At 44.5% G+C, this 121,896-nt stretch overlaps 1 protein-coding gene across 1 annotated transcript; it reads left to right on the forward strand.

The window, feature by feature from the left end:
* Positions 1-43,905: 43,905 nt before the first annotated feature.
* Positions 43,906-115,679, forward strand: TACC1 (transforming acidic coiled-coil containing protein 1). The gene is made up of 13 exons (XM_060251741.1): positions 43,906-44,113; positions 47,382-47,497; positions 68,865-69,993; positions 84,659-84,719; positions 85,045-85,252; positions 98,452-98,510; positions 100,696-100,836; positions 102,858-102,934; positions 104,689-104,732; positions 105,309-105,469; positions 108,691-108,797; positions 109,296-109,416; positions 110,912-115,679. Exons 1-13 carry the CDS (start codon positions 43,908-43,910, stop codon positions 110,978-110,980), a joined length of 2,499 nt encoding a protein of 832 aa, XP_060107724.1. The 5' UTR covers positions 43,906-43,907; the 3' UTR covers positions 110,981-115,679.
* Positions 115,680-121,896: the final 6,217 nt, after the last annotated feature.

The raw sequence follows: 121,896 nt of genomic DNA on the forward strand, positions 1-121,896 counted from the left end.
CATAACTACTATGGAAACCCTGCATCACACCTAGACTACTTCTGTGTCCCCACAGTGGTACCACTGCTTGAGAGCCACTGGCGTAGGCAACTCCCTAGCCCTGGTGTAGGCAACTCCCAACACATGTGACTGAACAGTGGCATGCTGGTCCATTTTGCCTTGCCTACAGGCAGGGCTTTTTTTGAGCAGGAATGCACAGGAATATAGTTCTGGCTGGTTTTCTACAAAAAAGCCCTGTGTAAAACAATGGTAATGTCAGGGGTTGTTGCCTTGTATACAAATGAGTTCCTGCTGGGCTTCCCCCCCCCCCCCCCAAATAAGCCCTGCATACAGGGAAACCAAAAACATTTGAAGCGGACATTCTTTCTAATTACTAGTGGTAGCTTCTGGTTATTTGGTTATAAATTAACCTTACATTTCCTTCCTCATTTCTAGAAGATCAATATCAGACTACTAACTAATATATTTCCATGGTAACCAAATCTCAATATATCTGTACTTATATTTCTGTAAATACACACATTTAATGTACCAACTGATACACAGATGATTAATCAAGCAACATGGTCATCTTAAACAGACTGATCCTTCTGAGCCCATTGACTTAAATTAACTTAGACTTAAATTAACAACATTTGTGGCAGGGTATGAGTCACTGCTCATGTCTTGAAAGCTCATATTCTACCACAGATTTTATTAGTCTTTAAGGTGCTAGTGGGCTCTTGGGGCGTTTTCGCACTGACCTTAATCGGCAGCGACGCCCCTCTTCACCGCGCAGGATCTGCGCGGATTTCGCATCAATTGCTGCGGAGCACCCGGAAGAGCTGCAAAGTCCCGCGGCTTTTGCGGCACAAATGTAAACTGGTTTTTGGCGGTTTACATTTGTGCCGCAAAAGCCGCGGGACTTTGCGGCTCTTCCGAGTGCTCCGCAGCAATTGGTGCGAAATCCGTGCAGATCCTGCGTGGTGAAGAGGGGCGTCGCTGCCGATTAAGGTCAGTGCGAAAACGCCCTTGCTCTTTTCTGCTGCTACAGACAGACTAACACAGTGACCCATCTTGATTTATCTAGGTGTAACTCTAGAACAAAGCAGTAGACAAGTCCACTTTTAAGACCAACTAAGTTTTATTTGAAGGATGGTGGAAGACAGGAGTACCTGGCGTGACTGTGCAACTGCACAATAACAACAAAGTTTTATTCAGAATGTAATCTTTTGTGTGCTCTAAGCAGACTTCATCAGACAAAATTGGAATGGCAAGCAGCAGTTCTTAATATAAGTGGGCAGTGAGTTGGTATGTAGATGCATGGGAATGTTTTTTAGCAGATTAAAAGAATCACAAATTGGCATCTGTGTTTGCTAGTTAATGTTAACTGGGCTGAAAAAACATTGAGGGGCGGTAAAAAGCAAATTGATGTCATAGGTGTGAAGTGCCATAAATCTGAGCAACATTCTGGCTTTGTTAGTTTTGGGTTTAAATAGAAGTCATAGTTACTCAAGAGGTTATATATAATTATAGTTTGCCATTAGAAAAAAAGGAATACATTAAAATACAGTGGAGGATGGGTTAGTATATGTATTAAGATAAACAGCCAATATCCCTTATTTGAGTATGTCAGTACAAAAAAATTATTCTGATACTGCTCTAAAAGAGAAATACATTGGAATACTGTGGATGTATAGGCAGCTATACTCAGTGAGAGTTGATTTAGCATATGTAATGAGCCGCCCTGAGCCATTCGTGGGAAGGGCGGGATATAAATCCCAAATAAATAAATAAAATAAAATAAATAAATAAATAAAAAACCAATATGCCTCTTCAGTCCTAGGGAGGTGTTTGTTTGAAGTTTCATAATAATTTGTAATTCAGCAATTTCTCTCTCCATTCTGTTCTTGAAGTTCCTTTGCAGTAAAACAGCTAATTTGAGGTCACCCATTGAATGCTCAGGAAGGTTAAAGTGTTCTCCAACAGGTTTCTCAGTACTGTAATTCCTGATGTCAGATTTGTGTCCATTTAATGCTGCTGTTTTAATTGTACTTATTGGTTTTATTATATGTGACTGGTTTTTATCTGTAAGTGATCCACCCTGAGTCCGTCTGGGAAAGGGCGGAATATAAGTGAACCAAATAAATAAATAAATTTATCCTTTGGCGTAAGGTTTGCCCTGTTTGCCCTATGTAGAAAACTGAAGGGCATTGTTGGCATTTAGTGGTATATATAATGTTGGAAGATAAACAAGTGAATGAGCCTGAGATGGTGTAGTTAATGCTGTTAGGTCCAGTAACTGTGCTGTCTGGGTTAGGCTGAAATTGGGTTATGATCATCCTGGAGAAATAAAAATGTCCTGTCCCCTTAAATGAGACTTAATGTGTGGAAATGGGCAGCCGAAGTTTTTTTATGGTGTTAAATAACATCGCCTGGTAAAATAACAGCCCATTAAGCTTCTGTTAAATGGGTAGGATATTTTTTCTTCAGGCTTTTGCCACGCATTAGCTGCAATCTACCAAGTTAGGGGGTAAGTGTCACTGAACTCAGAGTAGAGAGTAAATTCCATACAAATGTGAACACAAACGTGTTTCTAAGTCAGGAGGCACATTTTCCCATCCACTGCAGGGCTTGCTGTTTTTCAGGTTTTCTGGGGCAAAAAAGGAGCAAAAAGCAGGTGGCACCTGGAGGAAGCCAAGGGCCCCACCTGGAACTCAGGGGGCAGTGCCCCCACAGACTGCCCCCCCATGGCTACAGGCTTGCAACCAATCAGCACTGTCTAAAGACTTCTTTCTCTAGCAGACATCCAAAACTACATTTTTAGAGCTGTTTCAGAGGGTAGCTGTGTTGGTCTGCAGTAGAACAGCTGGATTTGAATCCAGCAACACCTTAGAGACCAACCAAAGTGCTTGGAGCCATCACTGAACACATAGATGTCTTCTCTTCCTTTTTATTAGCAAGAGCCACCAGATGGCACCATTTTGCTAAATAAAGTTTTAAAACTGTTCAAATTTATCTGGAAGAATGGAAGTTGAAAAAAACAGGTTTATTATGAAGTGCTAACTTTTTTGTTTTTCGCTATGCCTTCTGCTGCTATGGGAAGCTTTCCCCGATATTTGTGGTAGAGAAGGGAATATTCAGATAACAAGTTATATAGCTATACTGCTGTACAAGCTCCCAGGTAGCAGACTGCTGTTATAAACAGAACAGCAGATCCAGTTATTTTTTTTAAGAAAGGACTGGCTTGTTTTCCACACTCCGGAATGCAGGGGTGTGTTCTGAAGTACAGCAGATAGAACTCATAAGACTTGGGTTCATGTGTGCATATCCTAGCTTTGAATAACAGATCAGACACCCAAGCAATTACTTTTGATTGCTGAGGTTGTACCTTCAGTTGTGCACCATCAGGCAATAAAACATGGCACATGTATATGCATTACATATTAATTCAACATATGCATTTGATGAAGTGAGTTGTGATTTATGAACGCTTATGCTAGATTACATGTTGTGATTCTTTAAGGTGCTGTAGGATTTCTGTTTTACTTTACAACTGATACAACCTTTCCACAGGAAGACATTGCTTTCCTTGGTTGTTTTTTTTTTTACACTATTAACCTTGCTGTGGTCAGAAGTGGGTGATTGGCTCTGGTTATTCATTTGATTTAGGATTGCTAACAGCTTGAAGAAGGGGGAAACAATCCTGCCACTGGAGGCAAAATGGGCTGTTATTTGCCAGGTGATGGTTACCTCCCTCTGCCCATTTTCACACACTAAGCCTATGTTAAAGGGACAGGGCCCTGACTTGGATATTCCAGGCTAGCCTGATTGCATCAGATCTCATAAACTAAGAAGTGTTGGCCCTGGCTCGTGTTTGGAAGGGAGACCTCCAAGGAATACCAGGGTCATGATGTGGAGGAAGGCAATGGCAAACCACTTCTGAGCATCTCTTGCCTTGAAAACCCTACAGGGTTGCCATAAGTCAGTTGTGACTTGATGGCACTTTCCACCAAAGGGATAGCACATTTTTCCCTCCAGGCTGTTGGCAACCCTAAAGTTGGACCTCATATGCATTTAATTGGATTTTGTATTACTAGTACTGTAACGTACCTATGGTCATCTCCTGCACTGCTTATTTTTCTTGATTTGGCTGTTAATCCCCCCCCCTTCTTCTTTCTCTCAGCATATACACCTACTGACTTCAGTGATCGCTTTGTGGAAGTGATGAAATTGGCTCTGAGTCAAGAAATCTTGTGCCAAGATAAATATGTTGGGATTTAGGAAGCCAGAAGACTCCTTACTGTTTTGATTAAAAGCTGTTGAGTCCAGGAAGATCAAAAATAGTCTGTGTGCAGGCGCATGGTGGTGTGGTGTTAGCTTTCTTTGCAGTTTCATCCATATGCTCTTCAAAGGTGTGGGTCTTTGGAAAATAAAAGGGCACCTGGCTAGCTGGGGGAAGAATCCACACATGTTGCCAGGTATATCCAAGGATGGTTTCGAACGCTGAGTTTTTTGCAGTGATGGGAGCTGGCTGGGGAAAAAAGCCTCTCTCCCCCCTGCAAATGAAAAATACCTCCATTGCACAAAAAGAAATGAAAATTGTAAGCCTTTCCTGCAGAGAGGCCTCCTGTGCTCTCTTGGGCCAAGTGTGCATTTTTACAGCATGAGAAAACTGGAGTTGCTGCTGGGGTGGGGGGGATATAGTCCAACCTGGAGTCTGCAAGGGAAAAAACCACAAGGTTCTAAAACCTCACCGCCTTGAGACTCAAACCCAGTCGTCTGGTTAGGAGCTCCCCAGGGCACAGTCAGCTTCCTTTTGCCAGAGATTACACAACATCCTTTTCCTCCGACCAGCAGCTTTGCTTTCTGACAGATGCCCCTGGCCCATCCCTCCCTGCCTAAGTTCGTCCCCTTCCTTCCATGGAGCTCCTTCTCTCTCTCACGCCTGTGCTCCAAGAAGCAAAGAACTTTGCAGCAGAAAGGTAGGAGACTATAAGGGGATGGGGAAAGTCTTGCAGGGTGCTGCCTTTACTTTGGACTGGAGAAGAAAGCCAGCAAATCACATTTCTGGGAAAAGAGAGAGAGGTTTATCCAGCTAGTCTGAAGTGAAAGCCTACAAGCAGGGTTCAGAGGGTGTCTTTTCCCCTATCTTGTGGGCTGGAGCTCCCAGAAAAGGGCTGGCCCACCCATTAGAAACATGACAGATCTATCTGAACCTGACCGCTTTGGGGGCTAGAGTGGGCAGCTATTCTCTGGGTGGCTCTTGAGCCTTGACCAGCAGTTGTTTTACTGCCAAGGGGAAAGGGAAGCAGGCAAAGTTGCTAGGCAACTGGAAAATATTTTGTGCCACTCACATCACAACCTCTGTAAGGTGTGACTGGTCAAAACGGATGCCCTGCAGTTACCAGTTGAGTAGAGCATTAAATAGTGTGTAATGTTGGGAGTCCGTGCTTAGATCTACAGGTGTGTGATTTAGCTGCAAAAGACAGCTAGCGCAGAAGAGGGTAATCTGGACTGGGGCTACTGCAGTATATGTGTTTGTGGGGGGGGCATTACCTCTCCTCTTTTGTGCTGTTTTCTTGATCAAAAATTGCCCTGCTGGAATTGCTTTAAGAACCATTAAGAGAGAACATAAAAAGTTAGGTGCTTATATTTTTCCAGACTTCTTTCTTTCCTGGAGCTTAATGGAGCCCAGGGGGAGAGGGATTTCAAGCTGGGGAAACAGCAGGGGGTGGGAGAGGGAGGTTAACTGCACCTTCCCCAGCACCATGGCCCCAATCACAACCTCTTGAAATACCTTTTGCCCAGAGCTGCTTTTAAAAGGTTTTTTGGTATGGGAATCCAATTGGGTTGCTGGCTTTGGGTTAGGAAATAGCTGGACATTTTGGGGAGGGGAATCCTGAGGAAGGTGGGGTTTGGGTAGGGGAGGCACTTCAGTGGGGTATAATGCTGTGGAGTTCACCCTCCAAAACAGCCGTTTTCTCCAGATGAACTAATCTCTGCTGCCTGGAGATCAGTTGTAATAGCAGGAGATCTCCAGCTACCACCTGGAGGTTGGCAAGCCTAGGATCCAAATGTATACATCTCCACCCCACCATCAAGTGTAATTTAGCTTTTAGACAAGAGAGATCCAGGTTCAAATCCACACTCGGTCACTTACTGGGTACCCTTGGGCTAGTCACTCAACCTAATCTACCTCACAAGGCTGTTGTGAGGATAAAAGTGAGGGACATCATGTACTTTATCCTAATTCTTATTCTAGATATTTCTATCAAAGCTTTTCTCCACAGTAGCTTGTAACATCATTCCTGTTGCCTGCATTTTATTTTCATGACGATCCTGTGAGGCAAGTTAGACTGGGAGAGCAAGTGTAACTTGCCCAAGGTTACCCAGCAAGCTTATCATAAATGGGGGGAAAATAGAAATGTGGAGGACTAGGAGACGATTCATGCTTCTTTCTTCAGCTCTCAAATGGCTGGGATGGGTCAAATATGTCATGGCTTTCCATTACCATAAGAACATAAGAAGGGGCATAGTGGGGCAGCTAGTAGTACATGGGGACTGTGGCATCAGCAAGAGAGACTGAGTTCTGTGCTATGACACAGTAAAGTAAGAAAGAAAATAATTTCTAGTAGTGAACACATAAAGTTGCCTTATACTGAACCAGACCATTGGTCTATCAAAGTCAGTATTATATATTTTGAGCGACATGAGTTTTCCAGGTCTAAGGCAGAGGTCTTCCACATCTACTGCTTTGTCATTTCAACAGGAGATGCCTGGGGAATAGGGACAGGCACGAACAGGGACAATGTGGTTCAGATCATGGTTTGTGGTGTGCTTGGATCATGAGCTATAAGCTGTCACAAATTCTTAGGCACCAAATGAACCAGTTCAGTTCAGTAGAATGCCCCAAGGCATTCTAAAGACACCAAACTTGCTGGTGATCTCCAGCTGCCTCTCCTCTACCTGCCTTCCAGGTTTAGTGAGGATTGGATTTATGGGGTCCAGGTTAAAGCCCCCCTAAGAAAGTGCCCCCCAGAAAGTGCTTTCTGAGGAAATGTCAGGTTCAGGATTGTATAAAATGGATTCTGTACAAGCTAGAGGCAGCAAAGACACCCCCCTGATGCTCCTCTACATGTCTTCCAAGTTATGTGCCAACTGGACTGTAGGGGTTGAAGTTATCCCCCCCTCCAAAAAAAGATGCTCCTAGGAATTTTTGGGAGAATGTCATGTGCAGGTTCAAAAGTGTATAGAATGGAGCCCCACAAGCTACACACACACGAAACACACACCAAATGTTTGGTAAACATTTTGATTGAGTGGATACTGTCTGGAAATGTATCCATTCATGAACCACCAAAAACTGCTTGAAAGTTTGTACAGATCGTGCAGAAAATAGAAATAGCGTGGGTTTAGAAACCCCTCATGTAAATCAGGCATCATATATTTTATTCCCTTATTCCAGTCATTCTCCAACAATAGAAGTTATTCTAAGATGCAGAAATGCAGGAAGAAAAATGAAATTGTGTCACTGGCCATATAAGTTTTAATGAGGAACATTTTCTTTTAAAATAGGCAAGCAGAGAGAGAGAAATGAAAAATTGTGTTTCTTTTTCTTTCATTTTTCCTTCTAGCTAGATAAAATTCTGATGTGTCTGCTCATAGAATGGAGGGGAGGGGGAGAGGTTCATAGACTGGATAAACCCACTTGGGAAGCCACTTGTGTGCTGCAAGAACCAAATTAAATAATGAAATGTTTTGTGTTAGGGTTATTAATACTTGAAATGAAATATTCTGGAAAGTGGGTGATGCTCAGCAACCAGAGTCCTCTTGGTGCAGGGCTGCATCCAGGGAGTAGGACCCAGTGGCTTGAGGCAGTATCTCTGCATGAGTCCTTGTTCTGGGCTGCACCTTCATCCTATCAGCAGGCATATCCAGAGCAGTAACATATATAACTTTGAAGCAGGTGAAGTTTCTGGAATCATATTGCTACATCTCAGTGTGGACATTGTGAGCTCCAGAAGGCAAGAGCAGGGTATCATGGAAGCTTTTAAAAATGTTTATTCATCTGCCATGAATGGGGAATTTTCAAACCTGTTGATCAAAATAACTATAGAGGAGTGACATTGATGTAATGCTGGGTGCTGCACAGAACACAGGAGGGACAGGACTTCTGTCCAGTGGGTTTACTTTAGCCAAGGATAGAAAGAGGATCAAGGCAATGGCGTAAGACTGACAAATGGGAAGGAGGAATGGAGCAGGAATTAGACTGCCCTAGGGGTACAGTTATGAGGAGACTATGATGCTTCAAGTAGGCGATCCTTCCTGGCAGCCAGAGTGATTTCTCCCACCTTTGAGTGCTGTGAGCATAATTCATAGTTCACATTGCCTGATGGTTCCCATGGTAGTCCCCACAAGGCACTTAACTATGTAAGTCACGGCCAGACTCAGTGCTTAGTCACACTGCTCAGGAACACACAGGATTGGGTGCCCTCAGGCAAAGGGTCTGGCTTTGCTAATTTCCCAGCATTTGGAACTTTCCATGGTGTTGGGTTGTGGCTAATTGTTCCCATCTGCTCCTCTGCCGGCAGCCACCACTATGGCACAGCCTGAGCAACACACAGTGTTTCCAAGCAGTGCTGAATGGGAAGGTTCTGAGACAGCTACAGACTGCAGAAGGAGGCCTTGAATTTCCTGAGAACAAACAAGAAGCTGCACTCTGAAGGGTGAGTCGATTATATCCATGCTCGGTCTTAATAAAAGTTTGTGTGCAATTCTGATAGCCCAACAGCTGCCTCTAGTTTGCCTGATCCATTGCTAATAGCTGATCCATTGCTGATAGCTCTGGGGACATCCACTCACTTCTCTAGGCACACCTGTTTTTCTAGCTCACTTGCCTTGGAAAGTGCTGAGACTACCTGGAAATGCTTTCAGAGAAAAGACAAAAGGAATGCCCAGGTTGTTTGGACTAGGGTGGTTTAAAATTGGATGATGATTTTCCAAAATGATTTAGCCAACAAAATAAACTTCAGGCCCATGTGCTGTTTCCCTGTATGGTATGGGATAATGGTATGGATCAACATACTTTGCAATGCGCACAGCTTCTGCAAGTATGCACCACTCCATGCTGACAATGCCAGCAAGAAACCCGAAGCTGGTTTTGGGCAAACAACTTGCTAGGCAAGATTATACAAGATGCATCTTCCTGTGTAATATGTAGGCCATGATTATCTGGGAGTGCAAATAACCTTATATTCATGACTAAGAGGAGGGCATGTTAGGGGTTTATAAAATTATACATTATGTCTATAGATATTTTTTCTCCCTTTCCCATTACTTTAGAACTTAAAAACATCCAATAAACTTTATGGGTTGTAGACTCAAGACAGACAAAGTACTATTTCATATTAGGTTTAACAACTGTGGGATGCATTTCCACAGGATGACCAATTACCTATTGATGGCCAATAACTTAGATGCCTTTAAATGGAGATCTGATAATTTCATGATAGCTTTATCAATGGCTATTAATAGGGTTCCAAGAAGTCTGGAGAAAAAAATCCTGTTTCTTTACTGTTTGGAAATGGGCAATTGAAGCTTTGATGGCATGGAGTTAAATAACATCCAATTAAGCTTGTATTAAAGGGATAGGGCCTCTTTTTTCAACTGCAGATGGCAACACTAACAGGGCTTTTTTTTAAAGCAGAAACACACAGGAACGCAGTTCCAGCTGGCTTGGCATCAGGGGGTGTGGCCTAATATGCAAATGATTTCCTGCTGAGCTTTTCCTACAAAAAAAGCCCTGCTAACTATAAGCCACAAGGAACCCTATTCCAAGGGCAGACTATCTCTCTGAATACAAGTTGCTGAAGAACTTGCATTAGGAACAGTTCAATCAATGCCTTGCTATGTTGATCTGATCTAGCAGGGCATCTCTTATGTGATTTTGGGCCCAGAATCCAGCTTCTCGAGAATCCCAGCCTTTATTTAACAGAACAACCGCCACTGCTAAATAGCAAGTTTCCAGTGTTTATTTTGCAAGATAACAAGGAAAGTGAAAACAAAGGCTGCTGAATTCTCACAAGCCAAAGGAATGGCTGGGTAAGTTTTTCCTGAGTTATGGGGCCCAACAGAGATATCTTCTTCCTTCCCATGATTAGCCAAACTCATATCAGCAAATAAGTAACAACAAGAGCAACTGTTTACTGAATGGTCAGCAGATCTTTAAACTACTAACAATGTCCTAGGAGATGATCTTATTGTACATGATGACTTTCAGCTCCCCCCTATTGCCCTAATATCAGCAATGCTGGATAGATTACCTTTTTGCAGAGCTATGCAATACAGTTGACACTATGCATAATTGATGCACATTCCAAAATGCAGCATTTCTTGACACACAGACTGTGGAATTCCTAGGTACAGATTTGTAATTTGTTTTATTGTATGGCGTGCACACAGCCCTATGCTTATTGGGTGGAATTTTTTTTTTTTGTTTTCCCTTGCATTTCCCCTGTGTTGCTCTTGCTAACTTTCTGCCAAGGTGGTACAGCAATTCTCTGTAGTGGACTGAATGTATCCTCTTAATTTTGTCATTACTTACCCATATATTCCTGAGTTGACCCAGGGACAGAGAAAGTGAGATTCACATTTTCCTCAGCTTTTAAGTACTGGCATCATTCCTACTGTGAAGTCAAGCCACATGGTTACAGAGTGAGCCAGGGGCAGGTCATGAGAGTATCTCTTTAAAGTTAGTGGCCTGGTTCTGTAGGACAGCCTGCTGAGGAAAAAATTGAGCAGTTGCTGCTTGGCAGAACTCCCTGTTTTGGGAAGCACTAGAAAAGTACTTCCTGGATTGGAATGACTGCATTCTTGGGACATCGGCAGAGCACTGCAGAGGCTTGTGGATCTAAACAGCACTTCCCTGCAGTATGTTTGGGAAGCAGATGACTTGCACTGTGTTCCTTTTTATATTTAGTTCCGTCTGCTTGGCAGAGTTTTAACAGTTAAGGCCCTTCCTTAGTAAAAAAAAAAAGCAAGTTTTAGAACTGTTCCAAAACAAAATATCAGCTGGCTTATTTGAAAAACCCCTCTCCCGCCCACCCATCTTGCCCCTCCCCCACATTAAAGATCTTGCTTTAGCCAACTTAGATTTGGGAATCTGGCCAGTCTGGGGCCATCTGCTTCTATGCCTTTCTTCTCCAGCAGGTCACTTCAGGACAGAGAGATTCATTCTGCCACAGCAAATCTTCCAGAGTTGAGAAATTAATGCTTTGAAATTAACTGTAGAGTTGGAAGGGGTCTTGTACATTATCTAGCCCAACCTCCTCTTCAGTGCAGGAATCCCTAAGCAAAATGATGCCAGACATATGGTTGTTCGTCCTATTCTAGAACAAAATGTAGCAAAAGAGAGTCCCATCCCACCCTCATAATTAGTTCCATTGTCACTCCATTCTTAGGGAGTATCTCCTCGCATGCAACGGAAGTCGGCTCTTGGGTAACTTAAGTCCATTAAATCCATCTAGTCTTACTTGCTGGAGGAGCAGAGAAGAGATGTCATCTCTTCATGTATTTGAGGGGTGCTATTAAATTCCCCTTGATGTTGTTCAGGCTAAACTTCCTTCAGCACTTCTCAGAGGCCTTGACTGATTCCCCACTAGGCTTGTTCCAGCATCGAAGCTCTTTTCCCCCCAACGCTTCCATCCAATTTCGCACAAGCTGCTGCTGGGCTACAACTTGCCTCCCCTCTTCCCTGTGGCAAGCAAGATCCTCTGAAAACCAGTTTCTGCTTGCAGCAGAAAAGAGGCAGGGCGAGTCGCAGCCCTGCAGCAGCTCATGCGAAATCGGATGGAAGCATGGGGAGGGGAGAGTTCTGACTCCGGAACAAGCCTAGGGGGGAATTGGTCCTTGTTTTCCAAACCTCTTCCCACCTTCATTGCCCACTGAACATGACCCAGTTTCTCTACAATATCCATCTTAAGCTGCAGCACCCAGAACTGGACACCGTATTCCAGATGATGAGGTTTGACTAATGAAATTATTATTTATCATGATTTGAATACTTCTGTTAATGCAGCCTTAAACTATATTGTATGTCATCAAGTCACAGCCAACTTATAGTGACCCTGTAGGGTTTTCAAGGCAAGAGACATTCAGAGGTGGTTTGCCATTTCCTGCCTCTGCACAGCAACCCTGGAATTCCTGGGTGGTCTCCCATCCAAATACTAACGAGAGCCGAGCCTGCTTAGCTACTGAGATCTGATGAAATGAGGGTAGGCCAGGTCAGGGCTAAACTACATTAGCTCCTCTTTTTGCAGCTACATCACACTGTCTACTCCTGTTCAGTTTGTATCCTAAAATCCTTTCACATGTACTACTGCCAAACCAGATATCCCTTGTCCTGTACCTGTTCCTTTCATTCTTTTTGCCTGAAGCTATATCTTAAGCCTGGTGCTGGTGCTGAGAGCCAGTGTGTGGTGTTGAGAGTCAATGTGGTGCAGTGGTTAGGAGAGGTGGACTCTAATTGGGAGAACTGGATTTGATTCCCGACTCTTCCACAGGTCTTCCACTCTGGGTGGTCTTCCACTCTTCAGTTCTGGGTGACCTTGGGTCAATCACAGCTCTCTCAGAGCTCTCTCAGCCCCACCTACCGCACAAGGTGTCTGATGTGGGGGGAGGAAAGGAAGGTGATTGCAAGCTGTTCTGAGACTCCTTTGTGTAGTGAAAAGTATAAAAACCAACTCTTCTTTTTCTTTTACTACTACTACTTCTTCTACTACTACTACTTCTACTTCTACTACTTCCTTTCAGCTCAGCTTTCCAACCTATCAAGATCATTTTGCATTTTATTTCTGTCTCTAAGGAGTTGCCTATGCCTTCTGGTTTTATATACCGGTAATTTACGTGTTTCATTATGTTTATTTTAAACGTTTACAACTTAGCTTGCCTTTCTCCCAGATGGCTGGGAATCAAAGCAATGCAACAATAAAAACAGGACAAAGACATAATTCTGAACTTCCAAACTCACCGTTGGCAGGGGGGACCCTTTAAAAGCTCAGGGTAATAATCTTGAGAAGTCAAAGACTGTCCTAAAGAGTTCCGTTCTCCAAGCCCTCTGAAAGGGCAAGAGAGACAAACTGTACGATCCCAAGGAGACTTAACACCACTAAGGACAGGGGGTTTATCGTGTTATAACTGTTTAGGATTGCATTGTTAGATCTTCCAATTGCCTCCATAAGGATGACATTCAAGCAGCCATAGGAAAAAAGACCATGCCAGTGAACAGCACTGGAAAATACCTTTGCAGGGGTCTTGCATTACAGCCTATCCACTCCTTTCATCCAGGTCATGGACAAAAGTATTGAAGAAGGCCAGGCCCAGAAGAGAGCCCTGTGGCACCCCATGCAACAACCCCCTGACTATGCCAAGAGAAAAGTGGTGGTGTAAATACTGTAGTAAAATAAATAAAATTGATGAAGTGTCATTGATGAACATTCCAACACTATGAATCCACCTGATGGTACTATCGCCTGATGTACATGTTGCCACACTTTGTGACCCAAAATACCGCCGGAATGGTTTCATATTGTGATAAAAACTCATATGAGGTGGCTGACCAACAGCCTGGAGGGGGGGATTAGCCTTTTCATGGCATGGAGGTAAATAACAGCCTATTAGGGGGCAGGACATTGTTTTCTCTAGTTCAGGGAAGGCCAAACTGTGGCTCAAGCCACATGTGGCTCTTTTATACATATTGTGCGGCTCTCAAAGCCCCCACCGCCATGTTGGCTGGTTTGGAGAAGGCATTTGTCTCTTTCTACCTCTCCCTCCTTCCATTTGCCTGCCTGCCTGCTCTCAAACATCTGACATTTGTGTCTTGTGGATCTCAAACATCTGATTTATTCTATGTGGCTCTTAGGTTAAGCAGGTTTGGTCACCCCTACTCTACTCGCTGCTTTAGTCATTAGTAATTGATGATCCACCTTTGTCACTGGGACTCAAGGTGGATTACAAGTAAAATTAAAAAAAACACCTTTCCAGCCAATCAGTAAGAAGATTATAAAATATGGTAATATTTGAATCTTACAATGCAGTTGGGCTGGGATTGTATAACTTGGCAAGCAAACATTTCTCTTTAATACCATCATAGGCAAACCTAGCCTTAGAAAAAGCATCCTCTTTTAGCCCCCATTTGTAAGATGGAGATAATGATATTGGACTACTTTATATGGCTGTTGTATGGATCATCATATCATGAAAACAAGGCAGTTGTTGAGTATCTGGCAGGCCACATACATGCCTTGCAGGCTGTGTTTAGCTGGGAGGTCATAACCTACATGGGCCTGGTGACTCCTGCTGTGTTGGTTGGTCAGTTAACAGAAGGCTCTTGCAGATGGCAGGGTAAGAGGAAAACCCTTGCAGAGTAGCAGCAGCTGTAGTGCCATGGGCAATGTGGTATACTGGCACTTAACAAAAAAGACTAGGTAGTAGTGGTGCAGTTAGGTGATTTTAGACTCTGGATTTCATTGTCATGAGCCTCCCTATGCGCCTTTCAGTACTAACATTAGTTGTTCAGGAAAACTACAATTCTCAGAATGCACAAGGGGAAAGAAATTAGAGGAACAAAATTGGAAGTGAGTTGAGAACTTCGGATCCTCTCTCTAGTTACAATTTCTTGGTGAGGGGTGCTGAGTCAACAGGGCTGAGGCCCTGAGATTTGTAGCCCAAACTGGACCCAAAAAGAGAGAGGGAAGAAAAGGGGAATTGGCTTGTTACTGAGTTTCCAGGCAGATAAACAATGGATCTGTTATCTGTGTAAACCAACTTTTTATTCCAGAGCAATGTTCAAGAGGAAAGCAACACGAGTCTACTGATTCAATCTGTACAAAGTCTTTATTCACTAACAATCATGACTAAATTAAAACCAGATCAGAAACATTTCAGCAACCTAAACTAGTCCTTATATGGACAAGGACCCATCGCTGGACATGGGAACCCACTTTCCCAGGATTTGTCCAAGGAATGAATTTAACTGAGTAGTTTGAAGGTATATATATGAATATATGAAGACTTGCAGCGGCTCTCCAGGGTCTCAAGCTGAGGTTTTTCATGCCTATTTGCCTGGACCCTTTTTTGGAGATGCCAGGGATTGAACCTGGGACCTTCTGCTTCCCAAGCAGATGCTCTACCACTGAGCCACCGTCCCTCCCCTAGAAGGTAGCTTCTGCCCTGATCTAGCAGGCATATTAGGATGGGACATCTGGCATTTCAATATATAGTGGTAACCAAATTTATTTATTTTTTCATTTCATTTCTAGTCTGCTTTCCTGAAACCAGCTCAGGGCGGGTAACAACAGTTCAAACTATACAATGAAACCTTCTACAATACAACATAAGTTAATATATAGCCATAAAATCAATAGAACAATAGTATACAATTTATAATTTAATGTGGAGGGCAGTATAAAACATCTGGAAGGAAGTAGGGAAAGGGGGGGGGGTGGCGAAAACTTGCTGTACCTACCAGCTAGGCACCAGATACTGACTTCAACCTAGGCCCGAGGAATAACTCTGCTTTACAGGCCTGAATTGTACCAAATCCCAAAAGGCCCTGATCTCTCCTGGAAGAGTGTTCCACCAGGCTAGAGTCAAGGCCAAAAGGGCCCTGGCCCTGGTTGAGGACAGTCAGATGTTCTTTGGCCTGAGGACCACCAGCAGATTTGGGTCACTTGAGAGTTGTGCTCTACAGGGGACGTACCCAGGAAGGTGGTCTCAAAGGTATGCTGGTCCCTGACTGTTAAGGGCTTTAAAGGTCAAGACCAGAACCTTGAACTCGATCCAGTCCTCAATCTGGAGTCAATGCAGCTGATACAGCACTGGTTGGATATGTGCTCTGAAAGGTGTCTCTGTAAGGACCCTCACGGCTGAATTCTGGACCAGTTGAATTTTCTGGATCAACCTCAAGAGAAGCCCTTCATAGAATGAGTTCAGGTAATCTAGCCTGGAGGTGAGCATTGCAGGGTGATAAAACTTGATTAATCATCCTGCATGGATTGGATGTTTGGCTGCTTTGATCAATGATTGGATCAGAAGTGACACTCGTTGGGGGGTTGAGACACAAAATGGCTCATGATGTTTTCATGGAGTATTCTTTGAAGTAAAGGATATACTAGGATTCTAGGGATCCCCACCACACTTAGGCTTTTAAGGCGGTGCCCTTCAAAACACATAAGAAGGGACTGGGGATCAGATTGGGGGGAAGGAGGACAGGAGCCTCACAGAAGTCTAGCCTTGAAATCACTACAGCTGGAAAGGCCCAGGTGGCAAGGAACTGACCTCCAAGCAGCTTACTGTAAAAAAGAAGCAAGTTAGAGAAAAAGAAGGGGAGGGCAAAGAGGCTCTTAGACATAGAATGGGCCTTTCTCCCTGCTTCTCTCTTTGCCCACAGATCTTCCTCCCAGCTCTAGGCTCCAACATTCAGCCCTGTTTAGGCTTAGAAAGGTTAACCTGTAAGAACAGTGAAGAGCAGAGGTGTTGCAGTAGCTGGCTGGTGTTTCAATTCCCTCCCCTCCTTTAATAAAACTTGCTGGATGTCTTTGGGCCATGCATTGTCTCCCACCCTAGCCTACTTCACAGAGTTGTAGTGATGATAAAATGGAGGAGAATGATGCATGCCTCCCTGAGCTCCTCAGAGGAATAACAGGCCCAAAATCTGATCAATATATCAGCCTGATCATAAGGAGAGGGCTGATATTGCAATGATAGCATATCTGCAGTGTGGAGAAGGAGGTGGCTGCCATGCTGTAGAGGAGGGAGGGGTGGTGGTGGGTGGAATAGCCCTGCTGCAGGGGGATGAGCCGTTCATTCACTTTGCCTGTACTAGTACAGTGGCTAAGCTTGGGGAGCAAAACACTCCTTCATTGGGGCTGAGACTGAGCTCCAGGTTGGCCAAGGCTGCATGCTTGCATGATCTATTTGAGTTATTGCAGGAACAAAGCAGGATTTTCTTCTTGGCCAGCTCCCAAAATTTCAAATGAATGGGATTGCATCAGGGAAGGTGATGAAAATATACGTTTAAATTCAGAGGCTTGGCGTTTGCATAAAGGAGTCAGAGATGGTTGCTTATCAAAAGAAATAAAATTTACTAAAAAACATCAGGATAGGGTACTTGGTATAAAAAAATATATAACTCAGTTTACCAGCTAGTCCAACTATGTCTGTCCTCACCATGGCTACATTATACAACCCTTTGTCTAACTTCTTGTTCCCAGAAAGCAGTTGCAAACAGGAAATAACACAATTCAGCTTGCATATAAGATCAAAGCATTTCACACCTAACATCCTTTCTGACCAATGTTGTGTTTTGTAAGCTTCCCTGGCTTAGAAGACTGGATCACAATTGGGTTTAGGTTACAATACATCACTTCCTCTATCAGGTAGGTAAACAGTTAATTCTATAATGCCTTAAATGTGCATAGCTTGTATTCCAACAGAAGGGGGCCCTTAAGTCAGGGTTCTGAGCAGAGGTGAGATTTGTGGTGCCAGAAATCATAGCTTCTACCATTTAGGGCAGTCAACTGCAGAAGAGTCCTGATGTCTTTCATTTTCATTTGCAAGGAAGTTTTGTTTGTCATGAAGTGATGGGAAAAGCTGAACCTCCTGAAAGTCCCTCTTCTGATAGCACCAGAACTCTCTTTCCTCCTTTATAGTCATCCTATGCCATCTGCTCCCCTTGCCCTTGGCAAGCCTCCTGTGTGTGTAACAGTCGTGTGACAGGCAGAAATTCAACCAGGGAACCACAACAGCATTCAGTAAAAAGTTTCATCTTTTGAATGTTTTCCTGCCAGGCAAAGTAAAGCAAAACAAAAGCCCTGGTAGGAAAATGAAGCTCCAGCAAATCTGTGGATTCTATGCAAATTGCCTCTGTAAGCACATTCACTATTCAGCAACCTTTAGAGGAGATTCAGTTCAGTCTGCAAAGAAGATGCAGCATGAATGTGCAGGCTGCATTCCACAGCATGAATGTGGAAAGTAACATATGCAGATGGATGCATCGATACACAGACACCTCTGCAGCTGGAAAGTCAGTTTCCAAATAGAGTTGCAGTGTTTTGACTGTCCTTGTCACTGCCTCCTGAAGAGCAGCCCAACCCATGAGATTTAACTGCGAATTTCTGTCTGGCAGGAGGCAAAAAATAATGTGTGGAGGGGGGCAGCGGAGTTTTTTGTGACAGGCAGCTACTAAAAGTCAAGGAGCAGGGCTACTAAAAGAAGTTGGTGGCCTTCTCTCCAATCCCGCAGAAGGTTATCAAGTTGCCAACAGTTTTTACTGCTGCCGCCTTTAACACGAGATGCACAGGCAGAAGTGAGCAGGTTAAGCTTCCCTGGTTTCCGGGAGAAGTAAAAAACCAGACTTACTCCCAGCTGTGCGTTACAAGCACAGGAGCCCTGCCGGAAGTCGGTGTGCCAACCCATTTAGAAACCAGTTTCCTGGCGCTGCTCCTGTGCTTGTTGACAGCAGCCAGAAGAGCCCAAGCTAAGCGGGAGTTCGTATCCCTCGAGATTTCCATGTCAGGAAAAGGTTAACTGCTAATAAGTTAACTTCCCCTGTTTGGGGCACAAAAGCCGGACGACTCCCAAAGAGTTTCTCTCCCAGTTGCCCCGTCTCGTGCCGGCGCCTGTGAGCGCCGCTCCGCCCTTCCGCACCTGCAGGCCTTCCTGGCCCGTCCCGTCCCGTCCCGCCTCTCCCGGAGCTGGGCGAGTCCCTCCATCCCGAAGCAGCGCGCCCTGGCCTGACCCTCTTAGTCCGGGGCCATGGGGGGATCCCAAAGCCAGACCCAGCCGCCGCCGCCGCCGCCTTCCCCTCCTCGTACTCCTCCCCGGGCAGGCAAGGAGCGGAGCCCCGGCAGGGGACCAGAAGGGGCCGCCGGGTGAGTGCCGGGCGGGGCGCTCTGGAGACCCGCGCCCAGTTGTGGTCGACGACGCTTTGGGAGAGGTAGTCGGGGCCGCTCTGCTGGACGGAGGGAGCCGGATTCTGCCCTGCGGCTTCCTCGGGTGGGGCAGGGCCTCTTACTGCCCGGGCGGGGGGCGCATTTCAGGCTGCCCTTAAGGTTGCAGCAGGCAAGGAAAGAAAACTCGGAAAGTTTCGCAGGCTTTGGGGGAAGGCGGAGTCGCAGAACTGGGTACAAACCAAGACCTTGTCAGTTTCACGAAGGATGGTGGCTGGTTTCTCCCCTTGTGGGCGCTCGCTGTAGTTATGGTTAGCTGGTTCCCTTGTTAATTTAGGGCACTTTCCCACTCTGTTGTGTGAATAGACCTGCTATGTGGAGGTAGATTGTTGACTTTGAAAAGGTTTTGTTGCCTTCAGATGCAGAAAGGTTGGTTGTAGTGCATACAAATCTGCTGATCTGTAGTTTGCCCCAAGACTCTTTGTTTCTATATGGCTCCGGAACTGGTCACAAGAAACAGTTTTGTTTTCAAGATGGCCATTGGTACACATACTGTGAAAGCAAGCGGAGTTAAATGCATTTAAATGCACCTCTGTTCATGAGTGTTGTCATTAGGCTGTGCTTGTAGATAGACAGGTGAAACCTCCACGTGCACAAGTAGTATACCTGTGAGCTACCTGATTCTTGGTTCAGACAACTGGCCAAGGGTGTCACAAAAGACTTTTCTCTTTGGGAAGCTCCTGGAGATCCATCGCTGACCAGGATGGATGGATTCAACACAAAATAAGGCGGTTTCCTGAATTAATTTTCTTGCAAGTCGAGCAGCCTGGAAAGGGCATAGAACGGAAGAGTCCATCAGATGCCAGAGAAGTCCAGGGTTTCTTTGTGCAATTCAGGACATGTGACTGATTCCTCCAAGCCTCTTTGCCCTTTAGCAAGACTCTGATTCAACTTGTGATAAGAGCTGCCTTTTCCTCGGAGTTACTGTTGGTTTGGTTTGACTGAAGACTGAGCTGAAGTGTTGCTTAATTTTAAATGTGGGAGCAGTCCAGTTGTGAAATCCTGCACCCTCTGCCCCCCTCGGGAGACTTTAGCCCTAATCACAAATTGTATGAGGATTGGTCATGCTTGTTCTCACCAGTGAAGAAAAGGTGCACTGCATATGCTCAGAGTTCTTGCTGTCAATAGAGCTGTTGCTGGATCATAGGATGTTAACTACCAAATCTCTGTCCTAGGCTGGGAAACGCACAGTGCTAATTTGGAGCCAGTTGGGTGTAGTGGTGAGGAGGTTTGATTCCTCACTTTTCCACATGAAGCCTGCAGAGTGACTTTGGGCCAGTCACAGTTCTCTCAGAGCTCTCTCAGCCCCACCTGCCTCACAAGGTGCCTGTTGCAAGGAGATGAAAGGAAGGAGATTTGGTACTCCTTAAGGTAGAGAGAAGCAGGGTATAAAAACCAACTCTTCTTCTTAACTGATATGCTCCTGTATTATTTGCTCCACTGGGGTAAAGAGTGGCTTCCCTGGACCATTGCAGGTTTGGGGAAAATGGCATGAGGGAGAAGTCCTTACCTGTATGGTGCTGGTAATAGCATTTTTTTTTTAAAGGTGGAAACTCTAATTCTAGTCATGGAACTCCCATGTCTGGTTTAGGCCTTAATGTAACAATTGATTTGTGCCTGATCTTGACCATTCATGTTTTGCTGAGCAAAGCTGTACACAGCTGCTGCAGACTTGCTGTGTCTCTTTAAAACTGGCACCCCTAATTGTGCTGAAAGCAGGGTCTAGCAATTTAATGCACAGAAAGGAACAGTAGATGAGGAGTGATGAGCCCTACTTCTGTTGGATTTCCACCGCCCCCCCCAGTTACTTTTCTCCAGCGCTTGTTTGGTAGAAAAAACCCAGTAGGAACTCATTGCATATTAGGCCACACACCCCTTGATGTCACCATTGTTTCACACAGGGCTTTTTTGGTAGAAAAAGCCCAACAGGAACTCATTTGCATATTAGGCCACACACACCCTTGATGTCACCATTGTTTCACACGGCTTTTTGTAGAAAAAGCTCAACAGGAACTCATTTGCATATTAGGCCACACGCCTTGACACCAAGCCAGCTGGAACTGCATTCCTGCTCAAAAAAAGCCCTGCTTTTCTCCCAGACAGGCTTGTTTCTAAGACTGGAGTTCAGTTGGGTGACTATGATCTTAAGGGACAAAGGTTTGGGGAGAACAGTGGTGGGAGGGCTCTGGACTACCACTCCACCCCAAAATGTGTGTGACTTTTTGCCCTTTAAATCACATATTTTCCTCTGATTAACACACAATTGGGGCAGACCTGCATGTAAAGGAATTGGTGTGCTGCCATTATGTATAATTTGGGCTCAAGTTCCATTGAAATTTCAGCCTCTGTATTTTCTAATTCGGTTGGGGACTCAAGTATGATCCCCTGATATTGAAAATAAATCCTGTTGGTTTCAGTGGGACTTACTTCCTTGGATATATTTTCAGGACTGCAATCCTTGCAAATTATTGTTGTATGGCATGAATTTTTGTACTGTACAGGAAGTCGGCAGAATATATGATAAATTGTCATAGAGACAATATATGGTAACAATATAGTGGAAACAAAACTTGTTCTGCAGGTTGAGACTAAAAGATCAGGAGACACATCCTTTCATTGCCACATTTTTCTTTTTGACTCAGCTGCCGTGACTCTGACGTCACAATGCAAATGGGACCATGGAGGAGAGACTAAGCCACAACAAAAAGAAAAAACTCTCAGTGTAAAATGCAATTTTAACTTGTTGTGAATAATAAGCATCAAAATACAAAATGAATAATATCAGTACTTATCACCAAGTTTAAACCTCATACGTTTCTCAATGCTCCTACTGTCCTTATGTGGCTGAAAGCCATTAAATAACATTCAGTCCAGTGTTAAAAGTAGGTGGTCCAATGGAGAACCGGTCCACTTTGCAAGCCGTTTCTTTGCAAAGCGGACCGGTTCTCTGTTGGACCACCTACTTTTAACACTGGACTGAATGTTATTTAGTGGCTTTCAGCCACATGACAGTAGGAGCATTGAGTAATGTATGAGGTTTTAACTTGGTGATATGTACTGATATTATTCATTTTGTATTTTGATACTTATTATTCACAACAAGTTAAAATTGCATTTTACACGGAGAGTTTTTTCTTTTTGTTGTGGCCTTGACTCTGACACCTGCACCACAGATAATAAGCAGGGGACACTTTTCGTGATCATTTCTTCTCCTACCAGGAAAGAAAACCCTTTTGTTAAATCTTTGCCTGCTCGATGCTACTAAAGGCATGGGAGTCCTGTGGGGGGGTGGGGGGAGTTGGTATCTTTCCTGAGAACTTGTGCTATCTATGCTTGCTTCTTGCACCCTCATAGTACCTGCCCAATTTCTACATAAACAGATATTCCCATTTCTAGATTTGTCTGCCAAAATTAACACATTTTGAATACTGTTGCCAGATTTCCAGCAGGTGAGAAATGGGAAATGCCAAAAATGTGTCCTCCGTTCCTAAACTCTTCCTTCTGCTTCCTGCTATGTCAGAGGTTCTGCAGTGAAAGTTCTTGGTGTACAGAGAAGCCTATAGCTTGAAGTGTCTATATGAGCATGGCCTTTGTACTGGGAATATAACACTCATGAAATTTGCTCCTTACCGCATGAGGGTTGGGCTGAAGTGTTTCTAATGGCAGTTCCTGGTTAAAGCCATGTTACAGTGCATTTATCTACTTCTGGAAGCTCTCTTTCTCTTTGCAAATGTCCCAGGAGGACTCACATTAACTTTTTACATGCCAGCATTTCCATGAGTGTTTCTAATCTGGGGTTCTTTGCCTTTAAAAACAGCACAATTCTAATAATGCATCACCCAAATACCTGTGCAATCTATGACTTGATTAACAGACTCTCAGTAAAAGCAATGTAATAATCCCAGCACCAGAACACTGACCTAATCTGTGCTCACAGTTAAAATTGTGAATCTCTGCACTTAATTTAGCCTTGCAATTCATTAATCTGAAATTTTTACATCTTTGCCTTTTTACATAAAAATGCATATGGCATCTTATTGATTAAAAGTCATAAAGCTATGCAAAAATTAAAACAAAACCATGAAATGGCCAAAATAAAATGCCTCTTTTCAGACATAATAGTTGATGTCCTTTTAGAATGTTCTGCTTTTTAAAGGAAGATGGTGGGTGTTAAAATCAGCTGGATAAACCCAGAGTTGAGATAGACAGCAAAGTCTGTAAAAAAGAGGGCCACAAAATGAAACAGGTTAGCAGAAGTTCATAATGGTGTTTGATAAATGCTAAAATTTATTAAAACGCAAAGTTTAAAAAGTTAAAAGATCCACTAAAACTTCAGCCAGCCCAGGACACAATTGAGACAAGAATGTAACATATGGACAGCGTGTGTACATGTGTCAATTTGCCAACTTCCAGGTGGCACCTGGAGATCTTCTGCTATTAAAGTTGATCTCCAGACAACCAAGATCAGTTCCCTTGGAGAAAGCAGCTTCTTTTGGAGGGTGGACTCTATGGCAGTATATCCCCCTGAAGTCCCTCCCCAAACCCTGCCTTCCTCTGGCTCCACCCTCAAAATCTTCAGGTATTTTCCAACCCAAAGCTGGCAACCCTATCATGTGCAAAATCCCTTGGTAAATTTAAAAAAAAAACTTTTGAAACTTGGAAGGTATTTTGGGGAGAGGCACTGGATGCTATGATGAAAATTTGGTACCTCTAACTCAAAAAAGCAGTCCCACCCCCCCCCCCCCCCCCAGAGCACCAGATACCCGCAGATCAATTCTCCATTGGGAATGGAGTCTTCATAGAGAATAATGGGAATCAGTCTTCATAGAGAACAATGGAGTGCCCAGCAGACATCCCCCCCTGCTTTCTGATGACCCTGAAGCAGGGGAAGGGCCTCCAAACCGGGGGATCCCCTGCCCCACCTGGGGACTGGCAACCCTAGCACCTAGCAATCTTCTGAGGGGTGGGAGTTTCAACTCTTAGGAGGAGCCACCACATAAAAATCCCTGTGTCTGCCTAAAACATAGCTGGGCATGTTTTTATTGGTAGGAAAGATCTTGTCTGTCTAGGATACTGCTATCCTGTCCATTCCTCAATAAATAGTGTACATGGCTCCCTGCTGGGGCTCCCTTCCCCAGTTTATCCTGGGGAAGTGGGGTCATCTAGCCATTTTAATCTATTGCTTTTAACCTGTAATGTTTTTAATTATTATTTGTAAACCACATTGAGCTGCAAGGAAAAGCAGGATATATAAATATTTTAATTAATGAGCAACACTGGGAGGCAGGTTAGAATGAGAGTGACTGGCCCAATGTCACCCAGTGAACTTCATGGGTAGAAAGTTCAATCAGCTAGGCGTGTCAGTTTCAAGGTGGGGGTTGGAGATCTCCTGGGATTACAACTGATCTCCAGGCAACAGAGGTCTGTTCACTGGGAGAAAATGGCCACTTTGGAAGGTGGATTCTATGGCACTATTCACCACTGAAGTCCCTCCCCCCCCCCAGCCCCACTTTCCTCAGGCTCCACCCCCAACATCTCCAGGTATTTTGTAATCCAGAGTTGACAACCTTATAAATTACTTAGGAAAATGACAGAATTTGTTGGGCTGCAAAAACAAGAAAAAGTTCTGTCTTTCGTAACTATTCTTCATGGATAGTACTTACAGTGAGGTGAGAGAAGGCAAGGCAGTGGCTTCAGGTAGTGGAAAGTGACAGGCTCTTGGCCTTTTGTGGCTAACATGGTGATCATAGCTGCATTTGCCTGTGGCCGCACCCTTTACTGCTTTTGCCCCCAATGCCTCTCACCATCCATATCATTCCTCTGGAGCCAGGGCACCAAATTCTACTACCCCCCCTTTTGCCCAGAGGTCTTCAAAGGCAATATAAAGTAAAGGTAAAGGTAGCCCCCTGTGCAAGCACCAGTTGTTTTCGACTCTGGGGTGACGTTGCCTTCACAACGTTTTCACGGCAGACTTTTTACAGGGTGGTTTGCCATTGCCTTCCCCAGTCATCTACACTTCCCCCACAGCAAGCTGAGTACTCATTTTACCTACCTCAGAAGGATGGAAGGCTGAGTCAACCTTGAGCCGGCTACCTGAACCAGTTTCTGCTGGGATCGAGCTCAGGTTGTGAGGAGAGGGCTTCGACTGCAGTACTGCAGCTTTACCACTCTGCACCACGGGGCTCTTTAAAGACAATATAGCATAGCAATACTATCCCATGATTTGCTGCATTGTCTTTAGAGATGCCTGAAGAACAAGGAAGGGGAAGAGCATGAGCTGCTCTGGCTCCAGGGTGGGAATGGAGATGGCCAAAGGTGGTGGAATGGCAATTAAGGGTGACCATGGCAGGCAAAACCCTTGCTTAAGTTTCACTGCTACTTGACTTGCCTCTCCAACAGGGCTATGCAAAGTGAGACTTCTGTAGCAGAGCTTATTTGATGGGCTTTGCTTCACAGTATTAGAAACACAGTATTAGAAATCATATTAACAGACTAGCTTTTTGATGGATACCTATGGACAAGTTAACTTTTGAGCTTGTTATTCAGAAGCTGTAGAGACAGCAGGTTTTCACACTTATATAAAATGCAGTAGGCTTTTGTTGCACGCTCTTTTGTTGCACGTTTTATCCCCAGCTTGTGTCGACAAGCCCTTGGAATTCAGCAGCCTTGCTTTCCCGATTTCACTTAATATTAGCTTGGTACCGATGGACTCTTGATGGTGAAAAATAAAACCTTCAAGGGCAATGGATGATCAGATGCATTCCCTTGCAATCTGCCTTTCTCTTGCCGTTTACTGTATTTGGTCCTTTCGCTTGACTGTATCTTAGCAACCAGATACTGGGGACAATGGGTTTTCAGAAGAAAGGAAATTCCATTTTCCTTCATCATTGTTTCTCTTCCACTGTAGAGATCTTTAACAGAAATGTGGTAGCACACAAATGTGGCACACACACATATAAGAGAAGCTGTTTGAACCACTTACATTTTCATCTGTGATGCAACAGCTACTCCTGGCATGATTAAGTCTTCAGGTAAAAGCATCTCACATGCTGCTGTTGTTCAGGATGATCATCTTAATATACTTATTACTCGTTGGTTTCTAAATTGAATGCTTATTTATAATGTAAAAGTTGTAGCCAGCTGAGTCAGACTGGTGACTGCAGTTCATCTGCAGGGCAGCATTCATCATCAATATATCTAATTCTCTATTTGGCCCCATCTGTGATTGCTTAAATCTAGAGACTGGAGCCATGAGCAAAGAGAACTGATCTTTCTACAAACTTGACAGAAATCCCAGGTTTGCCTTAAAGCTTGAAATATTTTAAAAACAATTGTGGGGTGAGTTACCCCCCCAATAATAAAAGCAGCATCTGTGACTTTAAGAAGAAAATGCCCTTTGTGGTGGCCAGTGTGGAGGCTGCTAGGCAACCACAAGAGTATTGCCAGCCTTCAACTAGTTTATTTCGATAAAAGGGAAGATGAGGAGCAGGGACCTTTCCAGGGTTTCTTGCTACTATTTAACAGTAGACACCACACAGTCTGGTGTTAAGAGTTTCAGACTAGTATCTGGGAGACCCAGCTTCAGATCCCCACTCTGCTGTGGAAACTCACTGAGTGGCCTTGGGCCAATCACACGTTCCCAGCCTTGCCTACATAAAGTGGACAGGAGAATGATGTAAGCTGCTTTGGGTCTCCACTGGGGAGAAAGGTGGGATAGAAATAAATAAATAGTAAATATAGCTACAGATGGGGGGGGGGGCAGATAAGACGTAGGTTGGGTGGGAAGGAGAGAAGGAAACAGGGAAATGGACGAGAATATGGGATGAGGGCTGCTGCTGGAGGAGGGAAAGAGGAAGTAGTGGGGAGGATTCAGTGTAAAATGAGACCCCCGCCACAAGTCTTTACAGGTCCCCCACTTTTGTATTGGTTCTTTTATCTAAATAAATGCAGCAGACAATTTTTATTTCCCCTGGGATAAGCTTTATAAGTACTTGGAATCATAGAATCATAGAGTTAGAAGGGACCTCCAAGGTCATTTACCCCCTGCCCAATGCAGGAAACCCACAAACACCTCCCCCTAAATTCACAGGATCTTCATTGCTGTCAGATGGCCATCTAGCCTCTGTTTAAAAAACTTCAAGGAAGGACAGCTCACCACCTCCTGAGGAAGCCTGTTCCACTGAGGAATCGCTCTAATGGTCAGGAAGTTCTTCCTAATGTTGAGCCAGAAACTCTTTTGATTTAATTTCAACCCATTGGTTCCGGTCCTACCTTCTGGGGCCACAGAAAACAATTCCACACCATCCTCTGTATGACAGCCCTTCAAGTACTTGAAGATGGTGATCATATCACCTCTCAGCCGCCTCCTCTCCAGGCTAAACACCCGTAGCTCCTTCAACCTTTTCTCATAGGACTTAAGAACATAAGAGAAGTCATGTTGGATCAGGCCAATGGCCCATCCAGTCCAATACATATTGCGGCTAATAGCCACTGATGGACCTCTGTTCCATATTTTTATCCAATCCCCTCTTGAAGCTGGTTATGCTTGTAGCCATCACCACCTCCTGTGGCAGTGAATTCCACATGTTAATCACCCTTTGGGTGAAGAAGTACTTCCTTTTATCCATTTTAACCTGACTGCTCAGCAATTACATTGAATGCCCACGAGTTCTTGTATTGTGAGAAAGGGAGAAAAGTTCTACTTTCTCCATCCCATGCATAATCTTGTAAACCTCTATCATGTCACCCCGCAGTTGACATTTCTCCAAGCTAAAGAGCTCCAAGTGTTTTAACCTTTCTTCATAGGGAAAGTGTTCCAAACCTTTAATCATTCTAGTTGCCCTTTTCTGGACTTTTTCCAATGCTATAATATCCTTTTTGAGGTGCGGTGACCAGAATTGTACACAGTATTCCAAATGAGACCACATAATCGATTTATACAGGAGCATTATGATACTGATTTGTTTCCCTTCCTAATAATTCCCAGCATGGCGTTGGCCTTTTTTATTGCAATCGCACACTGTCTTGACATTTTCAGTGAGTTATCTACCACAACCCCAAGATCTCTCTCTTGGTCAGTCTCTGCCAGTTCACACCCCATCAACTTGTATTTGTAGCTGGGACTTGGTCTCCAGACCCCTCACCATCTTTGTTGCCCTCCTCTGGACCCGTTCCAGCTTGTCTATACCCTTCTTAAAATGTGGTGCCCAAAACTGAACAATCTTATAGGAAGGTACTTCTCTGAGCCATAGACAGTCATACCTGAATCTAAACTTGGAGTGTGGGTTTTCCAGCCCAGGGCATGTGAAACATGACACTGCCTAATACCAAATTAGAGCATTGTTTTAAATAGCACAGTATTGTCTATGCTGATTTGCAGCAACTCTCCAGAATATCAGTCAAGTAGTGCCTGTTTCAAGATGAACAGTGCCTGAGACCCTTTAATTGGAGATGGGGTGTTTGATGCAAAACAGGTGTTCTGCTACTAAACTACAGGTGTACTCTTTAAGGCAAGTTGCTGAGAGCACTGAAATGCAACAGAGGAACATACCTTTCAATTGGCTTGGCAAAGCAGGAAACCAGTTTCTTGTCCAGCGCTTGCATCCATATAGTCCAGAAGCTTCATCCTGCATGCAGTCATGGGGAAAGGAATGATGTTATGCACCCCTGTTCTCGTCTGTGCAAAAAGAGGTCTCTGAGACCTGAGCATACTAAGTATCTCTCTTGGCTCAGACTGTAAAGTTCCTTTAGTTCATTACAAGTACTGAGATAGGAGAGACATAGAGACCAAGGGATGGTAGAGGGTGGAGTGGAGGATGGATGGTACAGGGCATATATTCGGCAACCACTGACATTCTTGCTCCGCTTTCTGAGAGCCTCCTTAAGAGATTTACTGTCTGTACCTTTTCAATATTTTTTTCTCTAAGGGTTGAAGGGCCACAAAATGTGCTCCTTCTAAAAATACTTAGGATTCCCCGCACGCTGCATCCTATACCAGATGAGATTCTGTTCCTGCAGTTTTCATACCCAGGGCTGAAAAACAAATATTTTATATTTCCAGATGACAACACTACAATTTTAAGCAGTCAAGAACCAGGGGTTGTCTGTTTTGCACCAAACCCCTTGTTTATAGCTGGAAAAGTCTCCTCACTGGTTAATGGAGATATGCAGCCTCATTTCTAGGCATGTTTACTTAGAAGAAAGTCTCACTGATTTCTGTAGGACCTCCTTGCAAGCAGTTGTGCTCTGGAGGGAAGCCATCATTTGAATCTCTTGACTGTAGCTGTCTCTGCCTATATGTGTTCACAGGCTTTCTCAGAGCCACATCAGGGCCTCTTCCCACTCCATGTTCCTTAGCAACAGCAAAAAAATGTTTTGTAACTACGGTTACTGCAAAACTCTATGCTGAAGGGGATGTGCGTGCTCAGTCCTTCTGCCAGTGGGGTGAGACAGGGTTTCAGATTGTAGGGGTTGCTTTCAGTGTGTCAGGTTGTTTAAAAAAAAATCACATGCCTGCTTTTTATTATTCTGACTTCAAGGGTAGGGGAGAGTGTTCCTCTCTTCCAGTTTTCCCCCTGTTCCAAAAAATCATCTTGAAGCGCCCTCTAGTGAGCTTTGCCTCAAAAGCATCTAATAATGAAATGGTAGCATTTATACCACAAGTTCATGAATGCTTTCCCCCCTCCCTGCTTATTTGGGAGTGGAATGATTTGCTTTAGAAAAAAGTGACCCAATGAATTGCAAGACCCTATCAGAATGAATTACAGGTAGTCAGCATGGATTGGAGAGATCTGACTTCAAATTTCATCTATGCCAAAGAAGTTCTCTGGGTGATTCTCTGTCCAGTCTCTCTTTTGTTCTCTTAGCCTAACACCTCACAGGGTTGTTGTTGTGAGAATAAAATGGAGGAGGAGAAAAGGATGTTGTCAGCCACTTTGCATCTTCATTAAAGAGAAAAGGAGGGGAATAAATACCTAAAATGAAATCAGTAAAATCAATAATCCCTATGAATGGAACAGAGCAACAAGACAACATTGGTGTTCTCCTGCCAGAGTGGAGATCTAATCCAGCTCTGCCTTAAAAGCAGTAACCAGCCTTGCCAAAACACAAGTTTTTAGAAGATGAACAGAAGGAGAGGACCACCCTTGCATAGTTTTCTGCAGGAATTTGGGGACTAAAGGAGCTGCAGGTGATAGAAGTCATGTGGGGAATTTTCTGCAAGAACAACCTGTCAGTTTTGTGCCATGTAGGGGTCATACTGACAGCATACACAAACGTTTTATGGAATAAGTCCAGCACAAAGGTCCCTGGACCAAAAAGCTTGGTCTCTCTTATTTATATATTTTCAGGCATTTTTGTTCAAGGGGAAGGCATTCTCAATTTGAGGGGCCACAACTGAAAATATCTTGCTTCTAGCTACCACCCACCGCTCCTCTAAAAAGTGAAGGAAGAACAGCAGGGTCTCAGATAAATATTGCAGTAGAGTGGGAGGAACACATGGTAGGAAGTTGTTCTTGAGAGGAACACATGGTAGGAAATTATTCCTTAGATATCTTGCTATCTTTAGGATTTTGAAGGTATCAAACAGCAATTTAAACTGGGTTTAGGAGTGAATAGGCAGGCAGTGGAGTGAATCTAATACAGGAGAGTGTTCCTCTCTTCCAGTCACAATGGTCCTGGTTAGCATTCTAGCAGCAACTATATTCTGCACCAGTGGAAGTTTCTGAACCACCTTCAGAGGGAAAACCCAATAGTAGTTCAGTCTCAGTGTAACTGTGTAGAAGTAGAATTAAACCCCTTCTTTCCTTTCTGTGTGCCCCAAATTGGGGCTATATGCAGCTGGAAATGCTCTTCAGGAACCATTGGGAAGATTCAGTAATGGATCTCCCAGTGTCTTGTCTGTTTCAGGAAGTAAAATATTTCTGAAAATGGTAGAGATTTTTGCCATCTCCCACCACATACACACACTGACCCCTGCTGTGTTGTTTATGGAAGATCTCTTATCCCCTAGGAGCAGCATTTGGGGCTGCAGTGGGGGTTCAGAGGACACATTCTGCTGAGAGCAATCCCTCGGTCAGAGGAAATACTCAACAAGATCCAAGCCAGAATCAGGACAACTCTGTCTGTGTTGACTTTGATTAGATGTTTTCTCAGGGCTCCCATTTGAATCATCTGAATGAATGTTGACCATGTGGTATACATCAGCCACCTTAAAAAACAAAGAACCAAAACATGAAGATACTCATTTCTGTGTCAGGAACAATTGTTGCAGTGTTATGCTGCTTATGGAAATGATCTCAAGTAGATATTGGGAGCTGGGTCAAACTGTTCTACCCTTCTGGAATGCTCTTGTGAGGAAGCTCTCTCTGCTGGTACATATTTGTATGTCTCCATCTTCCTAAACAGGAAGCTTACTTGTGAGCTTTAACATATACCCTGCTTTTCACCTCAGTTTTGATCCAAAACAGATTACAACAGTCCATTTTATTCTTACAACCACTATCTAGCTAGTAGGCCCAAGATCACCCAACAAGCTTCCATGATAGAACTGTAATTGTACTGGATTCTAGTTTATCTCTAACCACCATGTTATGCTGTATATGCTGTCAAGTTGCAAGCAACCAACATGGCAACCCCAGCAAGGGGCCTTCAAGACAAGTGAGAAGCATAGGTGGTTTGCCATTGCTTTCTTCTGTACAGCTTTTCTTGGTGGTCTCCCATGCAAGTACCATCCCTGAAAGCCAGCATGGTTAAGAGTGACACTTATCTGGAGAACTGGGTTTGATTTTTCATTCCTCTACGTGAAACCTGCTGGGTGGCCTTGGGCTAGTCACAGTTCACTCAGCACTCTCTCAGCCCCACTTATCTGACAAGGTGCCCGTTGTGGTGTTTGAGCCAGTTTGGTGTTGTGGTTAAGTGTGCAGACTCTTATCTGGGGAACCAGGTTTGATTCTCCACTCCTCCACTTGCACCTGCTGGAATGGCCTTGGGTCAGCCATAGCTCTGGCAGAGATTGTCCTTGAAAGAGCAGCTGCTGTGAGAGTCCTCTCAGCCCCATCCAGCTCACAGGGTATCTGTTGTGGGGGAGAAGATAAAGGAGATTGTGAGCCGCTCTGTGACTCTGAGATTCAGAGTGGATGGCAGGATATAAATCCAATATCTTATTTTTCTTGTGGAGAGAGGAAGGAAAAGGTGATTGTAAGCTGCTTTGAGACTCCTTAAGGTAGATAAAAGCAGGGTATAAAGACCCACTCTTCTTCTGCTAAGATCTTCTCCTTTCTCTCATTCCATACATTGTATGGTATACAGCTATTCAGAGATGAGTCAGTGACCTTGGAGATTCTTGTCATGTTGGCTGGGATGTTAATGAGGCCTACAGGCTTTCTGGAAAGACCATTTCTAGAGCAAAGGGAAGGCCCTCAGAAATAGGACTTAAATGGGAAGAGGATCATCTGCTAATGCCGATATATGATGATCTTTTCATGCTTATCTTAAGAAGGGGCTGCAAGGGCCTTGCCTGAAGGTTCTCCTTTCTCTGTCCAGCTGTGAACTTGTTACAAGAAAGAAGCTTTCTCATATTTATTGCTCAAGCAGCTGCCTTTCCTTGGCACAGTGACAGGTCAGAGGAATATGGTCCCCAGCTGGCATCAGCTACAACAAGGCAAAGATTGAAATCCACCCAGTTACCGATGGGAAAAAATAGCAAGTTTCTGTGTGTTGTCTGTGCCGTCTTCCATTATGCGCACAAAAGAAGAGCCTTCTGCATTCAAGAGAAGAGTCTTGATTAAGAAAGAACAGATCCCGAGGGTAGCTGCAACAGCCGTTGGTGGAAGCAGAAACAATGCCTAATGGAGTCAAGTGAGGGGATCTTTCTGTGCACCAGCCAGAACCTGGTACATCATGTCCTTGATGGAAAGATGTGCATTTTCACAGGTCCTGCACACATCAGCGCTATTTTACTTATCCCAGCCCTTCAAGCCATCTTCCCCCCCCCCCACGTCCCTGGAGGGCTAGTTTTCTTTAAATATTGCTTTTAATGTTAATGTTACATTGCTGTAGCTTTATGCTATACCACTATGCCAATTATTTAAAGCTTTTTGTTGGGGGGCCCCAAGGAGAGTACGGGACAAAACTTCTGTGTGGATACACTGTCACCACTCATGAGGATAGTTCGGAGGGGGGAGGGGGGTTTGCAGAAAAAGCCCAGCAGGAACTAATTTGCCTATTAGGCCATACTCCCTGATGTCACCATTGTTCCACACAGGGCTTTTTGTAGAAAAAGCCCAGCAGGAACTCATTTGCATATTCAGCTACACCCCCGCTGCCAAGCCAGACTGAACTGCATTCCTGTGCGTTCCTGCTTTTAAAAAAGCCCTGAGATAGTTTCAAGTAGGTAGGTGTGCTCTCTAATCAAGCTGATTGATTATATTTTGCATTGCACCTCTGCAGCCTGACTCCAGCTGTCCCTTCTTTGTAACACCCCTCTCACCTTCTGCCCTGGATATAACAGTTGATGGATCTTCATTCTTGTTTGTATCTGATGAAATGAGCTTTGACTCACAACCGTTGGAGAATTTTGCGGGTCTTTAAGGCGCTCCTGGACTCTAGTTTCGTTCTTCCATTGCTGTTGTGAATGCCTCTGCATTTGCCGCAGTGACAGAAGGAACGCAGCAAACCACCCCCACGTGATTGCAGCTGTAGTTTGCTTAGAGATGGTGGGAGATCTATGACCACGGGAATGAAAGCAGATCCCAAAGTCAGAGGACAGAGTTCAGTAGCAAAGCAAGCGATAGACCAGGAGGGACACCAAGGAGACAAGGTGTGTGCAAGATAAGAAATCCTGACTCTTCTACCAGAGGTCACACATTCACTCTGACCTAACAAGTTTGCTTTGGAAAGCAGGAACCCATCTGTGTAGCTCCTGCAAGAGTATGTGGGCATCCTCACTGTGTTTTCACCCTGGATCCCATTGAACTGGTTGGATGTGGCTTGTGAGGGAGACAGAAGAACAGTCGGTTTTATACCCCACCCTTCACTACCTGAAGGAGTCTCAGAGCAGCTTACAATCTTCTTGCCTTTCCTCTCCCCAAAACAGACACCCTGTGAAGTAGGTGAGGTTGGAAAAGTTCTGAGAGAACTATGACTGAGCCAAGGTCACCCAGCTGGCTGTACATGGAGGAGTGGGGAATTGAACCTGGTTCTCCAGATTAGAGTCCTCTGCTCTTAATCACTACACCAAACTGTCTCTCAACAGAGACTTAGAAGGAGAGAATAGTGCTTCTTCTCATGGGCTCAAAGCATTTCTCTGACTGAGTCATTCTAGACTTTTTCAAATATGCAGGATTAGGAGGGAGAACTTCCCGAATGCTTTTTGTCAGTGCCGCTCTTTCCTCCCCCTCTTCTCTTGCTTGGCTGGTGGGAGGCTCCCTTCTTGGCAGCACTTATTGTACTGCCTGGACAATAGAAGGATGGTGCCAGCTTCTGCCTCCTCCTGACTGGCTGTAGCTTTTCTGGGTCCTCATCCAACCGGTCTTGATTTTAAGGAATCCACTGAACAGCAGCTTGACTGCTGACAGTGGGTGGAGGCCCTGGCTCAGTCACAGCAGCTCTTCTTGCTTTGGTGCTGTTATCTGCCGGGCCATGTGTGGCTCTTAAATGCAGTGAAGTAATCAAAACTGGTGTCAGGGGACGGTGGCTCAGTGGTAGAGCATCTGCTTGGGAAGCAGAAGGTCCCAGGTTCAATCCCTGGCATCTCCAAAAAAGGGTCCAGGTAAATAGGCATGAAAAACCTCAGCTTGAGACCCTGGAGAGTCGCTGCCAGTCTGAGAAGACAATACTGACTTTGATGGACCAAAGGTCTGATTCAGTAGAAGGCAGCTTCATAAGTTCTGTGTCAGACATTTGCATCAATCAGCCAGCCCATCCCAAGAAGGAGACTCTTTTCAAACCCTGTGTTGAAACCTGCTTTTATTTAATTATTAGTCCACCCTGACACCAATGAACTCAGATGTATAGTCTTGTCTTCCATCCTCACAACAACCTTGTGAAGTAGATTCAGGTGGGTAGGGTTTTAAGACCAAAGTTTTGTTGGTCTTAAAGGTGCCGCTGGACTCAGACTTTGTTCTCCTGTGAAGTAGGTTAGGCTGAGAGATGGTGACAGGCCCAAGGTCTTCTGATCTGCTTTGAGCAAAGATCTGAACCAGTGTCTTAAGCCACTGCACTTGACTTTTCTCCGCCTTGGAGCAACAGACCTTTCTAGACAAGGGTGCTTCAACTCAAGACAGTGCTGCCTGTGACTGAAAGGAAGCTGTTCTGCTCTTGAAGGGAAAAACAGCTCTCAGCTATTTCATCCCTGAGCCTATGGGAGTGCTGCTTCAGCATCCAGCCACCTTTCAAAATGGGGGCTGCAGATGGAATGTTTTAGGGAGGCCCAAAGGGAGTTCATATCTGCCTCAAGGAGGGTGTTTGAGTCTCCCTCAGCCAAAGACCAAAGGTTAACTCTGCCTAGTAGTGTAACAGAATGTTTTAGCTCTGCCTCTGGGAGCGTAAAGTACCTGGTTGTTAGGCAGGGTTGCCAGCTCCCAGGTGGGAATGGAGGATCCCCTGATTTTGCAGGCTCCTGGCCAGCAGGGGAAGCCCCATACCCAACAGCCACAACCTGGTGTGATGTCCCTGGAATGATGACATCATCACACAGAAGCGGTGTCATCACACCAGGGGCATTGTGTGTGGCAATGTCGCCCTGCCTCCCACTCCTGGAATGCTCCCTCCCACCTCCCCACCAGTGAGCAGGTAAGACCTGGCATCCCTATTGTTAGGCCTGTTTCTGGTGATGAGCAGATCTTGTACCAGTTAGGTCTGACTCTTTGGAAATGGCAAGCTGCTGTGGGTGGAATGTGTGTGAAAGAACTTAGTGACTAGTCGGTGAAAGTCTGAAAGCATTAAAGAAAATTCAAGTCATACTCAGAAGCCATAACTAGCTTAAATTTATGTGCCTTGGCCAGATTTCTCCTTTGACTATCTGGAAAACTATGCAGCTGATCTGTTCTTTGAAAAAGAACCTGAAAATAAATAAATCTTTTCTGCTGCTTACAACTGCTGCATCAGTGACTTCCATGTTTTCCCTCACTCACCACAAAAACTTTCCTCAAGGCAGTGAAACAAAAGCCTTTACATTTGCTACCCCAAGAACATCTGGTAACTGAGGGGGAAGGTTTACAGTTCTAAACAAACTTGATTCCCCAAAAGCAGACAAAGCTATTTTGGTCTGCTCAGCTGGAAGAAACTACCTGATTGTTAGGTAGGGTTGCCACTTGGCAGCCCCCAGGTGGGATGCCCTTCCTGGATCCTTCTTGAACATCTCCCTGAAGGAAGGCTAGTGTTATAAAACAATAAAGTAAATATACTCTGCTTATGATCAGATGAACTCTACTCATCACATTAGATTACATGTTCTATGTCCAAGTTATAGAATTTGGGGCAAGATCTGAGGTATCATTAACCTAGTACACAAGGTTACTGACTGCATTGCCATATAAGAATAGCTTTCCAGAAAATGGCAGTAAAACTGCAGGGTACTTATCTGGGAGGTTTTAGTTCCCTTTAATGAGCCCAGGAGCTGGCAGCAAATCAGCCCTGGAGAGGCTGGCAGAAGCATAGGCCAGGCACTGTGATGAAGCCAAGCTATGGGGCTGCCTTCTGTCTAATCATGGTCCAAATGCCCTTTCCTGGCACCTGGTCCACATGCCCACCATGCCTTACAGCCTCTGTAAAGAGCAGAACTCGGCAACACTCAGCATTTATGCATCACATTTCAGGCATTCAGAGCCCTTTAAATAATCAACTCAGTAAGCCTTTCAACAGTTCTATAAAGTAGATCAATATCTTTATTTACATATTGCAAATGGGATGTTGGGAGAGGCAAGGGAATTGAGTCCCACAGATTGGCTGGCTTTAGAAAAGCTGGTGTGTTTATATTTGATATTTCAGTTGAGACAGCTCAATTAGCAAGCCTATATGCATTTCCTTGGGATTAAGCCCCACTGAAACTGGTGGTACTTATTTGGGACATGCTCAGGATCAGGATTTCAGTCCATTGGCTGCTATGATACAGGAGTAGCTCCTCCCAGCCTCCTTATAGTTAAAAGAGGACTAAGCTAGATGCATTGGGGCAGCTGTGTTCATTTGTTCCCATCCACTTCATTCGTGTGTATACTGGGGGTAGGGGTGGAGTCTAATTTTTATACCAAAAGAGAGATGAGTACAACCCACAAATCTCTGTTGCTTCAATTCATTTTTCTCCCCTGCTTGATTCACTGCTTCTGTTGAAATCAGGCTGGGAGAGCAAAGCCTACATCCACAAGATGTGGGGAGGTTAGGATGGTTCAATTTCTCCCCCACTCCGTTTTTAGGCAAGAACAAGGCAGACAAAACCGAGAACAAAATACATGAGTTACCTTATAAGGACCCAACCAAGTTGACATTAAACCTTGTATAAGGTTTCAGCCCCATTGGAACTCTTAATCAGGATGGGTGTTACTAACTTTAAAAAGACAAAGGGTAGAAAGCAGATTCTTCAGTCCTGTAAATAACAGACGTGCCCCCCCTCCCTCTAGCTTGGCCTTGTGAGGTTGCCTACTGAAGCTTTTAAAAATGTCATTCTCCCTCCCTCGAAGAAGAGTTGATATAAATCTTAAAATACCTAGCGTCTTTTTTCTAGAGTCCTCTCGTGGACATTCGTATTTTATAATAAACTACATTTGTACTATTTTCACTTTCTCTGTTTTCCAAAACCATGCACAGCAATGGGAGTATTTTAGCTGACAACCATCAGTCCTCCTTAGCAGTGTCTCGGGGCCTGGAAAGCTGAGGCTGTGGCCTCTGCTGTTGCCTCACAGGAGAGATAATGCCAGCATTTGGAACAACCCGTTTGCTCCTTCCTGGTCTGTGGTGCTCATGTGAGGGTAATAAATCTCTCTTTCCTTTGTCTGTGGCATTACACCCTTCCCACCCATATACTAAACTGGGCTAATTTATTCAAAGGTGCTTCTTTGCACCTGCAGCAGAATCTTCAAGCAGGGCTTGCTGAGGGCATATCTTCCATTCAAAAGCTGATCCTTGTGCAGATTTTAAAAAAACGAAACAAAAATCATATTCCAGCAAAAACTGACCCTGATGAACTGAAGGGACCACCTCTCCTGAAGCGATGTCTGCATACACACAGGCATAGGGAGGGGGGTGATCTCCAAGAGTTCACATTGTGCCTGAAAGAGGAAGGCAAGGAGTTAGGAATGGAGGGATGTACAGTTAGGTCCAGCGGGCACAGGGAGTTGGTGGGAGGAAGGAACACTGGAACAGAACCAGAGTAGAGCTGGAAGGGAGGGAACTGCACCTGGGAGGGACCTGGGAGGGGAATAGGTCTAGTAGATGAAATGGGATTGCCACTGCTCTGAAAGTTTTTGCACCAGTGCCTCTTTTTATGGTCAAGTTACATGTCTAGAATTCCTAGCCTAGAGCTGTGGCATCATGCATAATATTAAGATATCACTGCAGTAATAATCTTGGCATGCATTGACCTCCTCACCCATTTATGACTCCCACTTCCCCAGTTCATTAATTTTTGATATTTGCATTTACAAGATCCTGTGTGGCAACTTGCAAGCAGTAGCTTTTCATGTTCTGTGATGAAGTGGGTTTTTTTAGAAACGTGCTTATCTAGATGAGTCTCATCCATCGTGGTTCTTCACAAATGTATAGATAGGTCCATAATTATTTAGGATAGTGTGTTGATTTTTTTTTTCTAAAAAATGAATTTTGCAATCATATCCCCTGCACATTACACACACGCAGCATTAAAAGTGCTGAAATACACCTTTAGTGTTAGTCCTTTTGATACCCTTCTGCAGTGGAGTGGTCAATTGACTAACTAGGCTGCATCCAAATACCTTCTTTTTGCACTATAGCAGTCATTTCACCACTGGATTTTCCTGTGTTGATGAGCCGATCCAGTTGCCAATAGTTACTGTAGGGCAATGGAAACACAGTATTCAGAAGTGAGTGAATACAGCCTTAGGCTTGGATCCCTAGCCTTGTTTCATTTTCTTGCTGCACCTTCAGCTAGGGCAATGTGTTGCATGGGGGGGGGGGAGAGAAAGTCAAGAATGTAAATAGCTCAAGGACATGATGGGGGGAGGGGGAACAAGCTACAACAATAGACCTTCGAATCAGTTGCAAGGTTATCCTCAAGTGTGTACTTCTGTGTGTGCTGTTTGGTTTCTCTGTGTGTGAGAGTGGTAATTTCAGACCCTGTTTACCATGAAGGCTTCAGCTGAGTGATCCATCACTTTGGTCTCCCCCCGAAGAGCTTGTAGGAAGCATAAACCATGTCAGGATTTTTATGAGTATCTTGACATATGGTTTTTTCCCCTACAGGACTTAGTTTTCTTTATAATAAATTGCTTATCTCTTCTTATTTTTGGTTTTCTCCTTTTGTTTTTGCAAAGTGAAGCTTGATGCCAGAGCAAGGGGTCTTTTAAAGCTAATAACTCAGTCTTTATCTACAGATGTTCAGGCCTGGCAAACCAAAGTCATTGCTTCTGTCCTTGCCTTACAGGAGAGAAATTGCCTCTGTCTCAACCCAACTGCTTCTCTATTCTTGCGTGTGTGAAGTTCCAGACAGCCTTTCTTTACTTTCCAGCTTTCCAGCTGTGTCCAGGGTGCTCTGCGGTTCCTCAAAGGGGTTCCAGCTGGTGATTTGGGACCCCAGATAGGGTCAACATGCATCTCTTTAAAAAAATAAATGTTCAAAGAATGGGAAAGAGAAAGCAGGACCAAAAGATGGAGAGTATGGAAGGAGATAAGGAAAAAGTGAGTGTGTGTGTAGGGGGGGGGGGAAGCAAAGAAATAGTTAAAGGTGTGTCACACCTGGTGGGCTGAGCTTAAAGGTGAGTCTGGAGTCTGAAAAGGTTGAAGGCAACTACTGCTCAGAGAGAAGGACAGTGCTCAGTGACAACCTTCCCAGAAAGTCAGGGGAGCCTGTACGATCAGTCCTGTCCAGCGATATGCAGTGGCAGTGGAGTCTTGGGTGTGTCCTACAGCACACTCCCAGCTTACATAGGGCAAAAGTGAGGCCATGTGGGCCTGACCAGTGTCACTGATAGTGCAATTCTATGTGGAGCTACACCAGTTGAACTTAATGGATTTCAGTGGGTTTTGACTGGAGTATCTCATATGATTGCACTGTAAGAATGCTGCTCACAAGGCATCTGTAGCACACGATTGGATGCAGAAAGAGTTTCTTAAATGTAAGCATTGCACACACACACACACACACACACACACACACAAGGTTATGCTGGCAAACACAAGTACCCGTTTCATGTTCAGTCTAAAAGTGATTTTAGAACAGCATGTAATAGGTCAATACCTCTCACCCTTGAGCTTTTCTCTGTTGGGATGGAACTACATGTGATCCTTGTTTCATAAATGTTTTCCTGCTCAGCCCCTAACAAACTGGCTAGTTTTGTGCCGATCCAACAGTTAATTCCTTTCCAATCCAAAGTGTGAGTGGATCAAGCTTGAACTTCTTGTGTGTTTGACCCTTGACAAGAACAGGAATTCAGAAGCTTTCACGCTGACAGTCAGTCTAACCTGTCACTGAATGTCTGCTGTCATATTGACCCTAACAATAGTGATTTTAGTGGTTGTAATATTGTTGCCCTGGAAAGTGATTGGATATATGCTCACAATAAAAAGCAAAGTAGTTTTCCTTGAAAGCTAAACTCCACTTGTGCACGGTAGCCACCAAAATCCATGTCAGGTAGGTGGGGTTTGCTAAGCTGCGACCAAAATGTATGCTATCTTCAGAGAAATGCATTTACAACAATATAATTATGTATTTTCGATACATTGATGACATCTTTGCAATCCTGAGAGACAGGAGACCCTAGATCCTTTTGTTAACTGGTTGAATAGCATTCATCACAATATTAAGTATTCCGGGCAGGGCAGAATGAAAGTGTAAATTTCCTGGATGTTAATGGTCTATAGAAATGGCAATGACAGCTTAGCGGTGAAACCATTCCAAAAACCAACAGATAAAAACTCTTATCTAAAATATAGTTCCTTCCACCCAAAACATTTGAGGCAAAATTTGCCTTATGAGCAGTTACTCAGGGTGAAGTGCAATGCAACTGAAACACAGGGTTTTAAGAGGGAATGTGACAGACTGACACAAGATCTGTTAAGAAGAGGATACCCAAGAGAGGTTATAAGTAATGCCATAAGAAAGACGGGGTGTGTACATAGAAGCACTCTTAAGATCTAGAAGAAATGATGATGGCAAACAAAATAGATTATCTTGTGCCTTTGATTACACTCCGGTGTCTGAGTCCATCCGTAGGGTCATCTATAAGCATTGGCGCTTATTGTCTGATGTGCCAGGATGTGAGACTAGACCTTTAGTGGGTTTTAGATGTACTAAGAGCATTTGGGATCATTTGGTAAGAGCAAGATTGAGACCAGAAGGAAGTACATCTATAAATAAGTACAGTTGGTCACTTTAAGTGCTCTGGCTGTTCAGTTTACCCTCAGTCCTTGCAAGGAAAAGAGTTTCAGAGCTTCAGTGTGGTGAATGTCACCCTTAAACATTTCAGTAATTGCCGAATGCACCGGGTGGTCTACTGCCTGGTTTGCCCATGTCCAAAATGGTACGTGGGAAACACTACATGTCAACTGAAGACTAGGATTTTGGAGCACAAATCATGAGTTCGTCTGGCTGTGCCCGACACCCCTCTTGTCAGCCACTTTGTAGACAGGGGCCATGGAGCAGAGGACTTCAAGTTCTTTGTTCCGTATAAGCATGAAGGATCTGGAACAAGATGTACGGAGAGTATTACTCATGGAGGAGAGTTTTTGGTCTTTTATCCTTGCCCCCAATGGTCTAAATGTGAATTTAGACTTTTCCTGCTATTTGTAAGGTGCAATTTGCTGATTTAAAGATGTGAATTTGTTCCTACATCACTTCTGGTATTATTTGTAAATGTTTCTACATTCCTCCTGTTGTTTTCTGTATAAAGCTTATGTTTATGAACTGGCGTTCTGTACCTTTAAGTACTTTGTGGCATATTCCCAGCTGTGTTCAATTGAGACTTTTTAGACTGTGAGACTCCCAGGAGTTCTTTTTGGATGTCCTGGTAGGAGCCAGTACCTTTGATTCAAAATGCTTTTGAATGGAGTGTTAATGTAAGTCTGTGTCTGATTTTTCAAAAAAACTTTTTTACTGTAGAAATTTTTGTGGCAAACTGAAATTGTATGGCTAACAACAGCTTTCATTATTAGATATGATAATTTGCACAACCCCAGTATGAATGTCTGACGAAGCCTCTGTGTGAAACGGCCGGCTCCAGCTTGCGGCCCTGTGATTAATTTAGAGAATTGGGGTTCAGCCTTGATGCCACTGACAATCTCTAAAGAAGAGCGCTGGTTTTGCTTCTGAATCACTGAAATGATTGCAGTGGAGTTGAACTTGTTTTGAACTGTTTTGCTGTCTCTTGGTTTCACTGGGAGTTTGTCAGGTCAAAGTGAAGACAAAAAGAACAAACATATATGAAATTGCTATTGTTTATTCTGCACATTTGGAATTTCTGAATAATTACATTCACAATTTTGTAAAATTGTTTGCCAGTAATTTTCAGCTGTGAGCCTTTGGGTTTCTTTGCATGTGTCATATTGACCCTAACATTAGTGATTTTAATATTGTTGCCCTGGAAGGTGATTGTCTGGATATATGCTCACAATAAAAAGCAAAGTAGTTTTGCTTGGAAGCTAAGCTCCACTTGTGCATGGTAGCTATCAAAATCCATGTCCAGTAGGTGGGGTTTGCTAAGTGGTGGCCAAAATATATGCAATATTCAGAGAAATGCATAAAAAAAAAGACTGCGAGTGATTCCTCTAACAGCACTGGATCAAGCAGGGTTCTAGGTGATCTATCACCTGGTTTCTGTTTGGACACTTGATGAAGATGCTGTGGGATTCTTTGATTAAGCAAAAATAGAAGTTGTTTTTGGTGGCACTGGCAACCACACAGAGATTATAATGTAGGAGTTGGCTCACTTTTTTGATTCAGGTGTGATTCATGTGCTTGTAAGTGCCTTCAGGATGTTTTTCCAGGGGTGTTGCTATTCCTCTGCCCTATGAGCATGATCTCTGTGAACTGAAAGCCATTTTGCAAATTAGGTGGGGGCGAGTCTGCGTTTGCCGTGTAGTCATTGCTAGCGCCTGGATACTGTGCATCCGTTTGCAGCCTGGCTGCATGCTAAATTCACACGTGCATTGTTTTAGGTGTCGGGGTTTGTCTTCGTCAAGTAACGTGTGAAGGGCTCCCGAGCGCTTGCAGCAGGGGGCGCCATTGCAGCCTCCCTCTCCCGCTGCCTGCCGGGTTTGCCCTCGCCCCTCCCCGCAGCGCAGTCTGAAGGTTGGGGAGGGGGGGGGAAGGCTGCTTTTCGGGAAGCTCCTGCTGTGGCTCGGGCTGGTGCTGCGAGGCAGGCAGGCAGCGCACCGGCGGCCACCACAGCCCTGCGAGAAGCGCCGAGGGCGGCCTTTGCTGCCAGGGTAGGAATGGGCTGACCGTTCGGGGAGGGGCCGCCGCCGCCGCCTCCAGCTGCTTCCCCAGCGCAGGGACAGGGGCGAGGCAGGCGGGCTGGGCGCGCTTAACCCGGCGCCGGGCGAGAGCAGCAGGGCGCGCTGCACCACCAGCCGGCAGCAGTTCCTCCGGCGCGCCTCCGCAGGCAGCCTGCCCGGGCGGGAGGAAGCCGCTGGCTCCGGGCTAACCACATCCGCGCCGGATCGGCCCCGCCGCAAGACTGGCGCTTCTTTCGCCCTGCCGCCCCTCCATTTTGAAGGCGCTGCGGCGGCGCCCCGATGGCGTTCAGCGCGTCGTGGCAGCTGCTGTCTCCCGTGCAGTGGGCCAAGTGGACGTGGTCGGCGGTGCGAGGCGGCGGGGGGCCCGAGCAGGATGCCCTGGCCGCCGGCGGAGACGGGGAGCTTCAGGCGGCGCCGGGGCTGGAGCTCGACGCCGACGAGGAGGACGCCGCCGCGCAGGCGGACACCAAGTCGCTGAGTCTCAGGCAAGTGCGCGCCGCCTCGACGTGCCTGGCTTGGCCCTTTCCCACATGACGCAGAGGCGAACCCGGGGTTGCGGCTGCTGGGCGTCCTCTCCTTCAGCGGCCTGGCTGGCGGGTTGGCTCACAGGGGTGTGCGCGGGTCGGGGGTGGGGTGGTAACCTTTAGGGATGTACGGTTCACACGTGCGTGTTTGGACTGCTGTAGCGGATGCGGCCAGAGGGCTTCAGCTGACCTGAGCTCGAAATACTTTCAGTGGAGTCGTTGCTTGATGTTGCACCGAGCGAATAGGAAATGTATGTGTGGGAACACTGGCCTTTGAAATTGCAGGTGTACCCAGTCTGAGCTCCCTTATGAATGTGCCCCTGTGATATACATCTGCTAAGATGACCGTTTAAGTAATACAATGCATGAAGTAGCTTTTTTATTTGTTGGTGAATCATGTTGAGCCAGGGTTTAAGCTGCTGAGATTGATCAGAATGCATGTGTGCAACTCTGAAGGAGTGGAATGTATTACCGAAGCAATGCCCTCTGAGCATGTGCAAAATGCGTTTGTCCTACTGCTGGGGGAACACAACGCTGGGCATGCCCTAGGTACTCTGTGATAAGAGAAGTGTATTCTGCAATATTCTGAGAGACCACACCTCAGGAATGTGCGTCATGGTTTACTAAACAACCCACTTTTGGGAGACAGGGTGAAATCCCAAGAGTTCTTTTTTAGGAACCAGGTTTGTCTGAAAGCCACTTCACCTTTTCAAACAGAATTTCTTCCCTCTAATAACAGTTCAGGTATCGTGGGCTGGTTGTGGCAGTCAGTGGCTGTCTGCTCATGCTCAGAGGCTCTTTGCTCCTTACCACTTGCTCTGAGACTGAGTTGACAAAGGAGAGGGAAAACAAAACTCTTGAAGAAAGCCTTGTTAAGATAAAGCCTTGCTTTTAAATGGTCAAACCAACTAATCTGTTATGTGGCTGGCAAAATTAGAAGGCCCAAGGGGTATGTATACCTCATACAGCTCTTGCCTTAAGCAGAAATTAAAATAGAAATAGAAAAGGCCTTTCCCTAGTATTTAATTATTGCTCTTGTAAATTTTGACACCAAAAAGGTGACAAGATCATTTGTATCCAATAGTAGCCATGTCACCTGGGCTGTTGTATTAAATAATTCCATATTTTTAAGTAAAGGGGCAATTACATTAGCCCTCAGCTTGATGAATATAGGGCACTCTAAAATCATATGCTCAGTGGTTTCAACTTTGTCTAAACATCTGTATGTTCTATTTGTGTGTGCTACTTTATTATATCTACCCTCCAAATCTGCCGAGAGGCCCAGGGTATAATCTTGCTCATCTGATGCACCTTTTGGGGTGTGAAGTCCTTCTTTCTCTGTCCCTGGTCTTTCTGTAGGCAGTCATGTGATACAAGAGAGGCACTCTACACATGCTTAAAAACCATTTATTCAGCACAGCTTTGCCTTGAACCCAGGTGCAACAAACAAGGACCTCTGTAAGCTGTTCAGGAGAAAGACCCTTTACATGTTCAACACTGCTACTGGTGTGTGTTGCTGCAATAAGATGATGCGAAAGGGTAATGCGCATTCGCAAAAAGCTGTGTCCATGCCCTGGGAAGCCATAGCCAGCTGCGGTTCCTTATTGCACATGCTTGAGTGTTTGGGGATGTGCATTCACCCCATGTCACATTGAGTGGGGCGCTGGTAGCCTTAGGGTAGGATCTGGCCTTCTGAGGCATGCCAGTTGCTCTCTTTTGCCTTTGAGGCAAAACATAGATATGTGTGTGGAGGCAAGACATAGATATAGGAGTGTAGATTTTTGCTAACTGTCTGCTTTGAAGAGATGGTGTGTGTGTGCTTTCTTTCTACCATCCATCACCTCAGAAAGGTCATCTAGAAAAAACAATTGCTGACCTGGGCTTTATGTGGGAAATGCTAATGCACTCAAGCCAACACATAACCTGTGAAGATATAATGAAGGCATTCCAATGATGGGTTTACAGGAACTTCATTTTGGGAGTTCCTCCTATGTCTCCAAGGCATTAACCTTTTGTTCCCTTTGACCTGGCGCATCACCTCCCATGGAGTCCAGCGTGCTGTCTCCAATCCATGCCAACCACTATGCCACCTCTGTGCCGGCTGTCACAACCTCTTTCTTTCTGCTTTTACTGGCACTCTACCTCCCACATAGGGTAGCTCCACACCAGCTGCTGGGAGGCATTGGTACCCAGGGACAGGCCTCAGTAGATGCCCTTGTCGAGGGGAGGGTTAAATAGGAAGACAGATTTCTTTGGGCATAAACACAGCAGTGGGAGGACTTGAACAGTGTGTGAGTGCTTGCCAGAGAGAAGGCGACCTTCATGCTGTGTCTTTTATGTTTGGGGAGGGGGAGTGTCTCCAAGGCATTAACCTTTTGTTCCCTCTTTCTTGCACTTCACATATCCAGAGTTTCTCAAAATGCTGGGACCACGCATGCAGTGAAAAACAGGCCCAACCAAATAGTTACCTTTTCATTTCTGTGTCCTTTCTAGCTTGCTAGTGGAGGCTGCATGCCCTTGAGAAGAGCTGTGGCCTCAGCCATTCCCTCTGGGTGGAATTGCATCTAACGCAGGGAGATGGGGAACAGCATGAAACATGTTTAATTTAACAAGCTGCGATTTATTCAGCCAGATCAACAAACACTATAGGGACAGCCAAGGTGCTGGGGAAACTGTTTTTTCCCCCTTTGGCTTGGCAAAGTCCAGCACACATGATGATGGTAGCTACTGCTGGGTCAACCATTCCCTATCCTGGAAGCTGATATCCTGAATCCTAGGTTTTGTTGAGTTGTCACTGCGGTCTTTCCTCCTCACTGAGGGAAAGGCATTTGGTGCATGCTTAGAATTGCTGTCTATTTGACATGTTTCCAGGACTGAATGAATCATGGTGGAAGGGTCTACCAAAAGGCTCTTAGCTGTGATAGTGCTGTTGAACCTCCATGTCCAGTCGCTGTGAACTTCTGAGTACAAGATGCTAGAAATAAATAGGAGGGGATGGATGTCCCCTTCCTACCCTGGCTGTGAACTTCCTGGGGCACATGGCTGACCGCTGGTGAAAATAGAGCCCTGAACTAGATGGACCTTTGGTTTGATCCAGCAAGGCCATTCATCTGAGATATCCTGACTGCTCCACAGAATTCTTGAAGGTTGGTAAGTCCCTACCCAAGATTGTATTCAGGGCTGCTTTGGAAGTGGTTAATTTGTCCTTCTCTCCCCTCCTCTTTGGCAGTTCGGATTCGGAAGGCAATTTTGAGACCCCTGAGGTGGAAACCCCGATACGCTCACCAGGAAAGGAGCTCCCAGGCCAGTCCTTGCAGTTGTTCCAGCCTGAGATCGAGTCTCAAGGTAAAGAGATGTGGAGCTATTACTTTCATCCCCTTTGTAATGAAGCCAGAGGGGTGCAGTTAGGTTGACTTCAGGTTGATGGTTTCTTAGACCTTGATACTGAGCCTGACAATCATGTTGCATATCCTTGTGCCTTGGTGGGTGGTCAGTAACCTCTGTAAAGTGGTACAGGAATGACTTCGGCATGGTATAAAAAGCTGCTTTATTCTGATGCCAGTTGCTGGTCCATTTAGTCCAGAACCATGCATGGCAGAGGGGTGTGTTTCCATCTGGCTGAATTCTAGGTACTGGCCATTTGGTAAGACAGAAAACTATTGGCAAGAGCTGTGTGGTTTCCATGATTATACGTCAAAAGCAAAGAAAATGGTGTCAAATTCAGCTTCCTTAGCTTTCATGTAAAACCCCCCAAAAGGTATTTAGTTTTTAAGGCTGCAACTTGAAAACATGTCAGTAGTATGTATTCAGTTCTTGGACTTCGGGTCTCATTTCCCTCTGTGTATAGTACAGAGTTCTCCAGCAGCAGAAGTAGAATTTATGTTCAATGCATACAGACGTGTTCATTTTTGTTAAATACACATGCATGCACAAGTTGGGAATGGGAAAGGACTTGCAGGAAAGAAGGAATCCTTTTCTCCCCACCCACCCCACTCCCCCTGGCTGTCTCCCCTTTTGCACTGCCATGCTTGCCTGGCCTTCTTTCCTTGCTCTGCTTTGCCTCGCATTCCTCCTCTGCATCTGCTTGCTCTTTTATTCCATGCCCCATCCACTTCCCCCTCCCTTGCAGCCCCACAGTGGCTTCTCTTTTTTGTGGTATGCGGTTTTAGATGATATTTTGGTTTGGTATCCTATAATGGCACAATCTGCACATGCACAGTTACTGTTGGGGGATTCATTCCCTAATTTTATCTTTTAAATTTTAGGGTTGGTTTTTTTTTAAAAAAAAATGTGGGATTCCCTCTGGTTTGCAGACATATCAGTATTCTGAGTGAACTTCTGCTATGAATTTTTTGATCTGCGGGGGTGGGTGGGTGAGATACTTGACTATTAAGTATACAGGGTGTGTGTGAGAGAAAGGGAGTAGAGTGCATTTTTCCTGATGCAGAATTTTGCATTTTGACATCTCTAAGGTTGGCACAGCTCTTGTTGTAACCAGGAATGTTGGCATGGACACTGCTGACCTTGTGTACATTCCTGCTTGGTGTGCCTTTCTGGTTTTGTTTTTAATAGAAAGGATTATGTTTCTAGACCTCATGACTAGGAAGCTCAATTTTTCAAAAGGTATAGCCAGGGTCTGTGGAAAGTTCCCACTGTTGATGCATGCCTGCTATTCCATCTTCCTGGCCTCCAGCCATGTTTCCTTTTAGTCACCCCTCTTCTCTCTCTGTTCTCTACCCTCTCTCATTGCCAGTATTTGGTGTCTTCATTGCAAATGTCGTGAAATTAATGGGAGCCATGCTAGAGCAGTGTGGTTCATTTCCAGCAGGCTTTCGTAGGAGATCCGACTAGATATTCTAGGGGCCAGAGCTGTGCCATGTTATGCTCTTCTGCCTTTAATGGCACCAGCAGTTGGCTGCCTCTCCTATGGGCAAAACTTTAAAGCAGTATATAATACACTTAGCATTTACATTGTGCTTTCAATGTTCATATAGAGCCACATGGCACAGAGTGCTAAAGCTGCAGTACTGCAGTCCTAAGCTCTGCTCATGACCTGAGTTTATCCCTGGTGGAAGCTGGGTTTTCAGGTAGCTGGCTCGAGGTTGACTCAGCCTTCCATCCTTCCGAGGTCGGTAAAATGAGAACCCAGCTTTCTGGGGGGAAAGTGTAGATGACTGGGGAAGGCAATGGCAAACCACCCCATAAAACGTCTACCATGAAACGTTGTGAAAGCAACGTCCCCCCAGAGTTGGAAACGACTGGTGCCTGCACAGGGGACTTTTCCTTTCCTTCAATGTTCATTGCTCTTCAGCTACATGATCTTTATAGGATCCCTTGTAAGGATGGCTTCTACTTATTCCAGAGGGGGGCGGGGCTGAGCTGAAGGCCACTCAGTGAATTCATGACACTGAGAAGATTTTAACTGAGGACCTACCTGGAGGCCGGGGCCCTTCTCCAGCCCCACTGAATAAGGCAACTTGTTTGGGGGTTGTGCTTTTCCTCCTAAGCCATGTTGCATTTCCTGGGTATAGGTGAGGAACACAAGAAAGCCCATTTGGAACAGGACTTGTAGAAGCTGCAAAATGGAAAGTTCTCTGTGAAACCCTATCAGGCTTCTTGAAACAGTCTGTCCAGAACAGCAGTGGGTTCTGTGGGTTGAGGCTTGGGTGTGGGTAGGGAAGTTGCAGCAGCGGGGTAGCTGAGCTATATATGGAAAAAACAGAGTTGCGTCTGCTCTGTGTAAGGAACCATACAGGGAAGTGGAAGAAAACCTTTATTGCTCTAAGTTATAATTCATAGCAGTTTAACCCCGTAATTGTTTTCAGTCATCTTCAGAGTTTTCCAAAATGGGTTTTTTTGTTGGAGTGGAACCCTCTTAAGCTGCAGAGTCTTGTGAGCAAAAATTCTACTTTTTGAGCTACTGGCATTAAAGTTGTGAGCTACTGCATAAATTGGTGTGCTCTGGGGCCGTCCTTCCTGAGCTAAGACAAAAATGTGTGAGCTGGAGGCTAAAAATCTGTGAGCTAGCTCACGCTAACTCAGTTTAGAGGGAACACTAAGTGGGACCCTTGCTGAGAAGGTCACTCAAGCAAGCCAGTTCCTTGGAAAACAGCTAGCCTGGCATTGATAATGGCCTGATCAGGCAGAATGCTGGGAGTTCCATGAACAAGCTCCCAGGTATAAAAAAGACATGCACAGCCCTGATTTGGATTGAGGAAAATGCAGAGAAAGGGTTTCGGAAACCTTTCTCCCAGTCCTGTTTTTCAGATCTAAAACTTGGCCAAGCAGCTCTTTTGCTTCTAAAAAGTCAAGGCTGCAACCTGACACCAGCACCGTTTTAAATTTGCATGCTTGCTCAAGATTTTGGCCAGGATGGCGAGAAGACAAGCTCTTAAATTCATGACCTCTATTCTTTCCCTCTTGAATTTTTCTGCATCTTGCCTGATGAGTTCTGGTGAATTCAAGAGCTTTCATACTTTTTAATGACGTTTTAATTGGCCCTAATAAAAGGTATTAGATGGCTTTTGTTCTTGTTTTTGATGCTCCTGTTTTCCCTATGGATGAAAATATATTGTGCTCCCAGTTTGTGTTTGGGTCTCACGTGGCCACCATCGCTGGTGTTTCAGCTAGGGATGCCAGCCTCCAGATAGGACCTGAGGTTTCCTTGGAATTACCATTTGTCTCAATACTACAGAGATCAGTCCCCCTGAAGGACCTGGATGCTTTGGAGGGTGGACTGCCTGACATTGCACCCCGCTGTGATCCCTGTTCTCTCTGGGCTCCATCCCCAAATCTCCAGAAGTTCCCCAACCTGGAGCTTGCAACCCTACCTCCCCACCCCCCACTGGCAGCCAGAGGGGACCTGACAGCACTAGTTTCAGCTGGGGGGGGGGGAGAGGGGCTGTGGTGTGTCTCCAGATATTGCAATGGTTTGATGGATTTTTATGTGGTATAATAGATCTTCAGCCATTTCTGTGCCTAATGTTACAGTGGCTGTTTTCTGCTTTAGTGGGAGATCCTGTGGCAATCAAAGCTGGGACCACAGAGGTTACTGTAAAAGAAAACACCTCAAAGCCTCTCCGTGTAACAAAAATAATATTCCTTATTACTCCTACTTATCCAGTATTTACTAGTAACAAACACAGTGCTTACAGTGATAACCAAACATAAAACAAACAAACATATTTATATCCCTCTGGAACCGAAAGCACACGCTGCTCCTACTGTATGATGGATCAGTGTCCTGTAGAAAAAAAATATGATGCTGTAATACAAGTCTGACAATATCCAAGACCAGTCCAATATTGTTTCGAGTGCAGAGACTCTTCTTCTTGGGACCGTCTTCTTTATTGTTGATTCAGTAGGTAAGTGGCTCACTTTCATGGCTTTGTTTTCATTTCTCCTTGGAATGTCTGCAAATTATCTTCATGTCCTTCTGAAATGGCAAATGAACGCCATTTCCGAAGGATATGATTTGCAGGCGTTCCAAGGAGAAATGAAAACAAAGCCATGAAAGTGAGACAAAAATTAAAAGAAGCACCACTTACCTACTGAATCAACAATAAAGTAGACAGTCCCAAGAAGAAGAGTCTCTGCACTCGAAACAATATTGGACTGGTCTTGGATATTGTCAGATTTGTATTGCAGCTTTATATATTTTTTTATAGACATTGATCCATCATACAGTAGGAGCAGCATGCGCTTTCGGTTCCGGAGGGATTTTGTGTTGTATAAATATGTTTGTTTATATTATGTTTGGCTATCACTGTAAGCACTGTGTTTGTTACTAGTAAATACTGGATAAATAGGAGTAATAAGGAGTATTATTTTTGTTACACGGAGAGGCTTTTAGTGGGAGATCCCAGCAGTCTGTATGTTTCATAGCATTTCTCCCCCTCCTTTCCCCCTCTTTGCCTTTTAAGACACCAGAATTGTTTTATAAAAGAGGAAATGACGCTTCCTGCCAGCAAGGATCTGACTCATAGCTGAAACCCACCTCTGTAACTGTCAAACTGCTTCTTGCTTCCTGTGGGGCATTTTGGTGCTCTGACATCTTTGTTACAAATGCATTGGGTGATGCAGCTCTTTGGAGAAAACTGCTTGTCACTCTGTTCATTTAGTAAGGCTGGGTTTTGCATTTTTGTCTTTGTTGCCAAATGAGAAGGCAAGGAGGCCCCTTGCTGCAGTCCCTTTGTAGGTGGAGACAGTATCCAGGGGCATCCATTGCTTCATTTGACAGCTCTGCTTGTATACAGGACAAGCCCGTACCCTGGCTTAAACTCAGACCTACTTTAGCCCATAGAAATACCTTGCAAAAAAATTCCTAACAGTTGGCCAAATGGCATTTGGTAAATTGTTTATAGCTGCCCCCTTTTGTGCTATAAATTGCAAATCCCATGCTCTTGGAATACCTGTTTCAGCTGCTTGGAAAAGCCGTCCCCCCCTTGAATTGCTCTGTGTCATTTCAGCACAAAATCTGCTGCCTGGTGCAGAGTTTGCATTCCTGAGTACCCCTGTTTTCCTTTGAAAGAAAAAGAAGAAAGCTTCTAGTCCTCTTGCCTGCAGAACATCACCAGTGTTCCCTAAGTGCTTCTCATGCAGCCAGCATTTTTAACCTGGTCTTGAGGGCAGGCTGCTGAGACAGTGAACAGATAGCTGACCCAGAGAGTTCAAGGCAAAGGTGTGGTCTTGCCCATTAGGCCATGCCACCTCCTATTGGTCATCTGTAGCACCCTTCCCAGGCCTTGTTCCATGGCCATGGGTTGATGAAGCCCTGCCCAAGGATCCGCTGGTTTTCTTCTTTTTCGTTGACAGCTGGCTATTTGAGGCTGGGGAAGAAGAGGCCATGCATATTAGCATTGCTGTCGTTGCCAGATTGGGCTGGGCTGTGGGCTCTGGATGCCTTTTGTGTGGGAGATTATACAAGTCAGGCTGCAAGTCAAGAATTTCAGGAACATTGTCTTGCAGTGTAGTGCTTTTAAAACAGTTTGTCCCTCTTGTGCAGCAACTGTAAAAGTGCTAAGCAATAAAGCAGAATATCAAAGAAACTGATCACCTTTGCATGAATGGTCTGGCTTTTAATGAAGGTTCCCTGTTTAATATGAGTCTGTTGAAACTGCTGATGTGCTTAAGAACATAAAGACTGCCTAGCTGGATCAGGCCAGGTCTCTCCCTCTCCCCTCCAGCATTCCCCCCCCCCACTGGCAGTGCCAGCAGCTCTCCCCCTAGGGTTGCCAGGCCCCCACCACCACTGGTGGTGATGGGGGAGTAGGGTTGCCAGCTCCTGATTGGGAAACTCCTGGAGATTTGGGTGTGCAGCCTGGGCTGGACAGGAACATCAGTGGGGTACCATCAAGTCCACCCTCCAAAGCATCCATTTTCTCCAGGGGAGCTGATCTGTGTAGCCTGGAGATCAGATATAATTCTGGGAGATACCCCAGTCCAACTTGGAGACAGGCATCCCTGCCTCCCCCATTGTTTAGTATGCAGAATAATGCTGCTTCTTTGCATGGGGGGGGGTTCCATTTCCTGGGATTTCTCTAATCCCCCATGAAAGTAATTGAAGGAAGTGGCAGAGAAATCTCTCCATTAATTACGTGGCGCAGAGTGATAAAGCTGCAATACTGCAGTCGGAGCCCTCTGCTCATGACCTGAGTTCGATTCCAACGGAAGCTGGTTCAGGTAGCTAGCTCGAGGTTGACTCAGCCTTCCATCCTTCTGAGGTTGGTAAAATGAATACCCAGCTTGCTGGGGGGAAAGTGTAATGACCGGGGAAGGCAATGGCAAACCACCCTGTGAAAAGGTCTGCCGTGAAAACGTGAAAGCAGCGTCACCCTAGAGTTGGAAAGGACTGGTGCTTGCACAGGGGACCTTTCCTTTCCTTGAACAAGTACCTTTTCAGTTTTACCTGAGTATAGTACAAATCACCTTCCAGAGGTCATCCCAGTTTTTCTTTTGTGAAAGAGGAACACAGGCCCCTCTGAAGGCTATTCAGAATTCTGTAAGCCTCCCTCACGCTCCTTCATTGTTGCTCCAGCCTCTTTGGCCTTTTTCTATGGGAAAGGTGCTCCAGCCTCAGTGTGGGGAAGAGACTCTCCATCTCCCTACTGGGAGAGAACCCAGAAGCGCTGGCTTAGCAGGGGCAGTTTTGGGAAGGGGTGTGGGCTGAGGTTTGGACCCTCTTTAGTCACTGTAGAGGCAGCTAGGAAAGAGACTGCATGTTGCCTTTTGGATCAAAGAATGCTTTTTTATTGGGGCATGTAAGGAATTTTTTTAAAAATTGTATGACTCATATTGCAGCAGCTTCAATAGTACTCCCCCATCTAACGGTTGTGGGGGAGGGACCAGTCAGAAGAAAGGAAGCTGCTTATGCCACTCAGCTGAGATTGACTCAGCACTAAGTCACAGGAACTACAATACGAGCTTTTTAAAAAAATCATTATTTGGACATTGGCTGTCTGTGTTTGCAAAAAACGAGCTCCGCAGGAACAGGGCTAAAATTGAAGCCTTTATCGGAGATGCACAAAATGGTGGATGTCTTTTGAGGCCAGGGCTCTGCATAGCTCTTGGAAGAGAAGTGGATGTTCTTGAGAAACATCTCGTCCTTGTGTGTGCACATGGGCAGGACATGTGGATTTGTGTGTGTATGGTGGAGCACTGATGTGGTGTAGTTGCTGTGTGTGTGAGAGAGAGACTGTGTGTGCACTGGGAGGCTGGGGATCAGCCCCTCAGACAGCCATAAACTTCCCAGGTGGCCTTCCGCAAGACACGGTTCCTCAGCTGCTGCTCTATGCCCCCCTCCTTCCTCCCAGTTTTCAACATGGGCATATTAGGATTTAGGCTGCTTCCATACAGGGATTTCCCCTCTCTGATTGCAGTAAGCCCCCACCATAAAAGAGGACTGTGTGGCTAGGGAAAAGAAAAGGGAAATGCCTGCTAAGGGGGAGCTGCGAATTGGGGAGGGCAGGCAGGAGAGGGAAGAGCAGGGAGCAGTGGCCAAGAAAGCAGGGTGGGGACAGGGCAGGTGGGAATACTGTGCCTGCTCTGCTGTTGTTGCCATGGTTTTTGCGCCCCCACTTGGAAGCAATTTTCAAGGAACGTTCTGCTGCCTTAATGCTGCTGAAGTACACCTGTCAAGTTGCCTTATACTGAGCCTGCAGGTTGCCTATCTGACTCAGTACTGTGTGGTCTGACTGGCCAGGGACTTAGGTGGAGAAGTGTCTTCTCCTGTTTAGCCAGACTGAACCTGGGACCTTTTGCATGGAAAGAGGGTGCTTGACTACTGAGCTGTGGCCTTTCCAAGTGTTTTTAGGATCCCAAAATCCCTCCAGTATTGTAACCTTGTGTATTTTAAAAAAATTGTTGCTTGGGTTTCTGGCAGAAGTGTAGCCCAGCACTGTTACCCTGATATTCTTTAACTGGAGAGGCTAATGATTGAATCTGGGACATTCTGTAGGCAAAGCTTCCCCTGAGCTCTGGTGAATCTTTGATTTTTACTTAACATTGTGGTAGGCTGGGCTCCTGCAGTGGAAGTAAATTCAAGAGCGAAACCCTGAATTTCATAATTGCCCTTCAGAACATTAGTAATTTCTTCTCTACCTCCCCCACCAAATCCATTATGCACTGTATTCTCGCTAGAGGAGATGTGTGTGTCATGTTAGATCTCACAGCCGGCTGATTTTCAAAGCCCTCCAGTAACCCATGCCAGGCTCTTTCTAGCAATGTGATGGCATTCAAAGCTGGCAGAATGTTATGCCACCTCCGAACTCATGCTATTTTTCACATCAATCTGCATAAGAAGTTATTCTGATTATGTGGTTTTGGTTTTAGTGCACAGTTTTGCAGACAGATTGGGAAAGGGAAGGAAGGTTGGGTTTGGTAGTCCAGCATGGTAAGGGAGGATAGAGGGGGTATAATTGTGGGGAGGTTTCCAAGCAGGTAAAATGAATGTGGATCATGTAAAGTTCATCCTCAAAGCTCTCTCTAGCTAGAGATCTCAAAGGTTTCAGTACTATGCAGTTTAGTTTGGTATTCAAATATGTTGCTGCATCTGCCATGAATGGATGAAACTGTTTCTTTCTGATTAATAAAAATACGTGTTTTCTAATTCCAACTTTTATTTTTTTCCTACCTGCTGGCTGGTGGAAACTTTAAGATGCATCCACTAAGGCAGCATGGCTGGTGGCAGTTTGCAGGTCTTTTGGTGTGGTTGTTAAATGCATGGATTCTGATCTGGGAGAACTGGGTTTGATTCCCCACTCCTCCACATGCAGCTGCTGGGTGACCTTGGGTCAGTTACAGTCCTCTCAGAACTGTTTCTCTCAAGAGCAGTTTCTGTCATTCTTAGCTTCACCTACCTCACAGGGTGTCTGTTGTGGGAAGAAGAAGGGAAAAGAGATTATATGCTGCTCTGAAACACTGAGTGAAGGGCAGGGCATAAATTCATTCTCTCTTCTTTATCAGACATTGTGTATTCACATTGTTGCTTATACAACACTAAGCAATTTGTGCTTCTACATTGCATAACTATATGAAATAGTGCCATTCTTTAAGGTAACTTAGTTATAAAGGATGCACTTTATGTTGTTAAAGCATTGAAATTAGGCTTGATAGAGTATCACATCTATTTCATTTTTGCCCCAACCTTTCAGTGTTTTTGGGGAGGGGAATTGATCCCCCCCTCCCTACCTTATGGCTTCAAAATATATGGACATTTTGCATCATTGTATCTGGTTGCTTAATGTTCAGCAGATGCAACGGACAGCATAAGCTTAACATTCTCTAGAGCTAGACATTTTGCTTTATAAAGAAAAAAAGTGTCACATTTAGGGTTGCTGGTCAGGTTGGCATGCCTGGCTCGAGGGGCATTTTCTTACATAAGCCCTGTTAAAATGGCAAGGTAATTCCCAGTGGATCGTCTGCTCCAGAAAATAAAATGTCACAGACCAGCCCTTATTCTGCACATGAACAAATTTATAGAATGTCCATATGACTAGAAGCATCCAAGCTCTGCAGTGCGGATTGGTGGACCATATGCCTACCAGAGCTGGGCTGATGCAGCCATTAAAATTCTCTTGATCTCTGTGCTCAGTTCCTGGGAGGCCCTGAGGGGCATTATTTTGTGCTAGGTAACACATGCTGTTTTGAGTTGCATGTTGCTATTGGGCTAGGGAGCCATTAAAAATGCCTTAACTAGGGCATCTGTCTCATTCTAAAAGCTGCTTGTCACTGGTCAAATAATAGCATTGCTGTTCTGTGGTGTTGTGGAAGGTTTCACTCTGATGCACTTCAGAAGCAGCTGCAGTATACACCAGGAGGTGTTAGAACAATTCTGCGCAGCTTTGATTTGATGTGCTGTTTCAGTGTGTCCAATAACCCCCCAAAAGCAGAATGCTTTGGGACTATCATTTCAGGATTCTGTGCCAGTCCGTATACCTTTTGGGTGACTACTGAGAATTTGCAGGGCATGAGCTCCTGCTTCCTGGCTTCTGCACACAGAACAGGATCATGACCAGAGCAACTTAATTTCAGATGCTCCAAATGAGACAGATCACATTCTACAAGGAAGGCAAAAAGTCTAGGATAATAGCTATCTGCTGTTGGTGAGGGGGGATTCCTTTCCAGTTTCTGTACTTTAGATCCTAAGTACAACTAGCAGTTGAATGCACAACTTCCTGACTTATTCCATATTTTGCCATTCTTTCTGTTGGGTTCTCTCCCGTCTTTGCAGTGGGGATTAGTCTCTGCAGTGGGGTCCATGGCTTAGTGGTAGAGCATTATAGTGGTAGAGAAAGTCCTAGGTTCAAACACCAGTATCTCTGTTTTAAAGGATCAGGTGTGAAAGACCTCATCTTGAGACCATGGAGAGGCACTGCCAATCAGAGTAGATAATATTGACTGTGATGGGCCAATGGTCTAACTCAGTATAAGGAAGTTTCATGTGTTCATATGACTCAAGGTCCAAATCTGTCCCCTTGAAGATTACAAGCAAACTTTCCCCCAGCTGCCAGTCCAAAGGTAAGTAAAGTGTTTGGAGGGACTGGAGGGCTGAGACAAGGGGATTTACTGAGACAAGGGGATTTACTTAGAGGCAGGTATCCTGGAGGGGTGGGGACAGACTTAGAGTGTATCAGTCACAGGCTGTCTACTTAGCTAGCCACTCAGCAGCTGAAAACAATAGTGCAGTTTGTTTTTATTTGTAAAACTGATACACTAGTCTTCCCAATCCCCAGGTCCCAGAGGGGGATCCCCCGGTTTTACAGGCTTACCCCCTCCCCCAGTCAGCTGGCCGGCGGGGGAAGCCCCGCCCCCACAGCTATCATGCACCTCCATGAACGATTCCCATAGGGAATGATGGGAAATTGATCTGTGGGTATCGGGGGCTCTGGGGGGGGGCTGTTTTTTGAGATAGAGGCACCAAATTTTCAGTATAGCATCTAGTGCCTCTCCGCAAAATACCCCCCTAGTTTCAAAAAGATTGGACCAAGGGGTCCAATTCTATGAGCCCCAAAAGAAGGTGCCCCTAGCCTTCATTATTTCCTATGGAAGGAAGGCATTTAAAAAGGTGTACAGTCCCTTTAAATGTGATGGCCAGAACTCCCTTTGGAGTTCAATGATGCTTGTCACACCCTTGTTCCTGGCTCCACCCCCAAAGTCCCCAGATATTTCATGAATTGGACTTGGCAACCCTATGATACACACATTTCCCAATACAACAGTATTTTTGTACATTTAGGCATTTTTTTTTAAAAAAGAACCTATAAGCTTAGAAGAATTTTGTTTGCATTTGCACATTTTATTTTAATTTCATTTTTATTTGATTTGATTTATATCCCGTCCTCCCCGCCGAAGGCATGTGTGCTAACACTTAAAAATCATTGATACATATAGATTTTAAGGTCTTGACATATGTGTTTGTCTTGCATGACAGGAAAAAATAAAATTGTGCAGTGAAGTAATGAAATGGGCTGTAAGTGGAATAAGAACATAAGAGAAGCCATGTTGGATCAGGCCAATGGCCCATCCAGTCCAATACTCTGTGTCACACAGAGGCCAAAAAACCCAAGTGCCATCAGGAGGTTCGCCAGGACACTGCCCCCCCCCAAAGCACCAAGAATACAGAGCATAACTTGCCCCAGACAGAGAGTTCCAACAGTAAGCTGTGGCCAATAGCCACTGATGGATCTCTGTTCCATACGTTTATCCAGTCCCCACTTGAAGCTGTCTATGCTTGTAACAAGGTATTCCAATAATGAACAAATAACCCAAGGGAGGTATTCTTTCCCTGGGCTGGTTGAATATGCTAGCTTGCTTGTTCCCTGTGTGTGTGTGTGGGGGGGGGGGATGAGCCGGCACACGTCCTGTTACCCAGGCTTATAAGGCAGCCCCAAGTTTCCACCGCACCAAACCTTTTTTTTTTGCAATCACAGTGGTCAGTAAATTAACCATATCTGTTGATTAAGGATGATCACAGATTTGTATAGAGTTTCACAGTCTACAGTGTGGGGAGGTCTTGTGTAAGAAGGAGAACTGGCAATCAGACAGAAGCACACAGTATTTTTCCTTTAAGTTCCCTCTCTGCAACAGTATATGACTGGATCAGTAATTGCTAAATTATGTTGCCAAGGCACACACATGATTAAATTAAAATAAACAATTAAAATCTCCTGGAAACCCACAATTGCCAGTCACAGGAGAAGCTGTCTGTTGCATCTTTGTATGATTCTGGTCTTGCACCCTACTGCATGCAGAATTCTTTGAACACTCATAACTCATAAGTACTATTAATAGTGTGATTATGTATTGGTAGTGATCCTTCCTGTCAGCTTCTGCTGAAGGCAAGTTTGCTGCATTTCTGCATCCAATGGGAATGTGTTGTTCAGTCACTCTTGATACAAATTAGCCGCCAGATTACCTACTTTTGAAAGAGATGCCTGTTGTATCAATGCATGCATTCCTGCTTTTTTCATGATGCAAGCAGAAATCACAGGGACAATCTACTTAGTGGATAGGGAATCCTCACTGTCTACATACTCTGGTCTAGTCTAAACTATCTATTTTAGTTGTGAGGCTGATATGTGCCTCCAATTTTTAATTAAGCAAAACAAAAATGAACTTTAGTTATCAGATATTTGGGAAACATTGTTCTGTATAGTGCCGGAGATTTTGATTGGGTGGTAGCAGAAATGAGTTTGCCTGATTGATATGTGCTTGCTTGTCACTTGATGACTGGCATTTGATTATGAAGACTGCTTTTGTTGAAGAGCACTGTGCTTGAGATGGTATCAAAGGATAGGAGAGGCTCTTCCTGTGGTGTTGCAACTCTGATGGCTCAGTCATCCATGCATGTAATCAAGAGATGCCCATATGAGAGTGATCATTCTTGGGTTCCATGATAATAACATTTTAAATAGCAGAGGAAACAGTCTTACAGGGTGGGCTTTGGTTTGTCCTTAGCAGTGCCCTGGAACAGGTGATGTGTCATAACAGGTTTCTCTTGTTTTTCTGAACATCTCAGAAAGTAGGCCCTTCTCTTGGCTTTTGCTAATTCTCTGTGGAGGAGAGATTCTCTCTGGTTTAAGGGAGGATGGGCTGGGGCTGCGTTTGAGAATTCAAACTATGCAGCTGACTCCCTGTCCAGCACCCTGCTCTTCTTTGTAGCAAACCAGCATGCCTGTCTGGTCAAGGGGCTTGCCCCATTCTCAGTGTGACCTTGCTGTGTGACCTTTTGCAGATTGGGAGCTGTGTGGCAGCTATGTGCTTCTTTTTCACGGAGGATGTCTTGGGCAAAGCTTGCACAATCCCTACAGTCCTTCCTGGGCTAGAGTGGTGCATTTGCTCTGGCATGTCTTGGAATCACAACTCATGCTTGATTTGGCTCACATTTGAGATTTTTCCAAACTGCAACAAGCCTGCAGCATTCACATGTGTTGAAGTGTTCACTTAGCTAGCCGGCTGGCTTGCTTAGTCAAAGGCCTCTCTCAAATCTGCATCAGAGCAACTTAAGAAGATATAAATCAGAAGACTTATCACTTCATCTGCTTGGCACAGAGCTGTAAGATTGCCATTGTTGCTGTTCATGGCGATAACATGAAGCTCTTGATTGTAATCTTGTTCTTTTATGGTGTTTAGCAGTTCCTTGTTAAATATTATGGACCCAGCATTGGGTGTGGGCGTGGGAAATCTTCGTTCATAGCCTGTTTCACTATCAAAGTAGGCATGATAGAGGAAAGGCAGATTTGTTGTTCACGTAAGAAAGCTGAGTGGAGTCAGGAAGGGGAAGGCAGGCAAATAGATGGGAAAGGGAGAGGTGGAAGAAAGCAACTTCAGCTGCATTCTCCAAGCTGCCATCTAGCTTGGCTTGAAGAAGTGTTTTAAAGAGAGAAATGCCTTCTCCAAGCTGGTTGATGGACAGTAGGGGCTTTGAGAACCACACAGTATGTGTGAAAGAGTCACATGTGACTCCCGAGTCACAGTTTGGCCACCTTTGGTCTAAAAATCTATGAAATAGCTGTACTGCTAATGCAGTCTGTCCTGAAAGAGAGCAAACTCAAGCACCCAGTGTCTTATATGCAAGCCCATTCCAAAGAAGTGGGGCCGCCCCAGAAGAAGCCCTGCACAAAAGCTGATGCTATTTTCCCAGGAATAAGCATGCATGGTTGGTCCTGTCATGTTACAGTCGGTCCTTCTGGCTCTCCAACCTCTCTGAGCTTTTCTGACGCTTAAAAAAAAAAGATATGTTGTAACTTTGAGCCCTTGGGGTGAGTGGAAAGAAGCTGAAACAAAATGCCAAAGGCCATCTAGTGTAGGTGATGAAAATAAAGTGCTATTTGAATGCAGTTTTATCCTGTTTGCTGGTTTGTTACCTTTTGTCATGGAAATTGCACCCCCCCCCCACATACCAGGTGGCAGGAAGATATCCTCAGTGGAGATTAATTTCAGTTGGTTTATCCATGTGAGGCTGCCGCCACCAAAATAATAGACTCTTGTGGCCCCTTAGCCTAATGAACGAATTGCAGCAGCAACTTCCATGCTTTGTCAGATGCATGAAGCACTATATTCAGGTCTCAGAGATGTTTAAACCCAAAGTTATGAACAGGTCTGCAAGCCCAGTTTTCCCAGAAAAGGTGCGTGACATCAGTGTAGAGCACTGATGGCACAGAAATCCCATAAAGAGTAAACTGCTCACTTGGAGTAGGTGTGGGCCACTCCCAACTGTTGATGAAGTAGTAGTGATCTGAGTAGTGTAAATAAACCTGTAAAGAGGAGCAATTATTTTTAGTTCCTGTTGAGTCCAAGTCAGATAGTATCAGGTCTGCATATTAAGTCCATCTCAGCAGCTTCTCACTCAACTTTCCTTTTAAATCTCTTCTGCTGAAATATTGCAGCCTTCATCTTGTATGTTCAGGGAGACTGAAGGACTTCCTCCCACAGGTTTCTGGGTGTTTATGTATCCACTTATGCTCTTGCATAGAGACTGTCCAATTTGGCCTATATGAATGGCAGAGCCCCCTCCCCCAGGGTCTGGGAGAGGGAAGGATGGTGTATGGAGGCTGGCTGTCAGAGCAGCCATTATTGTGTATCTGTGGATTTTGGCCACTGTTATAGCTACCACAGGAAGGTCGGTGTAGTATAGTGTTTCTACTGTACAATATATTGTGAGTTCTGTGTATGGAATTTGCAGTATGCATGGGCTTTCAGAACAAGGAAAAAATGTTTTTCCTGAGCTGCATATGATTTGTAAAATGGTTTAGTGGGAATGCTGAAAGACCTTTTTTTCTTGTGCTGTGGTCTCGGTCTGAAGTGGACCCATGCAGTACGTGCATTTTTGAAACCACTGGGAGCTCCATAATCTGAGGTCCCAATTAATGGTGCAGGCTCTGAGTGTTGGACTTGCACTGGGTGTTCCTCTGTTGATATCTCTGTGTAGAAAGTCACTGGGTGACTTTCAGCAAATCAGTCTCAGCCTAGCCTACCTCACAGGGTTGTTGTAAGGAGAAAAAATTGGCTCATCTGAGTCATGCTGTGTAGTCTTCCTTGCTGACAGTGTGCAGTACAAACCAGAGGGATGAGTGCGTGAGATGGACAAGGCTGTCAGGCACAATCCACCTAGAAGTTCTCCTATATCATCTCAGTTGGAATAAACAGGAGCTGTACAAAAGTGTGTTCAAGGATTACTGTAGATACTAGGGGTGTGCATTCAGTTTGGCTGAATGGAATACAACCCCGAAAAACAGATGATTTGGCTGTATTCAGGCTGTATACAGCCAAATCAGATATACAGCTGAATACAGCAGCCACAGTTATACCCTATGGGCCATTGGTCAATGGCCGAATACTCGGAGGAGAGGCTCCTGCAGTTGCCCTGCAAATTTGGAACCTCTACCTCAAACCCCCAATACCCCCCCCCCCACACACACAATCACAATTCATTGTACCTTATTTTGCCATTGACTTCAATGGCCCATTGGGTATAATGGGGCAGTATATTTGGAAATAGCTGAATATCTCCCGAATGAGATTTGACTACCGAATCTGCTATTTAGTGATATATGCCTCCCCCATTTTTTAGTCCTGAATACTCCCAAATCTGGATTTTTCTGAATTTTTTCTTTTGCACATCCCTAGTTGATACTTGCCTATGTAGAGTATTTACAGACTGTTTTTCTCCCCAAAGTACTGTAGATTGTCCCTTCCTCCATTTTATCCTCACAAAAACTACCTTGAGATGGCAGACTAGAGCAAGAGACAGTGATACTGACCTAAGGTCATCTGCCAAGTTTGTGGGACAGAGTGGGAATTCAAACCTGGATCTCCTGCATCATGCTCTGACACACTAACCACTCCATCAAAGACTTGTGCTGTGAGCTGAACTTCCACAGACAAGCGTCTGCTCAATTAGATGCAGGAAGCATTTTGCTCATAAAACTGGTCTGGATGCTTCTGATATGTGAAGCATCATTCATGCCAGATGTAAGGAATATTTTCCCTGAGTTCTTTCCAGCTGTTCTGGAAATGTTCTTTGAGCTGTTTTCATGCCTGAGACGGTGATGCTGTTTGGATCTTCCATATTTGGCATTAAAAATTTCAAGCCAAGTTATACCCCAACAGTGTAACATCCATTTTTTTTTTAGGCCATGTGGTTTAAGTGTAGTCTTTTTGTAAGAAATAGCTTTTCTGCAGCTGCTGAAGTGCCTAGGGGTTCTCTCAGTTCTGCTGAGGTACTGTCAGGCTCAGTCTTGAGTTGTTGTTTTTTTGTGTGCATGTGTTCAGATGTTATAGATTCTAGTTACACACCCTGAACCTCTCCCACAATAAATAAAAAAGACAACATTCACCTCAGATGAGTTGTCTGGAGCCTGAGTGATGATTGCACCCAAAGAGACATACTTCGAAGAAACCTGTCACACCCTCTTATAATCTCATAGTAGATCTCCTTTCTCTTCCCCACCCACAGTCTTTAAATGAATCCTAAGAAAAAGCCAAGGTTTGTGACAAGCCCTGACAATTCCTAGATCTGGTGGGAATGAAGGAAAGTGAAAATTTGTAGGGGAGAGCACCTGTTTGGTTGAATCCTGGGGCACAAATTAATTAATTAGTTGACATATTTATATCCCACCTTTTAAGTTTTATGAAAAAGTTCCTGAAGTCTAAATTGACTGTGGTGTGGGTTTCCTAGTCCAGACACATAAAGTATTGTTCCTTGCTAGTCTGTCCCAGGAACAGCTGTTTTCAGATGTTTCCTGGGTGGGTGTTGTAGTTTTGGGTTTTTCCCCATACTCCCTGCTGGCTTGTATTTCTTTGTCTAGAATTCTGCATGAAAGCCCCCCACCTCCCAATTCTATCATTGGAATACATTATGCAGACTCCGCAAAATGAATGTTCATTCCCACTTCAACTTTTATCCTTTGTTCTTGTGGAGGGATGCAGCTGAGAGATTCAGCACCTCTCACATGTCTGAAGCCAGTTCACAGGGCATGCTGGAGAACCATGATGGAATCTCCCAACTGTTTCTTTCTTTCTTTCTTGTTTTACCCTGAAAACACATCTGTCTAGTGCATCTTTTTCTTACCTTTCTTTTAAGCAGCTTGAAATAACATCCATTCTCCCTTGTCTGTTTTATTTTCACAAGAGCCCTGTGAGGTAGTGTCCCAAGACCATTTAGCAAGCTTCATGACAGAGTGGGGATTTGAACCCAGGTCTCCCAGCTTCTAGCCTGATGTTCTAAACACACTGCAGCATGCTGATAGCTTTGTAATGAAGGGGCATTCAGATCAGGGCTGAAGTGTTTTGAGTAGCAACAGTTTGGTATCCGGTACTAGAATTTCTAACAAAGGAAGAAATCATTCCAAAAAACTCTTTGTATATCAGATTTATGTTTGAACTAATATATTGTATATACAATATCTTAGGAACCATGACTAATGTACAAATTGAATGCAATAGTTTGTTAAATGTAAGTTTGGTGTTTTTATTTTTTGTTTATTTTTTTGTTTGTATACTAAAAAATGAAAAATTGTTTTTAAAAAAAGGACTGAAGTGTTTGGAATTTATTTTTAACACTTTCATCTTCCCTAGCGCTGTTTTCTCTGATCTGCTCCACCCCCGCTTGTTTATAGTTTTTGTAGAGAAAAGAGAGTTTATCTGTCTTTTACACTTACTGGGCCTGAAAGTCACTTGTGGTGTGTTTTTGATTGGGTAAACAGCAGGGCAGGTGCTAGGGTTTTTGGTGCCCTAGGCGAGCTGCCCACTAGTAGCCCCCCCCTCCCCAAAATTTAAAAAAACAGAGAATTGTAGGAGAAATGAAGAAACTTGAAATTATTTACATTTTTCATTTACAGGTTTTTATTTTAAATTTTTATTTATTTTTTTAAAATGGTGAGATTAAACAACAAAAATTGTTGAGAATACTACTTGATCCTTTTAGCTGGAGGTGCCAGGGTCAAAACCTTCACATGACATTTCTACTTGATCCTTTTAGTTGGAGGTACCAGTGACAAGACCATGTGCATGCGAGAAAGATGCTCTACCACTGAGCTATGGCTCCCACCCCATGGCTCTGTTAAAGTAGAGCAGGAAGGATGAATGGCAGCATGCAACTTTAGCAGGAGCCAACTTTTAGAAACTGTAATTGGCTCCTCTTCAGCTTTTACAATTGGTTAATTTATCCCTGCCGGGCTCCAAGGAACACACTTCCCAGACACCATCTGCTTTTGCGTTTCCTGGGTTAGTAACGGATCTGGGGAATGCAAAACCTCCCAGGCTGCGTCTGCGCTCCATGGAGCCTACTTTCCATTGGGGAAGGCAGGCTCCAAGGAGCACACAAGCTGCATGTGGGGAGAGGGGGTGCCTGGTGGCGCACCCTAGGCCAGGTAGCACCCTAGCTGGCTGCCTGCTTGGCCTACTCCCATGCACCAGCCATGCAGTTGGGGAACTTAACTTTCCTCTTCCCTGGCACTGCACACTTGATCTATGCCAGGGTCCCCCATGGCTGCATTCTGCAGCTATATTGCATATTGTGATTTGATCACAGATCCACAGTATCATGTGTTGTTTGACCTTGAATGATACAAGCAATTAATCAAAATTCGGTTTTAATTGCAGGTTTTTTAAGTTCACCTTGAGCAGTGGATGGGAATTGACTGTGATATGCAGATATGTCCTGATTTAATAACCTGGTCATATCTGCATATCATAAATTTCTCTTCCTCATCAGCAGAAGACGTGAGTACTTACTATGGATCATTAAACAAGGTTCTTGGAGCCCAGCTGCTTGAAAGGGTCAAAATCCAGCCTCATTTAAAAATTGCTGTGTTTCTTCACTACAATTGTTTATTTAATGAGATAATCATTAATACATTTTACTTGTATTTTTTTTTACTTTTACTCTTTTTTTTTACTTTTGTAGTCCATATTCCCACTGTGACCATCCTCTCTCTTACAGATGAATTTTCTAAAATTTATTTACATTATTTGTAGTCCACCATTCTCATGGAGACTCAAGGCGGATTACAAAGTGTAAAATTAAAGCCAATCAATAGGATGTTACATCTAATAAGCAACGTAATAGGACTAGGAATTGCAGACAGAACTGTCTTCTGAACAAAGCTGAACTGCTAAATGTGACAAGAGTGGGGACTGCTACAGAGAATGCTCATGCACAGGCAATTGTTGCTCTTGCCCATCTGCAGGGTGGCACTTGCAGAAGACCCCACTCAGATAAGCAAAGTTGTCATGGGTGGGACACAGGTAGAGAGGTGGTTTTGGTGATATGGGTTCAAGACCATGAAGGGCTTTGTATGTGATAGTTATTACTTTGAGTTGAGCTTGGTAAGTGATGGGCAGCCAATGAATAATGTGTCATGTAAAAAAAGACTTACTATCTTTGAGAAGTTAGTGTGCTGGGGAGCAGAGTTCTAGATCTCCTGGTGAAGGAACGCTTCAGAATGCAGTTTGAGGGGGGAGGGAGAAGAAGTTGCATGAGTGATCTTCTATGCTAACAACTTGCAGCAAGAAAACTAGCCTACTATGGATGGAAAAAGCTTTCTGTGGCAGGAGTGCTGTGTGGTTGACAAGCCCTCAAGAAGCTGTTCAGCCTTCATGGAATGCTTCTGGCTTTGTCCTTAGAGCCAATATGGCATTGTAGGAAGCAGTTGTTCAAATCAGCCCCTTGTCTTGGGAGTGCAGCTTACAAGCTTCTAAAAAAAAATATAAAGAGTGCTTGATGTCAACCCAAGATAATTGTCTTCCCTCATGCAGAACAGAAAAACATTGCTGCATTCAGATGGCATTTGCTCAAGTTTATAGCAAGCCAGGATGGGCTTTACCTGATAGCTAAAACCTATTAATATAGATAGGGCTTTTTTCCTTTTTTTCTTTTGTAGCAGGAACTCCTTTGTGTATTGGGCCACACACCCCTGATATAGCTGGTCCTCCAAGAGCTTACAGGGCCCTTAGTACAGGGCCTACTATACGCTGCAAGAGGATTGGCTACATCAGGGGTGTGTGGCCTAATATGCAAATGAGTTCCTGTCACAAAAAAGTGGGTAATCAGAGAAAGCTGTTGAGTTTTCAAAGTCTGTATCAGATTATTATAACATTTCATATGGGTTTTGTGCATGAACATAACTGACTTCAGGAATCTTTAGACCTTGGCTAAGGTCTTCTCAGATACCTCTCTGCACAGCACTGGTCTTGGTCACACCTGACCTGGAGTGGATTGCAGCACTGTTATTTTAAAGAGAAAATGAGAGAGAAGGATGATAACAGTTGGGAGAAGAGAAATAGATACTGATGGGAAGCATACCAAGCAGAGGCCTAGCTTTCCCAGAGGCATTCAGCTTTTATCTGGGCTAAAATGCTGCAACTACTGATGGCAGCCCACATGACTGAATGCTCCTCTATACCAAAGAAAAAGCCCTCTGTGTAGAAAGCAAATATGTCAAGGGTGAAAATGGTTATGCTATATTCTCCCTGACATGCTAACTTTCTGTATGCAGGGATTTAAAAAAATTAATCATGTGAGTCCCCACCTCATGGTAGAACAGCTGAGACACAGGTCTAGAATTGTGAATAAAATCTAAAAATTGGTCCCATTATGAAGCTGAACATGCATTCCAGGGCTGACAATCAGGTTGAAGCTCACCACTTTGCAGCATTATCTATATAGAGAATATGCTCTTAACGTGGTTCTTCTGTCATTCTTATTTTTCAGCATCTCATGAAGGTGACGTGGACTTTGTAGCCAAAGTTTTAGAGAAGAGTTTGCTGCAGAAAGACTTGGCTTCAGCAGAGGATGAATTGCAGGCAGACACTGCAGTCCCACAAGCTGACAAGGCGTTGGCATCAGAACCTGATGTTGGGCCTGGCAAGAATTCATCAATGACTCCCTGCGTGCCAGCAACGGAACCGTCTGCAGAACAGCCTGCAGCCATTGCAGAGGAAAGGGCTTCTTTGGAAAAGTCTGATCAAGAACAAACTTTAGCAAGCGCCATTACCCAAGGGGAACAACAGAGGACACCTTTGGAAGATGCTGAGGTTGAGACTGAAGGGCTTACAGAAACCAAGCTGAGTGGAGAAGTGCTCGTTGTGAACAAAAGCAAACTCCCAAGAGCAAAACCTTTTGCCCTCCAGAAGAAAATGGGAGGGGAGAACACTGAAAGCGAAGCAGCCACAGAGGGTATCCCAGTCCCCAAAGCTTCCTACCGCTTTGACCCAGAGACATACAATGAAAACATGAACCCATTTGTGATGGGAGGCTCTAGGCTCCAAAACTCTCCTCCTCCTTCTCAGCAAGGCTTTGTTCTTCCAAAGAGTGATGCAAAGGAGTCCAATTTGGGGGCAGCTGGCGAGCTGGAGGGCCGAGCTGTGAGACTAGAATTTGATTTTGTGGAAGGAGACGAGAGCACAGAGGCCAAGAAAGTCCCGCTGAAAAAACCCAGCAGAAAGCCAGCCAGCAGGTTGTCTCCTAAGAGGCAAAGAGGCGGTGCCACCCGACCTGTGGCAGGCACTGAGCAGGTAGCGAAAGCACCTGCTGCCGATGCCCTTGAGGTGCCACTTCCTAAGGTCTCCCACCAGGTGGACAACAGCCAGTGGGATGATCCTAACTTCAACCCCTTTGTGGGCAGCTCAGCTTTGCAGAGCTCCCCAACTTTGCAAAAGGGTTCATATAATTTTGAGATGGCAGACCCTTTCAAGACTTCTGCTGACGCTGGAACTGACTCCTGCCCCACTGCAGAGAACAGCCTCAATGAGATTTTGGAGTCCCAGGTGCTGGAGATCCATGGAGGTGAACTGAAGAAAAGCTCAGCTTCTCCAAAGAAGGCCAAATCACGGTTGATAACGTGAGTGATGATGGCCTCGGGACAGCTAGCTCTGTCAGAAGGGGTGGTGGCCCTCTGGCTTGCAATGACGGAAGCAAGGCTGTGCCTCATTCACACCAAGCAAAGCAGGATTTTTCAGATATTTGTTGTGTATTGAATCACTAACTCTTTTGTTAGTCATGAGCAAGAGGCATGGAGCTATTTGGGGTTCTAAAGCTCTGCCCTTTGACCCAGCAGTTCCCAAAGTGTGGACCAGGGCATGTGAGAGAATAGCCAATTAAATATTTAGATCCTCCTCTAACTGCAAAGGCCTAATCCCCTCACCCAACACAAGAGGCTCTCTACTGAATCTCTGCACATCAGTGTTCTGACTGCTTGAGGGTGGCAGGGGAAGGCTTGAGGGTGGCAGGGGAAGGGATAGGTAGCTCTGCAGTGTCTCTGTACTGAGTGGAGGGATGAATCACTTATACCAGAGATGCAGCATAACTTAACCCATCCCAGAAGAGGCTGTTTGTTGCATCTCTTCATGAGTCACTGAGTTTAGCTTGCCACCTTGTAATCAGGAACAAAAAAACAATGGCGGCACAGTGAGAGTGAGGAAAGAAAAACAACTGTGCCCACAAAACAGACCTTGTAATTGACTAGGAAAATATTTCTATTAAATAAGCATAACGGCATTTAAAAGCATTCCTATAGTTTCATAGCAAATTCACAAAGTCCATTGTCTCTTAAAGCAACAGTGAATAAGTTCTTCCTGTGTGACTCCTCATGAAAATTACTTCTCCTTTCCCAGAGTCCCAAAGGCTCCAAAATTCAAGGCACCAGGAGGAATCAATGTACAGGATTCGGCTCCAAAGGATAAGTTTCCTTCGCGTGGTTGCCAGCTAGAAGATCCACGTTCCGCTATACAAAGCTTTTTCACAAGCCGAATAACAGTGTTTAGTTATACAAAGCTTTTTCGCAAGCCGAATAACTATGTTTACAAATTGCTCTCAAAGCATCATTTCTATACGCCCACTTCTCAAAACATTTCTTCAACAGCCGTCTGTTGCGAAAAGCTTTGTATAGCGGAACGTGGATCTTCTAGCTGGCAACCACGCGAAGGCAACATCCTTTGGAGCCAAATCCTGTACATTGACTCATCCTGGTGCCTTGAATTTTGGAGCCTTCGGGACTCTGGGAAAGGAGAAGTAATTTTCATGAGGAGTCACACAGGAATATCTTACTCATTGTTGCTTTAAGAGACACTGGACTTTGTGAATTTGCTGTGAAACTATAGGAATGCTTTTAAATGCCGTTAAGCTTATTTAATAGAAATATTTTCCTAGTCAATTACAAGGTCTGTTTTGTGGGCACAGTTGTTTTTCTTTCCTCACCTTGTAATCAGGAGGCACATCTAGAACGATACATACACACAAGGCAGGTTCCTCACTGGGCAGCTATTTCTTACCTTTTAAACTTTGCGTGTAAAAGAGTGATGTGTGCTTCCAACTTTAGTTCTGCAAAATACACTAGATACACTAAACGTAAAATTCAATACTGGGTTAAAATATTAAGACTGGGTTGTACGCTTTGGTCTAATTAAACATGCCTGAACACAATATCCGACTACTTTAAGGGTTATTTGATTACAACAATATCCAAGGAGAGAAATATAAAACTGATTGGTTCTGCCTGGGAAATTGGATAAGATTGGAATATTGCCTCCACTCTTGATAATTTAGAATTCTGTAATCCAGCTCTAAGACATGGTCAGGTCTCTTAATCTGCACCTCTCAGGTCAAGAAGTTAGAAAGCAGGTTTCCTCTGGAGCCCCAGTTTGTAACTGCACCAGTTCTGCAAAATAAAAGCAGGCCTCAACTGCTGGAGATGTGGTAATCCTCTTCCAAACTTGGAGTCTCAGTTATAAGGGCTAGAAACCTGCATTGTTAAAATGAGATTCTTGGGATTCTGAATTCTGCATTTAGATGGAATCATAGAATATAGAGGGCCTTGGGTGCAAGGATCTGACTTATACTGAGCCAGGATACTTAGACCAAACATCTTAAATGGACATGATGGGCACTGTGCATGAGGCCTTTTACATACGGACCACCAGCCAACCACTAAGCTATGGCTTTTCCCTGTCAAAATAGTTTTTCTGAGTCAGACTGTAAGCCTACCTAATGCAATCCATTTGGCTGAGCAATGCAGCAGAATCATAGACCTGGAAGGGACCTTCAGGGTTATCTAGTCCCACCCCCTGCACAATGCAGGAAATTTGCAAGTACCTCCCTCATACACACACACTCAGTGACCCCTGCGCCAAGCCCAGAAGATGGCAAAAAAGGAGGGGGGAAAACACCTTTCCATGATCCCTGGCAAAACTGGCCTGGAGAAAAATTGCTGCCTGACCCCAAAGTGGTGAAAAACAATTCCCTGGGCATGTAAGAAGGGACCACGAGAACTAAGCACTGATGCAACCCCTCCTTCTCATGATCTGCCTAATTCACAGAATCTGCATTGCTGTCAGATGGCCATCTAGCCTCTGCTTAAAAACCTCCAGGGAAGGAGAGCCCAGCACCTCCCAAGGAAGCCTGTTCCATTGAGGAACCGCTCTGTCAGGAAGTCTGAAAGCAGAGTCTGAGTTGAGGCTGTTCTAGCCTTCTAGGCCTTAGTAACTAGAGATGCCAAGCACTGATCGCAAGGCTGTACCATGTACCACCAAGCTATGTCCGTTCTCCATTTAGTTTCTGAGGTTCAGGGAGGCATTCAGAGGTGAGTGTTCCTCTCATTCTTTAGTTACCAAATGTTGCCATTATGAAATCCCTGGAAACTTTAAAACTGCTAAATTCTCCAGCATGTTTAAATAGGTGGGATCATGTTATAATAAGTAGCACTGCCTACAGACTCTGCTTAGGAGTGTTTCTAGACTCTTATCAGTTTAAATTGCAGTTGGGTAGACTATGATCCAATAGGTTAATACCATCTGTCCATGAAAAACTAGCAAGTCAGTGAAAGTTCCCTAGCTTTGCCTTCTTCTGGATATGCCAGCTTTCTTCTATAAGGGCTCTTTTTCCCAAAGCGGGGGGTTGGGGAGTCTGATTCTTTGATCTGCAATAGTACATTGTAGGAACAATTTTGTTGTATTTGTTTAGAGTGGCTCTGGTTGAGGAAAATGCTGGGTTTGGGAATGCAGGACTAGAGATTGGCAAGTTTTGATCCCAAATAAGCACCTGATGACTGTGTTTTTGAGCACCCATTGTGCATCAGTGTAACTGGTGGTGGGAAGTGCCGTCAAGTCACAGCTGACTTATGCCCCCCACCCAGGGTTTTCAAGGCAAGCGGTGGTTTGCCATTGCCTTGGTATTCTTGGTATTCCTTAGTGGTCTCCCATCCTAATACTAGCCAGGGCTGACCATGCTTAGCTTCTGAGATTTGATGAGATTGGCTAGCCCAATCAATGTAATTAGGTGACCCCAAGTACCTGCACTGTGGGAGAAGGAAAGGAAAATTCTATTCACTTGCTCAGCACTATACATAAAATACTGTCCTGTTTTTGCAGGACTGGTGTAAAGCTTTTTGAGGTTATGTATATGAAACAGTTGATGAACATTTGAAATGTGCTTTATAAATGATTAATACACTCATTTCAATAATAATTTATCAGTACAATAAGTTGCCATTTGAAAGCTGTCTGTCTTGCAGTTACCATATGAATCCAGATATTCAGGTGGACAGCTGTGTTGGTCAGAAGCAGCAGAACAAAGTTTGAGTCTAGTGGCACCTTTAAGACTAACTAAGTTTTATTCCAGGTATAAGCTTTCGTGTGCATGCACAAGTCACCAGATATCTGACAAAGTGTGCAGGCACACAAAAACTTATACCCAGAATAAAACTTTGTTGGTCTTAAAGCTGCCAGTGGACTCAAAGTTTGTTCATATGAATCCAGTTTTCATTCATACAGAGTGGGGGAAAAGGGGGTTTTGATTGGTGAAAGCCTGAAGGGTCACAGTTCCTCTGCCACTTCAGATGTGGCTCTCTCAAGGAGAAAACTCTTGCTCCTCCATCCAACAGGAGGCAGCCAGGGAAGAGCAAAAATTAGCTTTCATTCAGGGCATCAAAATAGCTTGGGCTGGTCCTGGTTGGATTGCAAAATAGGCAGAAATCCAGTGACCTTGGATGCAGAAAACCTGATAGAGTCTTGTAAAAGGCCAGCAAAGCAGAAACTATGCTTGTACAGGAGAGCAAGTTCCCCCATGGCAGCTTTAGATCTATCCTCTTTAATTATTAAATTTTAATTATTAAATTATTAAGCGCTCCAAGTGCAGTCACAGGACCAGTGAGAGCCAAGGGCAAAATAGGAGGATTTGAAATTGCTTAGAGCAAACATGTTTCCCGCTCTGTGTCTTTAAGGGCCAACATGCACAATGCATGTGACACAAGTCAGGGTGCCCAGCCAAACTTCTTGTCACATGTAGGATTGGTATAGCCCACCTTGAAAGTGCTCCATTCCTCCATGTAGCTCCAAACACATCAGGAGGGGAGGAGCTTTACTCTCCCCTCCCATGCTATTTTTGCTGATGGAAACTGCCATGGGGGGCGCCTATGTTGAGAAAGAAGAAGAGAAGAGATTGCATTAATATCCTGCCCTTGACTACCTGAAGGCGTCTCAGAATGGCTTACAGTCTCCTTCCCCTCCCCACAACAGGCAACCTGTGAGGTAGGTGGGGCTGAGAGCTCTCCGAGAACAGCTTATGAGAGAACAGCTCTGCAAGAACTGTGACTGATCCAAGGTGCATGTGGAGAAGAGGGGAGTCGAACCTGGTTCTCCCAGAGTCCACGCTCTTAACCACTACACCAGACAGGTCCCCATGACCATTTCCACTGACAACAACAGTGTGGGAAGAAAGCCTGAATCTCCTGCTTCCCATCACAGGGTCTGGAGCTGTATAGAGCAGGACAACATATTTTGGGAGAGTTCCACTGATCCTATGCATGACAATGGTCAGTCTCCCATATCCTGACTTGTGTCACATATATTGTGTATTTTGTCCCTTAAAGTATCAGGTTTTTAAAATTCAGCAAATACTAGCAAAATCGTGAGAGTCAGAACTTCCTCAGTATGAAAAAAAAAATCTGTACTGGAAGCTCTTCCAGTGTCATAAATTGTATCTCACACCCCAGTTATCAAGTGTGCCAGTTGCACAAAGGTTTATGTTACTGCAGTGTAACCTGCTGAAATATTGGTCTGTGCTTCCCTGCACTGGATATACAAGAAGCCTTCAGGGGTCCTCAAACTACGGCCTGCGGGCCAGATGCGGCCTGCTGAGGACGTTTATGCGGCCCGCCGGGTTATGGCAAAATCAGACCGGAAGTGATGTTCGACCTAAACTCGCGTTAGCAACGCACACTTCCGGCACTGGGCTGAGGCGGCGGAGACAGAGTGTGAGGTGATACCGAGGTGAGGTGAGTTCCCAGGCCGGGGTGTGTGGTGTGGGGAAGGGAGAGAGATGCAGAAGACGGAGAACTGACGGCCCGCAGCCTTGTACAGTAACGGCAGTCCGGCCCTCCAACAGTCTGAGGGACAGTGAACTGCCCCCTATTTAAAGTTTGAGGACCCCTGCCTTAAATGCACACATATGATATTATGTGCATGGAAATACCTCTCGGATAGAAAACCTTTTATGTTTAAAAGGGTTTTCCATTCCTAATCTCTTTTGTGCCAGTCAGACTGGGGACATTGTAAAGAAGTGTGGGTTAGTGTGGGGTAGAAATTCAGTACACTGCAGCATCTGCTATATATGGGGAGAGGGTGCTACTGGTGTTAGGCAGGAGTTCAGATGCCCTGCAGAATAACAAATATCATTTCAACTAGTCTGTAAGAGATGGATGATTAGTAGGGATGCCAGCCTCCAGGTGGGAATCAAGGCAAAACTCGGGAAAATAATGAAGAAACCGTTGCTAATGTAATGATACTGAAAAACTCATACACAATTTTTAAAGCTGAAACACTAGCAGTTTAATTCACCGCATTGGAGCAGCAGGATTGTCTTGGAAGCTGGAAATTGACACGCACACAGAAATGGACTGCTAATGTTGAATGAACTGTGAATTTTGCCAGTAATGTGATTGATTAATTGTGTGATTCACTGTAGAAATTGTTATTGCAACTACCTTTAATAATATATAGAATTTTTCAAGTGCTTTGCTCTAAGGTTTCAGCTTTAAGAATTGTGTATGAGTTTTTCAGTATCATTACATTATCAATGGCTTCTTCATTATTTTTCACAGTTTTGCATTGATTACAGCCTCCAGGTGGGACCTGTGGATTCCCTGGAATTCAGCTCATCTCCCTATGGAACTGTAACCCCCTGGGTTCCCTGTTCTCCTCCACCTCATGGGGAATTCCTAAAGCTGGAACTGGCGGCAACCCTTCCTCCCATCTCCTCCTAGTGGCCAAGGGGGAGCTAGCAACTCTAGTGTTAGAGATCAAACAAGAACTTTGTCCCCCCAAACTTACCTTCTGGTATGCTTGGTGACAGTGAGCAAGGATGAATGAAATTGTGCTAAAATAAATACAATTCTGTACCCAAGCCATCTGAATTCTACACGTGGTAGGAATTATGCATGTTTGCATTATTATTTTTAAATTCTACTTGCATTTTTAAATAGTCTCATGCAAATTGTTCTAGATGTTGAGAGAGAGAATGCTGAAATTCTGTTTTCAGCCCCTGGAAATCTTACTCTGGTCTCTGATATTTCAACTGGCTTTATCAACATACTTTTGAACGTGCTTTTGTAACTGTAAGGACTAGAAACTTGGCTTAACAGAAATTAACAGAGTTGAATTCTGCAGTGTGCGCCATACCTTTTAAACATGCCACATGAACTGTCTTATTACTGAATCAGACTGTTGCTCTATCAAGATCAGTTTCACCTGTTCTGATTGCCCACAGCTCTCAGATGGAAGCCTGTTTCATCACCTACTACCTGACACTATTCACAGGGAATGGCAGGGAATTGAATCTGGGACCTTCTACATGCAAAAAAGATGCTTTATAAGCAGGGGGGGGGTTTGTAGAAAAAGCCCAGCATGAGCTTATTTGCATATTAGGCCACACCCCTGGTGTCAAGCCTGCTGCAACTGCGTTCCTGTGTGTTCCTGCTCAGAAAAGGCCCTGGTTTTAAGACAGGCACAGTGCACCCTGCAAGCTCACTTCTTTAGAAATTTCCTGGTCTCCCAGCACAACCTGCAAGCTCACTTCTTTAGAAATTTCCTCCCAGCAACAGTGAGCATTTGAAGTGTACATCTCTTCTTTTGCATGCTTTCCCCATTCATACAATTAAACTTTGCATTTTATCCAGCAAGGAAGTATATCCAAGTCTTTCACATGCTTTATTTTCTCCCCCCTTCCATTTCTCTGCCTGTCTTTCTTGTCTGTCCATTATTGGTGCATCAGGACTACTGAGCAAGTGAAATTTCTCTGTTTTCTGTTGTAAGTACTCTTTTTTTCTTCCTTCCTTCGTTCCTTGTTCCCTTTTGAGCTTTTTTCCTCCTTGGGCTTCTGTCTCTTCTGCATGCAGCTTCCCCTTGGCCTTTAATTTTTGTTTTTAAGTTTGTTGTTTGGCTCTTGTTCACAGCCTCCTCTTGAAAGACGTTATTTCATCTGACAGCTTAGCTTACAGTGAAATGAGGAAAGGGGAAGATGGCTGTGTGGCTCTCTCTGCATGTCAGACTTGCAATGGATTTTCATGCTGTTACTAAGAAACGATGTGATCAGTATCTTTTCCCTTCCCTGTTTTCCTCCTGTACTCCACATGCCTGGAATAAAAGGGGGGCGGGCTTTTCTCTATTTCTGGAGCAACGGTTTCTCAGATGGTGAACCAGTATTTCTGTAGAGGCAAAGGGATGGAGCTTCCTCAAGAGCAAATAAGACTGAGCTCCAGAGGTCACAGAGTCCCTGCAGTCTGTGGCATGAGTGTTGTCTGCCCTGTGCTTGTCTTCAGTGCTTTGTAGGCCTGTGCAAGTTCTGTAGATGTATGCATGGGGATATCCTGGGAATGTAGGTGCCTTTCTGATCTGACCAAGCACGTCTGCAGGAAATACAATGGTTATACACTGAGGTGGTAGAATGGACTGCAACACTTCAGATTACAGATAGAGAGTCACTTTTTTGATTGCTTACCTCCTGTATTTATTAAAAACTGCCTGCCATTAGAAAAAGAGCGCAGCAAGCAACTGGAAGAGATTTAGAATCTTTACCCCTACTGTTCTAGGCTTCTGTTTGGAAGTGTGTTTGTTTTTCAAAGGAAAGGAATGTTCTGTGCTGTGCCCACCATTTTGCAGTCTGATCTGGAATTCTCACAGCATTCTGCATATATGAATCAGGCCTCAGGTCCAGATGAAATGTGGTGAGTGGCGTCCTCATGGCCACCACGAGGATGCCCTCACCATTTTACAGTGATTTCAAAATAGCATGGTGGGCGGAGGTGCTCTTGTCCCCTTCCCATAGCTTATCAAATGCCGAAACAGCAACACTCACACCTGTTTTGGCACTTGAAAAGGCATGATGAGGAACAAGCACATCGTGCTGCTGGCCCCATTAGGATTGGGCCTTTGTGGCATTTTAAAAAGACTTCAAAATGGCATGCTGCACCCTAGGCTGAAGAGTTTGGGTGATGTCAAGGGACAATAGAGAGGGTGGTAGACCAGTCTAACACATGAAGCACAACCCCAAGATGTTCTTCAGATGCCCTAGAAAACTGCCTATTGGATTGATCCCTATGTTAATTAATGGCAGGGTGATGTGCCCCCCCCACCCATGCATCAAAATGTCCTGGGTCATCCTGGGACATTTCCAGATTTCTGGTTGTGTGTTGGAGCAATTGTCGTCTTGGTAACCCCCTCCCTACAGAAAAAAATGCAGACAGGCTGACAGAAATGAGAGCAAAGAGCCAAGCAGGGCCTGCGATTAGAGCTCTGTGTTCAAAAGAAAATTAAATTCAAATCATTTGCTAGAATCTCCTAAATTCTGCATCCGGAAAAGTTGAAGCCTGAGACCTTGTAAGTTAGAAACGGCCTTGTCCGTGGCACGCTTTATGGCATGATTGAAAACATGCATTTCTTGTCTCTCAGAAGCAGCATCCAAATGTTATGAGTTAGTTTTGCACAAAGCTGAACAAATCTGGGTTCCATAGTGCTGGCATCTGATCTTTACTTGCTTGGCTGAGGTATGACTGAGAAACGGTTTTACATTTGTGTGTTAAACAGGCTTGCTTGTAAATGTACCAAAGTTACTGATAGGTTTTTTTAGTCAATCTGCCATATTTATGACATTGACTGTCAGAAGATGACTACCCTCAGCTTTCCCAAAGGTTCCTTATCTGATTGCCTGGAAGAGATTCTAACTCTCCATAGGTGACCAAGTGAATAGACATGTACGATATACTGGGGCAAGGTCTAAGAGATGATACTGTGTGCTGTTGTATCTCAGAGCATGAGTTGTGCACACTGCCTTGGCATGCATGAGCAACCCTCCAGCTCTGGTTTTCCTGGAGAATATGTTCTGTTGTGCTCTGTGCTGTACCTTTCCCTTTGTCGTCCTCCCTTGCAGTGGTGTCAGGTGTTTTGCTGCCTGTCTTTGTTCCTAGCAAGAAGGAAAGCAAGTAGAGACTATCAAGTGGGGTGCATTGTGTCTTAGTCTCCTTTGAAGTGCATCAGTCTGTTTTTCTTTGGCTTGTCCAGAGATCAGCAACTGAACTTTTAAGCTAAGTTGTTAGAAGTGGAAGGGTTTGCATGAGAAGGCTTTTGCAAGTGGAAACAATGCAACTGGAAGAGCAGAAGCAGACCTGGCGCAAACAGGGCATGTAAGATGTAGCATGCCCCCTTCAGGCACAGATCTTCAGCTTCATCCCCTAGGTGGGTTATCCCAATAGCACTACAGCAATTTTGATTAAGAGAAGGAAGAAGACAGGTTGGGGGTGGGGAGAAAAGGCAAACATAGAAAACACAGTAGAATAGACTTTTTAAGGGTAAATTACAAGTCTGGAAATGTTGAAGACCAGTGCTGACATGTATCGGGAATGGCAGTAGGATCTTCTTTCCCTTTCAGGTGCAAATTCCTTTGGTTTATTTCATCCACCTGCAATAAAAAGGATAGAGATGTTTCTTGGGGGGGTAGTTATTTGTGGAGAAGGGTAAATTATTCAACTTTGATGCAGAACAAAGGCCGGTTTCTACATCAGTCTAGAGAATTTGTTGGGGGCTGAGATGTTGTGTATTGGGTTGTGTGGGTGTATTCTTTTGTGGCTATGGTGCCATGAGAATCCCTCCAGGGAATGGCACTACATAAGATTAAAGCACACTTTTTAGAGGTGAAATTTAGGTGGAAGAAGAGGGGATGGAATGGGGAAGTGTTTGATACATAGATTCAGGGTTGGTGGTTAAGGACTAAAAGGGAAATGCTGGGGAAACGTGAGTGGAGAGTGACCTGTTGTGTAAAAAGGCTGAAGGAGAGAAAGGTATTTGTTTGGATCTGTTTGCTCACAGTGGGTGAGGGGAGGCGGGGGACCAGGGTCTTGCAGTTCTTCTGGCACCAGGAAGTCTGTCTTGCACCACCCACGCAAAGCCTACCAAGCCAGAAGATAGATAAGGGCTGGGTTATAAAACTGGATGTATCCCCTGATACAGAGAGATCTGCTATCTCTTGCAAAAAAAAAATGGCTATTTTTCTAAAGATGGGGCCAGCAACCTTTTCAGAATTAAAGAGCCCATCTACTTCGAAATTCAGAGCTAGTGAGCCACGTATAGCCAGTGCAGGAATCCTCATGTGCATAACTAAAAATATGCATTGTGCAAATATACATTTGTTTATAGTCCATAAAGTTTCTACAGCCCAAACAATGGTTGGTGTCAGTTTTTAAATTAGGAAACTGCACACATGAGGTCTCATGAGAAGTCTTAAATATACACAGGAGCCACCCACCCAGCACAGTTGTTCTAGTGTACTGATGCAAATCTGCACATGGTTCTCACTTGGATTTTATTTATTTACATACCGTATTTACATATCACTGAAAGGAGCCCCTTGGTACAGAGTGGTAAACTGCAGCACTGCAGTCCAAGCTCTGTTCACAACCTAAGTTCGTTCCTGGCGGAAGCTGGGTTCAGGTAGCCAGTTCAAGTTGACTCAGCCTTCCAACTTTCCAAGGTTGGTAAAATGAGTACCCAACTTGCTGTGGGGTAAAGTGTAGATGACTGGGGAAGGCAGTGGCAAACCACCCCGTAAAAAGTCTGCCAAGAAAACACCGTGATGTGATGTCACCCCATGTGTTGGTAATGACTCAGGGTTTGCACAGGAAACTACCTTTACCTTTGTCACTGAGGCTCAAAGCAGATTGCACAGCATAAATTGATAGCAGCCTGTACGAAGAGACAGAGAGCTCAGTGTCGATCAGTACGATCAAAATGATGAGAAGTCTGACAAGCAATGAACTAGGAGACTGGGGTTACTGAAATCTGAATTAGCCTAGCATATTAGGCATGATGCAGAGTATAGATATAATGAAGAAAATATTACATCAGTAGGAAACAATGTACAGGCAACTCTTCATTTCAATAGTGTTTTCTTTTCTGCAAAGCCCCTTAATCCCATTAAAATATTTTCCTGCCATTTCCTTCTCATGCTGATTAATCTCTACAGAGGTCCTTAATTTAGAGATTTAATTTTTATAGACCCATATTTAGTTTCATACTGAGCTATGTTTGGCTCTAGAGCCATGCAGACCCATGCTGTAAAGGAATAATACCCTTTTTAGGGAGGTTGTCACTTCTCCTTTCCTGACTTCCAGAAAGCCTTTGGCATCACAATTACAAAAAAAAAAAAGAGGTATCATAATATTTTGCAAATTGTTTGACTTCCTCACAGCATTTGTATTTAGTGTTAAGCAGGGGCTGGGAATGGTCTGAAAACTGTGGTTAAAAGAAAAATTCTACCTAGCATTAACTTGAGTATAGACAATGCTTAACTGTGGTTAGCAGTAGAGGGTGTTATGTTCATGAGTGGAACACCTACCTGGGAGAGAGCATGGTGCATGGTTAAGGAATGCGATGCTTGAGCTGTTTTTACATGTTACAGTTAAACCGAGATATGCACAAACTTCTTCTTATGGGGAGGTTGGCTTTTGCACACATGTGGACACACGCAAACACACATCACAAGGACCTGGAGTTTACTTAAAACTAGGGGTCACGTGCTATGTTTTCAGGCAGGAGGGAAGCTTAGATTTGGGCATGAGTTTATCACAAGCTGTGTGGGTGTGATGGCTGAATGCAGCTATGATCTCTGCTGTGTAAATTAGTTTTTTAGCCAGGGTAATTACATCACTGACAGCAGAGTTATCCTAAGTGACATCACAGCAAAACAAACTTCATCAAAATTTTGGGGAGGCCTCTTAAGACAGGATAGCAGACACATCAGGTGTATGTGTCCTGGCTCTGAGTGGTTTCTGGTCTTCTGAATGTTTTTTTAAAAATTATTTTGCCCTGTTTCAATTTATAATGTATACTCCATTGAAGCATTTTAACCATTAATGGGAAATCCAATAAATTTGTGTTTTGCAAGAGCTAAAATATAGTGCTTAACAGTGCCAGCAAAGTAAGTTTTGTCAGAGACAAGCAGCTAGGTCAAGTCATTGTTCCTTGCAAGAACTCTGTGCCAGTCAGTTAGATTAGGGTTTCCACACAGAACCAAAGATTTAAATCAGCCATAATCTGTGGGGATGATTTGATGAAAAGCCTAGAGTTCCACAGAAAGTGACTCAAACAACAACAAAAAACTGTGGAAAAATAACGAAAAATACTTCAAAATTGTAATAGATAATTGAACACCTCAACTTCACACATTATTACATGTAATTACATATTATAGCATATTGCCAGAAATACAAGGTATAAAGTACAAGGAATAAATATTCAAAAGTGCTTGCAGTTAATCATGTCCAATCCAGCTTGAAATACTTGAAGACTATTCACCTGACTCCGCGGGACAATTAAAGTGCCAATGTCAAATGTGTTGCAATTCCAGATAATTCTTGTTCTTCAGCAAAGAATTTATGATGTTAAGACGTTGCTTTAAATTTCCTTTCTTTAAAGACGTTTAATATATAGTGGATGGTCATTAGCCTCTGACAGTAAAGCCTGTAATACTGTTTCAGTTGTCTTCATCTGAGAGACATATTCCACTTACCAACTTCCAGCATACCACATTCCTGTGACACTAGCTCTGAAGAAGCTGCAATCATGCCCACGCTTATTTAGGAGTGTTTCATTGAAATAAGTGGAATTTACTTCTTTAATTTACAATTAAACATGTGTGAGATGGCTGCGATCCAATTTTTTTACTTTATCTGCTTGTCTATAAACACCATTCAGATCTGCTTTGAATCACCTGTTTTATAAAAAGTGTCTTCTACAACTTTCAGATTTCACAATGTAAACAACTTTGGAAATGGGAATGTAGTTCCAAAATGGTTAGCTCTGCGTTCCCTATGAGATTGCAAAGGCAGCACAGCTTCTGTTTAAGCTGAAAATTAGCCTGCAAAGAGAGATCTAGGAAGAAGGCAGGCAGCTACTCAGCTTTGCGCCCCCCCCCCCACTGCTGGTTAATTTGATGGTGATGGAGGATGCCTGCTGCTATAATTGTGTCCTTCCCAGGGGGCTCCTTGATGTCTGACCTGCAGGAGAGAGCCGAGTCTGTTATTCGTTAACTTTCTCTTATATAGGTGGCTAGAACTGGATGAATGCTTGGATGGAGAACTAGAAATAAATATTCTAGGGATACAGCTCAAACTAGAGTATGAAGTGCCCATGTTTTAACTACTTGGATGATACCCTAGGATGAACAAGGCAGACTTCTAGAAATAATAGCTGCTGCTTCAAACCCACTGCAGATTTGTTTGCTCTCACTATCTGAATGCAATTTAGGTGTATTGCTCAAACCCACTGCTTAGATGTGATGTCTGAATGAAAACTACATAAGAATATGAGACCCTGCAGGATCAGACCAGTGGTCCATCTAGTCCAGCAGCCTGTTTCACACAAGGGCCAACAAATTGGCCTGGAGGGCCAGCAAGAAGAGTATAGGGACCAAGATCTCCCCCCTCCCCCACAATGTTGCCTCCTAGCACTGGTATTCAGAGGTTTGCTGCCTCTGTGGAGGTTTGCCCTAGTCGACATGACTGATGGGCCTATTCTCCATGAATCTGTTTAATCCCTTTTTTAAGGCAGTAAGCTTGTGGCCATCACTGTAGCTGCTAGCAGTAAATGGGTGTTTGCAAATGAGTGATTATACAGGTACCCTCTTTGGAGAGCCAGAAGTGGCTGATGGTGACTGACCTGAACTTGCCATGATACATAATGTGTGAAACATCTAAAAATATGGACTGTTTTTAGAGGAATAACTTGACTTGAACACTACATTCATTGCTGGTCTTTTTCTCTCTCGCTCTTCCTCCTTCAAGTAGGAACATAGCTGGGTCTGCCTTTCCCTGCTAGTTATTGAAACTTGCATTTTCATCATAGTTTAAGTTCTGGGCCTGCCTTTCCTTTTGCTGCCTGAAAGCCAACTTCATCTTCCTCTCTTATCCTTTTCCTTTCAAAAACCAGAAAGCCTAATACTGACCTGTATTTCTTGTCTCGTTGCAGGAGTGGCTGCAAGGTGAAGAAATATGAAACACAGTCTCTGGTTCTAGATGTTTGCACTAAGGTAGGGCCATTGCTTACAATGTTATTCTTATGGAAGCAAACCTAGATTTGGGAGAAGGCCATTGCAGCCATCTTCCAAAAAGATGGACATTTGTAGCTACATCCCTTTATCTGGATCCCTTTTGGATTAGGCTAGACAGTCTGGAATCTGATCCAAAATGCACTGGAGGGGAACAGAATTTTAAGATCCAGAGCTCTCATTGCATTCCTCTCTTCCAAAATTCATTCCATTTCCAGCCTTCTGTTGATAATCACACAAAAAGGCCTTCCTCAAATCTGTACTGATGGGCTCAGCCCTGTTTAAATTGTCTCCCAAAACTGCACAGGATGAAGAAGATGGATCACTCCTATCCCATATCCCAGACCTTCCTAATCGGGATGGACGTGCCACCGATGAAGAGAAGTTGGCTTCCACGTCCTCCTGTCAGAAGCCAGCTGAGTCAGAGGTGAAAGGTGAGCCCGAGGAAGACCTGGAGTACTTTGAGTGTTCCAATGTTCCTGTGTCTGCCATAAATCATACGTTTCCATCAGAAGGTATGAATACCATCTCTCTCTTCATTATACATCTCTCTTGTCTAATACGATAGATCAGGGGTGGCCAAACTTGCTTAACGTAAAAGCCACATAGAATAAAGTCAGATGCTTGGGAGCTGCAAGACTAGGAAGGAAGGAAAAAATAGATTAGGGGAAGGGAGGAGGTGGAAAGAAAGCAACTTAAACTTTAAATGCATTCTTCAAGCTGCTGACTGGGTTGGTTTGGAGACATGATTTAAAGAGACAAATGCCTTCTCCAAGGCATTGGGGGCTTCAGGAGCCACACAATATGTGTGAAAGAGCCGCATGTGGCTCCCGAGCCACAGTTTGGCCACCCCTGCTATAGATCATAGACCATGTGGTTTTGGGAGAGTTATCGACTGGTTTAACGGTTTAATTAATCACATGCCTATTAAAAACAGAACACTTCACAGATAGATACACTTCCCACCATTGTGGAGCTCACCATCATGGATAATGTAGGATTGCTAGGTGGCCTCCACATCTGGGTACTATCCAGAACCAACCCTGCTTAGCTTCAGCAAGGTTGTTGTATCATATCTTTTCCAACCGTGTAATGGGAACAACTTAATTAGCTTCCAACTTTGTCAGTGGTCAGTAGTCAGGGTAGGTAAATGGGACCTCTGAGTTCTGAGGCAGAAGGAAATGAGCAACAGTGGGAAGGCTATTGACTTCATGCACTTGTTGAGTGTTTCCCAGAAGCATCTGCGTGGCCATTATTGCAGTCAGGATGGTGGCCTACATGAACTTTTGATGGTCTAACCCAGCAGGGTCCTCCTTATTGATTTCATTCTTATGTTCCTACCCATCGTTGGAACTGCTGGCCATTGTTAACATTTACTTTTTTCAGGGCCCTTTTACGGGAATGCTGCAGATACAAAAACAAAATTAAATGAGTGTGCCCAGAAGCTTGTGTTCCATTGATTAAATTTGGCCTTCACAATAATGTACTGAAGTGGACTTGATCTACTAAATCAGTACATAACCAACCTTAACTCCTTTTTTTAATGACCAATGCTGGGAGCATATGCCCTGACCCAAATGATCTGAAATAAACTAATTTGTTGGACGTTTGCTGAATTCCTAATAGATTGGGTCCAAAGCGTATCATGCCTTTAGGCCCTGTTTTGCCACTAACAAAGGCTTAAAGGCAGGGCCGGCCCTCCCACTAGGCAAACTAGGAGGTTGTATAGGGCACCGAGGGGGGGGGCAAATTGAGCTCTCACCCCCCTCCTCCGGTGACCCAGGCAAGCGTTTAGCTTGCCTCTCTCCCCCCTCCCTGCCGCTGCTGCCGCTAGCCCCTTCCGGGCTGCCACCAGCCGTCCACTCCCCCCGGTGCAGTGTTCCGCCCCCCCAGATGCTCCGCTCACCTGCCCGTTGCTGCTAAAAGCGGCGATGCTCTGCTCGCTCCCTTCCCCCTGGGGCTCGCTGGCTAAAAGTAAGCTTAGCCGGCTTCGCAGCTCACGCCTGCATGTTTTGTCTCTTAACAAAATGCGCAGACGTGAGCTGCGAAGCCGGCTAAGTGGAGCACCGGGGGGGGGGGCTGGGCGGGACACTGCGCGCGGGGGAGGGGGTGCAGAGCCACAGTGGGGAGCCAGGGGGGCGCTTTGAGGGGACACCAGGCAGCAAGTCTGCCTAGGGCGTCGGGCCGGCCCTGCTTAAAGGCCTTTTAGCATCAGGGTACCACTTTCACTGCCCCATATCCATACATTTTATACTTTCCAAGATAAGGGGAGAAAGTACAGAGGGCTTTTGGAGGCTGTGTGCTGGCCTTCACATTCACTGCAAAGTCGAGAGATGCTCAGGGTCATTGGAAATGTAGTTCTTACAATATGCAGCACTATTGGACATTGTAGATAAAGTGCACTGTAGTGTCAGGGATGCCGAGAGCTATAGAAATTTCACATCCCAGGTTCCCAGCAGCCATGCAAGCTCACCCCAGGCTACCGCAGCATCCAAGGCTTCAGTCTATGCTACATTGTTCATCAAGGGGTCTCACTGCCATCCCACTTCACCCCAGGAAGGTGTCAGCAATGAAGGGCTTCTGGTAATTATATCTGTATGGGTGGGGCAATTTTCAGTCTGCTTTAGATAGGGCCTAGGGTCCCCTGCTATGTGGGAGATCTCCCATCAACCCAGTATTTTTGTCTGCTGGCCCCTGAAATGCTGGTGAGAGGAAATGAGGGAGGTGTAATTGAGCAATGTGCTTGTGTCACTCCAGCACACTGACGTTACTTCCAGTGAAGACTCTAGGATTTGTAAACCTCTGTGGTTTCACCATAGAAATTTTTAACACCCTCTGCACTGGCCCATGCTGTCACTTTCAGTTTTCACTGGAAGTGACATCAGCGTATTGGTTAAACACAGGTAGGGTGGCCAGATCGTCCCGGTCAGCCGGGAATGTCCCTCTTTTGGGCCCCAATTCCCGCCTCCCGGGCTTGCTATACCGGGACCATTATAAGTCCCGGTTTAGCCAGCCAGCGAGAGGAGCTGGCGGAAGCGGGCGGAGGCTGCGCTGCTGCTGCTGCCTCTTCTCCGTAGCTGCTCCTCCTGAGCCCATCTCGGAGGAGCAGCTGCGGAGAAGCGTGGAAAGTCCTGAATCTGGGTCCTTCTAGGACCCTGAGCAGCAACGCTGGAGGAGCAGGAGCAGGCCGGACTTGCGCCCCGCCCCTCCACTCTCTGCAGGGGCAAAGGCGGCATGCGTGGGCCCAGCTGTCTCGGGCCTGCCTTTCCCTTCCCTTCCCTTCCCTCCCGCCTGCTGGGTGGCTGCCTGGGCCGGGCGGCAGCCCAGCAGTCTCCGGCCTGCCTTTCCTTTCCCTTCCCTTCCCTTCCCGCTTCGCCCGCCTGCTGGCTATATCTATATCCCTGCCTGCAAGAAGGTAAGCTTTTTGTTTTCTGGGGAGTTCTGTTTGTTTTTGTTTTCTTCCCCCCCCCCCCCCCGGCAGGCAGGGAGGGGGCTGAAAGCGGTGTGGCCTAGGCTTCCCAACCCCCTCTGAGACTTCTGGGTTCGCAGCCTAATCTCCCGCCCCCCAGAAATCGGGAAGGGGGGGTGGGGGGGGAGAACATACCTGTAGGCTTCATATTGTTGAGATCCTGAGCCGTTTGTAAAATGTGTGGCTCCTTTAAGGCTGGGCAGGAAGAGCTTCGGAGAACAGCCCCTCCCTTTTTTTTCCCTTTCGTTTTCACAGTAAGTAGAGTTCCCCAATCTGGTAAGTATTTCTGTGTGTGAGAGGGAGGGGGGAGGGGATTCCCTGGTTTAGAAAGCGTGGGGGGGGAGGGAAATGTCTACTGGGCACTCTATTATTCCCTATGGAGAACGATTCCCATAGGGAATAATAGGGAATTGATCCGTGGGTTTTGGGGGCTCTGGGGAGGCTATTTTTTGAGGTAGAGGCACCAAATTTTTAGTATAATATCTAGTGCCTCTCCCCAAAATACCCCCCAGGTTTCAAGAAGATTGGACCAGGGGGTCCAATTCTATGAGCCCCAAAAGATGGTGCCCCTATCCTTCATTATTTCCTATGGAAGGAAAGCATTGAAAAGGTGTGCCGTCCCTTTAAATGTGATGGCCAGAACTCCTTTGGAGTTCAATTATGCTTGTCACATCCTTGTTCCTGGCTCCACCCCCAATGTCTCCTGGCTCCACCCCCAAAGTCTCCTGGCTCCGCCCCCAAAGTACCCAGATTTTTCTTTAATTGGACTTGGCAACCCTAGTGTGGCCTAATGTGCAAATGAGTTCCTGCTGGGCTTTCTCTAAAAAAAAAAAAAAAGCCCTGAACGAAACAATGGTGTTGTCAGGGTGTGTGGCATAATATGCAAATGAGTTCCTGCTTCCCCCCCTACAAAAAAGCCCTGTTGAAGGCAACAGCTTTCCTCCACTGTATCTGCTTTCATTTATCTGTTCTGAACTGAGTGCAAATAGACTTCATTTGTCCCATTAGTTGTCTCCTCATGAGCTTGGATGTAGATGAAACAAGTTATTTCCATTAAGCCAGGCTCAGATGTGATAGTAGGCTGAAAACAGCAAATAAATAGTGTGTTGGGACTGGTAATTCTCAATGTGCATGCACTGTGGGGGCTTGAAGCTTGCATTTTGATCATGCATCTCCTGGAATTGAAATAAATGCTGCTTATCAAATGCATTGTGGTATTTTAAGCAGAACAGACAGCATGCAGCTTGTCTGTTTTGAGTTCTGCTAGATACGGAATGTTTTGATATTTATAACTTTGCCATCTGATGTAAGGTAGATTCTGGAGACTGGGAGGCTTCTTGGGTTTCCCAGATGGACATTCCTTTTAAATTTTAGCAAGTGAGGGAAACTGCAAATGGATGGACTTTGAAGAGGAGAGGAAGACAGACAAATGACCTGTGCTTTATGTCATGCAGCACTCTCCAAAAAATGGAGCAGGTCCTTAGAGAGGTCAGATGCCCTATAATGGAACTGACCCCAGTGTGTGTATTTTGCATTTTGTAGAGCTAGCTCATATTTTTGCCACACAATCCTCAACTGAATCAATACTTGCATGGTAAAATATCTTAACTTGTCGCAAAAAAGTGCCTTTTAATGAAATCTTATATTCCCAGGTCTCTCTTTTGTATAAAAGGGTTGAGATTTCATTTATAAGCAGTGGTTTTGAGTGAATGTGACTGTTAGAATGTTGTCATTTGTGCAGTACCAGTCTTAACAGCTTTTGGGCTGATGTTGACCAGTTTCTTAAAGTCCTCATATTTCTGACCTGTGTAGATAGGCTAGCCTGGTCTTATTAGATTTCATGAAGCTAAGCAGGGTTATCCCAGTTTTTACTTGGATGGGGATCAGGAGACTATTTAGAAAGGGTTGCTATGCAGAGGCAAGCAATGGTGTTTGTGTTTTGAAATTAAAATTTCCATAATTCTTTAATGGCTGGAGGGGATGATGGTCGACTGAAGTGGCTTCTTTTATTTACTGTCATCAGTTCTGATATTCTTACAATTTGTACAGGTTTTTTTGTACAAGTACAATTTTTAATATACTCAAATTAATTGAATTTGGAAAGAGGCCATAGCTCAGTGGTCCATCTAGTCCAGCATCCTGCCTCACACAGTGGCCCACCAGTTCCTCTGGAGGTCCAATGACAGAGCACAGAGGCTGAGGCCTTCCCCTGATAGTTGCCTCCTGGCTCTGGGATGCAGAGGTTTACTGCCTCTGAACATGGAGGTGCTCTTCAGCCATGATGGCTAGTAGCCACTGATAGACCTAGCCTTTATAATTTAACTGCTCCCCTTTTAAAGCTATCTATGCTTGTGGGCATTGCTACATCCTCTGGTCATGAATTCTACATTTAAATCACCTGTTGAGTTAAAAAAAACTGCTTCCTTTGTCTGTCTTGAATCTACTGCCCATCAGCCTCATTGGGTGTTATTATTGTGATATTTGGTTAATACAGCAGAGTTCGTCCAGTCACAGAAGTGTGATATTGAGTGAAGAAAATAAATCTCCCAAGAAGAATATTACAAAATAAAGATTACATTTATTAAAGTAGATTCAGTTCACATTCAGGTTGCAGTTGAAAGGAAAGAAAGAAGCCTAAACTAAAGAGCATTTCTAAAACAATCTAAAGGGCACTAATCTCAAGAGCACCTATCACAAGCTAAATCTGGCACTATGTGCTTGGAAGCATGACGGAATTATTTTTACATGAGAGACCTGTAAAGACATGTGACTCTAGGCAGAACCATGCAGAGAATGGAGAGTGTGGTAGAACGTGCCTGCTCTGGTTTGCAGGCCCCATTTCCAGCCTACCTTCTTGATTTTTTCTCCCACTTGGAGGGAGCTCCCTCCCTCCACTGGCCTGATCCAACATGGCTTCTCTTATGTTCTTATGTGACACAGAGTGTTGGACTGGAGGGGCCACTGGCCTGATCCAACGTGGCTTCTCTTATGTTCTTATGCAGGGAACCTGACCCTAGTGTCTTAGCATACTGTTTTTCCTACAGATCTGTGATAGAGAGTTGTATGTAAGTAGTGTGCACCCAGAGAGAGGTTCATACCAGTTTTGCATGTAAAAATGCAGTAGTGATACATCAAAGGAGCTCCTTTTTACATTTGCACCACCATCCCGTTCTAAGAGATGGCTCTCTTTTTATTCCAAATGACAGTCAGGATTTCTGTAATTCTGCTTCACTACACTGTACTAATAGTGTAGGCATAACTCTCTTGGAGAACTTCCCCTGGAATCTCACTGGAATCTGTCTGGCTTCTCAGCGTGGAACCCGTTCTCTCTAGTCTTCTCACGTTGAAAAAAGTAAAAAAAGAGTTTTATTTAACTTTATTTCCCCCTTTCCCTCTCTATAAATAATCTTGGTGTTTCCGGCGGTGATATTTGGGGGATTTTTGGGGACGTCACAGGAAGTGCTGTGAAGTCACTTCCTGTTTCCGGCAGTGGCATTTGGGGGAAATGATGTCACAGGAAGTGATGTCACTTCCTGTTTCTGGCGGTGGCATGACATCACCGGAAGTGACGTCACTTCCTGTTTCCGGCAGGTGGCGCGGGGGAAATGATGTCACAGGAAGTGATGTCACTTCCTGTTTCCGGCGGTGGCATGACATCACCGGAAGTGACATCACTTCCTGTTTCTGGCGGCGCACGCGCGCTTTGCGCGCGCACACCCCTACCTCCCCCCCCCCCAAGGTGTCCCTGGCTGGCCTTCAGACATTATGGCCACCCTAAACACAGGGCACCAGTCCCTGCCCCTTAAATTATCCCAGGGGATGCTGGATGTGGTCTACTGATTGGGGGGGGGGGGAGGGTTGGAATGTGCATGCAGGGAGAGAATTCTGAAATCCAACATTATCCCCCTTCCCTGAGCTCAACCATCGCCTGTTTTGACATTATTGTGAACATCTTCACCTATCAGACTGAAACCCGATAGTTAGGATTTCAGGAAGTGTGGCTTTGTTTATGCTTTAAGGAGTTAGGTTCATTGGTTAGCTTTTAGAGTAAACTCTTAGTGATGAACCCCTTGAAGGCATTTTCTGGGTACTTTAAAGTCTGCCTATGCTGGTGCTGTTCCTGGCTGTATTTTGCACTCCTTTCCCCTGTATAATTTGCAGCCAGTGCATTTAAACATAATTAAAGCCCAAGCAACATTTAATCAGTGTCAGTGGTTTCCAGGTGCAGGCATCTAGAGCTGCCAGGCTGAATGCATGTGGCCATTACTTTCTTCTGCCTTAACCAATTTATCTCGGAGCATATGAGAGAGCTGTAGAATGCCTGGGGTGGGGTGGAATCTTACAGGTTTATTTATCTCAGCAACTGACAATAATGCAGGCAGTTAACTAAATCATGTTGGTTAGCTGGGGTTTATAGAAATTTAATGAAGTGGATTTTACATTTCAAAGGCAAACAGGACCTTTATTTATTTAATGTATTTATATCCTGCTTTTCAGACATAATGGTTCTGAATGTGGTTTAGAAATAAAATCCATCACGTATTCAAATTATATTTAGTTGCAGTGTTCCTTTTTTTAAAATGTTGTTTTTGCAACAAAAGACACCTGGCTGGTTGAAGCCTGCCAGAATGTTGAGACACTAGAGACACATGTTGCTAGAGAAGGTGATGAGGGAAGTGTCCCAGATGTTAGTCTTCTGCTCACATTCCCACCTTCCAGCTGATGGTGGCTTCTTATTGCTGGGCCCTGTGGCCCAATGATGTGGGCTTTCCTCATGCGGAAAAAAAGTAGACACCACAGAAAGCCTCAGGAGCTGCTAAGATCTGGTGGATCACTGAGAAGCTGGAACCATCAGTTGGTAAAGATGATGGCAGGATGGGCCTATTGGAAATGTCTCTTTGCTTGGCTGCTTTCATCTTCAGAAAGGCAGGAAAGACATTGGGGGGGAGGGGACCTGAAAGCACAGGGTTGTGACCCCAATCCACAGTGAATCACCCTGCAACTCCTTTTTTAGGAGCAAATAATACTTCTGGAACTTCAGCTTCACAGGGAGTCTGGCTGCAGGACAGAGAAAGCCAAAGGGGAGAATAGACTCTGTGGATGCTTTTTCCCATGTTTTATCTTATCTTTCTCTTTGCTTGATTTTCCCTAGGGAATGGGAGTGAGTGAAGTGGGGATGGTTAACCACTAAGGAAAGACTATGACTATTAAAAATATTTCTCTCCTCCCTTCCCTCATCACCAACATGTGTTTGGGGCCAGTTATCTAAATAACACTGACTTAGAAAGTTCTGCATTTTATTTTATTTTATTGCATATTTTATTACTAATGCTTGTCCAATAAGATAGATCTGAAGAAGATCACTAAATCAATTGCAAGTGACAAAAATTGAATATAACTTACATTCATTAAAGACACAACACCACACTGAATGGGGAGAAAGGTTCTGACATCTCTTTTTGCTTGCTGTGGTGGGATGTTTCTACTTGGATGTTTTTGTCCACATTGGCTTCCTTACTGCAGCATCCATAATGGCCTGTTTCTGGTCCAGTATGATCTTTTTTTTTGGAAATACTGTAGCCAGAGCAGCTTTGGATGTCATGTGGACAAGAAGATGTGCATTTTTGTAGGTCCCACCTACACTGGTACCATTTTCCTTACCTCAGCTCTCGTGGCCACCTTCCCTTCGAGGGCTTTTTGGGGAGTTTATTATTTTTTAAATAACTAGATGGCTATAACTTTATTATGTTGTAATGGTCTATTGCAACAATGTACCAGTTCCCGGTTTCTGGAAGTCTCTAGCCCCTTTTTTTGCCTAGCTAAGCAGAAAGGTATGGGTTGCACATTTTCCCTTATATCTCCACAGTGGAAAGGGCTAGTGAACTTGCTTTTAAATGGAAGCTGGGAATTGGTACATCATTGGATAGGTTGTTACAGCGCTACAGTAATATAGATATTTCTCACTTTTTAAAAGACTGCAAAACCCTACTCCGAAAGTAGAGTAGGGGATGGCAGCTACAGATGGCTGAGGCAAGGGAAGTGCAGGGAACACTGATGGCCTCAGAGGCTTATGCTTCCACTTGAAGTAGCTTGTCTGAAGTTGCACAAGAGATCACAGCCCTCTTTTACATCATAAAGACAGCCAGTTCTGGATCAAAGACGTAAGTTTGGTGGGGGTTTTTACATAGTTAGAACCTCCTCCCCCTGTCTGTCAAACACTTTTGGCAAAGATGACATAGATTACAAGTTAGACCATGGTTAGTTTAAGCCATATTGTGCAACAAACTGGCTCGTTTCTCAGAGGTAAGCAACAAATACAAGTTTGTGCATAACTCTAGTTTGCCTGTTTTTTTTCCCTGTCCCACCTGCCAGCTAGGGACATCACCCTTTGTGTATTGCTGTCTTTGTAGGAAAGTGGCCCCTGCGGGGGGGGGGGGGCAGTGCTATTCTGCAAGATTGGTTTTGAATTCAGATGTCACGACAAATCAGAATTAGCACAAACTGTAGTCTGCAAACTCTAGTTTGCTGTAACATCTGCATTCAGTGTTCACCTCTAAATGACATTTGATCAAACTAGGATTCATAATTTATGTTTTATACATACAACTGAAGTATTTTGTGATCCAGAAAATACTATATATTTCCATTTTCCTCAGCTCTCCCTTTCCATGTTCTCATGGCCTACTTGTCACTGGCTGGAGGTGCCAAGGATTATTATTTCCATGGGGCCATTTCAGCTGTTTACTTGAGGAACATTAATTGCCACAGTGGAACAAAGGGCTAAGGATTGACACTGTTTGGTGTCCCTGCTCTTGGCAAAGGATTATCAGCTGCAACAGCTAGCATATTGGGGAGAAGGCTTTTAGCTTGCAGGCTAACATTCCGCATGCAGGGAGGTTTATTTATTTTCCATGCATGTGGAGGAGCATATCCCCTTACCACTGCTTGTTCCTTCTACTTTATTTGACAAAATCCATTTTGAATATCTATTTGTTTTGCTCTATAGCAGTGTGGCTTTCAAGCTATGTTTCAGAGAATCCCAGAGCATGTCAGAACTTTATCAGGGATTTGTTAGTGATAAGATGGCTAGCAAGCTTTCTTGTAAGACACCACCACAACTCCCCCCCCCCCAGGGGTGGAAAAGCTGTGTTCCAGGTCATCTTGTCAGATCATGTAGTGTGTGTGAGGTGGAACAGGTCAGTCAAATAGCCCATGTGAACTTGATTGAGCATTTTAGCATATGTACCCTTCTGGAAGTGTGTGAATCCTCAGCGCCATGAATGTTTCCTTTGCAGGAATGACTGCCTAACTGTAAATCACTGTTTTAGCAGACAATACAGGATTCAGGAACCTCCCGTGGCTGAGTAAAGAGACACTGCAAAGGCATGTTCCCTGTCTCTGGTTTACAGCCGGAGATGGTATTTATTTGCCTGGCAGATAAGAATAGAAGGGGACGTGTGTGAAATTTGCAATTGGCTTGTGGGCCTGGCTGGTCAGATACTCGCATTCTTGTCATTCTGAGGGAAGAAACAGCTGTTCTTGACCACCTCATGAAAATACCAGCAGGGTGTATGTCCCATTCCACTGAGTTGCCGCCTCAAAAGGTGGGGTGGGGTGCAACAACAGCTGTTTCTCCTAAAAAGCAGTAAAAGGAAGGGGGAGAACAGGGCAACAAAAATTAGAGAAGGGCCTTTATTTGGGAGTTATTTTCTGCATGTCGGGAAACTAGTACAAGGCTTTCTGGTGTCTGAGGCAGAAAATCCAAGCATTGTCTCCATCTCATCCCAGCACAGGTCACAATCCACCAGGGAACTTTTTGTATTCAGGCCTCACTGAGCTGAATGGGAGCAGCACCAGAGTAATGGGGCTTGCATGAGGGAATGGCCCCCCCTTTTTGAAGGAGATGAGAGCAGTATGCTTTGTGTGGAAGGGGTATCACAACAATTTGGTGGCTTAGGTTAGATTGGCCCATGATTACCCGGAGAGTTTTGTGGTTAAGTGAAATCTGAATCCAAATCTTGTATGTCCAGTTCTGTGTTTCACTATGCCACGCTGGTTTTTCATCTTCAGTCTTCTGTGCAGTCCCACATTGGGATTGTGCTTGTGCAGGCCAACCACCGGAGACTCTCCTACAATAACTATTTCTTTAACGCTTCAAGGGGAGCCCCTCCCCTGTTGAGCTCATTTGAGGCTATCTTCCCACCTGATGGTCACGTGCTCTGCAAGGAGGAGCCCCCCCTTTTCCCTCAGTCCTTTCTTTGCCACCATGTTGTTAGGATGTGTTTCTTCAGCTCTGGGTTTTGTGAGTTTTCTCTAAGTTTTCTTTGCTTCCTGGGAATTCCTTCCTCTTTGGGAAATGTCACAGAAGGCTTTGTTTAAAAAATGTACCCAGCTCGGTACAAAAATGGCATGTTCAGCCTGTTCATAATACAGCCATGTGCAAGATTTGCCTCCAGTTTACTCTAGGGTTGCCAGGTCTGACTCAAGAAATACCTGGGGACTTTGGGGGTGGTGCCAGGAGCAAGATTGTGACAAGCATGATTGAACTCTAAAGGGAGTTCTAGCCATCACATTTTAAGGGATCATGAGCCAGTTTGGTTAAGTGTGCAGACTCTTATCTGGGAGAATCGGACTTGATTCTTCACTCCTCCATTTGCAGCTGCTGGAATGGCCTTGGGTCAGCCATAGCTCTCACAGAGCTTGTCCTTGAAAAGGGCAGCTTCTATGAGAGCTCTCTCAGCCCCACCTACCTCACAGGGTGTTTGTTATGGGAGAGGAAGATAAAGGAGATTGTGAGCCGCTCTGAGACTCTGAGATTCAGAGTGAAGGGCGGGATATAAATCCAATATCATCATCATCATCTTTTAAATGCCTTCATTTGGAAATAATGGAGAATAGGGGCAGCTTTTTGGAGGGCTCATAAAATTGGAGCCCCTTGGTCCAATCTTTTTGAAACTTGGTGTTTTTTGAGGAGAGGCACCAGATGCTATGCTGAAAATTTGGTGCCTCTATATAAATACAACAGCTCCCCAGAGCCCCAGATACCCTTGGTTCAATTCTCCATTATACCCTATGGGAACCAGTCTCCGCAGGGTATAATGGAGTGCCCAGCAGACTATCACCCCCCCAACTTTCTGATAATGCTGAAGCAGTGGGGAGGGCCTTCAAACTGGGGGATCCCTGCCCTCAACTGGGGATTGGCAACCCTAATTTACCTTGAAAGCCATTGAGCAATGTGCTTTAAGGCAATCTTATGGGAGAAAGTGCTCTCTTCTCTGTTAGCTTGGCAGTGAAAACACCTACCCCAGCAGAGCTCAGTCATTCCTGATCTTCAAAATTACCAGTTAGAACAGACCAACTGGAGAGCCTGCCATCGAATGTCTCGGTTCTGTCAATTTTGGGGACAGAACCGAAGCATTGGATCTGATCTCCTGCCTGTTCAGCTGAACACTGCATGCTGGAACCTCCACCTAAGAAAGCCCATTTCAAATCCAAACATAAAGAGAAGTATCATTCTGGTTCCAAGCTGCTTCTGTAGTCAATTAACTCTTTGGTTCCAGTCCAAACTGTCTTGAATCAAGGGAGTGGAGAGCATCTTCTCTGGGAGGAGAGGCTAAAGCATTGGGGACTTATCTCTTTTGAAGAAAGATATTAAGTGGGACATGATAGAGGGTTTTTTTTTTAAATATATGCATGGTTTAAAGAAAAGAGAGAACTTTTTCTTCCATAATACTGATATTAGAATGAAGTTATACCCTGTAAAATTAATGGGTGGTGCATTAGGACAGATTAGGGGGAAAAAAAGGACTTCAGTCCATTCATAATTCCACGCACACATTTTCATATCATCCAGTGCTTCTACAAATGCCATGCTTTGTATGAATCAGCCATCAAATGTTCACTGTAGAATGTTGAACAATGAAATGATGTATATGTGCATGTATGAATTGGCCAGTAATGCAGCAAAGTGCATGCTGGGGGTGGGGAGGAGATGCTTTTGCTTCCCTGTTCTGTTTTCCTGAGCAAAAACTGCCTGGGGAGGGAGTTATTTGCATAATTTTGGAGCTGCACATGCATCACAAATCCAAACAGTTGAAAAAGGTATTGTATTGTTTAGCCCCAAGTATGCAGAGAGTACGAGAGGCCTGGGAATGAGAGCAGACTGATTGATTGTTTCCCTTGTTCCAGTGAATTCCTTGCTAAGATGCTCTCAGTGTGTAACCTGCTTGTGTTCTTTGGCTTCAGGTTTTAATAAGGAACTATCCTGCACCCAGACAGAAGGCAGTGGTCTTAGCAATATACTGGTAAGTGTGAGGGCCAGTCTGCCCTCCATTAGAAATACAACACCCCTCCATCTGTGTAGGCCTTTAAAAGTTCCTCTGCCACAAGAAGGTCACTTTTTTTGCCATCAAGTCTCTGCTGACTTATGGTGACCCTGTAGGTTTTCAAGGTAAGAGACATTCAGAAGTGGTTTGCCATCGCTTGCCTCTGCATAGCAACCCTGGATTTGCTTGGTGGTCTCCCATCCAAATACTAACTATAACTGACCTACTTAGCTTCCAAGATTTGATGAGATTGGGCTAGCCCGGGCTATCCAGGTCAGAGCAGACCACATCTTACAGCTCTGCAGTCAAGGCTCTTTCACCCCATGTTTTTTGTGCTTATATGTAGGGGTGTATCTGCACTGTGATTCTGCAAGAGTATCAGACAGTCATAGTGTATTGCCAAGAACACAGAATATGGTTTTCCCTAAGAATCTCATTTTTTAAAAAAAGTATTATTGTGAATGGCATGATTTCTCTTTTTTCCCATAATTTAGTCTGCCTCCACGAGCTGCAGAGTGGATCCAGGAGATGCTATTGTCCTCAGAATAGCATCACACCAGGCATTGCCTTTTCAAGTATATTTTTGTAGCATCAGTATGAGAAATTTGCTTGTTTCAAACAATGAAAACTGAAGCTCTTAGCAGGCTGAATTCTGTGTTCATTTGAGGCTGTTTTCTGTGCTTTTTGGGAGTCTCAGGATTCATGAACTCTATTAGTAGAACAGGCTGTACTAGTACTAGCTCTCACTCCTCCAAAAAAAATCATTTGCCCTCTCATTCTTTACAGCAGAGCACCATTTGTCTAACCTTCCTGAGCAGAAGACTGACATTCCATTAGATAACCCGCCTCAAAATCACTAACCTTGTAGAGGAAAGCTAGCTAAACAATCTTGCCCTTTCCCATAAGAGAATATCCTTCAGGCAGATTGTGTGAAGCATGGTTATTTTTTTTGCATGTTGCCCCTTTGTTTGCCATGCAGCATAACCTGCTTTGTGGGAGCGAGTGAAGACAAAATGAGAGAGCCCCAGGAACACTGCACTGAGCTGCTGGAAGGAAGGGCAGATTATGAACATGATTTATTTTTAAAAAAGGATTTGCAGAAACAACATAACAGAAAACACGAACATGGCAATCTTATTCTCATAGAGTTCTGTTATGTCAGGTGGTAGTTTAGAACACTGCCTCAAGGTCTGGTCTTCGCATTGTAAAACTACATCCTCAGACCTGCGCCCTCTGCTGGCAGCTGTGTGGAGCGAGACCTTGCAGAAGGACTCTGCCATGTCATAGTGTGGCTGTTTGCAAGGACTGGGCTAAAAGTGTGTGACTGCTGAATGGAATAAAATCCTTTGTATTATTTCTGAGACCAAATGGGCTGGTGGGTAAATTTTAACACACTCTGCCCTACAAAATTTCACAATGAAAAGCTACATTTTTGTCTTGTGAGCCAACAGACTGCCCATAAATAGCTCCATTTATATTAGTTTTTAAAATATTAGGGTGTTTTTCTGTTCTGCAACTAATGTGTTGTTGCCTGTTGGGCTTTAATGAGGGCATTCTCTCACACACAGGCATATGTGTATCAATTGCATTTTTAACCAATATAAATCTCCTTGGTCGCATACACTGAAAATTAGGAATGTTTCCAATAAAGAATAAGGGGCATTTGACCTAGCTGTTTCCCATCCAAGCATAAACTGTGTATTTGAATTTGGTAACCCACAGACCTACAGCTTTGCTTTCTTGTGATTCTGTATTTCTGGTTATGGCAAAAAAATTATAGGATTTTCATATTGTGTCTGTTCAAAGTCTCAAAAATCTAAACAGAGCTTTTCATGGGTAGTTTTGTTGCTTGGAGAGGGTGTTGGAAGTTGGAGATGTGTATCAGTTTGTTTTGAATCCCTTGGCTTTGTGCATCTTTTGGTCTTTCCTGTCCTTAATGTCATATTCCAAATCTGCAAAACAAACAATAAAAGCCCAACAAAACCTAGCTGATAGCTACTACTCACTAGTGGATTCAAGTTTCTCTAAAGACAAATTTGGAAAACCATCATTACCAAAACTCTCTGATGATGTTGTTTTTGGGCCTTGAAATGAATGCAGCTGGCTGCTAAGAACCCAGTTCAAGGTGGATGACTGTATTCCTGACCTGTTATTATTTCTGCAGGGCAATTCTGAGCTGTGTTCTGTGGAGAAGGCCTCCGGAGTTCCACCATTAGGCATGAGGGGAAGTGCTGAAAGCCCCCTGGATGCCATTTGCCTCAATGAATCAGATAAGATGGCAGTTCTAACTCTGATCAGAGAGGAGGTGAGAAACAGGCTGACACAACTGTGTGATAACTGTGGGTATGCACCTTTGGAGCTAAGAGATGTGGGTTTTATCTAAAAATAAAGGGGAAAAGATAGTATAGAAATGATGAGGAAAGAAGGGCAGGGAGTGGGTTACAGCAGAACTATGCCTTGGAGCGAGAAGGGTTGCTATAGGTTTGGCAGAGGAGGGCTGCCTCAGATAAGTCGCACCTCTGAAAGAGGTCACAGGACAGAGGGGGTGGTTGATTTGAGAGGGTCACCCTCTGTAGTCACGGTAAAATGAACAGAAGTAGGTAGGGCCACCACTGAGCTGGACTTGGAGTCAAGGGATAGGGGGAGGGTCTGCCTGGGGAAGAAAAGATGCTGGATGATTCCTGTGAGAAAATGTTTTTTGTGCTTCTTTATTTTAAAATTTTGGCTCATTGGAAATATGTTTTTCCTGTTGGGATTTTGCTTTTTAATCGTAAGCTACTTTGAGCCTTTGTGATCATGTAGGATAATAATCTAGGTAAATAAAATAAAGTCTTCACCAAGTGCTGTGTGCTCCATTTAGTGCCTCAAGTGGATGTGCTCAGAAGCTCCACTGAACTGAATGAGTCTTACTCCTAAATAAGCATGCATAGGACTTGCGTTATTCAAAAGGACATATTACAGCAGTAGGGCATCTATGGAGACAGTTAAAGTAAAGACTGTGGAACTTTAGAGAGGGAGGTTAAACTCTTTTTTCCCAATACTGTTTTTCAGCAAATGCTCCCCTAGACCTGTTATTTTCCCTGTTGCACAGGCAGTTTATACATTACCTGGGTTTCCATTGGTGGGGCAAACTGGAACTCTTGGGGGGATATTTGAGATCAGGAAAACTATGGGAAGAAAAGGTTGGCCTCCCCCTTCCCTCTGCACAGCAGCCCTCTCCAAATCCACCCCCCTCTGGCTGCTGTTTGCCAATTAAAAATAGTTCTGGATCTCACAGCATTTTCTCTCATTTGGATCTCAGCTGCTGTTTTTCTTGAGAAGCTGGGAGAAGGGAGGAACCCCAGGGGACAGTAGCCACCAAGAATGACAGCAAAGGGATATGAGTGGTAACAGCCCCTCCTTCACTGTGAGTGTTTGTTTCTGAGCCTTCTGACTGGTCAGCAAGCAGCCTTCTCACATGCTGGAGTTCCTGCCACATCTAGCGTGTAGCCAGACTTTCATTTATTGCAACAGGATCTCAAGTAGGCATGAATCTACTATTACCAGGCACAGCCAGCAGGTAGGGAAGGAGTTAGATAAACCTACATGGGTTCAGTTGGGGGACTGTTTGCCCTCAGGCATGGAAGTATGAAATATTGGCCTCTTCAAATGGCAGGTAGAATTTGACTCTACATTGGCCGGGCTTGGAGTAAGTTCCATCAGCCTGATTTTTTGTATTTTCCTGGCTAGTAAAGTAGCACTTTCAGCCTGCTCTCGCTCTGTCTCTGGTTCAAGCCCCCAACTCTGGCAATTGACCAATAGAACACAGACAATGGGGTCAAGTTTCATCAGTGAATCACTCCCAGCTTTTAACCTTGAGAGCCAGTGTGGGATAGTGCTAAGAGTGTTGGACTAGGATCTGGAAGACCCAGGTCAAATCCCAGTACTGCCTCAAAGCTTTCTGGGCCAGTCACTCCTTCACAAAGTTGTTATAAAGAAAATATGGTGGAGAACCACATGAGTAGCATAAAAAATACACTAAATAGCTTTGTGACAGTGGTGTGCAGCTTAATGACTTCTGGCAGTTAGATGAACTTCCTGCTTTCAAAGAAAGAGTCACTGTGGCCACTGAAAGTGGCAGGCAGAGCCTGTGGGTCTACATCAGGCAACCCTCAATATGCTTTGCTCCTCACAAATTTTACTCTAAAGAAAGGAACGGCGCAACTACTCCTGCTGGATGTACACGTTGCTTTTCTCTTTATTTTTTTGCAGAGGTTTGGGCAGAGGAAGGAGAAGGACTTTGAAGGTGGCAGCTAAAAATTGTGGCTTTGTTTCCATTCCTTCTAGATCATCTCTAAAGAGATTGAAGCAAATGAATGGAAGCGGAAGTATGAAGAAAGCTGGCAAGAGGTTTTGGAAATGAGGTAAAAAAAACCCCAACAACCCCCAGACACCTTGAGCATCTTATAAGAACGTAAGAGAAGCCATGTTGGATCAAGCCAATGGCCCATCCAGTCAAACACTCTGTCACACAGTGGCCAAAAAAATCAAGTACCATCAAGAGGTCCACCAGTGGGGTAGAAGCCCTTCCACTGTGCACCCCCCCCCCCCAGCACAAGAACACAGAGCATCACTGCCCAGACAGAGAGTTCCAACAATAAGCTGTGGCTAATAGCCACTGATGGACCTTTGCTCCATATGCTTATCCATTCCACTCTTGAAGCTGTCTATGCTCCTCCAAATTTGAACCAAATTTGAACCAATGCAAAGAACAGGATTTGGGAATTTTGATAAAGGCTGTTCAGCAGCTCAGCTGTAGGTTGTAGAAAGCAGAATTGAATGTTGCCGAGATGCTGCAGTCAGCCTGTCATCCTTGTTGACTTAAGGAAGTTTTTATTATATTCTGCTCTTGCATTAGGACTCACAGTGGAGTCTCTATGGAACAGCGGTTGGACAAGGGCCTGAGAAACCCAGGTTCAAATGCCTACTCTACCATAGAAACTCAGGCCAGTCACACACTCTCAGCCTAACCTGCCCCACAAGGTTGGTTGTGAGGGAAAAGTGGAGGCGAGGGGGATGATGTAAGCTGCACTGAGTCCCTACTGGGGAGAAAGGCAGCATATAATGAAATGAATTAATAAATAATAATCTCCTAGCTCTTGTAGACCACTCATTTATGCTGTGTAAAGTCCCCCCTCCCAGTTCTTGTGTTCATTTAAAGGTTTTCCCTCGTCATCTTTGATACCATTTGCTCAGGATGATGCCTCATTTTTCCCTATGGGACTCTAATCTGGAGAACCAGATTTGATTCTGCATTCCTCCACCTGGGTCAGTCACAAGTCTTCCAGAGCTCTCTCAGCCCCAAAAAAGAAGTCTAGCTAACCATGTAGTGATGCTCTAACACTAAAAAAGATACAACTTAAGGCTGCCAGACAATCTTAGGATCTCCTGACTATACCACACACAATGCCATATGATATTAATAATAATTATTATTATTTCCCTATGTGATTAACTTGGTGGGCTGGAGAGAAGTTTTAGTTCCCCTGCTGAAATTCCCAGGTTGGATCCTTGGGTCTCTGTCATCAGGTGATGGAAAAGACCTCTGGGGAGGTCCACAGGACATAGTATATGTCTTAAGTGCAAAAGGTTCCATGTTTGAAGCCTGGCATCTCTCCAGCTAAAGGATCTAAAGAAAACACAGGTTTTGGCTATTGAATAGGAGTGCTGGACTTGGAACAGATTTTAAATCCTTGTTCACATTAAGCTTTATTGGATGATCTTGGGCCCAGTCATATTCTCTGCCTGATGGGTTTGTTGGAAGAGTCACTATGTGCACCATCTCAATCTTATTATTACAATAATTGAGAATCAATGAACAAGAATGCAGCTAATATATACCAGATTCCTTATCTGGAAACCAAACAGTTGGATAGGCCTTGAGAGTTCCATAGATATGCAGGTAACGATCCTGAAGCAATTGACAATCTCTGGAAAAGTGGAAGTTCATGAGTGGCTCTGGTCTGAGTGCAGCAGGCCTCTCTCGAGGAAGTGGGTTGGAAGGAAGTTGCTAGAAAAGGAAGGAAATGAGATGCATCAGAGATTTCCGTTCAGTATAGAAAGAAGTAAACATTCTGGCCTTGGTGTGTTTCCCCTCCCCCCCTTGTGTTTTCTGTAGGAAGATAGTGGCCGAATATGAGAAGACCATTGCTCAGATGATAGGTAAGCAGTTGGGCACTCGAGAACAGATATGGGTGGAAGATCAACAAGCTTCACTGCAAATCAGCTTCTTCATTTCTTCCCTCTGCCCTGCAAATAAACTTGATAATCCACCCACAATGTGCCGAGAGCATAGAGCAATGTGCAGCTGTGTTGCTCTGCTTGAGTTATATTATGGTAAACCTGTTCTCTGTTTGTAATATGCAATGCTTTCTATTATGCAGTGGTTCATGGCAGTGCATTGTGGTGTGGGAATGATGAATGTTGTTGTCTTCCAGTGGTTCGTTAGATAGTTCTTTCACCCCCATTCCAATTCTATGCTTTAAAAAAAAATACAAGTGAGCTGAGTTGCATGTTACTAGGATTCAGGCAGTGGCATGGATCATGTCCTGTCTGTAGTGATATATTTTGGAGAAAGTTCTGTGTATGCCTCACATACACGTGCACCAAAATTGCTTAGGATTTGGTACAGGTTGGAAGTTGCAGACTCTAGAAAGCTTGGTGTGGAGGGCAAAATAATGCAGCACTCTCCCTCAGCTGCAAGTGGGTTTAATGTTTCCACTGCCTTTGAATTCACAGAAGATGAACAGAGGACAAACATGGCATCCCAGAAGAGTCTCCAGCAACTCACAATGGAGAAAGAACAAGCGTTGTCTGACCTGAATTCAGTGGAGAGGTCCCTATCTGACCTGTTCAGGAGATATGAGAACCTGAAGGGTGTCCTGGAAGGCTTTAAGAAGGTCCTCTACCAACTAAACTCTTTCTGCTCTATACTTGGTTGCCTGATGTTCAACAACCCTGCTCTGCCTTTTGGAATCTCTTTCTACAAAAGCTGCAGTGTCTACATGTCACCTCCAGTGTTCCCTCTAAGTTGTAGAGTCGTGTGAGCAAAAATTCTACTTTGTGAGCTACTGGCATTTAAGTTGTGTGTGAGCCATTTGACTACTGCATGAATTAGTTTGCTCTGGGGCCATTCTTCCTGAGCTAAGACAAAAAATGTGAGCTGGAGGCTTTAAAACTGTGAGCTAACTCAGACTAACTTGGCTTAGAAGGAACACTGGTCACCTCAAGTATCATCATCACCTCCAATTAAAGACTCTTGGGCCCTGACTGAGATGTGATGCTGGCAGAGCAGAACTTCCCTGTGTGAAGCTGTTCCTTTTAAAATCGTGTCAGCTCCCACAAGGCTTCTGTGACCCTTAGTGCACCAGCATGATATGCTCTAGGACTGCCGATCTCTGACACACAAGCTGAAGACACATCTCTGCTTTGCTTGGACTGTAGCACAGTTTCAACTAGACACCAAGCCCATGCAAAATCACATGGTGGTGGAATGCCTTTGCCTCACCCAATATCATGTTTAAATCAGGCCCTAGGTGTACTTTACATATTCAGGTAGCAATGGCTGGAAAAGACCTCAGCATGTAGCCCTGGAGAACCATTGCAGAACAGCATAGACCAGTGTTTCCCATTTGCAGGGTCGTGACCCAGTACTGGGCCACAGAAGCCTCACAAGAAAAGCCAAAGCTAGCCCCGCCCCATCTCTGTGTTGTGCAGAGAGGAGCTGGGCTGCCTCTCCTTCCTTCTCCCCCACTCCCAGTGTTAGAGAGAAAAGCTAGCATCCACTGGCACTTTAGACCCATGAAGTGTTCTTCATGGTATGAGCTTTCATGTGCCTTGCAGTATGTTCTTTTGGGGAGACTTCCCCTGGAGGTCTGGGCAGCAAAGAAGGGTGTGTGTGTTTTTTTCAGCTGGGAAGGACGGGGAGTGGGCATTCCAGTAGCTATTTTTTTTTACCAAAGACCCCTGGGCAGAATTTTTGCTGGCTGGGGTCATCTGATGGTGAGGGAGGAATTTATTTCTTTCTTTCTTTCTTTCTTTCTTTCTTTCTTTCTTTCTTTCTTTCTTTCTTTCTTTCTTTCTTTCTTTCTTTCTTTCTTTCTTTCTTTCTTTCTTTCTTTCTTTCTTTCTTTCTTTCTTTCTTTCTTTCTTTCTTTCTTTCTTTCTTTCTTTCTTTCTTTCTTTCTTTCTTTCTCTTTCTCCCTTCCCTTCCCTTCCTGTGATGCTTTGTCTGTATTCTTGGTGCTGGGGTGGGGGGAAGCGACAGTGTGCCCTGGCCCCACTGGTGGACATTCTGGTGCTTTTGGGGCATTGTATGAGGGAATTTTGGATTGGATAGTCCGCTGGCCTGATCCAACATGGCTCCTCTTACGTTTATGTTCTTTCTTTCCATGTCTGTCTTTTCCTTTCCTTCCATTTAATTCTTTCCCTTTCTTTCTTTCCCTCTCTTTCTTTCTTTCTTTCTTTCTTTCTTTCTTTCTTTCTTTCTTTCTTTCTTTCTTTCTTTCTTTTTTTTAAGTTTATTACACCCAAGTGCAAATACAGTACAACAAATAAAAACACAAATACATACCAATACATGTAATACACACCCAATCTTCCTCCACCCCACAAACATACTCCCAAACATCCCGGGTACGAACAGAGATTCATTTATAATGTCCTATTGTTCCCATATTAATCTTTCTTTCTTTCTTTCTTCCTTCCTTCCATTTTTACTGGGTGAAACTTTTCTGTTCATCATACTGTTGTTGCAGACATAGGAGCTCTGCCAGTGAAAAGTTGGCACCCCCAGTTGTAGCCAGGTGTCCTTCTATGAGATATCTGTGTGAGTGAGTGAGAGTAAGAGGTGTGGGGCAGAAAGAGATTATTGGAGATTACTGCAATATATCTCAACACCAGTGAAAGAGATGGTACTATGAATGTGGCACCATTTTACTGTTCCTGCTTTTAACAGCTGTCTGACACCAAAATTAAACTCCTCCTGTAGATATTAAAAAGGATGAAAGTAGTTCACTGGCTAAGTATCTGCACAACAGGTTGCTTTTAAAGGCATGGGAAACACAACCAGTAAAAAGCTGCAAGTCCCTCATAAATATCCTTTTTGGGATAACTGCAGAAAAGCTTGTATGAACTTCATATAACTTGAAATTAATTCATTAATTGCAGTACAATTATCTGCTACCTTTCCCAGCAATTTCCCAGTGTTTCAACCAAAAAAAAGTATGAAAAATAGCTGTCAAAAGATTTTCTTGAAACCAAGCAAGAGTCTAGTGTGGGTGGTACACAGTGCTGGCATTCCTGATGGCAATGGCAACAGCACTCCCAACTGCATACATTAGTGCTGTTGAGGAAGGGATGTGTAGGTGGTGCAGGCAATTGAACATGGGCATTAGGAATGCTTGCAAACTGGAGAAGAATACACAAACAGATAGGTGCATGCAGGTGTGGGGGTGAAAAGAGAGGACTGCCCACTTTCCACCCCCATTTTGGCTCAGCATGAGTTTCAGAGAGATTTTTCTGAGAATGAATTTACTTCTGAAGAAGAGGCCAGTTTGGGGAAGTGCACTGGAAGTGACATCAAAGGAAAAAGTGGGATTTTGGTTCAGTGTGCCCTGGAAGTGACATCACTTGGTCCTTGACACCACAGGAAATGACATAATTCCTGTCTCCCGGCTCCACCTCCAAAGTCTCCTGGCTCCACCCCCAAATTTTAGTGGGCCGCGAAGGAGAAGTGCAAAAATAACCGGGCCATGGGAAAGAAAAGTTTGGGAAACCCTGGCATAGACAACATTGAGCCCAGTATACCAACAGTGACTCAGTATGGTTAGGAATGTGCCCAAGTCTTCTCAAATGGTTCTTCTGCCTTTGTACCCCTGCACAATGGTAAATATCAGCAAGGTAGAGCCGTGGAAATCTGGGTCTGCAAAGCTGTTTGTGTAAATGAGAACCAGATGCTTTAAGATCAAGAGGTATATATAAGTATATATAGGTATATATAAGGTGTGAAGTGTAGTTCCCATTACAGAGCCTCCTTTTTTCACATGCCATTAATTGCCGCAGTTCTTTCCTTTTCATTGACGTTCGATGCAAATCTTCTGCAAACTTCTGATCCCTCCAGAATGAAGAAGCCTTGAAAAAATGTGCTCAGGACTACCTGACTCGGGTCAAGCAGGAGGAGCAACGGTACCAGGCCTTGAAAATCCATGCTGAAGAGAAATTAGACAAGTAAGAAAGCTTGGTTAGAGATGAAATGGGGTATTGGTGTTCCACAAGTCACAAATATAAGAACAGGGTTATCCTGCTTGCATCTTTTTGAGAAAGCTGGACTATAAATGCTGTCAGATTAATAATGCTCTGAGAGGAGGCTGAAAAGCCCAAGAATTACAGTATGTCATGCACAGTAGTAAGAAAGGTCTATTTTCCATGACATTCATGAAGTTGAAGCCCTGTCTTTATCTCCAGTGGATTTCAGCAGGAGGGATGTGTCCCTTAGGATGCAGCATTCATCTTGTTGGGATGGGGGAAATGGGCTGTTGCATGAGCCTGCCATGCAGAAGTCCTCAGTTACAATCAGAGGTGTTTCTAGTTGAAGCACCTTGATTAGTAGGTATTGGGAAAGACTGTTCTATCTGAGGCCTTGGAAGCTGCTGTCACAGAGTAGTCAGTACTGAGCAAGGCCAGCTTCATTTCATTTCTTTATGTCTCTTTCCACCTTTAATGCAGAGCCAATGAAGAAATTGCTCAAGTGCGTGCCAAGGCTAAAGCTGAGAGTGCAGCTCTACATGCTGGACTCCGAAAAGAACAAATGAAGGTGGATTCTCTGGAGAGAGCCCTGCAGCAAAAGGTGAACCCCCTTCTCTGTTTCTGCTGGGGGGAAAGAAACCACTGGGTTGGATTGTAGATGAAATTTTTCACTTGGAAAGGTGCAATTTTTGCCCATTCCCTTTTCCTGCTGCAAATTTCTTATTTTTCATGCAGTTCCTCAGGATCCCCTGTTGTTCATGAACAGCACTGTGGGAAAATCAGTGGGATGCAGAAGGGGAGAGAGAGCCAAGAAAATTCTGTTCCACTGATGGAAATGGCTTCTAGTAGTGGAAAATTCAGTTGGGATCCAACCTTGTATCTGAATTCACCCTGGGTACTTTACATATTCAGTTGGGAGCTTTTAAGTTAAGAAAAAGAGTAAGTGGGGGGGGGGGGAGAATAATAGAAGTTTATAAAATGATATATGTTTATATGGGGTGGATCAAGTAGATAGAGCTTTCTTTCCCATAATACTAGAATTGGAGGAGGGGGACTCCCAATAAAGTTGATGGGCAAGAAAATATTTCTTTGCTCAACAAGTAATCAAAATGTGGGATTAATTGCCAGACAATGTAACCATTGTCATGAGCATAGATGGTTTTAAAGGGGGTCAGACAGATTCATGGAGGATAGCAACCCATACCCAAAGGAAGTAAGCTTCTAAATACCAGTACTAGGAAGTGACATCAGGAGAAGGCCTTAGCTTCTGTGCTCTGTTCGTTGGTCCTCCAGTGCAACTGATTGGTTATTGTGCGAAACAAGATACTGCATTAATTGGACCAGTGGTCTGATCCAGCAGGGTTCTCCCTGTGTTCAGTAGATTTGTCCTGAAAAGGATGATTTCAACTGGAAATGTGCTAGTGATTTTCCAGAGCATCCTGATTGACAGCCCATCCAAATGTTCAAGGAGGGGATGTGGTGCAGTTGCTTGAGAACTGTACCATTTCAATATGCTTGACGGATGGGACTGAATGTTTTTAGCCTGGCTTTTTCTGTGATATGCTGGCTTTTTGTGCATAAGGAGAGTCTAACATTGGGATCATATTTAAATGTGCTACACCCCCATGTGAATATTTTTTACTGTCCCACCTGAGAGTCCAAAAAACTGATCTTCCTTCTGCATGTTAGTTAAACTATCCCTGAATGAAACTCCTCCCACATACACACACACCATCAACACCAAACTGTGGTTCTTCTAGGATATGTCATCCATTTTCAGAATGGGCCATGAAAAACCAAGTACATCAATAGTTTTTCAATAGTTCTTACAGAACTAGTTTGTTAACTTCTTAAATACTGAATTTCTGTGGCAGGACAAAACTGTAGTGAGGTTACTGTGTATAGATTACATTTTTCAATTAAGAAGCTCCATTGTATTATAGATTCCTTATTTGATCTTGCAAATTCCAAATTTGTTTTTACTGTTCAGAACCTGATGTACTAATACAAACCACAGTCTTAGGAGGAGTGCTTTGATGAAGCAGATTAAGCAACACTATATTGACTTCTTGCAATTTCTTTTTCTAATCTTTCAGAACCAGGAGATTGAGGAGCTCACCAAGATCTGTGATGAGCTGATTGCCAAGCTAGGAAAGACTGACTGATCCATACTCTGTTGTCTAGCCCCATGCTTGGACTGCTTCCCGTTTGTCTGTCTGCATCTTCAAGCAAGCACCTTGTCTTATTTCCCAGAAATAATCTTCCCCTGCAGCAGAGAGAAAAGCACACATACATACACCTAGCTTCCAAACTGAGCAATTGCCATCTGCAAGATCCAGAGGCCTGGCCTATGTTTACTTCCAGCATTCTGCTGACACTGGCTAAATTTTTGCTGCTAACTTTTAGCTGGCAGCCCTGATGCCTTGTATTTGTCCAACTTGGTATAAGCAAGGCATGCATTAGAGATGTATTATTTGCTACTTTGTGTTGAAAACAGGCGCCCAGGGTATGGTAGGGATCCAGTCCACAGAAGATGCTGGATTGCTGCCTCAAGATCAGTAGCATGGCAAAAGAAGCATCACTGATGATGCCATTTTGGTTGGGGGGAATAGACCAGTATCAGGTGCAGCTTGTGCCCCATTTTTTGTTGCTGGAAATGTAGTGTGACAAAATGAAACAAGGCCAGCTCAAATGCAATAGTTTCAGCACACGGGATGAAACTCAGAATGGTTTCCATGGATGGATCACATGTGGGATCCAAGCTGAAGTTCATTAGCTCCTGGGAGGATAAGTCTTAAGGGGTCATGACCCAGCAACCAGGAAAAGAAATGCCTGACTCCATGCTAGTTCACATCAGTGCCGTGGCATAAGAATGAGACTGGTCAGAAAGAGCACATATTTCCCAGAATGCAGCTTCAATGCAGGGCCTTTCAAAGTAGAGAGCAAACATTAGAAGTTCAAAATTATGCAATGAAAATTTCTCTCCTTGGTTAATCCAAGATGTACCCTCATCTCTTTGGAAAGGAGCAAAAGACATGGAGGCCAGGCTCCTGCTTACATATATCTGCCATCCTCAAAAGTAGCTTTTCTTCAGTGTTCCCACAGAACCTAAAACAATGTCAGACCTAAAATATATTCCCAAAACCCCAGCCCCCTAAATGGGACAGGTAGATGGATGTCTAATTCCTTGGGGAATTTGTGCTGCTGCTGAAATTGTATAAAGTGCAGTTGAGGACTTCTGAGATGTACTTGTCAGCCCACAGAGTGGCATCAGTCAGACTCTCGTCTTTCTGAACTTATCCTAGAGTCTGTTATTGCCTTTTATTTTGGTCTGGTGCGGAATTGTGGAAGCACTTTGAATACTTCTGCAAGGAGATCTATTGTTGTCTGTTTTTGTGCCATGCTTGTATTGAAGTCTCACGTGGTCCAACTGTAGTCAGATTTCTTTCTTTTAACTTGGGATGCCTCCTTACCTTGCACAGACATGGCTTGTCTTGGTCTGGTGGGGTCTGCATACACTGACTTCTCTCAATGGTCATAACAAAACTGATGTTTCAAAGCCATGGGCTGTGCTACCTGTGATGGGTGTTCACTGGGTGGTGTGATTCTGCTGGTGCCTAAATTTCACACACAATCATCTTTACAATTTAGGTTCCTGAGAATTTCCCCCAGGCGTAATGGAGCCGTCTCTGTAATCTCCTGATAGAACTTCTGTTCCTCCTCTGTAATCTCCAGACATGTGTGAGCCATGGCTTCTGAATCACCCATGTGTTAACAAGCAGTGACCAGCTGGAGAAGAGAGTTCCTCTGAGTTACCAGATGACAAAGTGCATTGCCTTTGAGATTGGGAAAGGAGGGCTTTCTGGATGATGGGTTTAGTTTTAAAAGCAAGCTTGCTCAGAATCTATCTCCTTCCTAACAAAACTGGACACGTTCCTGTTGCGCTTTGCTCTCCACATTTTTTGCCTTCCTGTGTGTTGCTGCCCAGGCACCATCTGATCTCCTTACCGGGCCTGTCAACACCAGTGCAATTGAACCAGTGAACTGGGAAGAGCACGGAGAGGAAGGGCCTCTTAAAGCCTCTTGTTCTCTTGGAAGTGGCAGCCAACAAGTGGAACTGAATGTGGATGGAGACTTTGCTCTGTCTTTTAGCTTGGGTAGAACAGTCAGAGAATCTCTAGCAGTACAGGAGGCCGAGACCACCAGATTCAGTTCCTTTGTGATTATCTGAAGGGGGCAGTTTTTCTCTCAGATTATGGCCTAGTTGTTCAATATGTTTTTCCTGGGTATGTCCCATGGTTGGAGGGCTCTCTGCTTGTCCTAGGTATGCAGAGCACAGAGAGAAGGGACTTAGACCTCTCCCCTCACCATTGTCCTACCCTGAACCAGTCATCCACAATTTGCTGGGCTGGGAAATTAACATGTAGCCATATTAGAATATGCACAGCCCCCAAAATGGGAAATAATAACTCCCAGGATTCTTTCAGGTCACAAAAATGGTGTGTGGGTGGGTGGGGGACATGTAAGCCCCTTCTCCCTGAGCTCCACAGACCCAGTCTGTGATTGGACCTCTGTGCACCTGGGAAGCACAGAGTGTGTTTGACCTGAACCAGGAATGTACCCAGGGAAAATAAAACATGTGGTTAATCTCTGAGAGTTTAATTATGCCCCAAGTTACTGAAGGAATCTTCCTGCCTCCCTCCCTTTTAAAACATGAGTTCTAATGCAGTATATTGGATAAAAAACCTGTTGAGTAAGCTTGTTGCTGAGGGTCTGGTGACCCTCATAGCAGGATCTGTGGAGAAGGAACAGCAGCTCCAAACTCGATGTTACATCTGGCACAGTTGTCATGTGCAGTATTTTGCACAGGCAGAGCCCCGCAGCTGAGCAAATAGGACTCTCTCAGGCTATTTCAGCTCTGGAAAATGATCTGGGAGGGAAGGCCAAAGCCCCTCTTCCCCTACACTGCAGTTCCGAGCCAAATTGGTTCCTGGCACACTTGGGAACTTAGGTTCCCTGGTGTTACATTATTGCTGTGCAAAGATCAGAGTTGGGTCATGCAGGATGAAATGTATATTTTGTATCTGAGGGTTTGGAAAGAGCTCTGCTGCTAAGTTTGTGATATGAAAAATACTCCCATTACCTATGAAGTCACAATCCTTACCATCTGGAAATGTAACGTTGGTTACTTTTGCAGGTTACAAGTAAAAACCTTGAATAAGCATTCTTGATCTCTAAAGGAAGGAGGAAGGCAAGGCCTGTTCTTGAGGTACTTATTCTCCTCTACTGCCAAAGCCTCATGGTTTGATAGCATCTCTGTTTTCCTCTGGGTTCCAGTGGTTGCACTTTTCTTCGTTGTGTATGTGCGTGTGCACTGTGCCAAATGCTCTCTTGTTTTGTGTGCCTCTCAAGCATGCCACTGTAAATGTGGGCAAACAAGATTCCTAAGGAATGACATTATTAACTATAATATGGTTATTATAGTTTGTGCAGATATTACAAATGTGTGTATATATATATATATATATATAGATATAATGGCTAAAGTTCTATACTGTGGATGGTGTGTGTGATTTAAATTTGTGGATCTGTTGCACCTCATAAGCTCTTGTGTAGCAAGAGGGAAGCTATGCTATGCAGACTGACCAGTGGCTCAACGCCTGTAAACTCATCGTTATAGGAGCGCATAGCTTCTGCCCATCTTGCAGGAGATTTGAACAATGGCTGCTGCACCTGATAATGGAGTGGTTAAGGCAATACATAAGGCTCAGTAAGAATGTACCTGCACCAGCACTTAATTTGATTGTATGTTGCTTTCCTTGCTCAGCTGCCCCTATGGGATCAGTGTCAGGGTTCCGAACCTGAGTGGAGGTGCAGGATCTATTCTTTTGTTGTAATCATATTCTCAGCCCCTGCTCACCTGCAGGAGTGGCTTTGGCACTGGGCTGCCCCATGTTACCATGTTCCTGGTTTTTGAGCAACCAAGTACCTTGTAGCTGTTCCTGCCTCTTTAATCTGGTGGCAGCAGAAGCAGCATGTAGATCCAGCCGTATTCTCATTGGGTAGGAGGTATATAGGCTTATGATTCTCTTCCTGATGGGCATATTGATGCTTATGTTAAGGTCAACATGTTTCTGCCTGTGCCCTGATTTCAAAATCCAGAAAAATAATCAGTTCTAATGGAACATGCCGGAATCTACCATTGCATGTTGGTTGTAGGGACTCAAGAGGGACATACTGCATTTTGGAAATGGTATAAAGTGAAGACAGCCAATGCATTTGGCCTAACTAGACCCAGGTGAGGGTCCAGCAGACCTAGGTGTGTCAGTCCATCATAAACACAATGGCACGCCTTGTCCAGAATAAAAAATCCTGACCTGGTTTATTTTCTGACATCTCTACAACATCTGTAAAGTAAATCAGCAAGGCTGGAATTCCGGTCCTGAATAGAGGGGTTTTGCTGTTCTCTGGTTCCAAGCATGTCTTTCTCTGCAGTGAAATCTAAGCAGCTTTTTGCACAAAGGATCTTTTCTGTAAAAAGCCACTGTTCTTGCTTTCTGCCAATGTACTTTGTCTGTAACAGAGCCCCCCAAGAATTGTTAACCTCACTGTTTATCTGCTTGCCTGTACCATCCAGCAAAGGTTCTCTGACATCCAGGAGAGGAAACTCCTGTAGTTTGAGTCAGTTTGTACAGTTGGGTGTAAGTAACTTGCCGCATTCACACATTTGATATATATGATGATTTCCCTTTTCTATGTCAAGTAAATATTTGTAAGAGTTATACTCACACAAATTGAATTACTATAATTATTACTAATATATTTTTTCCATGTTCCATTGCCTGAATAAAAATGTGTTTTCAACTTGGGGGTGACTTTTCTTTTACTGGTAGAGTTTGTTTTCCAATGAGGGTGCATGTAGATCACCAGTTTTTTATTGTTGTTCTACCTTCTTCTTATTCACCTGTAAGCAAGGTCAGACCAGGCAATGAAATCCCTTTCTAAATTTTTTGCAACCTGGGCCTTTTTCTGGGATGTCTGTTTTGCTAGTGCTGGTCAGTGGATGGCGCAAGAGGGCCAGTTTTGGCTGCCTAGGGTGTGGAGCCCATGTGTTGAGATGTTTGGTCAGTAGGTTGGATCCAACCAGCTTTTATGCTGGTAAAAAATGAATAAAGTGGCCTCTGATCACCCTGGAGACTATGTTGAGGGTTTGCAGGTACTTAAGCCATGCAGGATGGGGGCTGTAGTAGAGGGTGAGATTCAGTGAAAAAGCTGACTTTTCACCCAGCGCAAAACATTTGTTGCTAAATGGAGGCCTGACAGTTGGAAGTCCTGTGCCAGAGTGGCCTTTGTAATGGATTGTTGTTACCTTTCTTTTAGAGAGTTTCAGCTGTTTGGTGGCAAAACCCATGGAGAAGAGGTGAGGCATTTGCAAGACTGCACAGTGCAGGGCCTGGTACAAAACTTAACAGGAATCACTACTGTGAAATTTCCTTCCCAAAATGTTTATTTCAAAGTTGTGAGCCAAAGAGTTCTGCGACTTGAGGGTGGGGGTTCTCTGTGAAACATGTCTGCAGAAATGTTTTGGGATTTTGTAGTTTTTAGATTGAATACATTTTCTGCATACTAAGTATAATTTAATTTATTGGCACTCTAAAAGTGAATCTGTATCTCTCTGTTTGTCCAGTTCACCAATCCCTGTGGCTGATGATTCTTGTTTTTACCAAGTAGCTTGATGCAGGGAACAGTTTGTATACCTATTCCGTCTGTTAAATGCCGGAGACTGAGTTATTATAATGACAACATATGGTGGCTAATCTGTCTGCACTGGCCCTGGTTACATTATCTAAGGAGGTAATTTCTAGTCATAGAGGAGCTTACGTAGCAAGAAGGTGAACCCAAACGGTGATGAGATTCACTAAAGGATTGTTGTGAATCTCTTTTCTAAAAGACCATATTTATTACTTCATTAGAAAGAGTTTACATTTATTTCCTTTAAAAGGCAAAAGGGGAGGGATGGTGGCTCAGTGGCAGAGCATCTGCTTGGAAAGCAGAAGGTCCCAGGTTCAATCCCCGGCATCTCCAACTAAAAAGGGTCCAGGCAAATAGGCGTGACAAACCTCAGCTTGAGACCCTGGAGAGCCACTGCCAGTCTGAGGAGACAATACTGACTTTGATGGACCAAGAGTCTGATTCAGTATAAGGCAGCTTCATATGTTCAATCTTTTCAATCTAGCCCCAGAACTTCAGTGATAAAGTATGTATTGTCATATATGAGATTTACTACCAGAGCATAAACACCACACATATTGCTGTCTTCCATATAGGCAAACAAAAGATACTTAGTGTGTTGCTGATACCACACAAGCAGGCTTCAGATTCATCAGAAGGTCACAAGAGCGCAGCTTCTGAACCTTTCTTCCTCCCCACCTACCTTGTCCATCGAATAGTAGATGCAGCTGCATAACAATGGCTTAGGAGAACGGGCAGCCAGCTCCCAGGGGCTTTGCCACACCCCCAGCAGTCCTCATTAACCCCTGGAGAAGTCTGCAGCACCCTTTCTCCACTTCTTATGTGATTTTGGGCAGCAGGTGGCTTGCTGGCCTTTTGACTGGGGTTGGGGGTGGCGCAGGAGACCCCCAGGCGAGCAAGGCCTGCTTGGGCTGGCTGGATCTCTCCTTTTTTGCATCGGGTTGCTTTTGGCTGGGGGGGGGATATGCTAATGAGCTCCACCTATTTTTCTACAAAATGACCCCTGCATACAAGACACCCTTGGTTGGCACCCTTTACCTGGAAGAGATGATGCAAAACTGAACATTTTCTCCTGTGGACTGAGCATCTTGACTATTCTGTGTAATGTGAGAACGGTGGTACTTCTGGGTTTGGGGGACTTTGGTTGGCCTTGTGCACATGTGTAGTAGCTGCCTGAGCGATCCCTAGCAATGGTTTCAAGAACTGAATTCAAGCTTCTAGATTTTATTGTTTTCTTGCATCTTCTGTGGTTCAGCCATTGAGGTCTGGGATAATATCTGAGAGCTCAAAGTTGGCATCTGTCAGAGATGGGAATGGATGCTCTGTATTCTTGGTGCTTGGGGGGGGCACAGTGGGAGGGCTTCTAGTGTCCTGGCCCCACTGATGGACCTCCTGATGGCACCTGGTTTCTTTGGCCACTGTGTGACACACAGCGTTGGACTGGATGGGCCATTGGCCTGATCCAACATGGCTTCTCTTATGTTCTTATGACATGGTGACACTTGGAGAGTTTCTGTTTCATTTGACAGATCTCATGCCCCCTCTACTTATCTCTGGTGTGGAAATGTCCTCTTTCCCATGTATGTCCGTAATGTATTTATTACAAGCTGTGAAGAATTGTAGAGGAAGAGGAATGACTCATAAATCCTTCCCCCTACATTGACTGCTTTCACATGTGTTGGATAATGGACTTTCAATGCACTTTAGCAGCCATTTGCAATACAGGTTTCCTGTGGAAAATCCAGTTGCAAATGATTGCTAAAGTGCACTGAAAGTGCATTATCCAATGTGTGTGAAAACCAGCCATAGTCTTACTTTTATAGGACCCTAAATGCTCTCTTGAGGCCCCCCTTAACTGCTGTCAATTATTATCTTCTGTGTCATACTCTGTCCTCATCAGACTAGGGGGCAGTTGGTTAATTTATATTTAGTTTTCTGCATACCTGAAAAAGGTCCTCCCGAGTATGTAGAAATCTCAACTTGACTGTAGGTAACCTGCTCTGCTGTTTTTGTGATTGATGCAAGCAACTACGTAATTTACTATTCAGTATAGTGATGCTTGTATTTGTGATTGCCTTCTATTTCCTCTTGCAGAAACAGAGAAAATATTGAGAGTTGGGAAACTGGGTGGTTTTAAAACTTCAGAGTGACTGATGAACTGTGCAAGACAACTTGCCCCTTTATTTCTGGATTCTGGCACTGGGCTGTACTTGCCCTAGAGAAGGGAGCTAAACCCCTAAAAGTTCAAATTGAATCTTGGGACTCCTGTCCCGCAGAGATCCAAAACTCTGAAAATTCTTCATGCCAACATGTGTCATGTTGGAATGAGACTTCTTCTATGTCAACGTGTCACATCTTTAGGACAAGGCCAAGTTGTACTAGGACTATGGAGAATTTTAGGAGACATGAATAAGCAACAATTTGTGTATCCAAACATCTTGCTCACTTAAACTAATAATATTTACAACTGTTTTCCCTCAGAGCATGAATCGCCTCCCTTCCTTTATACCTCATCATCAGCAGAACTCAAAAGTGCAGATGTGAGCATTCCCATGCAGCTGTTCTCCCAGAGGGCAGACAAGCACACCACCTCCCTGGCCACTTGAGGGCTCTGTTCATTTGAGCACGCACACTCTCTAAATACAGAAAGAAGAACACAGCAGAATAGAAAGCAGATCTACAGACAAAAATGAGATGTGCCATTTTTAAATGCGGTTCTCAGCAGACCTGTAGCTATGGGGTGCGGCCTGTGGGGGCCCTGCCCCCAACTTCCTGGCAGGGCCCCTTCACTCAAGACCCCCAAACTTCCCTTCCTGCTGCCTCCACTGCCACCTGGAAGGTGGGCAGGCAGATTGTGAGAGGTTAGTCCTGCCTGCCTACAAATGCCCCTGCACAGGCCATGATGGCTAGTGGGCAGGTAGCTGGCTGGGGAAAGACAAGGTGTGCTGCTGCAGCTTGGGGAGGGGTGCAGAGCTGGGGGTGTCTGAAGCACAGCAGCCGGGCTTCTTCTTGGCTCTGGGATTCAGAAAGAGAGCCGCATCCCCCAACAGCGTGAAGCTTTGCAAGTCCCAGACTCAGCATCAAGGTTTGCCTGGCTGCCCACGTGTCTCGTCTCTAAGCAAGCTGAGTCTCCCTTTCCCCGCAACCCCCGTGATGCTCAAGCATGGCTTGGGAAGGCAGCCCCTTCAGCTGACTGGTTGCAGAGTTTGCATAAAAAGCAGCAAGAGAGGAAGAGGAGGAGGTGAGATGGGCTGCAGGCGGTAGAGGAGGAGTGCCCAACCCAGGCTGCACTAGATGTGCAGGTGAGAGGGAGCTGGTCTGCAGCCACCAGCCTCAGTCACTTCTCCTGGCACTGGAGCAGGAAAGAGGAGCAAAAGTTGCAGTGAAATTACCTCTTTTGGGCCTTTTTTCTCCCTGTTCAGAGACCGAGGAGTGGGGAGAGATGGCACTTTGGAAAGTTAGGAAGACCCACCTGTTCCCTGCTGATGCCAAGGACAGCCTGGCAGAAACCAGACAGACAGCATCAGCACACAGCTCCCGGGGAAAGAATTAAATTAATTAAAGTGCTCCCCGAGAAATTTAAATGCCCCTCAAGATTTGAAATCCTGGCTACAGGCCTGGTTCTCAGTCTGCAAGTACTTTTGGGCTCTGTTTCTGTTCTGTTCTAGAACAATCCCATCTATTCACTCATCCACCCCTGAGTTCTGTGTCTTTAACAGCTCCATGTCTTGCAGATATGGGCAGGTGAATGTACTTACTTCCATATGAAAGACTTTAGATTTCTACAGATCAAGCTGCTGTTAAAGGCACAGGAACAAGTCAACCCATTTTTTTCCCTGTCAGTTGGCTGGGGGAATGGTGGTACTTCTGGGTTGGGGGACATCTGGTGTATCCTGAGCTCGGCACTCCTCTTCTACCGCCTGCAGCCCATCTCACCTCCTCTTCCTCTATCGCTGCTTTTTATGCAACGTACATGTCATACTCACCCCCCTGCTGCTCCCTCATTCCTCCCACTGCCTTCAGATTCTAGGCATGCAATAGCCTTGGCTCTAGTCCGGCCATTTTGCTAGGCCAGAACCAGAGGACTTGCTGTTGTTTAGCAACACGCCTGGCCTGGAAAGAATCTACAAGAGAGGGATGCAAAGATGTGCGGGGAATTTATTGTGCCCAAACTATGAATAGTCAAAATTCCAGTGTGTTATGGGCTACAAAGTCCATTTCCAGTATTACTATTATCTTTTCCAGCTGCCCCTTCAACAGCACAATGACAAGCTGAAACTGTGGCCCACAAAGCTTCAAGCAAAACACAGATTATTCTCTGGAAGAGAAGCCAACAGCAAGATTTCCAGGTTCTATAAATAGATCTGTAATGTGTGTGTGTGTGTGTGTGATCTCTTCCCATCTGACTGCCACAGAAAAAATGTTTCAGATCTAGACCTTCTGTCAGTCACAAGGTTACAAAAGATGTTCCAGTTATTTTTTTTTAAATTATGGAATATTACAGTTAACTAGAGGGAAGGAGGGGAGAAACAGGAAGAGATGCAAGTGTTATTTTTTGAGAAAACTCTGGTAAAACTGCCAATTCTCACATATACGGATAAAAATGGGAAATGAAACTCCATTAAAAATGAACTCGAGTTGGGATGGCCCTTGAGAGGGCAGAATATAAATTTTGTAAAAAATTTCTTCCTTGAACAGACCCTTCCATGCCTGGCTACACATTGGGGGTGGGGAGAAGATGCACAGGCTGAGGATTACAGCTTCAGCAGACCTAAATGGTAAAACTATTCCTGTCAGCATTTTGGCATCTCAGATTTCTAGGCACCACCCCCATTTGTCCAGGAATTTCCCAAGCCAGTTGGCAACCCTAGTGCAGAAAATTTGTGATGGGAGAGCATTCCAACAAGAATGCCCATCCCTACCATACAACTGCATAATGAAAAGAGACAATCCAGGCAATGGTTTACCATTAATTCTACTGAATCTATAAACTAGGACTTAGGTATCATTATTATTAGATCTAAGGGCTACATATTATTATAACCATAAAAGCAACAAATCTAGGCCACATGGAGGTCAGGGTTTCTGCTGACTCAGGGGACTGCTCAGATATGCAGAAAAAATATGACTTTGCAAATTAACTATAAAATACAGCTATCCCATAGCCTGGAACTGCACAAACTCCAGGAGGCCTGAAATAATGAGAGCAGTTGATAGTTGAAGGAGAAAAGAAAGCAATGAGGAAGTTGCTCTTTTAAGAGCATACAGTATCCTGGAGGGAGAGATCTGTGTTGGGAATAATTATTTTCCAATTATAGTTCAGCCTCCA

The sequence above is a fragment of the Heteronotia binoei genome, chromosome 12 (assembly GCF_032191835.1).
Source record: "Heteronotia binoei isolate CCM8104 ecotype False Entrance Well chromosome 12, APGP_CSIRO_Hbin_v1, whole genome shotgun sequence".
NCBI classification, from domain to species: domain Eukaryota; kingdom Metazoa; phylum Chordata; class Lepidosauria; order Squamata; family Gekkonidae; genus Heteronotia; species Heteronotia binoei.

Coding starts and splice junctions, on each gene's coding strand:
- TACC1 (XM_060251741.1), top strand. CDS start 43,908: ATGGCGTTCAGCGCGTCGTGGCAGCTGCTGTCTCCCGTGCAGTGGGCC. Junction 98,511..100,695: donor GTGGTCTTAGCAATATACTG/GTAAGTGTGAGG, acceptor TTATTTCTGCAG/GGCAATTCTGAGCTGTGTTC. Junction 105,470..108,690: donor TCCTGGAAGGCTTTAAGAAG/GTCCTCTACCAA, acceptor TGATCCCTCCAG/AATGAAGAAGCCTTGAAAAA.